Here is a 136,422-nt window from a genome sequence, read left to right as displayed (position 1 = left end):
CACAGTCCGCGCCTTGGCGGGGCCACCACGGGGGCGCGGGAGGGGGCCCGGCCGGGCTCCGTGGGCGGCGTGGCCAGGTTCAGCACAGAGCACAGGGTGGGCGGTTACGTCTGAATCTTAGACGAGCAAGGAGTCTTTTTAGGCTGCGAACGTCCAAAACACCGCACGACAAGAAGTGTGTCCCCCCAAAAGGCATGTGGGGGTCCGGACCCTCAGGGCCTCAGAACGTCACTGTGTTAGGTGAGGTCGCCAGAGCGGATTCAACTATGAGGTCACCGGGCTGGCCCGGCTGGGGTCCTTGTAACCGGAGGTCGGGACACGGACACACAGCGGCGGCCGCGTGAGGACCGGAGGCGGCAGCTCCCAGAGGCTCCTTGCTGAGCCCTCCGCCCGCGAGGAGCAGATGCTGAGCTGGGGGCGGGGGGGGGGGGGGGGGTCGTAACTGCTCCGTCATCATCTCCCTCAGCATCTCCCGCATCCCGCGGCACCAGGCCCGCGCAGACCGGGGGGGGGGGGGGGGGTGCCTCCGCACCAGCCGCCACCTCTGCAGGGAATTCCCGCAGAAACGAGAGCGGCGGCCGCACAGGCGCTGAGGGCCGCACGGACCCCCTGCAGGTCCTCACGCGGTTCGCCGACTGCGAGTGGACACAGTGTCTCCGCGCAGCCCGAGGGGATGTCCAGCGGCCCTGTGAGCCCGCGACCTAACCGGGAGGCCCCCACGCGCCGCCCGAGACCCAGCCGGGCCCTGTCCGCACCCGGTCACACACGCACACGCGTGCACACGCTCCCCGGGCCCTGCGGCCAGGAGGACATCACGTCGCCAGGGACGGGGCAGGCGGGCAGGCGGGGGCCAGCACTCAGGACTCGGGGGAGACAGCTGCCCCCTCCCGGGCCCCTGGGCCGCCACCGCGGGCGGTTTCATCCGGAAGGTGCTCGGCCTAAAGCACCCCATTTCTGTGGGTGTTGACTCCCCGCCCGAGAGCAGGTTTCCGCCGCGGGAGCCGGGAAACCCGCAGCTCGCGGGTCCGGGCACGCGTCGCGGGCCCTCCCGCCGGGACAACACGAAGGCCTTCCTCCTGAATTTCCAACGGCGACCCGGCCGCGCGGGCGGGCGTCTGGTCTTCCGAAGCGAAAAGGTCTGAGCCCATAAACCGGTTTCTTAAATGTTTCAAAGCGTAACACTGACACCGAGTTTTACTGTAAAACCATCAGGAACCACGGCGGCCGGGCGGTTTTACGCGGCGTGGCGAATCCCCTGACCCCGGGGTGCGCAGGGCTTGCCGCGCCATCCGGCCCCCAGCCGCTCACGGCTCAGGGGGACGGCAGGGGGCGGGGGGACCCCGAGGCCCTGGGCCGGGTGTGGCACCCTCGTGGGGGTCCCTTATAAATTCCGAAGCTGATGACAGTGCGGGGTGCGGGTGAGGCTTTGGAACCAAAGGAGAGCGAATCCCTTCTGGTTGGGGGGGGGGTCTGGGGGCTCCTTAGAAGCGGGGGCCCAGCAGCCAGGCCTAGCACCCGTGGTGAGAGAGAGAAACCGAGGCAGCGGGTGGAGAGAGGTGTCCAGAGAGAGGGCAGACCCAGAGCCTGAGGAGGCCGGAGCGAGGACCGCGGCCCTGGGTCAGGGACAGGGCGGCCGGGCCCACCTGAATGTCCTTCCAGGGCCCGCCCTCCCTGGTCCACGGCCAGGCCCTCGACCGCCTTCTGGGGCCCCGTGCCCTCTGCCCCCCTCACTCAGCGGCTGAGCTCCCCAGCAGAGAGAGAACAGAGAACGGGGCCCCATCACGGACGAGGCTGACCTCGCTGGGGACCCTCCCAGCTCCGCTCACGGGGGCCGGGGGAGGAGGGCGGTCTTGGAGGCATTGCCACCTGCTCGGCTGTCCCCGACGCTGTGGCCGCAGCGTCGTCACCTGTGTGGATGGGCCAGGAGGGACGGGGCAGGTGGCCTGTGACTCAGTGCTTCCGTCCAGAGCCACCGCGGGAAGCGAAGGGACCCGCTGGCTCGCGGACCAGCGGCCTCGGGAATGGGCCATGGGCAGTGGGCGGCTACAGCTGGGAGACCCCGCTGCACGCCTCCCCCCCCCCGCCTCCGCCTGAGAGGGGCTGTGTCCCTCCCGGGGACCCGGGGACCTGGGCCTCCCCCTGCTCCGTTGACTGTTTACCTTGCCCGGGTGTGAGCTGGCCCCGCCCCCCACGGCCCCTCGGCCGCCCTCGGCAGGAGAGCGCCCAGCGCTGGCCCAAGAGTCTTTCTTTTGTTAAATGTTTTTATCGATGTCAGAGAGGACGGGAGAGGGAGAGAGAGGAGCATCACTGACGAGAGGATCACTGAGCGGCTGCCCCCTGCACGCCCCACTCTGGGGATTGAGCCCACAACCTGGGCATGTGACCTGACCGGGAATGGAACCGTGACCTCCTGGTTCCTAGGTCGATGCTCACCACTGAGCCACACCGCCAGCCCCAGTCTCTCTCTTTTGCTCCCCCCACACCCCCGCGGCCAGTGTCTGTCTCCAGAGAAACCCCAGGGCGCCCACATCCCTGCGCGGCAGCCCAGCGACTGATCTTCGGTGTGAGCCCCGGACGCTGCGGGACTCGCTCACACTGAAGCACGATGCGCTGCGGAGCCGAATTCAGGCTTCGCTGGAGTTTGTTCGCTAAATCTGACCACCTGCCTGGCCGCCTGCCGTGGGGCCCACACGCAGGTCCCAGGCCCCCGGGAAGGCCCACCCCAGGGGACCAGGTCTGGAGGGAACCGGCCGCTGCAGTGGCAGCCCCTCGCCACCAGGGGGCGCCGGGCATGGAGGTTTCCTGGGCGCCCAGCGTGGCCCCCAGAGACCTGGGACCCGGGACCAGGAGGCCGCCTGGGCGGGAGGTGCCTGGCGAGCGCTGGCTGTGCCCGCGTGTCTTCCTCCTGGCTCTGCAGCTCTGCTCGGCTCGGCCCGTGGAGCTTCCGCGCCCACACAGGCTCTGTGTGGGGGTGTCCCCGGACCTGGCTGCCCCTCTGGGGGGGGGAGGGCTGCAGTGAGGGGTGCGGCCTGTCCCCTATGGGAGCCTTCCCGGGGTCCTGGGACCTGCGTGTGGTCAGATTTAGAGTGAGGGAGTCCCGCAGCGTCCGGGGCTCACACTGAAGATCAGTCGCTGGGCTGCCGCGCAGGGATGTGGGCGCCCTGGGGTTTCTCTGGAGACAGACACTGGCCGCGGGGGTGTGGGGGGAGCAAAAGAGAGAGACTGGGGCTGGCAGTGTGGCTCAGTGGTGAGCGTTGAACTGGCCAGGGCCCTGCCCCCCGATTCCTACATCTCAGTGGCTCTGCGTCTCTGTGGAGCCCAGCAATGGTGACAGCCACACCCTGTGGGCCCCCTGCCCTGCCTCCTTCCCTCCTCCCGGGGCCCTGTCCCCCTCAGGATACAGTCCCGTTAGCCTGTGACCACCCCCATCTCCCCGCCCTACGCCAGGTGCCCGGGCCCCGCCTTCCCCCAGCAGCCCCCCTTGACCTCAAATAAACGCCTAGCCCGTGCCAACAGCCAGCTTGCTGTGCGGGCGTGGCTTCCGGAACCTTCGGGCAGAGTCCCAGAGCTGAGACAGGAGCTCCCGACGGGCAGAGAGGAGGAGAGGGGTGCAGACAGGTTCCAGCTCCGTTGGCTGCCCCTCGGGGGGGGGGGGGGGCTGCAGTGAGGGGTGCGGGCCTGGCCCCAATGGGAGCTGGGGAGACCGGGGCTGGGTGTGCCGGAGGCTGTGTGGGCCCATCACTGAAGTCACCAAACAAGGATGTGGGGGGACACGTGTCCGGGACAGTGGGGTTCCAGTGGCGGGACCCCTCCCAGCATCCAAGACGTAGCCAAGTCCCTGAGCCAGGCGAGATCCTGGGGGCACAGCCGGGGGGGGGGGGCAGTAACGACCAAGCAGGTGTGGCCCCTGGATCGGGGAGCCTGCATTAGCGGTGGTCAGAGAGGAGGGCTCGGCTCAGAGTCTCGGAGGGCCATGGGGGGGTGCCAACCAGGCCTGGGGTGGTCAGAGCTGGGCCGGGAGGGGCCACCCCTCCAGCAGCACCGGGGCCTCAGGGGTCAAACCCCGCCTCCTGCACTTCCTGCTGTGACCTGGGTGAGGCGCCCACCCTCTCTGTGCCCACCTCCCCGGGGGCAGCTGGGGGGCAGATGCGTTTCTCGCTGTTTCCAGCTGGGAGAGCAGAGCCTGGACAGAGGCAGGGAGGGGCCCGGCCTCTGAGGGGGGCCCAGCCCTGCCCCCGGGCCACCATGACGGTGGCTTGGCTGGGAAGGGCTGGACTGGGGGATGCATGATCCGGGGGCCAAGGAGGCACAGCCGTGACTGAGGTCAGAAAGGCCCCCGGGGGTTACCTGAGAGGGGAGCCCTGGCCCCAGGCACTGGCCGGGGGAGGGGGGGGCAGGGACACAGCCCCTCGGCAGAGTCCAGACCGGGACAGGGCGGGGTGGGGTGCTGACTGTGGGGGCTCCCTGACCCCCGCCTCGGGAGGCCTCTGCAGCTGCTCGCGCCTGGCCGCCGGCACAAGGCTTTGCTGTGGGTTCCACCCCCACACACACACATATTTGGGGCCCACTTTTATATTTTAATGCATGTTTTTATGGAAATATTTATGGCACACATGTAGCGTGTAAAACACTGCTGTAAAGCCGGCTTGCCCCGGCGCTGCTGGAATAAACGATGTTGTGAGAGGTACAGTTTCTCTGGCCGTAATGAGAGGCCTGGGCCGAGTCCCGGCTGCCGCGGCCGCACAGGGACCCACTCGGGACCCGCCTCCCTGCCCGGGTGTCGGGGGCGCTGCCAACCCCCCTCCTGGGCCCCAGGGGCCGTCTAAAGAAGCCCCTGGAGAGCACTCTCCCCTGGACCCGCCTCGGTTTCCCCACTTGGAACCGGCAGCTCCGTCCCCTGGCTGCTGCCCGGCCTCCGGGGGCGCAGGAGCAAACGCGATAATCCGGGGCCGCGTCCGGCCGGGGCTGTGCGGCCGAGAACTCCCACTCGGACCGACCACGCTGCTTCCAGATCCGGCAGATCTTCCACCGGAGCCGGGGGTCCGGCTGCGGGAGGACGCCCCCGGCCACGCGGTTCCTCCGGCCTCCCCACCCGGGGGTCTAAAGGGCCGCGTTGTGGGGCTGGGCGCCGTGACCCCGTTTAAACATTAATGGGCATCGTGAGCAGCCCTCCCCGGGTCCTCACGAGCCTATCAGCCCGCCTCCCCCGCCGCTCCGTCCCGGGAGGCCAGGCCGTAATTCACCGTCACTCCGCGACCCTCCAGGTGTGTGAGCAAAAGGAACCGTGGGGAGAGCCCCCGGGTTCCCGGGACGTGGGGTGATGGAGCCGGGCAGGTGGCCAAGTGCACAGGCCAGGTGACCCCGGCAGAGCCAGGGCGGTGCCCCCAGGACCTGCCTCTGCCCCTCAGCCCCCCAGGGATCCCCTCCTGCAGGGCCAAGTCGCCATCACCATCATTAGCAAAGGGGCCGGCCACGCCCTGGAAAACACCTCCTTTTTTTTAATATGTATTTTTATTGATTTCAGAGAGGAAGGGAGAGGGAGAGAGAGACAGAACATCAATGATGAGAGAGATCATTGATCCGCTGCCTCCTGCATGCCCCCCACTGGGGATCGAGCCTGCAACCTGGGCACGTGCCCTGACCGGGAATTGAACCCTGACCTCCCGGTTCACAGGTCGACGCTCCACCTCTGAGCCCCGCCGGCCGGGTGCACCACCTTCTGCTTGCACCTTCCTCCAGAGCCCGAGGGAGCCCGGAGAAAGACAAGCCCACAGCGATGGGTCTGTCTGTCTGTCTGTCAGCCGCCGCCCCTGTCCCCGGCCGCCCACGCAGCCCTCCTGGGGGCTCTGTGCCGCGTCCGGTGCAGGAGGGAGCTGGGATGCCTGCCGCCCGTCCCCGCGTGTGGGAGGCACAGACGGGGCCCAGGCTCCGGCCGCAGCTCGCCCACCCGCCTCGGGGGCCGCGCAGAGCCAGGTGCCACGAGGCAGCCCACGTGGCCACGGGTCTCCAAAATGCCTTCCACAGCACGGAGGGCCCGAGAGCATCGTGCGGAGCGACATCAGTCCGTGAGAGGAGGACACGCATCACGTGACCTCACTCACGTGTGGCCTCTGAGGAACAAAACGAACGGGTGAACGGGGTGGATCCGGAGCCGCGGAGCAGGGAGCAGAGGGCGGGGCCTCGGAGGGAAGGCGGGGAGGCTGGGTGGGTGGGAGGGGATCAAAGACCTTGTGTGCATGGCCCACGGGCACAGACACACCGTGGGGTGGCGAGGGCCTGGGGGGGCGGTCAAGGGCGGGGAAGGGGGCATATGTAATACGTTCAGCTATAAAGATTGTTTGTAAATGTCTTTGCAAAAGCAGGGACGGGATCCCAGGAGAGGGAGCCACACCGCCAGGCTTGGGGACCCACCGCACTGAAGACACCAGGAGCTCCGAGCAGGGGTTCGTACCTCCTAACATCTCCCCACTCCCAGACGCAAGCGGCCGGAGTCCAAGCGGGAGACCCCCCGGCTGATGGGAGCCTGGGAGGGGGGCCCCTGGGCAGGACCCACAGACGCCTCAGCCATGACCCCACTGTCCACCCACAGGCAGAGGGGCCTGGGTGCGGGGCTTCACCCCTTACCTGGGCTCCCGGCCCCCCGAGGCCAGGAGGGCTGTGGTATTGGGGTGAGTTGGGTCCCCACCAAGGTGTGCCGAGGGGACCCTGGGAAGCGGGGCCCCTGCAGGTGCGGCCGGGTCAAGACAAGGGCTCAGGGCGGGGCGGGCCCAGCGTGACCTCTGCTCTTCTCTCTCTCCTGAAATCAGCACTTTACTTATTTTACTCTTTTTTAATCCTCACCTGAGGGTACATTTAGAAAGAGGAAGGGAGAGAGAGAAGCACTGATGTCGCAACATCGATCAGTTGCCTCCTGTAAGCACACCCCTTCGGGGATCAAACCCACACCCTGGTATGTGCCCCCACGAGAATCGAACCCACAACCTTTGGTGCACGGGACGATGCTCCCACCCACAGGGCCACCCGGCCGGGCAGGGCTGCTGCTCTTACAGGAGGAGACGGACCCGGAGAGGACAGCCACGTGACGACGGAGGCGGAGAGCGGGTGATGCGGCCACAGCCCAGAGCCGCCTGGGCCCCCGACACTGGGAGAGGCAGGAAGCGCCCGACCCCCACCCCCCGACACGGCCCTGCCCACCCCGGACCTCCCATTCCGGCTTCACCTCCCGGGAAGAACTCTCCCTCGTTCTCAGCCCCAGCTGTGGTTCCCATCCCAGCAGCCCCGGAGCCCCCACGGCCCGGGGCGTAGGGCACACAGTAGGCACTAAATAAAGGAGCGGGGCAGGGAAATGAGGGTGACGGAACAGAGGGAGGCGGCGGGAATGTGTTTGGGACTCCAATGCGCACACAGCACGTCAGCAGACCGCGGGCAGGAGAGGACCAGGCTGGGGACAGGCGCTGAGCCTCCTGCTGCCCACAGCCGGGCAGACCCCACGCCGGGCAGACCCCACCCCACGCCGGGCAGACCCCACGCCGGGCAGACCCCACGCCCGGGCAGACCCCACGCCGGGCAGACCCCACGGCCGGGCAGACCCCACGGCCGGGCAGACCCCACGCCGGGCAGACCCCACGCCGGGCAGACCCCACGCCGGGCAGACCCCACGCCGGGCAGACCCCACGCCGGGCAGACCCCACGGCCGGGCAGACCCCACGCCGGGCAGACCCCACGCCCGGGCAGACCCCACGCCGGGCAGACCCCACGCCGGGCAGACCCCACGCCGGGCAGACCCCACGCCGGGCAGACCCCACCCCACGCCGGGCAGACCCCACGCCGGGCAGACCCCACCCCACACCGGGCAGACCCCACGCCGGGCAGACCCCACGCCGGGCAGACCCCACGCCGGGCAGACCCCACGCCGGGCAGACCCCATGGCCGGGCAGACCCCACGGCCGGGCAGACCCCACGCCGGGCAGACCCCACCCCACGCCGGGCAGACCCCACGTGCAGCCCCATCAGCCGGTCTCCCCATCTCCGCCCCGCACCCCCTTTACGTGTTCATGTTGGGCTTAAATACGTGTTTCCTTTCTTTCTCAGCAGATGCGTCCTCCACACTTTGGCGTGTTTTAAATGTTCACGCGTGTAAAGCCCGAAATGCCGCAGCGTGTGTTATTTAGGCCTTTTCCTCGGCGGACAGCCCCCCGTCCGAAGGGAGCCTTACACTGCGTTTCCATCAGCGCCTCGCGCTCAGGTTCACAGCGGCTCTGTCCGTCCCGAGGGCTGGTATTTCCGTCTGTCAGGGAGCACGGCTGCGCCTGTCGGCGTGACAGGAGAGGAAAGAGCGGCGGGAGGGAAATGCCAGCTGTCAGCCCGCGGCGGCGGGAGACGCGGCGGCAGGTGGGCGGCCCGGGGGTCGGGACCCGCCCGCGGACAGGAGGCCTCGGAGCTCGGGTCGGGGCTGCCGGACGGGAGCCCGGTGGGGGACACGCCGCCCGTCTCTGCGGCGACTCGGAACCGCGCAGCCTGGTGGACGCGGCCGGAGCCCCAGCCAGCTGCCCCCCTGCCCGGTGTGGCCCGGGCCCCAGCACCATGCTGGACACATGAGCCCAGGTGTGGACAGGAGGTGTAAGAGCCACAGACAGGTGTGGGGGTGCGCACGCTCGGAGCAGGGGTGCAGCGTGAACACGCACTGTGGTCCTCCCCACACGTCACAGCCACACCAGGTGCACAGGCCGCTCTCACACCATGTGCCGCCCAGCTGGCCCGCCAGGAGGGTCCCCCGCCCGGGGAGGTGGCAGACGGTGGTCTGTCCGAGGGCTGGGGGGGCCCCGGGCCTGGAGAGGTCCCCAAGACCTGGCGCTGGAGTCGGAGGGCAGCATCGCCAAGGGCCCAGGGGCCTGGGGGCTGGGGGCGGCATTCCATTCGTGATGTCCGCCCTGGACACAGAGGGGCAGTGATGGCCTAACGGCCAGCCCCGCACAGGGCAGATGGCGGGCCTTCTCCTGAGCCGTCTCCCCACCAGGCTGTGAGCGCCCCGGACAGGGAGCGTCTGCTGACGGAGCGGACGGAGGAGCCCAGCAGCCACGCCCTCGGCTCAGGCAGCAGAGGGCCAGTGAGGATGGAGGGGGGTCGGCCAGGCGACTCGGGAAGCAAGGTCCCAGCCCGTGAAGGCGGGGCGCAGCGGCCCAGGGGAGCAGTCCCGTGCACGGGAGGCCGGGCAGCCTCGAGGCACCGGGTGGTCCCAGGGCCTGGACTTGGGCTGCCAGGATGTGCAGGGATCGGGGCCCCGGTGCAGCCGGGCAGGTGCAGCTGCTGGACGGGCCCTCAGGGAAGGGCTGCCCGCAGGCTGTGTGCCCCCAGCCACCTGAGGGCGGCGCCAGCAGCGCCTGAGCCCCCTGAGGAGTCCGTCATGGAGGCCAGCGATCCGCTCCAGGGCGGCCCGCCTCACCCGGGAGCCAGCGGGCCAGCGGGCAGCTTGTCCAGCACCCACCGTCCACGTCACTGGCCGCTCCTCTCCGAGCCGTGGACGGGACTGCCCTCCGCCTCCCACAGAGAAAACAGGAGGCAGAAGGGACTTCCCTCAGCCTCAGAGAGGCAGCCAGGGTCACACGAAGCTTGTGCCACATCGGGACCCAACATGCACATGCACATGTGCACATGTGCACACACTCACACATTCATGTGCATGCTGGTGTACACGCACTGTACATACATGCACACCCCACATACATGATACACACATATACCACACGTGCACACATGTGCCCATCCACACACACAGGCCCACGTGCACACTGCTACCCACACATCACATGCTCACATGTGCATTCACACACCCACACACATGCACATACCCCACACCCTCATGTGCACACATGCATTCACACACTGTACACACATGCACACTCTCACACACTCATACACCTGTGTGCACACATGCTCACACATGCACGCATCTTCACACACACATGCACTGATACACACATATCACACATATTCATATGTGCACACACCCACATGCACAATGATATATGCACATCACATGTGCTCACACATGCATACCCCCACATGCTCACACACATGCACAATGATACACACATATCACACATGCTCACACACGCACACACTCCCACATGCTCACTCACCCATGTGCACGACACATGCGCTCCCATCACACACCCACAGCACCTCCCGTCTCCCGTGGCCTCTGAGACACTCGCCACCCGACTCGCAGGAAAAGTCAGGTCCAGGCCCAGCACCGACCGTGGACACGTTCGCCCCCCGCTCCGTGACGGCCTCTAAATGCCACGGGCCTGCGGAGGCTCCTGCGGTCCCCGCGGCCGCCTGACAGGTGCGTGAGAGACGCCGCGGCGGCGAGATTTATTGAGCGGGAGGCGGCGGCGAGGCCGGTCCGCCCGCGCTGAATTATCTCCGCAGAAATAAAAGTCAGCTGAGCGCCGGCGGTGGATGGACCACAATCTGTTAGCAGAAAATTGGACTGTCACCGCGTGCCATGTTCATTTTGGCTGATTAAAGAGATATTAATCTACTGTCACGGCAACCGCTCTGTCACGGAGCTAACGGCCGCGGAGGCGGGGCTGCGGGGACGCGTGCCGGCCGCGGCACCGGCACCTGCTCCGAGCCACCGCCCGGGGCTGCCCTCTGCCTGGGGCGCGGCCGGTCCCCTTGGGAGCCTTTCTTGGCCTTGAGAGACCCCACGACCCCAGCCACCTCGTCCGGGGCCCCTTTGTTGTCTTCTGGGGGGGGTGCCTGGGTCTCTCAGCACCCCCAGACTGGAGGGCTCACTGGGGTACCCGTCCCTCGCCCCACAGAGAGAGGGTGGGGACCTCCTGCACAGCGTTCCCGCCAGACCTGGGTCCGCACTGGCCACAGGGACGAGGGGCGGAGACAACTCAGGGGAGAGTGGGCGTGGCCTGTGGGCTCGGACCCCCTGGGGAGACCCCTGACACCCCCACGCTGCTCCCCCCACAGGTCAGAGGCCCCGGGAGGCCGAGGTTGCCGGCCCAGATCCCTGGTGCCCGAGTCCCTCCTGGTCCAGAGGAGGAAACGCACTGAGCAGTGATGTGGCGCCTACTGCATACACACCAGCCCAGCCCGTGGGTGTGCCTCTCAGTCAGGTATCCTGGGACCGGGGGTATGTGGCAGGGCCGGCGGGCCGGCAGTGAAGGGGTGCCCATGGCCAGCTGTCCCTCCCCCACCTGGACCCCAGCTTCTCCAACTCGTGTCCCACAGCAGGGGCTGGGCTTGCTCCCCGACCTCGGCAGCTGAGCCATGACCCACAGCGCCTGGCTGGGCAGACGCCGCCCGCGGCACCGGGGCCAGCCCACCAGGCGAGGCCGCCCGCTCACCAGAAGCCCCGGGCACCACCGCCCACCCTCACCGCAGGCAGCCACGCCGCTCAGGGCGCACTGTCGGCCTGCACCTGAGCCCACCCACACCGGGTGGGGCCCGGGGTGCTGACTAGACACAGAGCCGACTGCCGGGACCGTCCTCCGCGGGGCGAGGGGGCCCCAGCCGGGCCGCGGCACGCCACCCACGTGCTCGCTTCCGCGGGGGCTCGGCACCCGGGGCGTCGCAGATGCCGGTGGGCCCGCCCTGGGGCGCCTCCCTTGGCGGGGACGCAGGAACCACCACGCGAGGGTGTGAGCAAACAGGCTCTCGTCACAGGTGCCGGCCAAGCACCGAGCAGCCGGGAGGGCTCGGAGGGGGTGGGGGAGTCCCGGGCTCTCCGCCGGCGAGACCAGCGGTCGCCAGCCGGGTCCGCGGGCCACCGGTGGTCTGTGAGGTCCGAGAGGCTGGCGACCGCTGTCTAGACAATCACAAGGCCACCCAACGCCCCCGAGGCCCAGCCCCATGGCGCCGCAGGCCCCCAACAGGGGTGGGCCCTCCTCGGGCCAGGTTGGCACCAGAACCCCGGGGTGGAGCTGGGTGGGCACCGGGTGGGCACCCACGGGTCCCATTCCTCCCGGCCGGGCAGGAGGCCCCAGGACACCGTCACCGCTGACACAACCTCAGCCACTGCGGCCGCCAGACGCCCGCTCACTGCTCCAGGCACGGAGCCACGCGGCCGGGAACATTCACCGAAGAAGAGCCTGCGGGTCCGAGGGGAACCCAAGCCTCAGGGGGGAAGGGGGGCGACTCAACGCGGCCATGCCGGCGCCGACGCTGGTGTCTGAACCCCGAGTGGTTCTGGGGCCGTGAGGCCATGCGGGGCCCTGGGTGGGGCCTTTGCTGGGCCAGACAGACAGACCTCTCTCCTCTGAGCCACGGGGGGCGATGGGCGACGAGGCGCCGGCTCCCAGGGCACCTCCTGGGCATCACGCACGCGGCGGTGCCGTCCCTGGTGTGTGCGGGGCACCCGCGCCCTCCCCACGCCGAGTCCGCGCCGCGCTAATAGGAGCTGGGGGGAAATTTGCATCGAATTCCCAGCGGCCGCTCCGTCAGCACCCAGGCCGAGGGCCGCGGTGCCTGCGCAGCATGAAATATTCAGGAGAGCGCTACTCCGGAATTAACTATTTATCGATTTATAATTGAGAAGATGTATGCCCTGCCGCTAACAAAGATCCCACACTCCATTCCGAGAGCCGCCAGGCGCCCTGGCCCCGAGGGAGTCCCCGCGAAGCCTTTCCCCTGCAGAGTGCGGGGGGTGGGGCGGGGAGCCCTGGGGGGGCCGTGACCAGCCTGGGGTCGGCCCCCTCAGGGACACAGGGCTGGGGACGCGGGAGAGGGGCCTGCTGGGGCCGCTGCCGCCTATGGCGGGTGCTCAGTCACTCCGCTGGCCCTGCGGCCCGCCCACCGCGGGTGCTCTCGGGTGCGCACGGCCGGTCTGAGCACCGCCCTTGGCAGGTGGCTGCGAGGGTTATTGTGAGGGGCTGAGCCGCGTCCCCCAAACCACTCTGCTGAAGTCCCAGCCCCAGGACCTCAGATGGGAGCTCAGCTGGAAATGGGGTCATTGTGGGTGTCACACTGGACATGGGTGGCTCATATCCAATGTGACGGGTGACCCTGTGAAAGAGGAGGGGTTTTTTATTTTTATTTTTTTTTAGTATATTTTTATTGATCTCAGAGAGGAAGGGAGAGGAGAGAGAAAAAGAAACATCAATGATGGCAGAGAATCACTGACTGGCTGCCTCCTGCACGCCCCACACTGGGGATCAAGCCTGCAACCCGGGCCTGTGCCCTTGACCGGAATCGAACCCGGGACCCTTCAGTCCGCAGGCTGACGCTCTATCCACTGAGCCAAAACAGCCAGGGCAGGAGGGTTTTTTTGTTTTTTTTTGTTTTTTCGGGCCTTGTGGCCAGGGGTTAAGCCTGTTTAAGGGAGGTCACACCCAAAGCAGCTCCCGGCAGTGCCACCGGAGCCGGGGAGGGCTGCGGCCGGATTTGGGGAGGGCGGAGCTGGGCTGGGCTCACGGGGAGGGTTTTTTTTAAATATATTTTTATTCAGAGAGGAAGGGAGAGGGGGGGAGAGAGAGAGAGAGAGAGAGAGAGAGAGACATCAATGATGAGAGAGAGTCACTGATCGGCTGCCTCCTGCACACCCCACACTGGGGATCGAGCCCGCAACCCGGGCCTGTGCCCTGACCGGGAATCGAGCCGTGACCTCCTGGTTCCTAGGCCGACGCTCACCCACTGAGCCCCGCCGGCCGGACACAGAACACGCCCGGGGACGAAGCAGAGATGGGGTGGGCCCACAGCTCAGGGAACGCCCGGTGCCCGCACCTCCAGGTCCTCAGCGCCGAGCGCCCATCGGTGCTGGCGGCACCTCTGTCCCCGCACTCACCGTGTGTCTGCAAGTCGCCAAGCAGGGGCTTCACATCCCTGCCAGCAAGACCCCCCGGGCGGACAGGTGCCCCCGGACGGACAAGACCCCCCGGACGGACAAGACCCCCCGGACGGACAAGACCCCCCGGAAGGACAGGTGCCCAGCGAGGCAGCGGCCCGAGGACCAGGAGGGCAGGCGAGTCGGCACCTCCTCCGCCGTCTCCCGCAGGACGTCACCCACACGCCGGGCCCGTCCACACCTGGGCCAGGCTGCAGGCCACCAGGACCGGCGACGGGAGGCACTGCCCATCCTCAGGCCGAGGGTGGGAAAGCCCGGGCGGCCAGGCAGCAGCCGCCCAGCCGGGCGTTTGCTCTGTGACCCCCGACCCCAGCACGTGGCCTGACGCTGGCCGATCTCCGAGGACAGGGGTGGGGAACGGCCGGCCCGTGAGGCCCTCGAAATCGTTTGGTCTGACCCCGCCAGGTCACCGCAGGCAGGACTCGAAATTCAATAAATCTCGGAGCCTTTTCACAGCGACACACACTGGTGTTGAGAGAATGGCATTCAGCGAGGGGCGTTGTCAGACCCACGTGGCCGGGCAGCGAGGCCCAGACCCCGCCGCTGTCACCCTCGGCACCGTGTCCTCCGGGAGGGACCGGCCGCGGGGCAGCCGGGAGCCGCCGAGGCCAGGAGCCCACGCCCGGCCACGCACAGGCCGGCAGAGCAAGCTCCTAGGCACGTGGGCCCCAGGCGTGTTGTGTGCATGTGTGTTGCATGTGTGTCTGAGCGTGTGCATGTGTGTGGGGTGCCTATGCCGTGTGCATGTCATGTGTGATGTGTCATGTATGTTGTATGTGCATGTCTGAGTGTGTGCATGGGGGGTAGGTGCCTCTGTCATCTGTGTGCATGTGTGTGCATTTCGCATGTGTGCTGTCGCATGTGCCGTTAACTCTCAGACTAGAAAGGAGAGAGGACTTCTCTCTCCCCGGCTCCGCCTGGACTTGGCCCCTCCCCCCCCACAGGCTGCCCCATGGCCGGGCTCTCCGCACAGAGCGGGGCCGTCATGCCCACAGGTCCCCGAGCGACCGCGCTCGTCCCGGGCCAGGGCCAGGCTGTCGGTGTGGATGGCTGCGTCCCCCTCCTCACCTGTCCGCCCCGCGCCGGGGGTGACGGTCAAGTTTGCTGGCTGGACCCGCCCGTGCCCTGGATCACCCACAGACCTGTCCCCACGTCCACGGACAGGCAGCTGAGCACCCACGGCCAGCCAAGGCCCCCCCACCGGCCGGCTCTGATGGGCGGCCGCAGGAAAGACGCGACCGGGGCAGCGCCATCCTTCTCCGGCAGCGGCCTACGCGGCCGCCGACAGGCTCCCGCCTCGCGCCTCGGTCTCCCCACCTCCCGTCGGAGGGGTGGCCCGGGTCATGCTCCACGTCTCCCGTGTGTCCCGGTGGCCAAAATTCACCAGAGACCAGCGGGCCGAGAAGCAGGTCCCCGCGATGGGACACTGAGGGCCGAGACCCCGCGGTGGGCGTGTCCCGCCTCCGGCCCAGCCCGTCCCTGAGACCCTGGGTCTGGATGGGCCGGGCCCGCTGCGTGCCCCCACCCACCCCCTCCCACGGCGGAGCCTCCCCTCCGCTCTCGGGCGGAGCTCGCGGCCTAATTATCGCTAACCTTCTGCGGAGGACCGCTGTCCTTGCCTGATAGAAACCAGCGACTTTGAAAGCAAACCGGTCTTAATTTCCCCTGACAGCCCTTCTGGAGGCCGGGGCCCGGCCGGGCTCTAATTAAATGCACATTCGTATTCCAAACAAATTAAGTACAATTAAGGACCCTGAGTTATGGGTATCTATCACTCCGTGATGTTTTTGTAGAAATTACCCCATCGAGATCAAAGTCGGAGGACCCTTGCCTTAATTGCTTCATTAGGGCGCCGCGCACCAGGCCGAGCGCGCCGGCCCCCGCGTCTCGGAGGGAATTGCTCAGCGACGGCCCTCACGGTAATTGCTTCCATATTTCTCTCCCAGAGACGGCCCGGCCTCCACGGATCACCGGCAACGGCTTCAGGCACCCGCCCGCTCCGTCCCGCGGCAGCGGCCGAGGCGTTCTCATGGCGCCTGCACGGAGGCCCCGCTGCCGCCGGTGGGTGGGCTGCCGCTCGCCCTGCCCACGCCGGGCACCCGAGCCCGGCCAGCGGCGGCCCGGAGGGTGGGGCCCGGGCGGCCCCCGGGTCCTCCAGGCCAGGGACACGCTCCGCTCAGAGCTGGGGGGGGGCGGGGAGTCCCCACGCGACGTCCGGGCCGGGGGAACCAGACACGCGCCCGGGACAGCGGCCGAGCGGGGTCGGGGGCGGTTCTCCGTGCAGCCGGGGCCCCTGTGGGAGGGGGGCCCCCAGACCACAGCCTGGCAGCCACTGTGGGGGGACCTTCCCCCCACACCTCTGTCACCGCCTCCTGCACCCACCGGGCCTCCTGACCGCCCACCCAGGCCGCAGGCACATGTGACGCCTCAGGAGACGGGAGCGGAGCATCGGGGACCCCGGCCCACGGCCGCCGAGGGAGGGCCTCTCACCCCAGGCCCAGCTGCGCCCGGAGCCCGGAGGGGACGCCGGCGGCTGGACGGGATCGCAATGTCAAGGCGCGGCGGGAATCGGCCGCCAGATAAAACCCGGACGCCGGCGCAGTGACTGCAGATGCACAGGGACCGGTCTCCTGGGGTCTGTGACCCCGCAGAACTGGGCCGCCTCACCCCACCACGTGGCTGTGGTTCAACGAAACCCAAGTCTCCCTGGGCCCCGTCACCTCCTCCCGCTGGACCCGGGCCCCCCAGGCTCCGAGACCGCCCATCGGGGGGCCATTGCCTGTCCTTTTGCAGAGAATCCCGGATGCGGACAGCACTTCCCAGACTGTGTCCCGCGGAACCCCAGGCGTTCCCCGCGCAGTGAAAGCCGCTCTGTTCAGCGCCCCGCACCTCCGGGACCAGGCCCACGGCCCGCCTCCTCCTCGGGCGGTGCCCGCGTTCCGGGGCTGCAGTGCCAGGGCCCCCACGCCCTGGCCACCCCGGACTGTGACGGATCGTCGAGCAGCCCGGGACCCCGCCGGGCTCATTACCCGCCTTCAGCGCGCAGCCAGCCTCACGCTGACACGCTCATCGAATATGCATGCTCATTAGCATTGCGAGTGCCCCGGGCGGGCTCCAGGCCGCGGAACTTTAAGCAGAAATCAAACCGGGCCGGGAGGGGCAGGTGGCTGGTGGGGCTCCAGGATGGGCCAGAGGTCCCCATGTTTCCGATGGAAATGGGGTACCCTTCCCCCGGGCGTATCTGGGGGACAGAGTTTTCTGAGGCCGGCACGGCGGACGAGAGGGTCTCATTGGCGTGGGGTCACCCGGGTTCCCACCGGCCCACTGCCTCCATCCGGTCCCACGGGCAGTGGGTGCAGCCCGATCAGGCTGGCTGCCGTCTCTTAGTCCAGTGCGCTGCGGGGGTGCACGTGGCTGCGGGGCCACGTGGGGGGATGTAGGGGAGCCAAGAGAGCGTGCCCCCCACAACAAGAGTCCCGGCCGGCGGGGCTCAGTGGTTGAGCGCCAACCTAGGAACCAGGAGATCTCTGTTGGATTCCCGTCAGGGCGCATGCCCGGGTTGTGGGCTCCATCCCCATTGTGGGGCGTGCAGGAGGCAGCCGATCCAGGATTCTCTCTCATCATGGATGTTTCTCTCTCTCCCTTCCTCTCTGACATCAATAAAAACATTTTTAAATACATAAGTAACTAGGTGAATTATAACGGCTTCCCTCTTCCCGGGGCGCTGCCCCACCACAGCCTGATGCCCCCTCGGAGGGTGAGGCCCAAGGGGCTTGTTCCAGGGTCTGGACGCACCCCCTCCCCCTGTGCCTGGGCCTGGGGGCCTGGGGGCCCGGGAGCTGTTATAAGGAGACCCCCCCCCCCGGGTCCTCGGGGACCGGCCCTGGGCTCCACCCCCTTGTTCTGGGTGAGAGCCCCTGGGAGAAGCTGCTGGGGGCAGGGGTCCCCCCTCTCCGCCCCCCAGCACTGCCCCTCCTGGAGCAGGGAGCACCGTGGCCAGGAGAGAGGTAACCGTGTGGGGAGCCAGCGCCCTGACAGCAAGGCTCCCCCCACAGCCCCGCCAGCTCCCAACCGCCCCTCCACCCCTCCACCCCTCCACCCCAGCCGGGCCTGGGAACTGCCCCGCCCGGAACCAGCGTCAGGGGGTCCTCGTCTACCCATCCCCCATCGTTGCTCTGTCCGCCCTCCGGGTCCCCCATGGCGGCATCTGCCTCAGTGCCTGATCCCACCCCACCCTCCTCGGCCCGGCCCCCTCCTGGTCCCTTCCCCGCTCTCATCTCCCCACCTGCTCAGGGTGCGGCCCAGGGCCCAGCCCGGCCCTCTCTGCCCACACTCGGGGCCTGGCGTCCAGGCCAGCCGCCCCCCGGCGCCCCCACAGCCTGGGCGGCCTCGGTATCTCCTGGGCCGATGTCAGGGCCGCAGCCCAGGCCACACCAGCCGGGGTGGGAGGGGGAAGAGGGGCTCCCCCACTGTTGCCTGATCCGAGCCGACGTCAGGACTCAGCCTCTGGCCTCATTCAGGGGCACAGGGGGGGGGGGCCTGGAAACTACCACCCTGGGCTCCACCCCGCGGGGGGCCTCCAAGAGGTCAGGAGGGGTGTCTGTGGCCCAGGAGAGTTCATCCTGGGATGTGGGGGGCTCAGCGGGCTCGCAGAACCAAGGGGAGAGGGTCGGGCCCGGCCTCCCCGAGGGCTCACCCCTCTCCCACCACAGCCACCTCTGACCCCGGGGAGTGGCTGTGGGTAGGGGACATGGGGCGGGGTGGGGGGGCAGGCTCCCCTCGGACAGGGGAACAGCTCGAAGCTTCTCGCCCGAGCCCCTGGTGGGACCCGTCAGAGTGCCCGCAGCAGTGAGGCCGCGCGAGTCGGACGCCCCGCAGGGGAGGGGGCAGAGCCGGCTCAGAGTCCCTGCCCCGGCAGCCACCCTCCGAGAGGGCCTGAGGTCGGGGCGGTGCACCCGTGCCCAGCGCTGGCAGGCTCCGGGCAGGAGCCCCGACACAGCACCCCCCCCCCAGGCACCGGGGGAAGGGGCTCACCAAGGCGATGTCCAAGTGGCACGTGGGCGTGGGCGTGGGCGTGTGTGGGATGCGGGGTTGTGGGTGACCAGGTGTGCCCGGGGGAGGGGCCTGAATGGGCGGGGGGGGCATCATTTAGGAACTAGCATAAGGGGTGGGGAGGAGAATGCCGGTCTACACCATCCCCTCCATCCCTTCCTGCCCCCTGCCCCCTCCCCATTCTCAGGTCAGAAGGTTCCACGCCAGGTGACGTCACCCACTACGGCAGAGGGGCTGGGATGGCGCGGTCTGCGTGGCCGGGTCCATCGGCCCAGCCGAGTGCAGTCCACACGGGGCCCACAGCGGGGGAGAAACCAGCGCCTCCCAGGATGGGTCTGGGGGAGGCTGCGGGCCCAGGTGCACGCTGAGCAGGGCCGGGTCCCGGGCTGCGGGGTTTCCTCGTCAGGAGAAGGCCGCGGAGACAGCACGGGGGACAGCGAGGGGCTGGCGGTGCCGCCTGGGCCGGGGCTGGCTGGGTCAGCGGCGGCCGCACAGGAAATGAGTCCCCGGGCGGCAATCGCTGTGCGTGTCAGGGAGCCGGGGTCTCGGCCGCCCGGCCTGTGACGGCTTCTGACCACAAACAAATCTAAATGGAAACGAGGGCCCCGGGCGCCAGCGCCGCGCGAGACCTTAACCCCCGCGTGTCCGGCGGCCGGGCAGCGGCCCAGGCCGTCCCTTCGCAGGACAGACAAGCAGGGCCTCCCACACGGGGACCGGGGCCGTGACCTCCGCTCCCGGGAGGGCCCAGCTGTGCGGGCGGCGGGGTGTCTGACGTGCGGACACGCTGCCCCTCGCCCGCCCTCAGTGTCCCCCCGGCCGCGAGCGGAAGGCACCTTCGTGTAAAAACCGCCTGCAGAGCCCACCTGCCCGCACCTGCCCAGCGTCCAGAGCGATGGATGAGGTGCTGACCTCGGGCCGGCGGTGGGGCGGCAGGTGGTTACCATGGTTACTCACCAGTCTGTTCATTCACCCCACACGCTCCTTTCAACCGTGATTTTAAAAAGTAGTCATTTACCCAGTGGCGTGGCTCAGGGGTTGAGCGTCGACCTATGAACCAGGAGGTCACGGTTGGATTCCCGGTCAGGGCACAGGCCCGGGTTGTGGGCTCGATCCCCAGTGAGGGGCGTGCAGGAGGCAGTTGATCATGATTTTCTCATCATTGATGTTTCTGTCTCTCTCCCTCTCCTTTCCTCTCTGAAATGAATAATATGTATATATTTATAAAACTGTATAATAAAAACATTTAAAATTTTTAAATTAAAAATTAAAAAGTGGTCTGATAACAGATGTACCCGGCCCACCCGAGCCACGCCCACCACTGAGCCACGCCCACCACTGAGCCACGCCCACCACTGAGCCACGCCCACCGCAGCCCCACTTGCAGCCTCCTTGGTCCCTGGCCCCGCCCCCGCCCCGCCTGGCTCCACACTGGCCGTCACATCGGCTGCCTGGCCCTGCCCGTTACTCGGTGAAAACAGGGAAACCACTTCCCCGTGTAAGACTTGAAGGGTGTCCCCCAAAGTCATGTCCACCTGCACCCTAGACCGTGGCCTTGTTTGAGAGCAGGGTCTCTCAGATGGACTTAGTTAAGGGTTTGCGATGAGACATTCTGGACTTAGAATGGGCCCGACCCAGAGGAGGCAGGGAGGGGAAGGCCATGGGGTGATGGAGGCGTAGAGCGGGGGGATGCCCGGAGCCCCCACGCTGGCGGGGCGGGAGGAGCTGCCGGCCCCGCGAGCCCGTGGAGGGCCAGCCCGCCCACACCTGGCTGTCAGATCCTGACCCCGGGCTGGGAGAGTCCATTTCTCTTACGTTAACCCTCAGTTTGTGGGACTTTGCTTCGGCCCCCCAGGAAAGTGGTCCCCACGGCTGTGGCGCCCCAAGCCTCCCTGCACACCCGGTGGCCCCGTCCCTGCCTGGGAATCCAGGGTCAGGGCCCCTGAAAGCCCCTCCCCTCCCTGGCCACACGGCGCACCCACTCCCCCGTCGCGGAATCAGCAGAGACCCAGGGAGGCGTTTTGAGGAAAAGTCATCCGCCCAGGACCCGCTCCCCAGAACACGGGGCTCCCCTGGCTGTCACCCCCAGAGGCCTGTGTGGAGGTGGCCGGGCACACGGGGCATTTGTTCTCCTCCCCGGGGGCGGCACCACAGGTGGCTGCGCTGGGCGGGCGTGACGGTTACCAGGGAGGCGCAGGAAGTGGCCGCGGGGACCGGGAACAAATAAGACGGCGTCCCCCAACTTCGGAAGGCAGCACGTGGCACCGTCTCGCCCAGGACTCACGCCCCGTCTGCCGACGGCACTCATGGCACAGGTGGCATGAGACACGGGGGGGGGGTTGTAACTGGAGGGGCCGGCGCCCGCGGCCACGGCTACCCCTTCGCTCCAGGGCCCATGCCGGCCTCACCCGCGTGTTTCCTCTCCCGCAGGGGACCCGATGGCGACACTCCGTGACGCGTGCTCGCGGGGCCCGACTGCGAGGGAAGCCTCGCGTGGGAGCTGGGCCGCTGCATGCTCTCCATCACACGCCTTCTCAGCCTCGAACGTGCTTTCTGTTTGGAAAGGACCGGCCACCTGGAGAAGCCACGCTCGGGGCGGCCGGCCGGGCCACGGCGGAGCACCCGCCGATGAACGGCCTTGGTGGCTGCTGCGAGGCCGTGGGCGAGGCCGGCCGCCCCTCCCCAGGCGGCTCTAAGCCCACCGCGGCGCCCATGGCCCCCGGCACCCGTGCGGGTCGTAAGCCTGACCCCTCGGACCAGGACCCAACCCGGCAGCCGCTGACCCAGACCCAGGAGTCAGGAGGGGCCTCCCTGAGGCTGGCACTCATGGCCCTGGGTTAGCCGGCAACATGCACACACATGCACTGTGGTCACACACGTGCACGGGCACGCACATGTGCACACGCAGGACTCACACGGGCACACGTGGAGCACACGCATGCCGACGCAGGGCTCCAGGACCAGAGCGAAGGGTCAGGGCCGGGTGGGCGCCCCCAGTGTGGCCAGGAGCGCAGTGGGGGGGAGGGGGACGCAGCTCCGGCCGTCCCGGGATGAAGCCTAGTGGGTGGGGCCCAGCACGCGGAGGGAAGAGCCTGAGCCCGCGCAGACAGTGCCCAGGTGTGCGCCCGCTCCCGCCACAGGCACTGCCCAGGCCTCTGGCCACGAGGGCCTGTCCGGGCCCCAAGGAGGGCTCTGCGCCCCAGGGCAGCCTGGCCCCTGACCGAAGGGGCCCACAGGGCGCTGAAGACGGGCGAGGCCCTGACGACAACCTGAGGCGGGGCCCCAGGTGGCACCCGGGTTGGGGCTCTCAATGGTGGGGAGCAGCCCCAGCTCAGGTGGCCCCGTCAAGCCAGGTCCCAGCCCAGCCGCTCCCCGAAGCTGCCCTGGCCGCGGGCGTGGCGCTGGGTGTGCGCCCCGGTGCCCGGGGCAGGGATCTGGCCGGGCCCGGGGCCCCGCCCCCGCGCACCAGCTCCGGCGGCAGCTCCTGCGTGTCCGCCTGGCCGAGCAGAGCTGGGCGGCCCACTTGCTATTTTGAGGCTCAGGGCGCAGCGCGAGGCGCTCGGTGTCACCAGGAGCCGGGCAGGGGGAGGAGGGCAGAACCTTCAGAACGAATGTCAATTTTCTGCATCAAATATTTTGATAATTAAACAAAGCTGATCAAGGGAGGCGCGCGGCAGGCTCCGGCGCTCGGGAAGCGGCCCATTAAATCGAGGCCCCGAAAGCGCCCGCGGCGGCAGCCCCAGATTGATGACGCGGCCGTAATAGATTTTCCCAAGCTCAGCCGCACGGGGCAGCGCGGCCGGGGAGGGGCTCGCAGCCCGCACCCGGGGAGACCGTTAAAGGCACAGGGACAGTCAATCAAGGGGTCCACAGGGACGGGGGGGACCAGCAGTGGGCGGCGACCCACCCACTCACGTCTGACCCAAGGTGTCCCCGCTCTGGGGTGTTGGGGGTCAGTGACCCGGGCCCCCCGCAGACCAGCTGGAGATGGACCCCCGCTCCACCGGATACACGGCCGGAAAGGCTCCCGCAGTCAGGGCCCTCCTTCCTGGCGTCTGCCGTGTCCACGGTGAGGCAGAGAGCAGACGGGGGGGCTGGGGCTGCCTCGCCCGCCGTGTGCCACCTGCTGCCCTCTGGTCTGGCCAGGGAGGGGCAGGCTGGATGGCGCTGGCCCGGACCACCCACCGGCCTCGCTCACGTCCGCACAGCCGTGGGGCATGGAAGCCGGACGAAGGGAGCCCGTGTCAGGCCCGGCAGAGGCCCGACAGGATCACACTGCGGGCGCCGGCTCCATTCGGGGTGACTTCCGGGCCGGGGACTGAGTGGTAATGAAGCCACGGCTGCTGGCCCGGGAGGGCGGGTGTGCATTGGGGGCAGGCGCCCCGTGACCCCGGCCCCATAGGGCAGCTGGACCCCGCAGGACAGGACAGGACAGAGCCAGGGGGCCCCACACAGCCCCCACGGCTGCTGGGACCCGTGGCGAGATGGGGTCTCGGAAGCCGCCGTCACGTGCCCTCCCAGAAGCTCGGCCCGGCGAGGGCTGGCCTGGCGTGGGCTCCCCTGTGGCTGCACCGTCACCGGGCCGGCAGGACGTGGTCTGCCCTCCCGGTGGGACAGTTCACACCGCAACCACCGCGCACCGGCAGCTGTGGCGGGCGGGCCCTGGAGGACTGCGGGCTGCCTGCCTGCGCCCCCGTCTGCGGCTCACCCACCCGGGCTGGTGGGGGGAGCCGGCACCTCCGCCGGCGCCCAGGCCCGGAGCATGGCCCGTGCGCCTCCGCTGGGTGCAGCCCAGGCAGCCAGGGGCATGGGGCTCGCACCCTCGCGCCCTGAGAACTGGCCCCGGCGCCCGGCCATGAGGTTGCAGCCAAGGCGTCCTGTGGGCTGGCGGGCAAGGTTCCCGCTGGAGGTCCAGGAACATGGCCTCCCCTGCAGCCGTGGGCCTCCCAGGAACAGCCAGCGAGTCCTGGGCCCTGCCCAGCATGGTGCCCGGGTGTCACCGCCAGCCGCTGTCCGCTCAGGCCCCCGCAGTGGGCGCGGCCAGGCTGCTGGCCTCCTCCGTGGGTGCCGTGCAGCCCAGCTTCTCTGGGGACACTGGTCTCAGGAGCTCCTACCCTCGGGCCCGCCCCCACATGTGGGAGGGAAGGCTCCGAGGGGGAGGGGGACTCTGTGGCCAACGTAGGGCCAGAGACCTCCCACCAGCCCCGCGGCCCTCCAGCAGCTGCCCCCGTGTCCACCCTCCGTCCTGGACGCGTGCGCTGGACAGGCCATTGCCCAGGCCCCGGGTTGTCCCCGAGCCCCGCGCCCGCCCTGGTCTCTGGCTGAAGCCACTGTGCTCTCTCCGTCCTGAAGGACGGAGCCCCTCCTTGCTGCCCGGAGCCCCTGCTGCCCGGAGCCCCTGCTGCCTGGAGCCCCTGCTGCCCGGAGCCCCCGCACAGTTTCTCTCCTCACAGACTCGCCTTATTCTAGTGAAAACAATCAGCCCTGAATACACTCCAGCGTGTAACCCGCACATCGGCCAGGGCTGGGCAGGGCAAGGGAGGGGCTTCAAGTCAGGGGCTCGAGGTGGAGGAGGGGGTGCAAGGCTGCAGTGCCAGGAGCTCCTGGCAGAGAGTGAGTGCAGGAGGGCATGCTCACATGCGTGTGTGTGAGTGTGCCTGCCCTCATGAGTGTGAGTGTGCATGCCCTCGTGAGTGTGAGTGTGCATGCCCTCGTGAGTGTGCATGTCCTCGTGAGAGTGTGCATGTCCTCGTGTGTGTGAGTGTGCATGCCCTCGTGAGAGTGAGTGTGCATGTCCTCGTGAGAGTGACTGTGCATTTCCTCGTGTGTGTATGTCCTCATATGTGTGCATGTGCGTGTCCTCGTGAGAGTCTGTGTGTGCATGCCTTCGTGAGCATGTGAGTGTGCATGTCTCATGAGTGTGTGTGAGTGTGCATGCCTTCGTGAGTGTGAGTGTGCATGCCTTCGTGAGAGTGTGTGTGAGTGTGCATGCCTTCGTGAGCGTGTGAGTGTGCATGTCTCGTGAGTGTGTGTGAGTGTGCATGCCTTCGTGAGAGTGTGTGTGAGTGTGCATGCCTTCGTGAGAGTGTGAGTGTGCATGTCTCATGAGTGTGTGTGAGTGTGCCTGCCCTCGTGAGTGTGTTCCTGGCAATCAAGGAACCAGGAGGCCCCGTGGCTCATCAGCAGGTACCGTCAGTCAGGCCTCCCAGGGCAGTGAGACAAGAAGCGGGTCGGGGGGCAGTCGGGGAGGACAAGGGGGGCCAGGCTCCCACGGCCAGAGCCCAGCTTGGGCGGGGAAGTCAGACACATGGACAAGAGGAAGCGGCCGGAGGGAAGGAGGCACTGGAGCGGGGGCAGCATCCGGAGCCGCCTGCCTGGCTCAACCCTGGAACTGGGCCACCAGGAGCCCGAGGAACCAGCTCCCCGAGCCAGACGCAGCCCCACGTCCCACTGTCACCTGGAGACCCTTGTCCCAGCCACCTGAGGCCTGGGCGCCCCCAGGCCCATGGAGATGCTGCCCACACCCTGTATTGGGGGACCTGACCACCCCGCCCACCCGAGGGGCTCTGTCGCCATGGGAGCCCCATTCAAGGTCAGCAGCGGCCGTGAGGTCTGCGCACCCAGCCCCGGCTGTCACTGTAACCACAGGGAGACCGGCAGGCCCATGCGTCCCCGGCGGTGACCGCGGAGATGAAGCCGCCCGGCAACCACGAGGGCAGCAGGCCGTGGCGAGAAAGGGGTGGCCGGGCGGGCGGGCGCTGGCAAGCCAAGGACCCCCAGGCCGGGCTGCGGGGGTGACCTCGTGGCCACCTCGTGGCACAGTCGCTGCCCCCTGCCACCCGCCCTGCCCTGCCCGGCAGTGCCGTCTGGGAGGTGGGACTCAGGCCCTGACCTCGGGCGCCCAACCCCCGGGGCCCTGCAGCGTCGAGTCTTAGGTCGTCACTTGTCGGCTGTGTGACCGGGGCCAGTTCCTGGCCCTCTCTGGGCCGCCTTTCGCTCACGTGCACAGAGGGGGAGCCCCCTCATCGGACTGAATGCACCAATCTGTCTGTAACGCCCCATCGGGAACGAGAGAATCCCACCCCAGGGCTCCCTCACGTCTCATGCCGTCCCCACCCCAGGCCGCCCCACACCCCATGGGGTCTCCCGGCTCCGCTGGCCACTCTGTTTACCACCCAGCTGCCCCTCACTGACCCGAGAGGCAGCGCTGGCGGCCCAGGCCCAGGCCCAGCCCCGCCACCAGCCTGCGCAGCCAGGGGGTGCACAGAACCGCCAGCCTGGCACTCGGGGACCTCCCACCGCTACGGGGACATGAGAGGATGCGTGTGCGGGTCCTTCGTGTCCCTGACACGTCCCAGTCTGGGGCTCGACCCCCCACCCACAGAGCTCGGCGGATGATAACAATGCTGCAATTCACAGCCTGGTACCCATCCCCCCGCCCAGCCCCGGGGTCCCCCTCAGCGAGGCCCCCTCAGCGAGGCCCGCGGCCCAGCACATGAGCATCTGCGTGCGTCCGTCTCCTCCCGTGGTGAGCATCACCCGCCACAGCCACAGCCACGGCCACAGGACGCGCGGACCCCCTAGGACTGAAGCAGATGGGACCCCAGGCGCAGCGCCCGGCCAGCTCCCGCGTCCCCTCACGTGTGCGGTGGCCTCTGACCTCAGACGCGCCCCTGTCAGCCCTGTCGGTGCCCTCGAGCCGTCCCAGCCTCCCTGGCCCCATCGGCCCCTGTCCAGCTCCTGCGTCCCCTCACGTCCTCCCGTGGCCTCTGGTCGGCGGACAAGGACACTTCCACGGAGCAGGATGGAGAGGCGCTCACGGAAATGCGCAGGAAAGAGGAGGGGCTGTTGAACCCCGTTACGAGTATCGCCCTGCAAACAGGGCACGGCTCCATGCATGGGGCTCCATCGTCGTCCAGGATCCCGGCCAGCAGGCCCCTGCTGGGAGGGGCGCCTGCAGCGGGGAGGGCCCAGGGCTTTGCCGCCCGCTGCCCGTCCACAACACAGACCCTGCCGGTCCTGAGAGCCACGTGCTCCGGCTGAGACCACGGGGAGTGGGTTCCTCGTGTCCACCGGCATCTCAGCGGCAGGCACGGCCAGCCCACGCCCTCTGTCCTGGGCTGGGCCTTGACCCCCCGCTCCCCCGGGCAGGACAGGCCTCTCGGCCCCCTGAGGGGGGCCCCTGCCGGGACCCTCAGGCAGCAGCCCTGCAGAGACGCCTGCGCCCTCCCCCGGCAAGGACGTGGGCGAACCTCCCCTGGAGGCCAGGCGGCCAAGGTGCACCGCCCAGGCAGGCCTCCTCCCGGGAGTGACCGGGTGACCCGTGGCCCCCGCCCGGCCGCAGACAGAGCCGCATCCGCTCCCATCTGTGCCGATGGCCCGCCCCCCCACCCCTGAGAGATAATGGTTTAATAAGCGATCTGTTTTTTATTTAAAGGGTCGGCAGTAAACCCAGATCACATTTCTCACTTGGTGGGTCAGAAACCGCTTACGCTCGTTTCTGCAATGTAAAGCGACACTCTGTCAAATCAAACACTTCCAGATGCGCCCAGCTTGTGCGGAGGGCGCCGCGGCCGCGGGCGGGAGGCGGGAAAGCGGGCCGGGGACACCCCCTACCGGCCGCCCGGAGCCCAGGCCTCCGCTCCCTCCTGCCTCCGGCTCTGCGGCCACGGCAGATGGGTGGACGCCGAGGACTGCCGCCCGTCAGCACTGCCCGCCCGCCGGGCTGAGGGCCCGGCCCCTCTGCTGCCGCCCAGCCTCTAGCTGTGACCGCGGAGGTAAAGCCGCCCGGCACCCCACGAGGGCAGCAGGCCGTGGCGGGAAAGGGGTGGCCAGCCGGGCGGGCGCTGGCAAGCCAGGACCCCCGGGCCCGGGCTGTGGGGGCGACCTCGTGGCACAGCCGCTGCCCCCTGCGGCCCGCTCTGCCCGGCAGTGCCGTCTGGGAGGTGGGACTCAGGCCCTGACCTCGGGCGCCCAACCCCTGTGAGCCTTAGGTCGTCACTTGTCGGCTGTGTGACCTGTGACCTGGGCCTCCCCACTGCACCGTCCAGGCAGGGCCGCGGGAGAGCACCCGGGACCCCCTCTCCCAGGAGGTGGGTGCGTCCGGTCCGGAGCTGGAGGGAAGGAGGCACCGAGATGGCCTGACAGCAGGTGCTGATCCGAGCCCCTGCCTGGCACTGAGCTGCCCGGGCACAGCCCTGCACCCCGTTCCGCACCAGTGCGTGCAAAGCCAGCCTTGTCCTAGAGCAGGCGTCCTCCAACTGCGGCCCGCGGGCCACATGCGGGTGTTTTTGCCGTTTTGTTTTTTCACTTCAAAGTAAGATACGTGCAGTGTGCATAGGAATTTGTTCATAGTTTTTTTTAACTATAGTCCGGCCCTCCCACGGTCTGAGGGACAGGGAACTGGCCCCCTGTTTAAAAAGTTTGAGGACCCCTGTGCTAGAGCAATGCCCAGAGCTCCGGGGGCTCAGCACAGGGCCGGGTGTGGGGCACAACCACCGCCCTGTCCCGGGCACAAGGACCCCTGAGGCTCCGGGCCACGGCACGAGGACCTGGGAGCCGCCAGGCACCACAGAGGACAAAGCAAACGAAATCCAGGCTGAACCCTTCCTGCAGCCACCAGATACGGCTCATGACCCCGAGGCTGCCCAGGGCCACGGACACAGGAGGGGAGGCTGCCCAGGGCCACGGACACGGGTGAGAAGGCAGCTGGGTGCCTGCGCACTCAGGACTCGGAAAGTCCCTTCGGGGTCGGGGCTCCCAGACCCACCTGGGCCTTCGGGGGCGGGGGGGGCGGGTGCTGGAAACACACTTGCTGGCAGTCACCCCGAAGCACATTCCGGTTTGCAGTTTTCGCTCTGAATTAAAACCGCAGCCAACGTTAAATTTAATAATCGTTATAAACTCCCGAACATGCACGGATGGCTGACCGACCCCGGAGGGGGAGGCTCTATAAATAGGTCCTTGTAAGCAAATAGCGGGATTTGGTCCAAAACTTGTTGAATTACCTTTTGTGCAAACGCCGTGTCTCTGTGTCGGTCACGGGCGGGGCCCGGTGACCGAGGGCGCCAGGCGGACCCCCGTGAGCCCTCGCCCTGCGGGACCCACCAGGCCGCTCCTCCCACGGGGGTCCCCACCCCAGCAGCCAGCTCCCGCGGAAGCCCAGCGCCCCCGGACTCCTGCTCGGCGATGAAAGGCGAGGTGGGACAGGGGAGCCGAGGACGGACGACAGATGAGAGCCAGCTGTCGGGACAGTGTCCTGCCTCGGGCTCCAGACAGGCCGCCCGGGACGGAGCCGGGTGGGCCCAGCTGGACGGGCCACCCCCGTGCGCCTCCCAGCTGCCCGCCAACGGGAGTGATGGGAAAGGCCCGGCTGCTCTGGGAGCAGAAAGTCTCGCCCACCCCCCACCCCCGATGGGTCTCTGCAATGCCAGGGCACCCCGTCTCTAACGTGGAGTCTGCAGACACCCCGAGAACCCCTCACTCGCCCCACCCTCAGGACCCCTGGTCCTGTACACTCTGACCCCGGGGCCTTCTCAAACACCTTGTCCCCATGGCCACGCCCCCTTCCCTCACCGCACCTCTGAATGGTGCCACAGAGGCAGCGAGCCCCCCTCCGCCCTGGGGTATAAACTTCCACGTGGACGGAGACGGTAACAGAGACCGAAGGAGTAAAACTCCCGGCTCCTGAGCACACGTGCCGCCTCCTCCAAGAAGCCCCCCTGGCTTAACCCCCCAGCCCTGGGCACCCCCTCCCTGAGACACTCAGGGTTCAGGCCCCCACCACCATCACCACAAAGCTCCCCCCCTCCCCGCCCGGTTCCTGCACGGAAGGTACATCTGAGGGCCTGGTCGTTTCCATGTGAAAACGGCTGCTGCGTCTTTAAAATAAAGCGGCTCAGGCTGAAGAGCTGGTGTGTTTGCGGGTCACAAAACGAAGGCAGGGCGCCAGCCCTCCACGTGGGTTTCGCGGAGCCCAACAACCACGGCACGGAGCCACCGCGCCGGGCAGAGCTGGGAGAGGCTGGGGGGCCCGGGGACCCCCCGCCGCTCACCCCGCGCAGCCCGGCGCACCTGGCCGGCGGGCGGCTCCGAGAGGCTCAGCACACTCCTGGGCGGGCCACCGGGTTCTCCCTCTCGGCGGCCCCTCTGCCCGCGGCCTCCCAGCGGACCTTGCTGCCGGCGGCGTGGCCCTCCGCGGGCGGGCGGCAAAGGCCACACCGGGCCCTCCGCCCTGGGCTCTGGGTCCCGGCGACAGCGGCTGCCCCGGGTCCTTCGGGATTAACCTGAGGGGCAGCGAGCGCCCGGCGTACCCTCGGGGAAGGGCAGCCTAGGAGAGGTGGGGAGGGGCTCCCCTGGACAGGGGATAACTGGGGGGACTCAGAGAGAAGGAGCTGGCCCAGTCTCGGGGTGTCCGGGGGCCCTGGTGCCTGGGGGGGAACAGGACCCTCCCAAAGCAGATGCAGCCAGAGTGGGCTGGACACTGACCCCTCACCCCAAGGCAGCTGCCCTCAGCCCCCCAGGGACCCCCATCCCCAGGGATGAGGTCCAGCTGCCCAGAGCCCCCCTTAGAGAAGCGGGGCCTGGGTGAGCCTCGCCTGCACCCCCGAGGGAGCCAAGGTCTGCCGCGCCAGGGTGGGCACGGTCCTGGGCCCCGCCGGGTCGTGGGTCACGGGTCGTGGGTTGGGAGGTAGCTCCTCGATACCTCCCCCCGAGCTGGTGTCCCTGGGAGAACCCCAGGAATGCCTGCCAGTCCTTGTCCCCAGACAGCCCTGTGACAGGCAGAGGAAGAGGGGGTCCCACTGTGGCCCTGACCCGCCCTCCGGCCCGTCCAGCTCCCAGAGGAGCCCCGGCAGCGACCGGACCAACGGCTTCTCGCGGAAACGCACGTCCAGCACCGGAGGCTTGTCAGAGGGGACGGCCCTGCCGTGTCCCAGAGACGCTGAGAAGGAGCCCAGCCCCAGGGGGTCAGGGAGGGCTGCCTGGAGGGAGAGGCGGAGCGGGGCTGGCCGTGCACAGAGGTCAGGAGCAGGAGGGTCAGCACCCAGGAGACCTGGGCATCCGGGCTGGTCGGACCAGAGCAGGTGGGGCCGAGCCAGGACACCGCCTCCAGCGGCTGGGGCTGGAGCCACTCCCCCTGTGAGGCGTCAGAGGACACCAGGCCTCGGAGCAGAGCCAGCTCACCGAGGACTCACACGGAATGTTTGTTGAAAGAAGGGGGGGCTCAGTGGCTGAGCGTCGACCTAGGAACCAGGAGGTCAGGGTTCGATTCCCAGTCAGGGCACAGGCCCGGGTTGCGGGCTCGATCCCCAGTGGGGGGCGTGCAGGAGGCAGCGATCCATGGTTCTCTCTCATCACTGATGTCTCCCTCTCCCTCTCCCTCCCCTTCCTCTCTGGAATAAGAGAGAGAGGGCAGCAGAGCCCCTCTTGGTGAGAGCCTGGGGCTTGGCCCACAAGAGGAGCGGCTCAGCCCCCACCTGCTGACCTTGTGCCCAAGGCCCCTCCCCGTTCCCTCCCCTGGGGGTCCTGCCTCCTTCCCCTGGGGGTCTGCCTCTCCACGTGGTGCAGGCGAGGGGACCAGCCGAGCCCCTGGGTTCTGAGGGTGGAGCCCCCAGCGGCCCCTGCAGCCCGGTGCCTGGGCACTGCTCTCAGCCTGGACAGGCCCCGGGCTCCACGGAATGCAGGTCCCTCCTGGCGTTTCCTCGCCCGGGAGAGGAGGGCACATGAGGGCCGCGGTGGCACTTTCAGGAGGGACCCAACCCCGCTCTGATGCGGGGGGGGGGGTGCCCCCACGCCGGTCTGCGCCAGGCACAGGCACAGGCACCGCATCCGGCCCTCAGGGTCCCAGGAGCCCAGGGCCCGGGCAGGCAGACTTGGGGACACGAGGCGGGCGGCACTCTCAGCCGGTGCTGCCACTGAGCACCTCCCACGTGCCAGGCCTGCGTCCGGCCACTGAGAACAAGCAGGGGGCCCTGGAGCGAGGAGAGGACTTGGGGGCGGGGGGCCCGTGTCCCCCATGTTGGGCCTCGTGGACTCACCTGGGCCACCCGAGCCTGGTCCTGGCCCCCCGTCACCCTCCTCCCCTCCCCCCCCGTCCCCCTCCTCCCCGTCCCCCTCCTCCCCGTCCCCCCCCTCCTCCCCGTCCCCCCTCCTCCCCGGCCCCCTCCTCCCCGGCCCCCCCTCCCCGGCCCCCCCCTCCCCGGCCCCCCTCCTCCCCGGCCCCCCTCCCCCCTCCCCGGCCCCCCCTCCTCCCCACCCCCCTCCTCCCCCCCCCCCTGTCCCCCTCCTCCCCATCCCCCCTCCTCCCCGTCCCCCTCCTCCCCGACCCCCCTCCTCCACAGCCGCCTGTGGCTCCCCATCCCCCCTCCTCCACAGCCGCCTGTGGCTCCCTGGGCCCAGCTGAGAGCCGAGCTGCTCTCTGGGGGCGTGGTGCCCCACACCCTCTCCCCGACGCCCACAGCCTGCACAGGCCCCGCACTCCCCAGGCCCCGCGTCCTGACTCTGGGCCTTTGCACGGCTGACCCGGCCTGGGACACGATCCCTTCCCCGCCACGGGAGAAGCCTGCTCCTCGGACAGGAGGCCCCACGCCAGCCCCCACGCCCCCCTCTAAGGCCAGCGCCCCGCCCACCATGCCCACACTCCTGGCCCTAGAGAGCAGGACTGCCCGGGACCACGGAGCCCATGGCGGCGGCACCAGCCCCCCAGGTCAGATGCTCCCGGCGGGCGCAGCTGCATCCCCTGCACCCCCACTCCACTGGGGGCGGACACAGCACTTCCCCTGCACCCCCACTCCTCTGGGGTGGACACAGCCACATCCCCTGCACCCCCACTCCACTGGGGGCAGACACAGCACTTCCCCTGCACTCCCACTCCACTGGGGGCGGACACAGCACTTCCCCTGCACCCCCACTCCACTGGGGGCAGACACAGCACTTCCCCTGCACCCCCACTCCACTGGGGGCGGACACAGCACTTCCCCTGCACCCCCACTCCACCAGGGCCAGGCACAGCCACATCCCCTGCACCCCCACTCCTCTGGGGGCGGACACAGCACTTCCCCTGCACCCCCACTCCAACGGGGGTGGACACAGCACATCCCCTGCACCCCGACTCCGTCGGGGCCAGGAGGCCGGGAGGCTGCCGGGTCTGGGTCGGGGTCTGGGTCTGGGCTTTGTTGATGAGCCGCCTGCAAACTCGGCGAGCTCTGTCAAAATATTTTTAGCATTTGTTCTGTTTTTAAAACCCTGAGGTACTGGAGTGCACTAATCTTTAAAAAGGTTAATTTATTCATAGAGATTCTGACAGAGATGTATGGCTCCGTGCAGCCGGGCCCCTTCCCGGGGGGAGCGCGCTCCGCAGAGGAGGGGCGTGCAGGGCGGTCGGCGGCCACCCAGGGGCCCGGCCCTGCATCGCCCACCCCGCCTGCCCCGGGCGCTGGCCCGACCTCCTCACCTCTGCTCGCTGCCCTCAGCCCCGTCGCAGGGAAGGGCTCGGCAGGCCTCAGTGTGGAAGGCGGGGCCTCACTGGACCCCAGGCTGGGTCTGCTCAGGCCACGGAGGCCCTGTGGCCACAGGAAGGGCCACTGAGGAGCCCTCTTTCCCAGGCAGCCCCGGCCCCCGGCCTGGAGTGGGTGCCCACATCCTCTGTGGGTGCACGGGGCCCCCTGGGCCTCACCAGCGTGTGCGCAGCACGTGGGGGGAACGGAGGCCGGCCTTCCTCCCTGGCCAGACCTCCAGGGCCAGGGCTTCGAGGGGTCCTAGGGAGACCACGGGGACCCCAAGGGTGGGCTGAGCCCCATCATCCAGCTGGTGACCGACCCCGGCAGAGCACCCCCGTCAGGGACATGGGAGCCGGCAGCTCTGGGGGGTGAGTGTGTGTCATACTTTGGGGTAAAAACGGCTCTGTTCCTCCGACGCCAAGATCAGTCTCACCCCAGGGCCTTTGCAACAGCTCCTCTCTCCACCCAGGCTCCTGCCCAGACCTTCCTGCGGTGGCATAAACGCCACCTCCTCCCGGAAGCCCTTCCTGACTGCCCCTGGGTCGCCCGAACCCCAGACCCCAGCATTTCACTGTGTGGTGTCCTTCGAGCTTCCCTCTGAAAGGTGTGTGTCCATCATCATTTGTGTTGAAATGTACGGCCCCGCCACCAGAGGGCGACACGAGGCACGGGAGTCCCATCAGCCTCACCCACCACCCATCCGGCCAGGAGCCACACACGCGCCGCCTGCCGCCTGCCGCCTGCCCCCTGCCCCCGGCAGAAGCACCGCAGCGAGAGAGCCCTCGGGACGAGAGCCGCTGCCTGCCCGGTGCTCCCCGAATTGGAGCTACGAGGCCCGAGGGCATGGCTGTCTCCCCTCCCTCCCCTCCCACGGGGTGTGGGTCCCCTTCACAGGGTGTTAGTGCTCCAGCAGCCGGGCCCGCCGTGGGGGCTCCCTGTCCGGCTCCCCCCCAGCCCTACCCCCCCCTCTGAGCCCGGGCAGCTCGTCCCGCCGCCGGGCCCTGGAACTCGGCTTCCTGCCGGCTCGTCGGTGACTCTGCGTTGAGGGTCTTTCTGTAAAACGGGCCGCAGGCGGGTCGGGCCGCACGCCCGGAGCGTCCAGCCCAGAGGGAAGCTGGGTAAACAGCGTCACGCGTGGGGGCCACCGTCCGCCCCTCGCTGCGCCCACACCCGGTGAGGCCCCTCCCGCGCTCAGGGGGCGCCAGGCCGGGTCCGCACCCCGAATCCGAGGGCGCATAGCACGTCCCCTGCCGCCGCGGGGCCCCTCGGGCAGCTCGGCCGAGCCCCGCCCCCGCTCCGCTCAGAAACCTGTGTCCTTGGCAGGCAGGAGGCTGTGGGCCGCAGAGGCGCTCCCGGCGCGTAAACACGCGGGGAGGCGGGATTGGGTTACGCGGGTGGAAGAGCGTAAAGTAAACAGGCGGCGCTTGGTGAGCTTCAGGTGAATTAGGCTGATTCGAGCTGTCAGCTTTAGGAAGTCTAAATAAACAGAGCCGCCCGGCCCGCGGAGGGGCGGACGCCACGGAGCCCGGCCGGCCGCCTGCGGCCTTGGGCGCGGGACGGCGGACACAGGGCCCTGCGGCCGAGATGCGCCCGAGGGGACCGGCCCGGCGTGGCCAGCGGCCCCCAGACACGTCTGAGGCCTCTCTCAGCCCCTCGGAGGGTGGGGCCCGTGAGGGGTGGGGACCAGGGTGCGCCGCTGGCTGGGGCTGGTCTGACCCGCTCCCGTGTCGCTGCGCGTCACCGTGGGCTGTGGGGCCCAGCTGCCTGCGGGGGAGGGTCTCCCCACCGGCAGGGCCTGGGCTTCCTCAGAGTGAGACACAGGCCCCTCGAGCCCGTGGGGGGGGCGGGGGCGGGTGAGGTGACCCAGAAGCACCTGGCACCGCCAGCGGGCCCCGTAGCCGGACTCACTCCTCCCCGTCGGGGCCGGGGCAGAGTGGACCCTCTGTAGGCCCCATATCGCGGCGGGCATGATGATGGACGCCATCCGGCCACGGCATTACAGACCGCGGGGTTCTGCACAGGCCAGGAGGCTCAGGCCCCAGGGCACGGGCTGGCGAGGTCCATGCCCACCGCCTCCCCCGCCTCCCCCGCCTCCCAGCGCTCCTGCAAGGCTCCTTCTGAGCCCCCAGACCAAAGCGGGGGTCGGGGACCCAGGGCTGGACCCATCCCGAGTGAGGGTTTTAGGACCAATGCTTTGGGCAGCTTACTGCTCCCGCTCCCGCTCCCATCCCCAAATCCCAGCTGTGCCTGTTCCTCCAGCTCCATCGGGGGGGCACATGGCCTTGGGATGGTCCCCTCTTTCTCAGGGGCAGCGCCTCCTCCAGGGCCCATCAGAGCGGAGCCGTGACCCCCATTCGTCCCCTCGGCCTGCCCAGGGCCCAGATGGGAGACACAAGGCCTCACTGATGGGGCGGGTCCGGGCACCTGCTCAGAACCAAACCCCCAAAGTGGGGGGGTAGGGGGGGCCGCCCCACAATGGCCCTGCCGACCCGGAGTTCCACCCAGAGAGTGGGGTCTGGCTTTGCCAAACCAAACAGGGCGCAGGAGTCGGGCCAGGGGGCGGGCAGGGCCGCAGACCGAGGAGCTGGTGTGGATCTGGGCCGCCCGTGTGTCTGCCGGGCCATCACTCCCGGGCCTTCCGGTGCCACCTGAGCTCACCCACAGCCCAGGACGGGCTGAGCGAGGGGCCCCTGCCGGGGCTGGGCCCTCCCCCGGTGACCTTGGGAGGGGAAGAGGCTCCCTCACCCACCCGCCTCGTGCAGGTGAGCCGAGCCCTGCGCAGGCCCCTCACCCAGGAGCGTTTTCTGGAAAGTGGTCGTTAGGGGGCCCAGGTGGCCGCCGAGACTCCCACACTCGCTGGCTTTTTCTTTTTTTTTCTTTTTTAATATATTTTTATTGATTTCAGAGAGGAAAGGAGAGGGAGAGAATCAGGGACTGGCTGCCTCCTGCACGCGCCACACTGGGGGACCGAGCCCGCAGCCCGGGCCTGTGCCCTGACCGGGAATCGGACCGTGGCCGCCTGGTTCGTAAGTCGGTGCTCAGCCTGAGCCACGCCGCTGGGCCTCGCCCACTTTCTAAACGGGACGAGACCGGAGGTGCTGGATGCTCTGCCCCGGCCCCGACGGGGAGGAGTGAGTCCGGCAACGGGGCCCGCGTGTCTGCTGGGCCAGCGGTGGGGGCCGAGCTGCCTGGCACCAGAGGTCACATCCCAGGGTCAGTGCCAACCCCCACGGCTGGTCCCAGGACAGGAAGGCAGATTCCAGGCCGCGTGGCCGGGTGTTCCTATGAGGTTTTCAGAGGCCAATGGACACTGCGGCCTCCGAGGGCCTCCCCCTGACCCCACAGACTGCGGCCATCGAGGGCGCAGCTGTGGGCAGCCCCTGTCTGGGTGGGTTCCCCCAGCCCCCTGCTGCTGCCCTTGTTAGGCTCCAGGGCCTGGACCTGGGCGGGGGGAGGGCGATGGGCGGGCGGGCGGGCGGGCGGGCGGGCGCGAGGTCCTCGGGCAGCGGAGGAAGCGGTTTGATCTGCGGGTGGGAGTTTGTTGATATCCATTTCCCTTCCTGGGGAAACCGTGCGTCTCAGTTCGGGGAAGCGGCTGGACTCAGCAGCGGGCCCGGAGCCCAGTGGGTGGGGGGCCCCCGGGAGGCTCCCCCACGAGGTCGGGGCTTGGCCGCCTGCAGGCCACACCCGGTGCCAGGCCTGCCCACCTGGGCTCTGCCCCTCGGGCACCGGCTCTGAAAGCGACTCCAGCCCCCACATCCCCGCCCGGACCATCTGTGTTTTATTCTCAGAACTGTTCAGGGGCCCTGGCCGGTTTGGCCCAGTGGATAGAGCAGGGGTCCTCAAACTTTTTAAACAGGGGCCAGTTCACTGTCCCTCAGACGGTGGGAGGGCCGGACTATAGTTTTAAAAAAACTATGAACAAATTCCTATGCACACTGCACGTATCTTATTTTGAAGTAAAAAAACAAAACGGCAAAAACTCCCGCATGTGGCCCGCGGGCCGTAGTTTGAGGACGCCTGGGATAGAGCGTCGGCCTGCGGACTGAAGGGTCCCAGGTTTGATTCTGGTCAAGGGCACGTACCTCAGTGGCAGGCTCCTCCCTGGCCTGGGCCCTGGTCGGGGCATGTGCAGGAGGCAACCCGTCGATGTGTCTCTCTCACATCGATGTTTCTCTCTGTCTCTCCCTCTCTTCCACTCTCCCTAAAATCAATGGAAAATATCCTTGGGTGAAGATTTAAAAAAAAGTTCATGGCACGGGTCCTGGTGCCACGGGCCGTGGATCCAGCCTGTTCCAGCCCCGCCCGGGCCTGCGGGGTCCATGTGTCCTGTGTCCGCACCCCTCCCCGCAGGCTGCACTGCAGAGCCTCCTCCCCGGGTGCGGCCAGCGGTGTCCCTGCCGGATGTGGGATTTAGGATTCGGGAGCCGGCAAGGTGGCCTGGTTCAGGGCCCCAGACCCTCCCTCCACCCCTCGCCTAGCCCCAGGGGGTGGGCGATCCCCAGGGTCCCCAGGGAAGACTTCTTCCCGCCCCCTCCCCGTTCCCAGTGCTGCCCCCCAAGTGCAGATGCCCGGGCGGCCCCCTGCCCTCTGGGCGGGCAGCCGGCGGCGCCTCTGGCCTGGGTTTCCCGTCACTTCCTGCTTTTGAGGGTTCGCTTCTCGGCGACACTTTGGGCCACAGGAGAGAGGGGAGGGCAGAGCCGCCCTGGGGAAGGTCACGGCTGAACACTGCGGCACGTCTGGCTGCCCTGTCCCTCGAGGCCTGGTGGCCGACCCTCACGTCACTGTACAAGTCACAGAGGAGCTGGGGTGCGGAGGGACAGGGGGTGCAGGGAGGCCCCGCCAGCTCTGTAGTCAGTGCGGGGCCAGGGCGACAGATGCCCCTGGGATGGAGCCCCCCAGCACGTCCTCAAGGGGGGCAACCAGGTGGCCTTCGTCTCAGACGGGAAGCCTGCCTGCTGACCCCTTCTGGGACCCCACCCCCAGCGAGCACCCGCCTCACAGAGAGAAGGTCTGGGCAGCGGGCCTCAGCCGGGGGCTCCGTGGGTGAGCGTCGGCCTAGGAACCAGGAGGTCACGGCTCGATTCCCGGTCAGGGCACAGGCCCGGGTTGTGGGCTCCATCCCCAGTGGGGGGCGTGCAGGAGGCGGCCGGTCCCTGATTCTCTCTCATCATGGATGTTTCTCTCTCCCTCCCTCTCCCTTCCTCTCTGGAATCAGTAAAAATCTATTTTTTAAGCTGACACCTGGCTGCCAGCTTCAGGCCCGAGCAAACAGCCTTCAAGTCCCTGGCTCATCGGGTCCCTGATGCGAAGCGCACACTAATGTCACACGCGCACTCACTGCCGGCCCAGCGCCCTCACAGAGGGCCCCCGCGCAGGCGTCTGCTGGGCGCTGGGGATGACCCAGACGTGGGTGCCGGTCACCCAGCATTCGGGCGTCCCCAGGTGTGAATCGTGGCAACAGCCGCAGCGCAAATCGCCCCAACGGGAGGCACGCGGATCTCTCATTCCTGCGGATACAGAATGAATGTCCCAGCCCTGGCCGGTGTGGCTCAGTGGATAGAGCGTCGGCCTGCGGACTGAAGGGTCCCGGGTTCGATTCCAGTCAAGGGCACATGCCTGGGTTGTGGGCTCCATCCCCAGTCAGGGGCGTGCAGGAGGCAGCCAATCCATGATCCTCTCTCATTGATATTTCTGTCTTTCTCTCCCCCTCTCTTCCTCTCTAAAATCAATAAAAATACATTTAAAAATATAAAACAAGAATGAATGTTCCTCCCTGGGAGACGCGACCCAGTTCGGTGGGGCCCAGTCAAGCCTCTGGGCAGACACCCCAGTTCATGGGGAGAAAAGAACGCGGTGCTAGTTGCCCCAGAAAACATCAGCCCCCCCACCCCACCCCATCCCGCCGCCGTCTGGGCGCCCTGCTCACTGCTGCCGCGCCCGCTGTGTCCCGTGGCACCAACGAAGGGGGCGGCTGGGTGGGGTGTGAGGAGCCCTGGAGACGGCCCCCAGCCTGGGGGTGTCTCTCAAGGGCACCCAGAGTCCTGGGGTTTAGAAAGAATCCTGAAAAGATGAAGGTTCCAGAAACTTCTGGATTCCTGGCAACTTTTTTGTTCACCAGAAATGATGTCCAAAGAGAGTGTATTCCACAGCCTCCCAGCCTGGTGCTCTCTGCGGCCGCCCCTCGGCATCCGGGCATCGGCGGCGGCCGCGGGACAGGGCGGCCTTCGCTGTGCTGGCGGCCTGTCCCCTGCGGTGACCGAGCCACAGGCACCCAGGACGGCGACCCCGGCTTCTGAGAGAAAGGGGGCCCTCAGCTGTAGGGGGGAGGGTCCCCCAACAAAGGGTGGGGACAGAGTGAGACCTCAAGGTGCCCGCAGGGAGCTCAGCGCTGGGCCCCGAGCGAGGAGGCTCCCTGCGTATCGCGTGAAGACGGACGGCCGGCCCGATGCACACGGACCCCGCTAATGACTGTTTAGCACGTCCCCAACTTCAGCAGCCCAACTCAGCCGGTCCCGATGCGGCCGGGCCTTGATTAATGCTAATGGCTTTTCTCACCAGCTGTGAAAATGCATTTTCCATAATTTAGCTGTCATTACAGCGGGAGGATTTATAAAACACGCGAGCACTCTACGCGCTTGACGGGCCTGGGGGGGGGGGGGACCCTGGGAAGAGCCGGGAGGCGGCTGGCCCTGCCCCCAAGCCCCGTGCGGGCAGCGCAGCCTCACCGGGCACCTGCGGCGGCTCCCGGGCCAGGACAGTGCGGCCTCTGCATCCACCTCAGAGCACGGAGCCGCTCCCGGGGCCAGGGAGGGGGCGGGACAGGGACCCCCAGCTGGGACCAGGGCGCCCCCTCTCGGAAGGAAGGAGGGCGAAGGGGAGGAGGAAAGCTGGGCCCCGCCCTCAGGGTGAGGAAGCGCCAGGCCTAGCAGCACCCAAACCTCTTGAGGATGTGGCGGGGCGCTGACCTATGACCCAGGAGGTCAGGGCACCTGCCCAGGTTGCAGCTGGATCCCCAGTGGGGGGCGTGCGGGAGGCAGCCCATCCATGATCCTCTCTCATCATTGATGTTTCTCTCTCTCCCCCTTCCTCTCTCAAATCAATAAGAACATAAAAGAAAAGTTTATTTTTTACAAAAGGCGTTGCATGAACTCTCCCAAGGGCGCAGCGGCCGTGGCAGGAACCCCCACACGGTGGCGTCCAGCCAAGGACAAGATCCCAGGCGACGGGCAGCCCACTGACCCCTGCGCCCCCCCCTCCACGCCGGCCTGTCCCTCTCCCCCCTCACACGTCCCCCGGCTCAGGCACCGTGACTCTGGAAAGGGCGTGGAGGGCGGCGCGGGCCGAGGTGGAGGGCAGAGTCGGCGGCGAATCGATTAAGGCCAGTCCTTCCGCGCGCCCGCCGTGCCCGCGCTGCCTTCAATTAGTGGGTCTGGCCGCGCGCAGGCCCCGAGCCACGGCCACGGAAACCGCCTCCTTGTTTTAATCTTCCCCAGCCGGCCTTTCGCCTCCAGCCCGTCTAATTGAAACTAATCTTCGCGGGCAAGGCCTGTCTCCCCCTAATCCCGCTCCGAGGAAGTTCACCTGTTCCCAATTACAGCCGCGCCTCCCGCGCCCGCCGCCCGCTCCGAGCGCATGATTGGCTCCATGCGGCCGGTTCTGCCGTCGGGCCGGGAGATGCTATCGCCGCGCGGATAGGGTTTCCGAGGAGCATTTTGTGGATTACGTTTCGCACGAAGGCGACGGAGGGCGCGATGGCGCAGAACCGGTGAGCTCCTCGGGCGAGGGGGCGAGGTGGGGGGGCCGGCTCCCACTGCGGCCCCTAGCGGGGAGTCCAGGCCGGTCTGGAAGCTTCCGGGAGGGGCGGAGAGGAAAGGAGAACGAGGAGGCCCCTCCGGCAGGACCTCGGGGGCGGCCGGAGCCCTGGCCTCGGTGCCTCCGAAACCCTACACTCCGGCGGCGGAGCGGCGGATTCGCGCTCGGGGCTGGAATCCCAGCGCCGCGTGTTATCGCGCTGATCGGACCCGGCCTGGCAGCCGGGTGCCCGGAGAAACTGAAATGACGGCTCTTCGCGGAGGCAGCTGTTGTTCCTCAAAGTGCCCACACCCAGCCCAGGGGGAGCCGGTGGCCTGGGCCCAGAGGCTGGGGACCAGGTGGAGGCCTGCCCGCCCTGACCCCGGCCTGGCTGAGCCTCGGGCACCCCGCTCCGCCAGGGTCCCCCGTGCCGCCCTGCGGGGCCGCCGGGCCTTGCTGTGCGTGACCTGGTTTATGGCCTGTTTATGGAGTCCGGGGCTTAAAGCCGAGGTGTGTAAATCACTGGTCCGCCTCCACCCCCCTGGGGCACACGGGCCGGCAGCCTCGGCTTTTCTAGAACAGTCCATGGATCAGGAAGGAACCCCCACAGGAGAGTCCCAGCCAAGGCCCCATTGAGTGGGGCCCTCCGGGCAGGCTCGCCCCGAAGCCGAGACCGGATCCCAGGCCGCTGCGGGCCGTCCCTGGCTGAGCCGGGAAACTGTGACGGGCGGTGACACCGGCTCCAGGCCCCCCTCCCCGTCTCCAGCGTCCACTGCCCTCCCTGGCCAGGCCCTAGGCCCCAGCTGGTGGGCTGCCCCACCAACACGCAGCCGAGGTGGCCGCTGGGAGCTGTGCCTCCCAGCCCCGAGAGGACCACGTCAGAGCAGGTCCAGCATGACACCGCCGGGCCTGGGCCTGAGCGGACCACGTGGGCCCCAAGGGTTCCTCCCTCCTCCCGTGTCTGCACCTGAGCTCAGCCTCTCTCCCGCCTCCCCGGGCAGGTCCCTGCCGGGCCCCAGGAGCCCGTGTGCGTCCCGGCACCAGCAGCACGGCCCCCGTCGGGCTGCGTCCCGGCACCAGCAGCACGGCCCCCCTCGGGCTGCGTCCCGGCACCAGGCTCTTGGCACAGAGCTGACGTGGCATCGACTCACCGGTGCCTTCCTGGGCTGGAGGGGCAGGGCGCAGGGAGAGGAGCCCCCACCCTCCGCCAGGCTGTGACCTGAGCGCCCCCCCCCCCCCCAGCTGTGCGCAGCTGTGCAAGTTCAGGCTCACACTCGACATGAAGAGACACTTCCCGTCTCTCCCCAACCACCTCTGACATCAGACCCGCGGGGGCGAGTTTCCAGTGACGGAACAGGGGCCAGGCGCTCCGTCTCAGCGGCCCGAGTCCCAGGACTCGCAACGGCGGGACCGAGCGGGGCCGCCCTACACGGTCCCCACCAGGCCTGTCGGCTTGGTGACCTCGGCCAGCGGGCAGAGCACCTGCTTCACCGCGCTGGGTGCTCGGATGTCAATCTCTCCTCAGCCGTTCGCAACAAAGTTCCCTTCGCAACAAAGTAGCAACGAAGTTCCGTTCGCAACAAAGTAGCAACTGGAGGCCCCTGAGCTGGTTTTGAAAAAGATGCAAAAGCTTCCAGGGCTCCGAGCCTGTGACAGGGGTCACAGCAGGCAGCGCCCCCGGGTCCGGAGCCGGGTCTGGGGGCCAGCGGACCTCGGAAGGAAGCGCCGATGGTCTGCGTGATGGGGTTTCTGTGGAGACCAGTCCGTCTTAGCCCTCACCCTGGGGCAGCTCCGTCCACACCGCGGCGCTGAAGACCCCTCGAGGTGCCGGGGCCCGTGGCCCCAGCCTGAGCCCCCACACGCAGGGGGAGCTGGCGCTACCAGGCGGGCGCGTGGCAGAGGGTGACCGCGTGGTCTCACAGGCAGGGCCCTGGGGGACGCTGCCGGGGGGAGGCCACAGCTGAAGGGCTCTCGTAGGGACAATGGCCTGGAAGCCGCAGGACTGCGATTCACGCCTCGGGTGCGAGGGAAAGTCCTGGAGCTGAACCTGCCCCCGTGTCCACGTGCCTTCTCTGATGTCACAGGCTTGTGGGGCTCCAGCTGGGGGTGCAGATGGCTCCCCGGGGACTGGACTCCCCCTGGCCCGCCATCCCCGGCACGGTCAGCTCCTTCTCCGTCTGTCTCCCCACCCAGCACCCAGCGCCCAGCGCCCAGCACCCGGTCCTGAAGCCTGAACTCACAACCTCTGGGGCCCCTGGGGCCTCGCACCCCAACCACACGGCGGGCTCCAGCCGGGGAGGCCCAGCCTCGGGGAGGCTCCGGGTGGCGGGAGGCAGGTGGGAGCCCTGTGCTCCCCGGGGTTCGGGGAGAGGGCAGCGCGCACAAAGCCCCATTCTCCTCGCCCGCCGCCCTCCCTCGCGGCCTGGAGAGCCACAGCACATTTTCCATGAAGGTTTCCGTCCCGCCGGCTGCTCCTCCCAGCAAAGCCTCTTTGTCCCCCTTCCTGCCTGGCCTGCGCCTCCATAAACACCTCAAGCCTCGAGGCCGGGGGCTGGGGGTGGGGCTCCGTGCCCCCCGCCCTGCGCCTGCAGACCCGAGGAGCGGCCCCTTCCACTCCCAGTGCCCACGCAGGCTGCCCTGGGGGAAGGAGGAGGAAGCCAGGCCTGGCCACCCTGGAGGGCTGGGCACGGGCACGGGCCCTCCCTGGCTGTCCAGGTGCCCGAGGCAGGAAACCTGGCCACTCCCCGTGCCCCGCCAGCCGCACGAGGCCGGCACGCAGGCTGGACAGCGCTCCCCACGCGGCCCGTGGGCCAGTTCGAACGGCATCCCCGAGGCTGCCCTGAGCATCGTGGCACCAAACACCGGGAGGAGCCGCTCGCCTCTGAGCGGGAGCGAGGCAGGACGCCGCCCGTTCCCGCCACGGCGCCCCGGCACCCCGTACCACCTGCGGGGACCGTGCCTCTCAGCAGGGAGCAGGCGGATATGCGACCTCGAGTCACCACACACGAGGGTCGGCCCGGAAACCCACCGCCGGCACGCGTTAGAGTGAGCAGCCGGCTGGCAGGAGCATCGACCTGTGAACCAGGAGGTCCGGGCACAGGCCCGGGTTGCGGGCTCCATCCCCCGTGGGCGGCGTGCAGGAGGCAGCCGGTCCGTGATTCTCTCTCGTCATGGATGTTTCTGTCTCCCTCTCCTTCCTCTGTGGAATCAATAAAGAGTGAGGCAGGGAGGGGGCGAGAGGTAGAAACACCCGTGAGGAGAGAGGAGCGCCGAGCAGCTGCCTCCGCACGCCCCCCACTCGGCCGGAAGCAGAGCCGGGACCCTTAGTCTGCAGGCCGTGCTCTGTCCGCTGAGCCACACCTCGGGGGGGGCGGCGGGGGCAGAAATAAATTTTTAAAAAAGAGTGACTGTCACACGCACCTCATCTCAAAATGGACTCACTGGAGGCCGTGCAGGGACACGCGGCGCCCCGGTGGTGAGGGCCCGCCCCCTGGTGGCATCGAGGTTTCTGGTGCCCCCCGCACCGCGTCACCCAGCCCCGCACCGCCCAGGCCGGGAGGGGGCCGGTGGGGCCCCAGCAGGAGCTGTGCCTCCTCCCTCTGTCCCTCGTCCTCCAGCGCCTGCCCCCGCCTCAGGGCATCTTCAGGCCACAAGCAAAGGGGGGCACAGCAAGGACACAGGGGGTCACGGGGGGACATGGGGGGAGCACAGGGGGGCACAGCAGGGACATAGTGGGGCATAGGGGGACACGGGGGCATAGGGGAACACAGGGGGGCACCGGGGGGGACATAGTGGGGAGGGCCCAGCAGCATTGACCCAGGCGGGTGAGGAGTCCCCAGGAACCGTGTCCCTGACCCCTGGCTTCGGGGGACAGTGAGCAGGCCGGGCGGGGCGCAGCTCCCTGAACAAAGGCCGGACAGCGAGAGGCGAAGGGAAGAGCCTTCCGGTCACACCCAGGGTCCCGGCCGCGGGGAACCCCTCCTGCCCTCCGTGCACACTGTTCTCATGACCCCTCCGGGCGGCAGCGCCCGGCAGCACGTGGGCATGAGTGGGGGCCACCTCTCCACACTCTACCTGGGGGGGCGACAGGCCCTGCTGGAGGCCCCGGCCCCGCCCACCTGCTCGGAGAGCCCCCCCCCCCCCCCCCGGGACTGCTGCCGCGGGAGAAGGGCTCAGGCGATGCCGTGGGGCTGCCCACCCTGGGCACCACCCTGGGTGCCACCCTGGGCACCACCGGCCCCGCCCCCGCAGGCGGGAGTTAGAGACGGTCACCCCGGCCCAGCCGCCCGCTCGGCCCGCTCAGCTGCTCCATTAGCAGCGCATGTTTTATTAACGCGGCATGAAAGTTTAATGCTGTGATTACAGGGGAATGGCCTGCACCTCGCGGAGATTAGAGGATCCGCAGTGCGCTGCGGGGAGCGAGGCATCCGTCAGGCCTGCGGGCCGGCGGCCGCTTTATCACGCCGTGGCCTCCCCGCCGCCCTCGGCCTCCCCGGGAACCGTCCCCGCGGCGTCAGCGCCAACCCCGGGTCTGAGGCCACCGGGGAGGAAGCACGGGCGGGGGCACCAAGAACCCCCGAGGGACGCCCGGCTCAGTGCCCACACCCCTGTCCGAGCCCGGCCACCCTCCTCCAGGCCGAGACTGAGGCCCCACACCCCTCGCACCCCCCTTCCATGAAGGGCGTTTGGGGGGAGCCTGCACCCCTGGATTGCCGCGGGCGGAGGCTTGGCCCTGTCTCACCCCTCATGGTGTGGGGGCCGGAGGGCAGGGGCTGGGCCCCCGGAGGCTGGGCCAATTGGGAGGAGTCCAGACGGGGCACCGCTGACCGCCACTCTCCCTTCCCCTCAGCTCGCCCGGGCGGAGGAGTTGGGGTGCAGACTCCAGGCGAGACTTTAAGGCCCAGCACAGCCCATCCTCACCCAGCGCCTCCTCCCGCTCAGGCAGCCTGGACACCCCCAGGTCCTGCGGCTCAGCCAGCAAACCAGGGCTCCCTCCTGCCTCCCGTTTCCCCACCCCCTCCCAACTGGGAGCACACGGTCCCCTCCACCCAGTGGGGCACCTGGTGGGATACACTACTTGGCTCTGGTCACCTCCCAACCCAACACACACACACACTCACACATACATACACACACAGTCTCACACATACACACGCATATACACTCACACACACACACACACGCATATACACTCACACATACATACACACTCACACATACATACACACATATGTGCTCACACACATACATACACACTTACACATACATACACACACATACAGCTGGGGGTGCAGATGGCTCCCCGAGGACTGGCCTCCCCCTGGCCCGCCATCCCCACCGCCCGGGGCCTCATCTGGTCCCCAGGGACCTGGGACACACACATATACGCACTCACACATACATGCACACACATACACACTCACATGCACACAAACACACACACATACACACACACTCACACTCACCCCTCCACTCACGCTCCATCCCACACCCATGGCAGGTATCACTAATCAATCACGCATCACGGGTCAATCACCAGGTGTGGCTGCTGACCCCAGACCCAGCCGGGACCTCCCAGCCTCCTCCAGGAGGGCCGGCGCGGGTGCTGCACGACGTGTCGCCAGAATCTTGGACAACATGCAAGACGGCAGCCACCGGCCGGACGTGACGAGTTCAACTTAATTAAAACAAACAAAATCTAAAACTCAGCTCCTGAGTCACGCTGGCTCCATCTCCCACGCTCGGCAGACACCGGGGCCGGGGGCCATCCTTGGACGGCGCAGGTACGAGAGGTCCCGGCGCTGCAGGAAGCTGGGAGGCGGCGCTGGGTGTCCCGGCCACCGCAGTCCCCGGGGGCTCTCCTGAGCCCAGCGGCACTCAGTGTCCACTCAAAGGGCTGCACTCGCATTTGCTGCCTGCTGGGGGCACACCAGAACTGGGCAGAGTGGGAGGAGTGAACGGGAGGGGTGGTCAGGGAGGGCTCCCTGGAGGAGGTGGTGTCGGGCAGTGGCGTGGGCAGTGAGGGCTGAGGAGCGAGTGGAGAGAAAGGTGGAGGCAGCTGGTCGGGATGACAGCACACACCTCCACGGGCACCGGCAGCGGTGACTGGCCCAGGGGCGCACGGACCCCACGCACACGCTCTGGCCGGCCGTCTCGATGGCCCCAAACTTCCTGAGGGTCCTGAGGAGCGGAAATGCTTTCGGGAGGGAGGTCCAGACCCCAGGGAAGCAGGAGGGGCGGGGCGGAGACAGACCCTGGGCTGCATGGGGCCACAGGGGAGTCTGAGGGGGTGGGGACGTGACCCACAGGGCCTGGTGGTCACCCCGAGACCCCGGGCGGGACCCGGCCCGAGCCCCCCTCACCTGGGCCTGGCGACCGTCACTCACAGCTCGAAGGAGCCGCCGCCGCACCTGAAGGCCCTTCCTGGGTTGTGTTTTTTATTTAATTTTCCAGCGAACACACTCTTTTATCATCCCAAACCGTGAAAGTGAATTAAGGAGAAATGGGTTTCTTTCAATTAGGCCCGGCGTTGCTTTGAGTAACTGCCTATAATTCTATTTAATGAAAAAATAAAATCATTATTCCACGGCTGCCCTGCCTGTCACGAGCCCACAGACGGGCTCCATTAGCGTGCACCGTAGATTTATTTAATTAGAAAAATATTTTGTTTTCTCTGATTCTTTGGGAAAAGGAAAAAAAAAAAAACCCTCCAGGCACAAAATTAATCAAATCTGTTACCTGGCGGTTAATGGCTCCTCGGCTGCGGCACCTCTGGGCCCGCGCGGCTCCGGCCCTGATTTCCACCCAGATGTGGGCGCCGCCGCCCGGCCCGCCGCGTCTGCCGAGCTCCGCTGCCAAGCCCCTCGCTGCCGGGGCGGAGACCCCCGTGGCGGGCACACGGGAAAGGAGCCAAATTCTTCCCCGGCCACAAACGCGTCCTCTGGGCGCGGGGAGCACACAGGATGCCCGGCGGGGCCCACACGTGCTGCTCGTTAAGCCCCGGCCGCCCTGCGACGGAGCCCACCCGAGACCCACCGCCGGGGCCTCATCTGGTCCCCAGGGACCCAGGTGGCAGGAGGAGCCGGAGGGACCGCTCCCTGCGACGAAGCTGTCGCTCCCCCTCCCCCTCCTGGGGATGGTGGGTGTGGGGGGCAGGCACTGGGCCCCCAGAGCGACCTCGAGGCTCGGCAGGGGTGTGCCCACGGGGTGAGGGGCCTGCGCTCCGGGCCGAGCTGGGGACGTGGAGTCACGGACATGGAGGACGAGGCTCGGGCGGCCCCGAGGCCCAGGGGGCTGATGCGGAGGCTGAAGCTGGGGCGTCCCTTCCTCCAGGCCCGGGAAGCTGGGGGGCTGGTGAGACTCAGGAGAGAACTTCGGGGAGGGGGGGCAGGGCTTGTGCCCCCAGTGTCCAGGCTCACGGAAGGTGAACAACTGGCCTGAGCAGGCAGGGAGCCGGATCCTCAGCCCCAGAGCTCCCCTCCCTTCCCCCCCACTTCCTGCAGGAACCTCAGAAAACCTTCCTCCCAGTGGCCAACCATTCCAGTGGCAAGGACAGGGCGGGGCTCGTTGGAGGGCCGGGTGGCATGGCGGGGTTCAGGGAGTGGGGAGCAGAGATTCCGAGAGAAGCCGCCAGGCGCTCCCGGGACGCTGTCCCTCCTGGTCCCACTCCCTGGGGCGGGGGTCCCCCACACCTAGTTATGTGGATTTGTGTCCCTGGCTTCCTCAAACCCTGACTTTTTTTTCTTTTTAAATATACTTTTATTGATTTCAGAAAGGGAGAGATAGAAACATCAATGATGAGAATCATTGATCAGCTGCCTCCTGCACGCCCCCCACTGGAGATCGAGCCCGCAGCCCGGGCCTGTGCCCTGACGGGGAATCAATGGAACCGTGACCTCCTGGTTCCTAGCTGACACTCAGCCCCTGAGCCCGCCGGCCGGGCCGACCCTGACATTCCTGAACAGCCCTGACGACTGAAGCTCTGTTTTGTCTCATTGCTGCTTCGGGGCTTTTCCAACGAACGCGGCTCACCTTTGTTTCAGGGCAGCGAGGGGGGCACAGGGCCAGCGGGTCCCTGAGGCTGGCAGGACGCCAGGCCAGTCTGGCCGGAGTTCACCTCCGGGACGGAGCCCTCGGCGGTGTGAGGAGCGTCTCAGGCTGAGCTCTGACCCCTCTGCGGGGTCTGCCCCTGACACCCCCTCTGACACACCGGCTCGCCCTCCGCTCAGCGAGCGAGCCCGAGGCCCGGCTCCACGTGACAGCCCGTGGCCTCGCAGGAGAGACCTCCAGACCCGAGGCCGCGGGACGTGCTGGGAGCGCTGGGAGCCGTGTTCTCACCTGACACCTTGGCCAATGCCCGCGGCCACCTGCAGGCAGGCCCGGAGCCCCGCCCCCGCCCCCCCCCCCCACCCCTCACCGTCCTGGGCTGTGAGCTCCCGGAGAACAGCCTAACGGTCGGGGGCCACCTCTTGGCCTCTGTCCCTCGGAGGCCCCAGCCAGGACCACATCCTGAAGCGCAGAGGGCGGCGGCCGCACCCACCCCACCCCAGCGTGTCCCGCCGACACTGTTCCGTGGGTCGGAGGCAGGCAGCGTGGAAAACCCGTCTCCGTGGGATCAAGAGTCGGGCCCTCGGGCCCTCCCCCCGACCCTCCCGTAGGCAGAACCCAGCCAGGAGCTCCCGACAAGTCTGCAGGGCCCTAGGCAAGCCCCTGGCCCGCCCGCCTCAGTCTCCCCTCCAGGCACTGCCCCCCGCCGGGCTCCCCGAGGCCATGTGTGGAGGTTCCGAGGACAGGCCAGCGGTGGAGAGGACAGGCCAGCAGCCTCTCACCCCGTCCATGGTGACATCTCAGACAACTGGTCTCCGCCTCCCAGTCCCTGCAGGTGGCCGACCCCCCCCCCCCGCCCCCTTTGTGTGGCGGAGGCTGAGGCCTGGCTCGCCCTCCCTAGCCACCACCTGGAAGGAGGAACCATGCTCCCGGCCATCCGTGTGTGGAGCACGGGCTCCCTCTGCTGGCGCCCATGTGCAATGACCGCAGGAGGCAGTGGGGGCCGTCACCTGGTGGCTCAGCCACAGGCCTTGGGGGCAGGGAGGGGGGGCTGTGAAGGCAGACCCCACCCTGGCCAAAGCCCAGACTCAGCCCTGCAAGGCCCGGCACGGGCCGTGATGCACAGACCAGTGTCCACGGAGTGCGTGCGGTGAGCAGAGCGGGTAGCCTCGGGGTCAGGAAGGAAATGGAGGCACAGATGGGAGACGGATCAGAGCTGAGGGGAGAGCCACACAAGCATCAAGGTTATCACCCTCCCCCCATTGCCCAGATGGAGAAACTGAGGCACGGGGCCCTGTCGGGAGCTCTGCCCTCTGCAGGCTGCTGGTCTGGGCGCTCTGGAGGGGGCACCTGGTGCCAGGGAGGAGGAGGAGCCAGGACGTCGCCCTCCCACCTGCAAGACCTCTTCCTCCAGCAGCTGGGAGGGGCCTGGAAGCCCAGGACACACCGCGAGCGAGAGGTGCCAGCTGCTGCCCCCGGGGTCGGGCCCAGGTCTTTCCCCCAAGTTACTGGGCCTCTCCCTGGATTCCGGCTCCCGGCCCTGACCACCCGCAGGTCAGCTGAGGTCCTCCCAGATGTCCCCTCCCCGGACCCTCCCCGATGGGGGCTCTGCGCTCAGGACCTGCCTCCACCCCCGCCAGCGTCCAGCGCCACGCACACTCCCACGCTGCTCACTCCCACAGCAGCCACCGCAGGCCCCGGCACCCTCCTGGTCCCCCGCCTGGCGGCTGCTCCCTAAAACCTGGACGCCCGGTTGCCACCTCGGCCAAGACTCCAGGGTGCAGCTGGCAACCACGGGACTCACCGGCCAGGCAGATGGGGGGCCCTTGTGGGCGAGCCCCTGGCCCCGGAGAGGCGCTGGCGGCCTCGGCAGGAACCAACAGCAGAGCTGGCTGTCCATCTGTCCCGACAGCAGAGGCTGGGCGGGTTCTGTCCACTGTGCCCCGTCACTCCTCAGCGGGGCCGCCACGGGACCCCGGCCGGACGGCGCCCACCCCTGCCAGAGGCCCGGCTCGCTGAGCGCGGGGTCACCAAGGCCTGGCTGCCGGCCCCCACCCCTCCCGGCCACCTGGCCTCCGGCCCCATCCAGGACCCACACGCAGAGGGTGCAGGCCGGACGGCACTGCCCGCCACCTACACTCACTCCCGGAAAAGCCCGTTCATTGAGGCCTGGGGCTGAGAGTTCAGGGTCACCCGCGTGGAGAGAAAACGGAGGCCGCTGAGGAGTCCCTGCCCCTACACACATGCATGGCACATGCCCACACCTGCAGCATGCACGCTCACATGCACAGCACATGCACACACCTGCAGCGTGCACGCTCACATGCAGACACACGTACACACATGCAGCATGCACGCTCACATGCAGGCACACGTATACACCTGCAGCATGCACACTCACATGCACGGCACACGCACCCACCTGCAGCATGCACGCTCACATGCAGGCACATGCACACACCTGCAGCATGCACGCTCACATGCAGGCACATGCACACACCTGCAGCATGCACGCTCACATGCAAGGCACATGCACACACCTGCAGCATGCACACTCACATGCACGGCACATGCACATACCTGCAGCATGCACGCTCACATGCAGGCACACACGTGTACACGTGTGCAAGCAGCGTCAGCGTGTTTCTGGTGCTTAGAGAGCTCGGGGCGGGGAGGCCGGGGAGGGTGGGGGCCGGGAGCCAGGCCCTCCGCAGGGTCGGGCAGCGCGGGCCTCCCCGCTCTTTCTGGCTTCTCCCACCGCAGCCACCGGTTCTGCAGAGGGAGCCGCTCCCGCCGCCCGGCCAGAGGGAATGACGTCACTTCCGGCTTCGGGACTCCACGTTCTGAAACACACCTCCCTCCCAGACGCGCGCAGGGACACGTTATCTGACGAACTAACACCGACACAGAAGCTTCACGTTTTTTAAAATCCAGCCGCTGCACAGACTTGGGGAGGCCCTGGGCCCCGGACGGAGCGCGGCTGAGAGGCTGCCGGGAGGCTGGGCTGTGGGCATGAAGCCTCAGGGAGCAGCACCGACCCCCCCAGCGGCGTGGCCGAGGCCGGGGCCCCCTGCCGGCCCGCCTCCGGGGGGACAGGACGGAGGCCCCGGGGGAATCCTCGCCCACCCGCTCCCGAGCGCCCTTCCTCGCGCTCCGAGGCCGCTTTTGACAGCCGCCAGCCGGGCGGCCCCAGGCCCGGCGCAGGCGGAAGTCAGGTCCTCCTTCCGGCCCGGAGGTCGGCCTCCGCCCCCAGCCGCCCGGGATCGGGGCTCCGCGGGACCAGGGGGCCGTCCGCCGGCTGTGGGGCGGCCCAGGCGCCCGTGCCCTTCGCGTCGCTCCCGGGAAGACACGAGGCGCGGCTCGCACCGCAGGCCCGGAGCCCCACGGCCGCCACCAACTTCCTGACCGACTCCCCCCTCCCGTGTCCCTGAGGCGGTAACACGGCATCCGAGGCTGGGGTCCCCGGCTTTCACTCACGGTTTCATGCTGGGAGTCACGTGCGGCTCTGAGGTGCTTTAGCCAATGGGATGCGAGCATACGTGTGGCACAGGTGCTTTAGCCAATGGGATACGAGCACGTGGGTGGCTCTGAGGTGCTTTAGCCAATGGGATGCGAGCACACGTGCGGCACTGAGGTGCTTTAGCCAATGGGATACGAGCACACGTGTGGCACTGAGGTGCTTTAGCCAATGGGATACGAGCACGTGGGTGGCTCTGAGGTGCTTTAGCCAATGGGATCCAAGAACACGTGTGGCTCTGAGGTGCTTTAGCCAATGGGATGCGAGCACACGTGCAGGGCGGGGCCTGGAGCACACTTGGCACCGCCCACAGCCCCTCCCTTCTCCCAAAATTATCACCAACACCTGCAGTCCATTATCTCACCTGAGAGCAAGCCCCAGAGGCCCCCCTGGCTGAGGGCCCCCCTGGGCTGAGGGCCCCCCTGGGCTGAGGGCCCCCCTGGCTGAGGGCCCCCCTGGGCTGAGGGCCCCCCTGGCTGAGGGCCCCCCTGGGCTGAGGACCCCCCTGGGCTGAGGGCCCCCCTGGCTGAGGGCCTCCCTGGGCTGAGGGCCCCCCTGGCTGAGGACCCCCCTGGGCTGAGGGCCCCCCTGGCTGAGGGCCCCCCTGGCTGAGGGCCCCCCTGGGCTGAGGGCCCCCCTGGCTGAGGGCCCCCCTGGCTGAGGGCCCCCCTGGCTGAGGGCCCCCCTGGGCTGAGGGCCCCCCTGGCTGAGGGCCCCCCTGGCTGATGGCCCCCCTGGCTGAGGGCCCCCCTGGGCTGAGGTCCCAGTGGGCAGCAGGGCCCTATGGGGGTTCTGGGGGGAGGGGCCGCTCCTCCGCCTTCAGAGCCCGCAGCGCGGCTTCTCCCCTCTGACCTCGGCTTTCAGGGTCACCTCTCTCCGACTGTGTCCCCCACGCCCCTGCGGTGACGTGGGCCGCTGTGTAACCAGGGTAACCCCGTCTCCAAAGTTCCTTCCCCTGAAAGGTGGCCGTCCACAGGCCCGGGACCCGCAGGCCGAGGAGCTTGGGGCTCTCGTTCGGCCCCCCCAGCCCGGCGGTTGGAGGAGAGGCGGGCGGTGCCGTGCCCGGAGTGCCGTGGGCACCCGGCAGCCCCCCGCCGGGGCTGGACGCCCGGAGCAGCACCTGCCCCCTGTGACCCTCACGCAGGGACCCATCGCCAGACCCAGGTGAGGAGTCTGATCTCTAAACTACTGGCTCCGTGCACGGATTCGTGCACCTTGAGAGGAAATTAATTAGAAGAAATATTTTAATATCGCTATTCGCCCTTTCTCTGTAATAGACGTGTCAACCAAATTCACGATCGACAATGACAGATGGAAACACGCGTGCGGCCGGCGCCAGCGAGAGCTTTATATGTATCGCGCATGCACGAGTCAACTTAGCCTTTTATAGATACAGACACACTTGCTTAGTTAGACCTGCTTTCTGATTTAGCTAAGCTTTTCCAGCCCAGTGAAGCACCCCAACTTCTCTTCCAGGTAATTGTCAGCAACACAGCAGTAAATATCAACAGGAAGCAGATTATTATTGTGGATCACGCAGGGAGAACAAAGGGTAAAATATTTAACTGCAGCCGTGTCTGACTATATTCTGTGCAGTGAGGAAACCTGAAGTCATTTTCAAGGTCCACATTTCTTACTTCTTTTCAGTCGGGTCAAGTTTCCAAGCTTTCTAAATCTCCGTTTCCTGGCTAATGAAAAGAAAATGGGATTCCACCGAGTCTCCTATCTCCCTTCTCCAGGACTTCTGTGAGGATCAATGAGATGAGGCACGGAAAATGCTTCACAGACATTTGGTTAAAGTGTGAAATGTTTGCACCTGGCTATAAAGCAGGTCGTGTTCCTGGGCTGAAGAAACTGCAAGGAGGCTAGTCGCTAAGGAGAGGAAGCCGGGCGTTGCTACGTGACATCATTACCCAGTGCCCACAGCCACCCTTTCCGGGCTGGGCTGGGCTGTGGGCCGCATTTTGCACCACGGCAGCGTCGGCTGCGATTTGGTGGGCTGTCGCTCTGGGGTGGTGGGGGAAGCCCGGTGTTGCTTTGTGAGCGCCAGGTCCGTGCTGCCCTTTCTCTGTAAATGGCCAGTGCGCGTCACGGCAGCTCCTGCGATGAGCGTCTGCCCCCTGGTGGTCAGTCTGTGTCACAGCGACCGGGCGGGCGGGCAGAGGGGCACTTAGCATATTAGCCTCTCAACATATAGACGTGTTTAATAGCAAAGTGCTTGCCACTGAAAACCAAGGCTTTGTCCACATCCCTTCCCTGAACCCCCGGGGTCCTTAGGCCTCCTCCTGCCTCTCCAGAGGCCGGGGGACGATGATGGTGAAGATCACACCTTCGCGGGGCAGCCCCGACACCCTCAGCCAGGAGGCGGCACCGCCCAGGCTGCTCTGCAGGGGAGACGCGCGCAGGCCGGGCGTGCACTGGGAGCTGGGCAGAGGCACCTCCTGTGAGAAGCTAGACCGGCGTTTGGCCGAGGAACCGTGGGTCCGGGAGGGGAGGGGCAAAACCGGGGAATGTGGGTGTCATGGTGACCAAGCTGTCTCCTTGACCACACTTCAGGCTGGCTCTCCAGCCCTTTCTCCACCGGCCCCATCCATGGGCCCCGCCTCCCCCCTCCACGGGCCCCGCCTCCCCCGTCCACGGGCCCACCACCCCCATCCACGGGCCCCGCCTCCCCATCCACGGGCCCCGCCTCCCCCATCCACGGGCCCCGCCTCCCCCATCCACGGCCCGGCCTCCCTCACCCACGGGCCCCGCCTCCCCCATCCACGGCCCGGCCTCCCCCATCCACAGGCCCCGCCTCTCCCACTGAGTCCCTGGGTGGCAAGAGTCCTGCTGTCAGCCAGGCCCGACTCCCCAACCCTTGGTATCTGATCCAATTCCTCGCCCCCACCCTTGACGTCAATCTCCCTGCCTGCCTTTGGCGGGAACGCCCCCACTGATGTCTTCTCCTCTTCGGACCCCCACCCCCACCCCCGCCACCTCGGCCCGGCTGTCCACCCCTCGGCCTGTGGTCTGGAGCGGCGCTCGCTCTCCCCGCCGCAGTGTCCTGAATGGAGACTTCCAGCCCGGCCGGCGTGGTCAGTGGCTGAGCGTCGACCCATGAACCAGGAGGTCAGGGTTCAATCTCCGGTCAGGGCACAGGCCCGGGTTGTGGGCTCCATCCCCAGTGGGGGGCGTGCAGGAGGCAGCGATCGATGACTCTCCATCATGGATGTTTCTCTCTCTCTCTCCTTCTCCCTCCTCTCTAACATCAATACAAATATGTATTTTTTAAAAATGGCTTCCTTGAGTGTCAGAACGATTTTATCTCTAACCATGACCCCCGCCCGGTCTCAGGCAGCCCAGCCGGATCTCGGCCCCTCCTGTCCACCCCGAGACCACAGCCAGGTCGGAGGGAGGGGGGCCCCAGCGCCGGACAGCGCCAGGGGGCACCTGACGTCTCAGCCTCGCCCGCCCTCTGGGCACCGTCCCCCTCGAGCTCTGCTACAAGGTGCCCAGTCCTGCCAGCGCCCTGCTGGGGACGCCACCAAGGCCAGCGAGGCCACAGAGCCCCCACATGGAGGACCCCTGCCCCTCCCCTCCCTCATCCCCCCCCCCCCCAGAGAGGCAGCTCGCCCGACTGCATTAATCCAACGCTCGCTCGCGCGTCAAAGTGCACACGATTTCTTGTAAAAATGATCAGGCTGCTAATTAGGCTGTTTATAACGTGTTTCCCTGGTCACTAATGATCATTAACATGCAAATGAGCTCTGGGAGAGAGGCCGGGCGTTCATTACCGCGTTAATTACTGTTTGCATACTGGGCCCGGATACGAGCGGCGGCGGTTAGTGACGGCGCGATGATAATTACACCGGCGACATTTGGAAAAGTCATTTCGCCGCGTTATTTTTCTGCGTGATTAATGGCTGCGCGCCTCCGGTTGATAAACTCCGTTAGTGCGCACCGATGTGGGCTGGTGCACAGACCGGCCGGCAGCCGGGCCCATCCATCTCCGTCCCTGCTGGTTACCACGTTTCCGAGAAAGGAAACGGCAAAGGAGAAAGTTGGGCGGCTTTGGGGGAAGTGAACTCCCCGCACATCCTGCTTTCAGGGCTCCCCGACTCTGCTCTGACGCCAGGACAGAGGGCGTCCATCCGTCCGTCCGTCCGTCCGTCCGTCTAAGGTGCTGAACTGGGGGAGACCTGTGACTCCCGGAGGCCGACCCTGGGGCGGAGTCCAGGTCCTCCCTGCAGGGCAGCTCCGAGGTCACGGGGCCCAGCTTCCCTCCTCCCTCCCTCCTTTCTCCCTCTCTCCCACCTGCCAGGCGCCTGCGGGCTGTGCAGCCCACTCTGCCCTCCCAGAGCCAGTGTCGCAGAGAGGGAAGGCTGGCAGACGCTGGAGCAGGCGAGCGGCCAGAGGGGCGAGGAGCTGTTTTGGATGAGGGGCTGAGCGAGGTCTCTCTGTGGAGGGACAATGGGAAGTGAGGGAGGAAGTGGGGGGAGAGGGGCCGTGCAAAGGTCCTGGGGCAGACACAGGCTTGGCAGGGAACGGGCTGGGGCAGGCACAGAGAGGGGCCGTGTGGCTGGACCGAGTGGCCAAGATGCTGGGAGGTGGGCAGCAGAGGGGGGAGCAGGGCTGTTAGTTGGGGGAGCCCGGGAGCTTGACAAAAACAGAAGGGCCGTCTCCACGGCACTAAGACGTGGCTTCTCCAACCCGCTCCCCGGACAGGAGCTTCGCCTACAGTAGCACCCCTACCGCAGAGGGGGCCCCGGCAAACCACCAGCCCTGTCACTGAGATCAAAACACACGCGAGCGACAGGTGGGCGGGTGGGGGGGTGGGGACGCTGCATTATTGATCAGGGACAGGAGAGCCACCTGGCAGGTGTGCCCCGCCCCCTCGCCCGCTGCCAGGCCCGCAGGAAGCTCAGCGAGGCCGGCGAGGCAAGGTGAGCGGTCGGGCCGGGGTGGTCAGGGGCCAGGGGAAGGGGTCCGAGAGGGGAGCCCCTGACCCAGACTCCCGCCCCAGGACTGTGTCCTCCGCCCACGGTTCCCTCCTGGCTGGTGGCCGGGACCAGAGGCTGAAATTTCATCGGGTGCCCTGCCGACCAGGCCCCCGGCCCCCCTGGTCCCGCAGGTGTCCAGCCGCTGCAGCCACAGGTAAGCCCCGAAGCGCGGCCTGAGTCCTGGGGTGTCCTGAGGGCTGCCAGCCAGGGGCTCTGGGTGAACACCGGGGTCCGCGGATGGTGAGAGCTGCACCTGGCTCCTGGGGAGGGAGGGGAGCCGGGGGGGGGGGGGGGGCGGGGGCCACAGACCTGGGCTGTTGCTAAGTGCTCTCCTGCCTCGTGGGGATTGGCTGAGGGGATGAGTCTGCCTCCTGGTTGGGGAGCCCACAGCGGGGCAGATAAGCTGTGGGCCCTGTCCTCCCTCCTGTGCCACTGGGGGTGGGGGGGGGGTGGGGGGGCTGGGGAGCCCTGCCCTGGGCCCTGGCAGGGACGTTGGCTCAGGGTGTCAGGGGGCTCAGACTCTCCTGGCCGAGGCGGGGTCTGCAGGCAGGGACCTCGCCCAGCGCCCACCTCCTGGCTCCTGGCCCAGCGCTGGGATCAGACGGGACCTGGGCAGCGCTTAGGCCGCTGACGGTGGGCCGCGGGCGAGGGGAGGAGAGCGCGCCTGCTTGGGTAAAGGTGCCGGGAAAGTGGGCTTCCCACCCGCAGCCTCTAGTCCAGCTCCGCCTGCCCCTAAAGCCGTGGACGCCCCGTGAACCTCCCACAATGCACCTGTCCTGTAAGGTCTGCTGGGCACGGCCGTGCAAAGGGCAAGCGCTCCCCATGGCCCCACCGCTGCGGGGTCCCTCAGGACTAACACAGCCCCGTCCCGATCCCGATCCGGGCCTCGCCCCGGGCTGTGCCCTCCACACCTGCTCGTGGCCCTGCATCCGAATGCCCCCCCCCCCCCCCAGCGCGAAGCGGGTGTCCTGGGTCACCTGCACCAGGTGCGCCGCCCGCGGCGGGGCTGCCAGCACTGCGGGTGCCGTGCAGAGACCCGGCTCATCGGCCAGTGCCCGGGGCACAGGGCTCAGGCAAAAAACTCGGGGGACCCATCAGGGCTAATGTGACTGCCTCCTGGCCCCGGGCCTTCCTCGGCCTGGTGGCAGCCGGCTCCATCACGGCTCTGCCTAATTAGGGTAATTAACGGGAAGGACTCAGAGCAGTGGGAGATCTGGAACTGCCCTGCCCGGTGCTGCGCCGGGTGAAGGTCAAGGAGCTGCAGAGCCGGCCTGGCCGGGCGGACAGGAGGACCGGGCCCTGCTGACCCAGCTGCCCGCCCACTGCAGGCCTTGCCCAGAGTCCCCAACAGGCCCAATCCCAAGAGCCCAGACCCTGGGAAGGAACCCGGAGACGCAGCACCCCTCCCAGTGCCCACCGCCCTGCCTTGCAGCGCCCGCGTCCCCCACGTGGCACCCAGCTGGCTCCCTGGGCCCTGCCAAGGACCCGGGCTTTGCCTGGCATCTGGGCCCAAAACAGCACCATCTTTCCAGGCACCTGCCACCCCCCTGCCTCCCCTCCCAGGGCCCTCGGGTGGCTGGGCTGCCCTTCGGCTGCTGGAAGGGGAGGGGGGCTCCTAAAATATCCCCGATGCGCAGGAGGCGGGCAGAAAGGACCCGGCTGTTCTGGGGGTGCAGGGGCCAGGACGCCCCCACCTCCCTGGAGCTCCGTCCTCCGCTGCGAGGACTGTGAGGCTGTGGAGTGAGGGGGGCCCTAAAGCGCGGTCAGCTCCACCCCCAAGTCCAGTGGCCCCGCACCGGAGCCCGCGGTCTGCTCCGAAGCGCCCCCCGGGACTGGGGAGCGATCCGACAGGCCAGGGGGCGGGGCAGGGGCGGGGCCGGCAGGGGCGCCGACCGGCTGCTGGGGGCGCAGCTGAGCAGCGGGCGGAGGGGTGTTGACACTCTCCCGGGAAACGCACCATCACCCCAGCCCTCGGGCTCCGGCTCCCGCTCGGGCTCAGCGGAGGTGGGGCGCCTGGGAGCCCAGCCCGCGGACCCTCCCAGGAGCCCGGCACCCCCTCCGGGGGAGCGCGCCTCGCCCTTCCCCGTGCGCCCGGCACAGCCTCCGAGCACCAGCGTGTCCGTGTGCACACGTGTGAGTAGGTGCGTGTGAGCCTGTGTGTGCGTGCACAGGTGGGGCGTGTGCGCCCGGGTCTCCGCCGGCTTGCCTGTGGGTGTCAGGGAGCATTTATGGGTGGGGCTTGTCTGCAGGCCCCTGGGAGCCGGGAGAGAAAGGGCTGAGCCGCTGCTTCTTCAGGGGAAGTTCGGGAGGGGAGAGGGGCCTGGCGGGCCGGTCCCTACACCCACCACGGAACTGACCCCCTGGCCCGGGCCAGTTGCTCCCCAGCACCACCCAAGGGCCAGGCCGGCGCCCCTCGGCAGCCCAGCACCCCCCTCCCCCCTCAGGTGGTGCGGGTGTGGGAGGAGCGCAGTGTGGCCTGAGGTTGGGTGGGCCTGTTGAGTCTCAGCGCTGAGAAGGCTGGGGACGCTGGTATGACCTGGACTGAGGGGGTCCGCCTTCCTGAGGACGGAGGGGCAGGCGGTGGAGCGAAGGCTCGGGGTCCCTGACCCCTCCGGCCACCCAGCTCCTCCCCGCTGGGCGCTCAGGGGCACCATCCACAGCCCTGCCGGGCGGCCGTGGCTGGGCAGGGCCACAGTCCCACTTGCAGAGGAGGAAGCTGAGGCCAGAGGCAAATCCCGGTCTGGAGCCCGGCCCGGCCAACCCCCTAACAGCCCGGTTCACCCTCTCCGCTCAGGGCCCAGCACTGACCCCGGGGGCTCGGGGGGAGGGGCGGGAGGCTGATCTGGAGCAGGCCCGGGGGGGCACAGGGCCAACGGGCTGACCGCTGCGAGCACTGACCACGCCCCCTCCCACCGCAGGGGCGTGAGGACTGGACATGGCCTGGCGGGGAGCACGGCGGTGATGTCGGCCCAGGAGCTTGTGGCCTGCCTCTGCCGGGAGGGGGACCAGCACCTGGCGCTGGGGGAGCCCCCGCTGGCCACGGCCTTCTACCTGGCCGCCTTCAGCTGCCACGCCCCCTCCGCAGTGAGGAGCGTCCGGGCGGCCCTGGCCGAGGCCCGGGGGGCAGCCGTGGTGGCCACGCTGGAGGCCTGGTGCCGAGGGGAAAGCCAGATCCCCGCCATCCACTGGGACGGCATGGCCGTGGTGTCCCTGACCGGGACCCTGGCCTGCGCCTTCCTGGCCACGCTGTGCCCGGACCACCCGGCCGCGGCGCTGCACTCGCTGGCCGGCCTGCTGGCCCGCGGGCGCCACGCGGAGGTGGTGCGGCGCTGCGGGGCCCTGCTGGCCGCGCACTCCCAGCAGGGCCTGGAGCTGCGGCTGACCCGCGCCCTGGCGCGCATCCTGTCGGGGGCGCAGGTGGACGCCGGCCTGGCCGACTACCTCCAGGCCTTCGCCTCGGCGGCGGACCGCACCGTGGCCTTCGTCCTCACCCACCAGCGGCCCTACCTGCCCGTGCTGGTCAGCGTCCTCCAGGCCCACGTCGCCGCGGACAGCGCCGGCCAGCGGGAGGCCGACGGCCGGAGACTCCTGGCCGCCCTGGACCCCGGGGGCACCTGGAGCAACGCCCTCTCCCCCGACGCTCTGCTCCGCGGGGGCCGCTATGAGGACTGCCGGGCGGCCTGCAGCCGGGCCCTGGAGGCCGACCCCGCCGGCCGCGGATCCCGAGGTAGGCTGCGGTCACGGCCCCTGAGGGTCAGGGTGAAGGTCACGGCAGCCATTTCTTCCAGCACAGCCAAGTCCCGCTTATGCTGGGGGAGGGGTTGTGCTGAGGCCGGGGACACCCCGGTGAGAAGTGGGCAGGCCCCTGCCCTCACGGAGCACCAAGAAAAGAAGCGAACAGAACAAGCACTTTGAGAAATGCCAGGTGCGCCTCTAGCCGGATGGTCAGGGAGGGCTTCTGGGAGGAGGTGTCATTTCCGCTGCAACCAGGATTCCAGGTTGCTGAGGAAGAAGGAGCGTGGGTGTCCGGGCCACTGAGTGGAGCTAGGGTGGCTCTCAGGGGGAGGGGGCAGAGGGGGAGGGAGGCCCTGAAGGCCGTAGCCGTGGCCACGCCCTCCGGGCCACGAAAACCTTCAGATTTGACCCTCAGGCTGGGAGACCGTGAGGGCTTTGCACTGTGCAGTGAGGCGCTCTGGGTTACACTTGTCAAGTCCCCTGTGGCTGCTGCTGCCGAACGTGCCAGGGGAGCCGGAGAGAGAACTGCACCTCCTGGGAAGCCCAGAGTGAGCCAGCGGGGGGGGGGGGGGGGTCCAGGCAGGGGAGGGGTATGGTCCAGGCAGGGGAGGGGTATGGTCCAGGCAGGGGGTGGTCCAGGCCGGGGTGTGGTCCAGGCAGGGGGTGGTCCAGGCCGGGGGGGAGGATGGTCCAGGCAGGGGGTGGTCCAGGCAGGGGGTGGTCAGCAAACGTCCTGCAAACCTGGAACAAACCTCTACCCTTTGGGAAGTGCTCTGTCCTTATGGAGTGGACACACAGGGACGAGATGCAGAGAGAGAGCGGCTTTGACCCCAATCTCCCACCCTGAGAGAGAGAGCGGCTTTGACCCCAATCTCCCGCCCTGAGAGAGAGAGCGGCTTTGACCCCAATCTCCCGCCCTGAGAGAGAGAGTGGCTTTGACCCCAGTCTCCCGCCCTGCGCCTTTGTTTCCTGAGCACCCAGGGCAGACAGCTGCTGGGTGTCACGGCTCCCCGCTGAGAACTCACAGAAAGATGACACCCATCAGACCCTCCCGAAAACCCCTGCCCGGTGGTGATGGTTTGGGAGCCTTCCATTTCAAATGAAGAACGGGGTGGCTGCTCACGCTCCATGTGCCCACCATTCCACTAGAGATCCTCGCCAAAGCAATAAGACGAGAAGGGAGAAACACATGTGAGGCAGAAAGGAGGAAATGGTGTTATCGTTATTCCACACAAGGTACTTAGCTACGCAGAGACCCCAAAAGAAACAACAAGAATGTATTAAATGTAGCAATAGAATTTAGCAGGGTATACAAAAAGCATTTACACTTACAGACACCAGCAAGAAATAGAAACTTTGTCGTTCAAACATAGCCCTAGTTCAGTGGTCGGCAAACTCATTAATCAACAGAGCCAAATACCAACAGCACAACGATTGACATTTCTTTGGAGAGCCAAATTTTTTAAACTTAAACTTCTTCTAACGCCACTTCTTCAAAATAGACTCGCCCAGGCCGTGGTATTTTGTGGAATAGCCACACTCAAGGGGCCAAAGAGCCGCATGTGGTTCGCGAGCCGCGGTTTGCCAACCACTGCCCTAGTTGGTTTGGTTCAGTGGATAGAGCGTCAGCCTGTAGACTGAAGGGTCCCAGGTTCAATTCCGGTCAAGGGCACATGCCCAGATCGTGGGCTTGATCCCCAGTGTGGGGCGTGCAGGAGGCAGCCAATCAATGATTCTCTCTCATCATTGATGTTTCCATCTCTCTCTCCCTCTTTGAAATCAATAAAAACATATTTAAAAAAAAAAAAAAGAATGACACATTTTAAAAAACATATAAAACTTACTATAGCAACAGAAAATAATTTACTTCAGAGTCATATGACCTTATGAAGAAAATCATAAAACTTTATTAAAAGATAATAAAGAGCAACGATATAAATAGAGAAATGTTCACTGTCTATTGCTAGAAAGATTTGGTAATATAATAGAAGAGCAGAGGACCAATAATAGACAAGATGAAGAAGAGGGGAGACGGGGGAGGGGAGGAGGGGAGGGAAGGGAGAGGGGAAGAGAAGGGGCGGAGATGGAGAAGAAGATGGCGGTGAAGGATTTTCTCTGCCAGTTAATGCAGAATTATACTAATGACACAGAAGGTTGTTGACTTGAGGGACAGAGAGGAATGACACAAACTGGGCCAGACACGGAGCCGTGTATCTCTGTGAGCGTGAGCATCGCAAGCCCACCGCGCCAGAGAGAAGCACCGTCCACGGATGGTGCTGATTCTCTGCCCCGAACCCTGCGGCAAAGCCAAGTCCCCGGGGCCACGTCCGTCGCCCAGGTACACGACAGGAAGGCACAGGAGACTGTCACTGAGGCTTCTGTGAACATCTGGGCTGCTTACGGTACAAAAGGGGGAAGCCATAAAGGAAAACGGGGTACATTTGACAAAACTAAAAGTTGTAAACTTCTATTTTGCCTCCAACTGTCGAAAGCGAAGGGACAAGCCACAACAGAGAGAGAATATTTGCAAAATGTACCACGGGCAAAAATAATAATAATACCCAGAGTGTCTGAAGAACTGCTGCATGTCGATAGGAAAATGTAAAATCTGGCGCTAGAGCTGGCAAAAGCATCTCCCCAAACAGGAAGCACAGATGGCTAACGGGCACGTGGGGAACGTGCAATGAGATGAACGCGAGGGAAAACGAGATACCGCGTCCTGCCGCCAGACTGGGGAGAAGGTATTTCTACATAAATGAGCCTCGCTGGTAATCGGGAAAATGGAAATTAAACCCACAATGGGGTAGCCTCTGACACCCCTCAGATTGCCCGGACGCTGGAAGAGCCCACTTCCAGGAAGGGTGGGGGAGCTTGACCCGACTGCGTGCCCCGCAGACAGCAAGATACCACGGGGACAACATGCAAAATGCCGCCATCTGGGAGCGGGAGCTGTGACCGGCACGGCAGAAACGGCCGGGGAGGGGGGGGTCGGGGGGGGAGAGGGGGCTGGCCCTTGAGATGTGAGGCCGATGGAAAGCGAGATGTGCACACGTGCGGGTTTTTGCCTGAGGAAACTCCTCATTCCAGGTGTTTCTTTTAAATATATATTTTTTATTGATTTCAGAGAGGAAGGGAGAAGGAGAGATAGAGATCAGTGATGGGCAACCTTTTGAGCTTGGTGTGTCAAACTTCGCCAAAAAACTGAGCATAACTCGGGTAGTGTGTCACTTTGAGGAAAAAAACATTATTTCACAAATGTTTCCTCCTCAGGAGCAGCAAATGTTTCATCCTCGGCATGCGGCCGCCTCAGCGGCCGCGTGTCATCAGAAATGGCTACGCGTGTCAGTGCTGACACGTGTGTCATAGGTTCGCCATCACTGATATAGAAACATCAATGATGAGAGAAAATCAATTGGCTGCCTCCTGCATGCCCCCCACCAGGGATCGAGCCCACAACCCTGGGCATGTGCCCTTGACCGGAATCAAACCCAGGACCCTTCAGTCCCCAGGCCGACGCTCTATCCACTGAGCCACACCAGCTAGGGCTCAATCCAGGTTTTATCCCCATAAAACAGAAGGCGGCGGTCTCACTGGCTGGCGATGTCACAGGACAGAGTTCAGGCTGAAAAAACGAGTGGAGTCCTGAAGCGGAGGAAGCCACAGAGGGGTGAGACCTGGGGGGCGGGGGGGCCACTTTGAACCTGGGTATTAAATCCACGGAGCTCCTCGGCTGAGTTAACTGCATGTGCAAGGGAGAGGCTGGTGGTCTGGACGAGGCAGCAGCTGGAAACTGTAAGAACGTAATGGAGATTTCAGCTGCTCCCCACCAAACAGACAGAACGCGGGGTTTGACGCCCTCCAGTTTAACTGCCTGCTCGAACCAACGTGTTTTCTCTTCAGAGGAATATAACTGATCCCGGGCTCTACAGAGCATCAGCCAGATGTCTGGTGTACAGTAAAAAATTGCTAGACATGCAAAGAAACCAGAAAATAAAATGTGAGCCACAGGCGGGAGGAAAAGAAGTCACTAGAAACCGACCTCGAGATGACAAGACAGGTGCTGACGTTAGCATACGGAGGACTTTGAAGGAACTATCAGTAGTACACTGAAGGACTAAAGGAGAATATAGTCGTAACGAATGAGCAGATGTGGAATCTCAGCAAGTAAACGGAAACTATGAATGTTCTAGAATCGAAAAGCGCCGTACCAGGAATGGAAAAGGCATAGCATATTGGAACGACAGAAGAGCCAGTGAGCTTAAACTTAGAAGAGAAAATGAACTGAGCCTCAGTGCCCGGTGGGACATGTAGAAGCCTCATGTGTGTGACCGGGGTCTCAGAAGCAGAGGAGAGAACACACTTCCATGTGGTAAAGAAATAACCGCTCCCCCAGGCCCCAAGGACTCTGCACCTGCTGCAGCCCCTCGGATCCATGAACTATTGTGCAAATCGGCGATGAGAGTTCATTTGTCAGGAGTTAGTAACTGATGGGAAAGGCTCAAAGTTTCTTTTTTTTTTTTTTAAATATATTTTATTGATTTTTTACAGAGAGGAAGAGAGAGGGATAGAGAGCTAGAAACATCGATGAGAGAGAAACATCGATCAGCTGCCCCCTGCACACACCCCACTGGGGATGCGACCGCAACCAAGGTACATGCCCTTGACCGGAATCGAACCTGGGACCCTTGAGTCCGCAGGCCGACGCTCTATCCACTGAGCCAAACCGGTTTCGGCTCTTTCTTTTTTTAATAAATATATTTTTATTGGTGTCAGAGAGGAAGGGAGAGGGGGAGAGAGAGAGAGAAACATCAATGATGAGAGAGAACCATTGATCGCCTGCCTCCTGCACGCCCCACATTGGTGAGCAGGCCTGCAGCCTGGGCATGTACCCTGTCCGGGAATCGAACCATGACCCCCTGGTTCATAGGTCGACCCTCAACCACTGAGCCATGTCTTTCACTTTGGCCACCAGGACTGGGCGGGGCGACCGGCTGGGGGCTGGTTCGTTGGTGGGTCGACCTCAGGGTGCAAGATGCTCTCTTGACTTGGCTCTGGGCTGTGGCGTGACGCTCAGCCACACGGCAGAGGGCTGGGCTGCGGCAGCTGGGCCTTCACGCCGGCCCGTTTCCGCGTCAAGGGCTGTTACTGGCGTGGCGGCCGTGTTAGGTGACAGGGAAACGCGCTGAGGACTCCCAGGGGCTCTCTCTGTGCACAAAGCACTGAAGCGGAGACCTGGGATGGGTGGCGGCAGCAGCGGGGCTCTGAGAACTGTCCCTCGCAGCACCTTCCTAACCTGTCATATGGGGGGAGGGGTCCCCCAGGGCCCTGAGCTCCCGCCAGCACTGAGGTTTCTGAGGTTCCTGACAGGGGGTGGCCTGGCTTTCTGCACTGACAGGAACCCTCACCGAGGGACACACCCATCAGGCCCTGCCCCCGGCACTGGGCACGCGCTGACCCATTTCATTCTCGAAGCTCTGTGACTGCAGACCGTGCCATCCCATTAGAAGCGGAAGGGGAAACTGAGGCATGGAGTTCAGTCAATGGCCCGAGTCCCCCACTCTCGTCAGTGGCACTGGGTGTGCCCTCCCCTCTTTCCTGGGCCTGCCGGGGGACATCTCTGTTTCAGAGAGGGAAGTGTTGAGTCCCGGTGTGGCCCAGAGAATACAAGACACAGCCCTGGCCGGTGTGGCTCAGTGGATAGTGTGGGCCTGCGGACCAAAGGGTCCCGGGTTTGGTTCCGGTCAAGGGCAGTACCTCAGTTGCAGGCTCCTCCCTGGCGGGACCCTGGTGGGGTGCATGCAGGCCTCAACCAATCGGTTTCTCTCTGTCTTTCCCTCTCTCTTCCCCTCTCCCTAAAAATCAATGGAAAATGCCCTCAGGTGAGGATTAACCACAACAACAGAAAGAACAGAGAAACAATGGGTCACAGGGTCAGCCCTCAGCTCCGACCTGGAGCTGATCCCAGGAGGAGGAACTCCCCCCTAAAACCCACTATTGAAGGTGGGGTGGGGGCTGGGAGCGGAGCTGTACCTAAGTTTCCATGTTGGCTGAGCAGGAGGCTGACTGAACCCAGACTGAGAGCAGGATGGGGGAGCCCCCGGGGCCGCTGCCCGCCTCCTGCCCGCGGCTTCAGGGCGCCCTGGTCACTGGGTCCTCTGCTCTCCCCGCAGGTGAGCGCCTGGCCGCCCTGCTGGTCACCCGCGCGGCCGCAGCCTTCTTCCTGGACCGAGGGGCCCAGGACCTGCTCCGGGACCTGCACGAGGCCTTCAGCGAGAGCCCCGCGGGCGCGCGCAGGCAGCTGGAGGCCGTGCTCTCGGCGGGGGACCGGGAGCGGGTGCTGGCCCAGGTGCGGGAGGCCGCGGACGTGGGGTTCGCCCACTTCCAGGAGGCCGTGCGGAGCCGCCCCGAGCTCCGCGAGGACTCGGGCCGCGAGCTGCTGGCCCCGGTGGCGCGCGCGCTCCGCGTCCTGTTGCGGGTGGCGCCGCCCGGGGCGCGCCCGGCCCTGGGAGCCCGCCTGGCCGAGTGCCTGCTGCTGGCGGGGGACGCGGCGGGCGCCCGGGCCCTGTGTGAGCGCCTGCTGCGCCCCCGGGACCGCGCGGGCCAACGCGCCGCCGGGGACCGCGCGGGGGACCGAGCGCCTCTGCTGGCGCTTCGCGGCTTCTGCGCGCTGCACGCGGGGGACGCGCCGGGCGCCCGGGAGGACTTCCAGGCGGTGGTGGCGCAGGGCCCGCCGCACCCCCGCGGCTGCGTGCGCGCCCTGTGCGGCCGGGGGCTGCTGCGCGTGCTGGCGGGGAGCGCGTTCCTGGGCGCGCTGGACTACGTCACCGCCTGCCGGCTGCAGCCCGAGGAGGCGCTGCTCGTCGCCAAGGCCTTCGTGCCCTGGAACCTGCGGGGGCTGCTGCTGACGGTGCTGCGCGAGGAGGCCCGCCGGATGCTCCAGCGGAGGCCCGACCCGGGACCCACCGGACCCGCGGGCGCGCGGGGCCGCCGGAGCCAGGCCGCGGAGACCGAGGGCTCCAACGAGCCGGACAGGTAAACACCAGCCCCGCGCGCTCCGGGGCGGCTGCATCTGGGCTTCTGCAGGGCAGCCCCGCGGCGCTGCTTCCAGATGCGAGAACGGAGGCGGGGCTGCGGGGGGAGGGGGCAGGGGGCGGGGTTCTTTAAGTCACTGGGGGCAGGTTTAGCGCCGGGGCCTAAGCCTTTATATATATATATATATATATATATATATATATATATATATAATTTTTTTTAATTGATGTCAGAGAGGAAGGGAGAGGGGGAGAGAGAGAAACATCAATGATGAGAGAGAACCATGGATCGGCTGCCTCCTGCATGCCCCCCACTGGGGATCGAGCCCATAACCCGGGCACGTGCCCTGACCAGGACTCCAACCGTGACCTCCTGGTTTGTAGGGCGGCGCTCACCCACTGAGCCACGCCAGCCCGGCGCCCAGGCCTTTTCTGTAAGCACTGACTTACAGCAGATTAGAAACTCAAACACGGAAATGGCAAAATAAGACGCACCCCTCACCCCGCGGTGCATCCCTTCCAGCTGGTTCTCTGTGCGTGAAACACGGTCACAGACGTGAGGCGTGCTGTGCGGGCAGCTCACCCCCACTTTGTGCTCAGTGGAGCGTGAGCAGGTCCCTTGTCACGAGCTGCGTGTCCTGCAGCCCAGGAGCCCCTGGGGACCCCCCCCCCCCCAGACCCGCCACCGGCCCCAGCTTCTGCTCTTGGCTACAAGGCACCCGGTGCTCCACCCTGCTCTGCCCCTCACACGGAGGCCCAGGGGCTCCTGGTCGGGGAGTGTGGCCCCGTGCGGGCCCTGCCTTCGGAGCTGCCCACCTGCCCGTCGGGGCCCACCCCCGCCCTGGGGTGCCCTTGTGAACTGCCAGCCCAGTGAGGTCTCCGCAGCTGTTTTGAGCGGAAAGCACTGAGCTGGGGGCCTTCTGGGGGGCGTGTGCGATGTCACCACCTCTCTCTCTCTCTCTCTCTCTCTCTCTCTCTCTCTCTCTCCCTCCCTCCCTCCCTCCCTCCCTCTGCCCCTGGTTGCTTGGTTTTGCTGGCTGTGATTTGCTGGTGAGGGGGCGCCTCCACGGGTGTGGTTGGGGCCCTTTATATTTGTTCTCTGGGGATTTTCACATCCCAGGGTGCCCACCCCTTCTCCCAGTGGGAGTTCGTGTCCCTTCCCGGGGCCCCAGGAGCAGGGCCTGGTGTGTTCCCGAGCTCTGCCTCCGCACACCCCGAGCTCGGCAAGGCCGGCATTGCCATCCTGTGTTTGCAGAGAAGGAAAGGAGGGCAGGGTTACCGGGATCAGCACCCAGCCTCCATTCTCCCATCTGTAGGATGCCTGTCCCACAGGGTGGGGGAGAGGGAGGGGGGAGGGTCCTTCCAGCAGCACCTGGCCTCTGCCGCCCAGCAGAAGGGAGCTGCCCGGGCCAGGTGCGTGGGGTAGGACTTGCCTGTGGCCAGGCTGCCTGGGTGTGTGTGTGGGGGGGGGTGTATGGAGGGGCCTGCGCTCCCCCCGCATCTCTCCCTGCAGGGACGCCCAGGGCGTGTACCAGCTGGCCACGCTGCTGATGGAGCTGGACACGGAAGACGAGGTGTCCCGCCTCCTGGCGGCGGACGCCCTGTACCGCCTGGGCCGCCTGGACGACGCCCACAAGGCGCTGCTGGTGGCGCTGTCCCGCCGGCCCCAGGCGGCCCCCGTGCTGGCGCGGCTGGCCCTGCTGCAGCTGCGGAGGGGCTTCTCCTACGATGCCAACCAGGTGAGGGGCCCTCGCTCTGCACCGCAGCCCAGCTCGTCCCAGCCTCGCGCCGCCACCCCCGGCAGGTCACTGGCCACTCTGACCCTCAGGCTCCTCCTCTGTGCCCTGGCCTTGCTGGTTGTCACAGGAATTAGCCGGAGCAGGTGCCCGGGCCCCTCCCCCCCGCAGGCCTCCTGCATGCAGTAGGCGCTCCATATCTCAAAAGGGCAAAGTTAAGTGCAGGCCTAGCTTCGCCCCAAACCTCCCATGTAAACTCGGCTTGGACGTGACCCTGCCCCGGAAGGGGGGTCGGTGAAGGGGCCCCAGGCCCTCAGACCTGCTGGCCTCCCTCCGAGGCTGCCCTGCTCCCAGGAAGAGCAAACTTCCCCTCCCTGGGGCTCCTGTTGGACGTGGTCAGGAGGCTGCGTCCCAAGGGAAGGTGTTGGGCTTTGTGAACGTCGGCCGTGCGGCCTGTCGGCGTCCCCCTGCCCTGTGACCTGGTCTGGGTGTCTGTCCCCCTGCGCTGGGCATACGGAGGGAGGGACGAGTGCCCAGCAGCCAGCAGGGGCACGCAGGGCCTCTTTGGGGTGGGGCTGCCTGAGCTCCAAGGTCATGTCCACCTGGGGTTCTCGCTCCACCCAGACCCCTCTGCCTCCCACATCACCGAGGAGGAGGAGGCATCGCTCAAGGACACAGACACCCCCAACTCCCACCACCCAGCGGACAGGAGTAGCCCAAAGGGGCGCTCACACCTCGCGCACCCCAGCCTTCCCTAGGGACTCACAGTCATTGCCCCCATATGAGCCAAGCCCCAGGAGCCACACCCACCACGAGCCCTGCCCCTTTGCTGACCACGCCCTTGTTGGCCACGCCCCCACAACCACACTCCATTGGCCACGCCTCCACAGGCCACGCCCCCGCACACTCCATCGTGAGCTATGCCCCATTGGCCACGCCTCCACAGGCCCCGCCCCCGCACACTCCATTGTGAGCTATGCCCCATTGGCCATGCCTCCACAGGCCACGCCTCCATGAGCCACCCTCCCATCGGCCACGCCCCCCAGTGGCCACGCCCCGGTGAGCCCGCCCAGCCCGGAGCCTGGGCATGGAACGGGGTAGGTAGGGCACAGGAGTCACTGCGGGGACCCTCCTGGCCCTGCAGCTGGTGAAGAAGGTGGCCCAGTCCGGGGACACGGCCTGTCTGCAGCCCACCCTGGACGTCTTCCGCCCGGAGGACCGGCAGCTGCTGCACAGCCACTGCCACGCTCGGGCCCTGGCCATCCTGCGGGCGCAGCCGGGCGGGGCGGAGGGCGAGGCCCACACCAGGGAGGCCATCGCCTACCTCTCTCTGGCCATCTTTGCTGCAGGTAGGAGCTGCCTGCCCGCCCCTGGGGGCCCCTCCTGTGCCAGGGACATGGGGAGCCTCTGCCTAGCTGGATGTGGGGGTCCCGGCGGTCCAGGGTGTGTGCGCCCTGGGAACATCCATGGGGGGACAGGGAGTGGCCCCTTGCTGAGGGCGTGTTGCACGGAGGCCCGGAGAGGACCCTGAGGACTGAGCTGGGCCTCCTCACACCCTGGGCCCTCAGAGTAGGGGGACCACCTGAGGGTAGGCTCTTCTACCAACCGTGGGAGGTGAGGGCCCCGCTCCCCTCAGCCCCTCCTGGAAAGAGTGGGCTCACTCAGCCAACCCGCCGGCCCCGCCCTGGGTGCCGGGCCGGGGCTGGTCAGAGGGTCGCAGGGGACAGGGAAGGGACGTTCCCAAGGACACACAGTGAGGGGGGGCTCGAGACTCCGCGTGGACTTGGAATCCGGATGCCAGTGCCTTTCTGGCTGCGCCCACGGGGCACCTCCTCCCCACCTGGGATGGCGGAGACGCCCCAGTGGCAGGAAGTGGGATGAAGGGAGCTAATTCCTGCACAGCTGGGGCCGGGGCTGGGGCCGGGACACAGCCCACATCGTCCTGCAGGGCCGAGCACGCCTCCCGTGTCCATCGCTGGGCACACGCTTGGAGGAAGCGTGGGGGTGACAGCCTCTTAGGGGAGAGGCCGCCCGGAGCCGTGCCTGCCCTCCTGGCACCTTCGTGCTTGTGCCCATTGCACGCCCGGCCCCGAGGACCTGCCTCCTCCCGGCCCCTCGCCTGCAGTGCCCCTTCGCTCGGAAGCCCCTCTGACCGTCCCAGGCGCCACCCTCCCGTTTGGGCTCGCCATGCCCTGCAGCCAGACTGCCCTGTGAGCTCCCCGAGGTGGCCCCACAGCTGCTGCACCCTCTAGTCCTCCCCCCGTCGGGCACCAGGAGGGGCGCCGTAAAGGCTGGATGGAGAGAGGGGCACGGTGCCCGCCTGTCGCCCATCTGTGGCCAGTGAGTGGCCCTGATGCCACGCCCCTTCCTCCAGGGAGCCAGGCCAGCGAGCCCCTGCTCGCCCGCGCCCGATGCTACGCGCTCCTGGGCCAGAGGAAGACCGCCCTGTTCGACTTCAACTCCGTGCTGCGGGCCGAGCCGGGGCACGTGCAGGCGCTGTGCGGGCGGGCGCTCCTGCACCTGGCCCTGGACCAGCAGCCGGTACAGCCCCCCCCTCCCCTGGGCCCGGGCGGGCGCAGTGGGGGAAGCTTAGGGGAGGTGCTGCCTTCCCCCTCAACCCCCAGAGAAGGGCGGGAATAGGGTCGGGCCATCCCGGCGGTGAGAGGCCCATCCTCACCCCGCTGCCCGGGGCGCCGAGCCTCGTGGACACGTCCCAGTGTGGAGCGGCCCTGGGTCAGCATGGACAGGACACGTGCGCTAACCCCTCAGGGCCGCCAGGGGGCCCCAGCTTAAAATACTGAGACCTCGGCTGCATCTGGGTGCTACCCTGACTGTCTACACGGAGGGCAGGGGGCAGGGGGCAGGGCGGGAGGTGTTTCTCACAGAGAAAACATGCCCAGAGGCAGCCACAGCCGAGTGGCCGGGACAGGGCACCTCTCAGCCAGGAGCAGTGTCCCTGGCAGTGACTGCGCTTGGCCGGCTGCCCGAGGCTTCACGGAGGCAGAGGGGGGGCGGGGGGGCCTGCCAGGTTCTCTGATGAGCTTCGGGGCTGGAGTCCTCGGAAGCGAGGGACCCGATCCAAGCTGTCAGGACGCGAGGCCACCTCCACGCGCCCGTTTCCCCCGAGGGCCTGGGCGGCCGGGCGCCCTGGGGCGGGGAAGCAGCTCTGCGTGTCCCTCCCTGGCTGGATTTCCCAGGGCCGAGCCCCTTAACCAGGAACGGGAATGGGCCAGGCGGGCCTGCTGCGGGGGGCCGGGTGCTCCCACAGGCCCTCGGCTCCTCCTTCGGGCTGACTCCCCCCAGGCTGAGCGGGCAGGGGCTGGACTGCCTACCGTGGGGTGTGCCTGGCACCCAGACACGGGGAGGACGGACACGTGACACGCGGGACGACCCCCGCACCCGCCCCGTCTGCCCCGTAGGAGGCCGTGGCCGACGTCCTCTCGGCGCTGAGGCTGGACCCGCGCACGGCGGTCTCTGAGCTCCGCTCGCTGAAGCCGGAGGCCCGGGCCCTCATTGCCCAGGGCCTGTGCTCCTGCTGCCGGGGCCTCCTGAGCCGGCGGCCGGCCCCCGGGGCCCCCCTCAGCGACAGCGACGTCCAGGGCCTCCTGGCCGCGGGGGAGGCGCTGGTCGAAATGGACGCGGGGCAGCCGCGCGGGCACCTCCTCCTGACCGACGTGCTCGTGGCCCTGGGTACGTGGCGGCCAGGCCTGGGGACATGGTCTCCGTCCCTCTGTCCCCGCTCCTCTCTCCCCTGGAGTCCCTTCTGTAAACCGGGAGAGACCCTGACCCGGCGGCCTCCGAGGTCCCTCCAGCCGAATCCCAGGCCCCTGGCCTCGGTCCCTCGAGCCTCGTGTGCGCACATCCGGCTCCGGGTCACCCCCACGCTGTGCCTGCAGGGAGGAGAAACAGGCGGGGACTCGGAGCTTCACGCAGGCTCCGGCCCTCCGTCGCTCGGGCGTTAATTCCACAGATGTTGGCCGAGTGCCCCGGGCCCAGGGCCCACCCAGCCACATGTGCCCAAATGGTGGCCTTTCCTGAAAAACCCTGAACTCGTTTCAGCACTAACTTGAAAGAGGCGGGGGGTGGGGGGTCCTCAGTGCAGCCTGCATGTCCCCCATTGGTTATCCCTGACTCCAGTCCTGCTCCGGCCCCATGCTGGCTGCTGGCGGGGGCAGGGGCGGGGGGAGCAGACCCATGTGAGGGGCTCAGAGCCCTGCTGCTCGGCCTGAGAGACATGGGCTGGGGCGCTGGTAGCAGGCACGTCCATGTGACCAGCATGCATCACCATGTCCCTCTGCTCCTGGCTGTTCCCGCCCGGGGCTAAGCGATTCCATCAGCCCGCTGTTCCCCGAGCCACACAGAGCAAGAAAGGCTGTGGAGGGCGCCCCAGTGCAGTGGCCAGCGAGGCCCACCTCTGCCCCCCGACCGGGCGCAACCCTGACTGCCCTTCCGAATCCCTGACAGGCAGCTATGAGGAGGCGGGCGCCCGCCTACAGGAAGCCCTGCGCCCCACCCCGCCCTCTGAGGCGGCCCGGGCCCGGCTTGGCCTGCTCCGGCTCAAGAAGGGAGACGTGCCAGCCGCTGCCCGGGACCTGCAGTGCCTGGCGGAGACGGACGCCGGGGACCTCGGCTTCCTGCTGAGCCTCCTGGAGGCCTCGGAGCGGCAGGGCCTGGCCCAGGTGCGTGCAGCACCCCAGGGAGCCCCGTGGCTGCCCCTCCCAGCACGACGGGCGCTCAGGGCAGCGCTGCATTCTCTGCGAGCTTTCAGGGGGGTGGGGTGGGGGGGTGAGCCAGAGGCTCCCGGGTGTCGCCACCTCAAGCTACGCTCTCACGACACCAGTGACCTCCAGCTGCTTTGCACAAGGCGCGCAAGCCACAGGTGACTTGGGTGGGGAGCGGGAGGGGTCCCCTCCTCAGAGCCAGGCGAAACCGGCCGGGAGCACCTTGCTCCTGCACGAAGCCCATCCCAACCCCAGGTCAGGCGGGGGAGACACAGCACGGGGGGGGGGGGGGGGGGGGGGCGCGGCTCCTGCAGGTGGAGACATGCTGAGCGGCGTCACTGCCTCTTTGGCTGGCTGGTTTTTCACTCCGCTCTTATCCCACAAGAATGTATGAGCGCCTTCCTTCCGCCAGGTGCTGCGGGTAGCCACAGCCCCGCCCTCTGGCCCTTGAGCTTCAGGGGAGACAATGGGGTTCACTTCAGAGCGTCAGTGTTGCAGACCCTGGAGCAGGGCGAGGGCTGGCGCGCGCCCTGGAGGTGAAAGCAGGGTGGGGAGGGAGGTCAAGGCACCGGCCTGGCTGCAGGACTGAGCTCAGAATACTCACCCAAGGGCCCAAACGGCGCTGGGGACGTGAAGGGGGGCGGGGCTGGCCGGGGGGAGAGGTTTCTAGCCTAGCTGTAATGGAAGCCAGACTCCCAGGAGCAAGTGGGCCCGGGCAGGGGGCAGCGTGTGGTCGGTGCTGGTCTGACCACCTCCCCCTGCACTGGCGGGAGGCCTCAGGGTAGGGGTGGAGGGAGGGGCAGGGACCACTCGAGGGGACAGTGTGCTTTGAGCCCCAGGACCGGGCGCCCAGGCCCCAGCACTCAGGTCCGCCCGGAGAGCAGCACGGGGTGGTGGGGGCTTTATTTCATAGCGGAGCTGGCTACACGCACAGGGCGCAGAGCGATGGGTAATGCGGCGGGAACGCTGCCCCCAGGGCGGGGGAGCCAAGGGGTGAGACAGTGTCCCCGGGACCGAGAGCGCAGGAGGGTCGCAGGGCGGGGACCCCTGGGGCGGGGCCGCCGGGCACTGGTGTCCGCCGCGAGGAGAACCCGCCCCACGCGTTCCTGTTGCCCAGCGACAAGTGCCAACCCGGAAAAGAACCGGAAGTGCTCACGCCCCGTTTCCGGGAGGCACTGCGCCTGCGCGGCCGGCGGCCCCGCCCCTGAGCCCGGGCCGCGCTAAGCCTGTCGGGAGGGCGCCGCACCTGCGCGGCCACCGGTTGGTGTTTCGCGACGGGAAGGCGAGCTGGGCTCCGCGGGTGCCGGGCCGCCCCGCCCTGGGAGGAGCCCAGCAGGGACGCCGCGGACACTGGACGCTGGTGCCCGGCCCCCTGCCGCCTGGACCAGTGCCCGCAGACTGCGGGTGCTGGGTGCCCTGCGCCTTCCCGGCCCGGGGCGCGGAGGGGCTTGAGTAGCCCCGGCCGCCTAGGGAGGAGGGGGGACGGGCAGGCTGCTCTGATGGCCCTTCCTCGGAGGAGCCGCCCTGGGCTCTGCGGGGAGGAGCCGTGTGAGGAGGCGGGTTGTCCGCGGTGGTTGGAGGAGGTTTGGAGGGGCTGCAGGCGACGGGCCACAGCACCGGGTCGCGCTGGCAGATCCCGGCTGAAGTGCAGGAGGGCGGGGCGGCGGCAGCACCATGGCCCCCACCGTGACCGGGTCCTGTCCCCACTGTGACTGGGTCCTGCCCTCACCTGTGACCTCATCCTGTCCCCTCCTGTGACCGGGTCCTGTCCCCTCTGTGATCTCGTCCTGTCCCCACCTGTGACTGGGTCGTGTCCTCACCTGTGACCTCGTCCTGCCCCCACTGTGACCTCGTCCTATCCCCACTGTGACTGGGTCGTGTCCTCACCTGTGACCTCGTCCTGCCCCCACTGTGACCTCGTCCTATCCCCACCGGTGACTGGCTCTGCAGGACCCTAGTGAGAAGTCCACTAGAGCTTCCTGACCTTGGGCTGCAGAGGGGGTGTTTGGTACTGTCCGCAGGGCCAGGCAGGGTGGGCAGGGAGAGGCCCAGCAGGGGGGCCTGGAGAGGAGCAGAGGGAGGGAGGGAGGAGGCCGCCCGGTGAGAAGCTGTAGGGCTGTGAGAAGGGAGAGCCGGGAGGAGGAGGGGGGTGGGGGTGAGGAGGCCTCTGAGGGCAGGGAGGTGCCTGCTCCAGACACGGCAGCTCTGCAGAGCCCAGGTGTGCAGGGCGGTGCGGGGCCCAGACATCCCGGGCTGACGGCACTCCCTCCCTCTGCCCCTCTGCAGGCTGCAGCCCAGGAAGCCAGCGCCCTCCTGACCGCGGGGCGGCCCAGGCAGGCGCTGGGCTACTGCTCGCTGGCCGTCCTGGCCGGAGGCGGCAGGGCCTGTGACCTGCGCCTGCGGGCCGCCTGCCTGGCCGAGCTGCAGGAGTGCGGCCGGGCGCTCGGAGACCTGGACCTCGTGCTCCGGGACGGCGCGGGGGACGGCGACCTCCGGACGCGGGTGGAGGACTTGTGCTCCAGGGGCCGCCTGCTCCTGAGCCTGGGGAACCAGGCCGGGGCCGCAGGGGCCTTCGCCCAGGCCCTCAGGCTGGCGCCCGCCCCAGCCCAGAGCAGCCTGTGGGAGCGGCCCGGCCGGGCCCCCGCCGCCCAGGTGTTGCTGGGCCACGGGCAGCGCTGCCTGGAGGAGCAGCGGCACGAAGAGGCCTGGACGGCCGCCGAGAGCGGGCTCCTGCTGGACCCCGAGCACTGTGGCCTGAGGAGGCTGAGGGCGAGGCTCCGGAGGGAGGCAGCCTCGGGCTGCCGGCTCCACTGACCTGCACTGCTTGGCCCAGTCCCGGGCCACCCTGTCATTTCCCCCAAACCAGGGAGGTGTGGACCCCAGCCTCCCAGCTCTGAGGTGGATGGGTCGGCAGAGAGAAGGGAGTTTCGCTGGCCTGGAGCCCAGAGCCCCTTCCTGCAATGGCCCCCTGATCCCCAACGCTGGGCCTTTGTGGCCGGGGCATGGGGCCAGCAGGTTGGACCTGAGGCGCCGGTGCAGCCCCTCCCTCAGCATGAAGCAGCCTTTGACCCTGGCCTAAGCCAAAGACAAAGCTCTCCAGCGGAGGCCCATCCATCAAGTCCCTCTCTGGGCAGCCCTGTGCCCACACCCACCACCCGCCATGGCGACGATGTGGCCCCTCCTCCCTGCCGAGCAGAGAGCCGCGCTAACGAGCAGAGAGGCTGGCTGCTTGCTGACCTGGCCGAGCTGGGGCGGTATCGGAGCTTCTCTGTGGATGAAACTCGCCCTCCTGTTTGCCTGGAAAACCCTCTCTCCTGGGGAGTCGAGGAGCCCCGCCCCGGAGACCCTGTGAAGTAGCCTCGTCCCATTTGGGAAGCAGGGACTGAAGGTGCAACAGCAACACAGGGTCACAGTCAAGTTCTCGGGTGAGTGGGAGCCACACCCCGGCTCGGGGCGGGTTCCTCAACGGAAGACAGCCCGGGACCTGCAGAGGGTCTCCGCCTCCCAGCTCCCCAGGCAGCGTCCGTCCGTCTGTCCTGCTCCAGGCCCTGCCCTCCCGCCCAGCCTGCCTCTGGGATGCTCCCACGCCCAGCGCAGGTGGACGTGAGGGCTGACCATCACCCCAGCGTCACGCCGTGCGCTGCAGCCGGCGCTGCACGGGGTCCTCCCGAGCAATATGCCAGGGTGGGTCTGACTGAGGCCAATCAGACTCTGGCCCAGGACGAGCGGAGGCACCTGCTGGCCCAGGTCACCACACACTCTCCGAGGACATGTTCACGGGGCGGAGCGGGCGGCACTTCCCTACCTCGAGACACTGAAGCTGTAAGCCTCATCCGCTGCCTGCATGGGAAACAGCGTGTTGGTTTCAAGAGGAAGTCACATCTGGAATTGCATAATTTTGGAAAAAATAATAACAAAAAACGGGAAGTGTGACGCCTGGGAGAGACACAGCTTAGAGTCCCAGACAGAGGATGAACCCCAAGAATTTACGCAGCAGCACAGAGGAAAACGAGTGACGTGCATCTTCAACTCGAGACGTTAGGAAACCAGAAGGCATGGCCCAAAGCAGAAAGTAGTAAAGTAAAATAGAAAAATAGAAGACGGCTAAACCGAAAACGCGATTATCCAAAAATACAGTAAAACAGACGAACCACCAGCAAACAGGAAAGGAGGAGAAGCAGAGACAAGTGTCCGCCCAGCTGTTGGCCGGGCCGCCCCTGCCCGGGAGGCGGGCGCTCACCTGGGCCTGTGCTGCCTGCGGGGGGCGCCCCAGACACGTCCCCGTCTGCAGCCCGCGTTGGGGTGGACCAGCCCTTGTGATTGTGATGTCGGGATGCAACTCGGCAAAAGCCGTCGGGGGACTCTGAGGAACAAGGTTCATTCCTCGGGGTCCTGGAGGCTGCACGGAACGTCGGGGCCACAGGGCGAGCTCGGGGGCTGGGCTCTGCCTTCGCCGGGCCAAGGGGCGTGTCGGGTTTTCTGGGATCCCTCGTGATTAGCTAATTTGGCACATTGACGAGGGAATGAGGTCCCGGGGACTGGAGGCAGGGTCACCTCCAAGGTCAGTTATCTGGGCCCCCAGAGTTTCCTAAAAGGGGCGCTTCGGGGCGGGGGCCCAGCTCCTCTGGCGGCTTGGCTGTTGGCACACAGCGGGCAGCATGCTTATCGGAGATGGTGCCCTTTGAAACGCCATCAGCCGCTCCATGTCAGGCCCTCACGCTACAGACACGCCGCTAAAAAGTGACCAGAATAACAGGACGTTGAAAGAAGCTACGAGATTACTTTCCTCAACTCTATGCAAACGGATCTGAAGGCCCTGGTGACGTGGATCCGTCCCTAGGGAAATATTATGTAACTGCACTGACTCTGGGACCGACAAAACTCACAGGACAATCGCGTGGCGGGAAGGAGCCCCACCAGCAGGCCCAGGCCCAGATGGTGCCGGGGAATGGCCGGGCCTTCACGCACAGTCCATCTCGGGTCCCTTTAACCCTTCAGAGCCGAGGGCGAAGGGTTCCAGGTTCTTTCCTGAAGAAAACATCATCTCAGCCGACGGGGAGCCACGCAGGTTCAGTTCAGAAACCCTCAGCGAAGCACCAACAGACCAGACCCCGCGGCACCGGGAAGGACGATGCTCTGCGCGGAGAGGGCGGTGCCCAGAGAGGGCGAGGCTGGGCCGCTCGCAGGGCGCTCCTGTGGCTTATCCTAGCCACGGAGGACACACAAGCCCTGTGACCCCCGTGGGGTGCGCCGGTCACACGGGATAAAGCCACTCCGGCGCTGTGTCCCTGCACCTCCGGGTCCCTCCTCACGGCCTCTCCAGTCCGCTCACCGCCGTCCAGCCCAGGTTGCCTTCACCAGGTGAGCGCGCGGCTGGGGTCCCTTCTGGCAGTTGGCGTGCGCCGGCGCGGCCCATTCAGCTTCTGCGGCGGGTGCACCGTTCGTAGAGCCCAGCGTGGTACCCCCTCTGCTGGGTCTGAGACCCTCAGACTGTTCCCACACACAACTCCCGGGTTTCTCAGTGTGACCTAGGAAGTCCTGCAACTTGGGGGGTGCATATGCTAGTTCCTCCTGGGTCAGCCTTTGCACTTGACCCCCCTTGCCCACATGCTGAGATCCAGCCCTACTTATAGCAGGTGGGGCGGGGGGGGGGGGGGGGCTTGAATAGGATGAGCACCCCCTCCAGGCCCCCGACCCCTGAAGGTCCTCACAGGGTTTGTGACGAGAAAAGGCTGGTCTCCTCGGACGCTGGAGGACAAGCTGCTTCCACTGGGAAGCGGGGCCCCGCAGACTCGGGGGTTCAAGGTTCTCCGCTCCATCTGAGCCGGACCAGACGTCCCCTCCCTGTGTTGGCCCCATTCCTTCCCCATCAGTGCCCTAACTTGTCAAGAGCAACTCGGAGAGGAATTTGTGAATGCACCAGCACTGCCATCAGGCCGCGTGGGGGATCGAGCCTGCAGCTGACGGAGCAGCGCCAGCCCTATGCGCGCCCCGAGGGTTCTGGCGGAGCCGCCGGCTGCGCTCTGATTGCTGTGCCTTCAGCTGCGCGTTCCGGGACCGGATGGGTGCGTCTCTCCCGGAAGTAAGTGCTCCAGGAAACGGCCGCACGGCACCATCCTGGGGCTGCCAATGGCCTCCCCCCTCCCACCCCCCACCCCCGCCAAGGACCTCCGGCCCCAGGACACACCACCCACCCCCACCCCCGTCCTAGCTCAGGCCCGGTGACAGGGACCCCCTGGCATCAATGTGAGTGTTCTCAGCCGGACCACCCAGGGGACAGAAGCCACACCGGAGAGCCAAATAGCGAGAACGTCATAGAAAACTGCCGCCCGGCGGCGGGGCTCAGGTTGAGCATCGACCTGTGAGCCAGGAGGTCGCAGTCTGATTCTGGGTCGGGGCATGTGCCCGGGTTGTGGGCTCCATCCCCAGTGGGGATTGTGCAGGAGGCAGCCGGTCCATGATCTGCCTCATCATTAGTGTTTCTATCTCTCCCTCTCCTATGAAATCAATAAAAATATTTTTAAAATAAAATAAGAAACACGCCATTGTTTTAAAAAGAGCAAAAAGAATTGCTAATGAGCACTGGCTGGGTGGCCCAGTTGGTCCGAGCGCTGTCCCGAACACCAAGGTCACAGGCTAGATCCCGGGTGGGCACAAACCAGAAGCAACCAAGGAGGCATCAGTACGTGGAACAGCAGTGCTTCTCCCTTCCCCTCCCTCATGTCCATCCTACGTAATGAAGAGCTCATATGCAAATGGCCGTCACACCATAGTAACTCCGTAACAGCTCCGACACTCCACACGGGAGAGAGGAATGGGGACCAGCCAGGCTGCGGCCGGGAGAGGGACAAGCCACCCACCCATGGTCCCCTGCAGCTGCGGCCGGCCAGAGGGAGGGAAGCCCAGGTCCCGGGTACCTATGACTGGCCGGAGGAGAGAATCCTAGGTCCTGGGTGTGGGGCAAGGCAGAGGCGGTTAGGGGTGATCAGGCAGGCAGGCAGGCAAGCGGTTAGGAGCCAGCAGTCCTGGATTGCGAGAGGCAGTCGGACATCCCCCAAGGGGTCCTGGGTTGGAGAGGGTGCAGGCCAGGTTGAGGGGAACCCCCCGCACAAATGTCATGCACCGGGCCTCTAGTCAGGCAATAAAAAGCACGGCTCCGAGTTAGAAGGCGTTAGCTATGGAAGCAGGTACACGTTTTAACTGGGATTCTGGAAGCGGTGACTGTAGGGTTCAGAGGTGACGCCCCGGCCTCTCCGTCACCCCGACCCTCGGCTCGGAGACAAGCCGCCCTGCCTGCACCCCGGCTCCCTCACAGGCGTCTCCTGAGCACACCTTCAGCACGGTGTCACTCTCCCCTGACTGACGGACCTTGTAGGTGAGCGACTCCTGTCCCAGCTGTTGGGCCAAGTTGGTGGCTGAATGATGGGAACCTGGGTGGACCCTGTGGAGAGCAGCTCAGCGTTAGGACAGGTTCAAGCCTCAGACTAATGAGAGGACACAGTCCTCTCGTGGCAAAGCCACGTGCAGGTCCCAGCATGGAGGGCAAAGCCCTCCCAGCACAATTACAGCCTAAGGCTGTGGTTGTAAGCTTGCCCTTATGGTCCGAACCTGTGGTCCCAGGAGGCTGAGTGATGTGGGCTTGATAGAGTTCAGGTGCATGTAATTGAGTGGATTCTAAACCCGTGAGAACGTTGTAAACATCTTGACCGCGCCCTTCCTTTGCCTCCTGGAATCTGGCTATAAAATAAAGACTCGGCTCGCAGGGGCTGGCATTGTCTCTCCATCAGAGAGCAGCGTCCCACCCAGCCCCAGCTTTATTCTCTTGTCTGTCTTTTCTAATCCTTCACACACACACACCCCTGCCCCTCAGGTTCACCCCTGGCCGTGCTGAGCGCAGCACAGATCTGACCACGAGGCCCATCTCCATCAGGCCTGAAGCAGCGACAGCTGAGCTCTGACCAGGCCTGCTCAGAGCCCTGGCCCCCACAAAGCCCCGCCCCCACCCCAGCCAGGGCCACTGGACCCTGGGAATTGGGGTCTGAGCCTCAAGTCCCCCAGGGCAGAGGAGGCATCCGAGCCTGGCAGCCCTGCCCACTCCCATCATGATCAGGGCCCCCACCTCCTCTGACACTCGGCTGGGCCCCCAGAGCCCTCACTGGAGACCAGAGGGAAGGGAGCCCACGGCGGGGTCTGGCACACCCACTGCCAGCCTGTGCCCTGGCCCTGACCTCGCGCCCTCGGCCAGGTGGCAGCAAGGAAGGGTCTGGCTTCCTTCCCAGCAGTCCCGCAGCCTTTGGAGAGGGGCTCGGGGGTCAGGGCCAGAGGCTCTGGAAGGGGCACCCACTTGGCAGGGAGCCCGGGGCCCAGGAACTGTCCCCCTCCCCCACACCAAGCCCAGACGGAACTCGCTGAGGGAGCAGAGGGTCAGCGCCTTGGGGACCCCCCGCATCACAAAGGGGGCTCGGAAACTCAGAAGCCACTGGCCTCACGGAGCCCCTGAAGTCACTGCCCTCCCACCCCTGGGAGCCCCTCCGCCCGGCCCTGCTCCCCAAAACTCTAGGCCATCCTGCCCCAGCCTCCGACCTGCCCTCGGGTGACGGCCGTTCTCCAGTGACCTGAAGGTGAGCCGGTGGAGGGCCTGCCGGCTGGTCGGGCCGGCTGTCCTGGGCTGCTCCCCGAGAACCCCTCCAGGCGCCCAGCCCTGGGGCAGTGGGGCATTCTGGGTGCCCCTTCCCCGGGACCTGGGCCTGGAGCTCCGGGGCACAGTTCCCCCCCATAAGGGCCCGCGAGGCCGCAGCTGAGCCTGGCCAGCAGCCTGTGCGCCCCGAGCAGAAGCCTGGCTCCGCCCCGCCGCCCTCACTGGGGAGGCGTCCCAGGATGGATGGCGTTGGCGGGGATGCGCACCTGAGGGAGGGACTCACTCGTCCTGGTTAACCTAAGACAGAGCACAGATGCCGAGCCAAGGCCCAGAGCCGCCCACCCAATTCCTTCATTCATTCTTCACCATGCACTCATTCCCCTGATGCTGGCTGGTGCCTGGGGGGGGGGGGGGGGGGGGCTGGCTAAGGGCTGGGGACCAGGGAAACGGCCCTTCCCTGCCCGGGATGTTCCCAACGGGGAGAAAATGGACATAGAAATAATGGCTGTTTGTCTGGTGGTAAAACAGAAATGAGTCTGGGGTGCAGGGGGTGCAGGGGGTGCTGGGGGCTGTGTTGAATGCGGACCCCAGGGAGGCCCCACTGGGGGTGACCTGAGCAGGGTCCCACGGGCGGGGTAAAGGGCGGCAGGCGGGAATCTGGGGCACGCAGGCGGGCGCCAGGCGCCACCTCAGGAGTGAGCTTGTCCTGAGCGAGGACCGCACGGCTGCTCCCAGGTGCCGAGCAGCTTCCAGCAGAGAGAGCTCCAGGTGCAGCAACGGAGGTGCACACACACCCAGCACATGTGCACACGCACACATGCTCACATGTGCACACGCACGCATGTGCATGACTTGCATGCATACGCGTGCACACTTACACACAGGTGCACACTTCCCCACATGTGCCTGACACACCTGCATGTGCATACACATGCACACTCACAGTACACATGTACATGGAGCCCATGCGCACACTCACGTGCAGGTGCACATGTGCACATGCTTACATGCATATTCACACATGTACCCATGTACAGGGAGCCCATGTGTATACTCACTCATCTACATGTGCATAACTCACATGCAGACACACACGTGCATTGCTTACATGGACACGGAGCCCATGCACACACTCATATATGCACGCTCACATGTGTAAGCTTGAATGTGCATGTGGGTCTGAGCATGGGTGTGAGTGCGCCCCTGGCAGGCTCCACTGCAGCACCGCCCCCCCCCAACCCGCAACCTGGTCTCCTGGACCTGGCGTGTGGACCCCAAGTTGTGAGCAGCATGGTCCCGAGAACTCCCCCTGCCACTGGGCTCTGAGAGGCCGCCCTGCAGAGAGACCGCCACCAGGGCCAGCAGGCTGGGCCCCCCCTCTGGGGACCCGGGGCGCTCAGAGACTCCAGCCCAGGAGCGTGTGGACTTGGTGATGGAGAGAGGGGCTGAGCACCCCGAAAAGCCTGGCACCTGCTCCCCGCCAGCGTCGGGCCCTCCCAGCCCCGGGCAGGGCCTCCGAAGCTCCACACCGCGTCCCCCCTGCCCTTGGCCTCGGGCTGCTCAGCTGCGCACCGTTCCCTGCAGAGCCGCGGCGATGGGGAAGCCGGAGAGCCCCGCGGGGGCGGCGGAGACCAGGGGCCGGTCCCGGCGGCGGCGCCCCGGCGTCCTGGAGTGGGGGCTGCTGCTCCTGCTGCTGCTGCTGACGGGCGCCCTGGCGGCCCTGAGCCTCCTCTACGCCCACAGCGGAGGTGAGTGGGGCGCCGTCCCCCAGCCTCCCCCCAGCCACCCCCAGCGCCCCGAGCAGCCGCTCCTCCCGGCGCCCTCGGAGGGTCTGCGCGCCGCCCACCCGAGGAGCCAGCCCTGTCCTTGGGGCAGGCGGGGGTCTGCACGGGGCTGCGGGGCTGCGGGCTGAGCTGCGGGCTGAGCTGCGTCCTCCAGGGGAGGGTCACTGACCTGCGGGGCCGGCCCCTGGCAGAGGCTCTGCCCTGGCACCGCCGGGCCGGTTCTGCTGGCTGAGCCGCGGGTCCCCGCCCCTCGCGCCCCCGGCCCGCCCAGCACCGCGCGCTGCAGTTCCCGGCCTGCCCGGCAGGGGGAGCCCGAGCTCCAGGGCTGGGACCGCGGCGCTGCCAAGGCCCCCGGGGGACCTGCTGCATCCGCCTCCCTCCCCCCCCCCCCCAAGGCCCAGGTCACAGGCGCCTCGGGGCCTCCCGGACACGCTGGTTTTTGCTAGATGGTGGAGGGCGCCGGGCTGGGGTCCCTGCAGGAACAGCCCCCACTTGCAGTCCCCGCCCCCGCCCCCACCCAGGCCACGCGGAGGAGCCAGGGCTGAATACCACCCCCACCCCCCTCAGGTCAGGGGGCAAGGTGGGGGGGCTCACGTGCATGCACCTGGGCGCCGGGCAGCCCTGGTCAGACACCAACTGCACCCTGGGAGGCGGGAGGGGGTGGGGAGGCGGGGGGGGGGGGGGGGGGGCATGCGTCAGGTGAGCTCCTCCCAGAGCTCAGGAGAGTCTGAGGGAGACGCACTGCTCAGCTCTCTCAACAACGGGGCACGGCCTTTGTGCTAGAATGTTCCCTCGCTAGCCAGCGCCCTCTGCTCCGCCTGCACCACCTGGGGCCATCCGTCCACCCCTGGGCAGGGCTGCTTCTGAGGCCCAGCAGGGGGCTCAGCGTGGATGCTCCGGGCCTGACAGGTGCCAGCTCTGGGTTTCCAGCCCCTCCTGGTCTCCTGCCAACTCCGTGGGCCAGGGGCAGGGGCAGGGCCAGGGGCAGGGGAGGGGCAGGGGCAGGGGAGGGGCAGGGCCAGGGGCAGGGGCAGAGCCAGGCCAGGGGCAGGGGAGGGGAGGAAGGTCCCCGCTGCACAGAGAGCCTTGGGGAGCCCAGACCCCAGATCCCAGCCTGCAAACACCTGGCGTAGAGGCTTCCCAGGAGCAAGGCTGAACCCCCCCAGCTGTGGGGTGCAGGGGCCTGTCCTCTACCCAGTAGTGAGGAGTGGCAAAGCCCACCCCAACGAGAGGGCCCTCCCTGCCCAGCCTCCTCCCCCTCGCCGTCTCGTAAATACCAGGGGGTCTCTACCAGGGACCCACGGTCAGAACCTCTGTGCCCCCCAATAACCAGGGTGACCAGCCCTCACTGGAGAAGAGGGGGAGGCGGGGCCCAGCAGGGAGCCGAGCCGGGGCTGGAGCGGGTCTGAGCACGTGTTTCTCCCCAGGGAAGCAGCGGCCGCTCCTCACTAGCCGGCTCGCCTCCGGGAAAGAGAAGACCGCTGTAGAGCGAAAGCCCCGAGGTAGCCTTGCCTTCCCCCGGGCACGCCGAGCGGCTGGCCCCGGCAGAGGGGCAGGGAGCCCCGGCCAGGCTGTGCCCACTGCAGGCCCACGCTGTGCGGCCAGGCGAGGGCACACCCCAGACACCCCGAGTCCCAGGGAAAGAGAGGACAGAGGCAGGACTGCCGGGAACCAGGCTGCCCCCAGGCCTGGGCGCTGCCCCGGAGGCCTGGGCACTGCCCCGGAGGCCTGGGCGCTGCCCCTGAGGCCTGGGCGCTGCCTCGGAGGCCTGGGCGCTGCCCCGGAGGCCTGGGCGCTGCCCCGGAGGCCTGGGCGCTGCCCCTGAGGCCTGGGCGCTGCCTCGGAGGCCTGGGCGCTGCCCCTGAGGCCTGGGCGCTGCCCCGGAGGCCTGGGCGCTGCCCCGGAGGCCTGGGCGCTGCCCCGGAGGCCTGGGCGCTGCCCCTGAGGCCTGGGCACTGCCCTGGAGGCCCGGCAGCGGCACCTTGACATCACCAGTGGGGGGTGACATGGGGGGCGGGGCTTCAGGGTGCAGAGCTGGAGGGCAGGCAGGCAGGAAGGCTTAGGGCCGGCTCCAGCCCTGGGGCCTGGGGCAGCCTCGGGGCCACACCAGGAGGCTGGCCCTCACTGGAGGCCTCAGGCCTGGGCCCCGCGGAGGACCTTGGCCGGCCTGCCCCGGGCTAGCGATGGAGGGGAGGCCGGGCCCCACCCGCCCCCTCCTGTGCGCCCGCCTCTCCATGCTCACACTGCTCCCTGCCCACAGCCATCCAGGGGCCCCAGGAGGACGAGATGTGCACCAGCCCCGGCTGCGTGATAGCAGGTAAGCCCCGCCCCCTCCCACAGCCCCGCCCCCGTCCTCACAGCCCCGCCCCTCCCACAGCCCCGCCCCCTCCTCCCACAGCCCCGCCCCATCCCACAGCCCCGCCCCATCCCACAGCCCCGCCCCCACAGCCCCGCCCCATCCTCACAGCCCCGCCCCGCCCTCCCACAGCCCCGCCCCCGCCCTCACACAGCCCCGCCCCATCCTCACAGCCCCGCCCCATCCTCACAGCCCCGCCCCCTCACACAGCCCCTCCCCCGCCCTCCCACGGCCCTGCCGCTGCTGGGGCCGGTGATGGTGGCGCAGGCCCTGCTCCAGGGCAGAGGACAGGCCTGGGGACAGTCCCATCCTCACCCGCCCCCTCCCCGCCCCCCCCCCCCCCCCCGGCCCCCACACACCTAGAAGCCCCTGCTCAGGCCCTGGCCTCCCGGGCCGGGGCCTCTTCTGCATTTACAGAAAGAGAGGCCACCGAGCGTACAGCGCCATCAAGCGCTCTCCCAGGAACTGGGCTTAGAGGGGGGGGTCAGACCTGCAGATGAGCCCGTGGGAGTGGTGGGAGGGGACCCCAGTGGGGTTGTGGGTGCTCCTGCGGGGCTGCCTGCGAGGTCCCAGCCAAGTGACAGAACCCTGTGAGCCGGGGTCCAGCCGGCCACCTCCGCTGAGAGAGGTAGCCGGGCCCCACTGTCCCTGCACACTCGGGGTTCCGCCCCCCATGGTGGGTGAGAGCCACCCCTCCCATCCTGAGGACACCTGGCCTCCAGGGGCAGAGCAGAGCTCCAGCCCCCCCCCCACCCACACACAGCCTGCAGTGTCAGCCCAGCACCCCTGTGGACAGCTGGCTCCCAGAATTCAGGAGAAGGGAATGGGGACCAGAGAGGTCACGGGGGTTCAAGGTCATGTGGCTGATATGTGGCGGTTCTAGAAGTTGAGTCCCCCACTTCCGAGGCTCAGAGAGGGTGACTACAGCTCCCAGGGGTGCACAGCCCCCCAGGCATCCACAACTGCACCTCCCCTCCTCCTCTTCCACCCCCCCCCCCGCCCCCCCTGCCACCGCCGGGGACGAGCAGCCGCCAGGATCCTCAGGAACATGGACCCGTCCAAGGACCCGTGTGAGGACTTCTACCAGCACGCGTGCGGGGGCTGGCTGCGGCGCCACGTGGTCCCCGAGACCAGCTCCCGGTACAGCGTCTTCGACATCCTGCGGGACGAGCTGGAGGTGGTCCTCAAAGGTGAGCCCCGGGCCTGCCCGTCCGGCCAGCCGTGGGCGTGGGGCAGCCCGCAGAGCCTCCGTGCAGGGGGCGCAGGGAGAGGGGGTCCCCGCGGGAAAGGCCCAGCAGGGGCAGAGGGGCCGCCTGCCGCCGAGTGTGGTGGGAGCGTGGGGACCTTTGACCTGGACCCCCAGCCGCCCCGGGCCTCTGTCCAGCTTCCTCCTGCCCACAGGGGCGCTGGAGCACACCGCCGCCAGGGACCGGCCCGCCGTGCAGAAGGCGAAGACGCTGTACCGCTCCTGCATGAACGAGAGTGAGTGTGTGTGTGTGTGTGGGGGGGCTCCTGCAGGAAGGAGAGTGAGTGGGGGGGGCTCCTGTATGAAGGAGAGTGAGTGGGGGGTCTCCTGCAGGAAGGAGAGTGAGTGGGGGGGGCTCCTGCATGAACGAGAGTGAGTGAGTGTGTGTGTGTGTGGGGGGGCTCCTGCAGGAAGGAGAGAGAGTGGGGGGCTGGACCCCTGGCCGCTGCAGCATAGACTGGTAAAGTGGGTGCCACTCGGGACTCAGGCCAGGGCTGTGAGCTGTGCCCCTGCCTGGCACTGTGCCCGGCCCCCCTGGGGCACAGACTGCCTGCCAGCTGCCCAGGACCCTCACACCCTGACCCCAGCACAGGCCACGCTCGGTTTGGGCGAGAGGAGGACAGGAGAGGCCGGGAGCCCCGGGAAAGCATGTGTGTGCATGTGTGTGTTGTGCATTTGTGTGTGTATGGGTGTATGTGTGTGTGTGTATGCATGTCTGTGTGTGCTTGTGCATTTCCTATATAATAAAGAGGTAATATGCAAATTGACCATCACTCCAACACACAATATGACCGCCCCCATGTGGACACAAGATGGCCGGCAGGGGAGGGCAGTTGTGGGCGACCAGGCCTGCAGGGAAGGGCAGTTGGGGGGGGGGACCCAGGCCTGCAGGGGAAGCAGTTAGGGTTGACCAGGCCGGCAGGGGAGGGCAGTTAGGGGCAATCAGCCTGGCAGGGGAGCAGTTAGGCGTGGATCAGGCTGGCAGGGGAGTGGTTAGGGGGTGATCAGGCTGGCAGGCAGGCGAGCCGTTGGGAGCCAGCAGTCCTGGATTGTGAGAGGGATGTCCGACTGACCGTTTAAGCCCGATCCCACCAGGATTGGACCTAAACGGGCAGTTGGACATCCCTCGAGGGTCCCAGATTGGAGAGGATGCAGGCTGCGCTGAGGGACACACACACACAACCCCTGTGCACGAATTTCGTGCCCCGGGCCTCTAGTGTGTGTATATGTGCGTATTGTGTGTGTGCATGTCTATGTGTGTGTTGTGTGTTTGCATGTACTGGCATGTGTGCATGTATGTGTGTACCCATGTCTGTGGGGGGGGTGCACTGGGGGTTCCCGGTGCTTTGCTTCCTACTGGGAGGACTGAGACGCGGGGACTCTCTGGCTTGTCTCCCCGAGTGCCTGGTTGGGGCGTGTGAGCCCGGCCTGCGGTCAGAGGTTCTGGGAGCCGCTTCTCCTCGGGCCGGTTCAGGGCTGGGGTTTCCGGGGCTCCTGGAGGGCGGGTTTGCTTCTCACACGTGACAGCAGGCTCCTTGGGGCCCCGGCCGCACGGGTGCCGCCTTGAGCCCCCGTTGGCGCAGGCCCAGGCTCGGCTCGGCTCCTCCCCCGGAAACCAAGGGCCTTGGCCAGCCGTCCAGTCTCCACCGGAGACTCCATGTCCCCACCTGCGGGAATTTCCGCCCGAGACCGAGTGCACAGAGGCCCAGGGCCCCGCCACAGACCAGATCCAGGGGGACCCTCCGTCCCCTGGGGAGCCCGCCGGCAGCCACGCCCTGATCCGTCCCCCGCGTCCCCCCTTCACCTCGTCTCTGGGCCAAGTCCTCCTGAGCTCCCTGCTGATCCCCGCTGCCCGGGCCGGCCCCCCACCCCCTCCCGGTGCCCAGTGCTCCCCAGGGTGGCTCTGAGCCCTGCCTGCTCCTGCCCTCCGGCCGCTGTCCCGTGGCACCTGTATGTGTAACCTCCCCCACCCCCTCTCGCCCCCGCGTCCCGTCTCTGCTGCCGTCGACCGGGGGAGGAGGCGGGGCTGGGCTGCGGGCTGGGGTGCAGCACCCCCGTGGGGTCGTGTGACATCGGTGTCCACACACCAATGTCCGGGCGAGTGACCCCCCCTCCCTCCCAGGCATAATCGAGGAGCGAGACTCCCAGCCGCTGCTGGAGACCTTGGGGCGGGTGGGCGGCTGGCCGGTGGCCATGGACGAGTGGACGGACACTGTAGGTAAGGCCGGGCCGGCGGCTTGCACAGGTGGGGTCGGGGGGGGGGGGCGGGGGCAGGACCTGGGGCTCCTGGAGCCGAGGCCTACAGCCTGGGCAGGTCCGGCCGGTCCCTCCAGCTCCGAGGAGGGCAGGCATCCCTCCAGGCCCTGAGGAAAGACGTACCCACCCCCCACAGGCCCCAGGACCCCTGCTCCCAGCTCCGGGTGTGGGCTCGGCTCTCTGCTCTCTGGTTCAGCCCCACGTCGGGGGCGGGCACGGGGCACCCCCCCCCTCCCCGGCAGCCCCAGCACACGCTGCTGCCGGGCCCTGTGAGCCCCGTGGACTGTGGGGAAGTGTGTCCCCCACGTCCCCAGCCCGAGGCCACACGTGAGCTGCGCAGGGGTCCCCTCCCCCCGCCAGTGCACGCGGAGCTGGGCCAGGACCCAGGGACCCGCGGCTCCAGCTCGGCCCCGCCCCCCAGGCCGCCACTGGGAGCTGGAGCGGCAGCTGGCGGCCATGAACGCCCAGTTCAACCGGCGGGTCCTCATCGACCTCTTCATCTGGAACGACGACCAGAACTCCAGCCGCCACATCATCTACGTACGGCCACGCGGGGCCCGGGACGCTGGGCGCGGCCAGGGCGGGGGGCGGGGGGTACTGGGGGGCAGGGGGGGCCAGGGCGGGAGGCCAGGACCCCGTGTCTGGCTGGGGCCCTGACCGCACAGCGGGGAGCCGGCCAGGCCACGGGCAGCCGCCCGCTCTGGCCCAGCTCTGAGGTCAGGGGCCCGGCTGCTAAGGCCCCGCCTCCTGCTCAGAGGCCACGTGGGCGGCGGTTCGGTGCTCTGGCCTCTGGGCGGGGAGCCTGGCCTCCAAGAGCCACAGCCAGAGCCAAGGAGAGCCGGGGAGCATGTGCACCCACGGGGCGGGGGAGGCTGTGGCACCTGCACCCCCAGCCCCTGTGTGCAGCCCCAGGGCCCTCTGCCTGTCACTCAGCGAACGGGACTCAGGCACAGGGCGCCAGCACACCCCACGTCGCCCGCTCTGGGTCCTGGGGGAGGGCGAGGGCCGCCGCCCGTCTCGCCAGGCTGTGGGCACGGGCGCCCGGCCCAGGCTCACGCCCTCTGTGTCTCCAGATAGACCAGCCCACCTTGGGCATGCCGTCCCGAGAGCACTACTTCCAGGAAGGCAGCAACCAGAAGGTGAGCCCGCCTGGCGCCCCCTCCCTCCCCCCTCCTCCTCCCCCAGGGCCCGCCTGGCGCCCCCGCCCTCCCCCGTCCTCCTCCCCCAGGGCCCGCCTGGCGCCCAGCTGCCCTGCGTGGCCTCTCAGCCCCGTCCCCACAGCTGGCCCCGGTGAGCACCTTCGTGGAGGAGCCTGGAGCACGCCCCCCGCCAGGCCCTCGTGGCTGGTGCTCTGCGTGGGGCGCGTGGAGACCGGGACGCAGGGTCAGGCCCGCTCTGCTCCTGTGCCCAGAGGAACCGAACGGCAGGGCCAGCGGGGCGGGACGGGAGGAAGGGCAGGGGGCGCGGGCTGGGCAGGGGAGGAGGCACAGGCAGGAAAAGGCGCCGTGGCGAGGCCGTGGGGCTGCAGAGCCGGGTGAGGGCCGCGCTCAGAGCAGCGTCCAGGCCGTGGGGCTGCAGAGCCGGGCGAGGGCCGCGCTCAGAGCAGCGTCCAGGCCGTGGGTCAGGCCGGGCCGGGCCGGGCCGGGCCGCTGTGTGGCCCCTGTGGTTCCGCCTGCAGTGAAGACCCCCCTCCATGGGGCACAGGCGGGGCATCCGGCCTCAGGGCCCAGCTCCTGACCCCCGGGGCCGGGCAGCCTGGCGAGGGCGCCACCCTCAACCCCGGCACCCGGCCCTGCATGACCCGGACCTTCCCCCGCACCTGCCGCGTGCCCGCCGGCAGCCTGAACAGGCCCTGGTGCCGCAGAAGCTCAGGGGCAGGTGCCCGGCGGGAAGGGACGCGGGGGGGGGGGGGGCGCCCGCCCGGAGCTGCCTGCTGCCCGCACCTGGCCTGAGCCTGGGCCCAAGATCACGTCCCGGAGGCAGGCAGGGCGGCGCCTGGCAGGCCTGTCGGGTGGGTGGGCGACAGCTGAGCCCCTGGCCTGGGTGGGCATGACCGTCTGCAGTGCCCCTCCACCCCCACCCGCCATGACCTGCAGCCCAGGTTGGCGGGCAAGCACCCGGGGGGGGGGGGGGCGGCTCCATGCCATAGGCGCACCCCCACCCCCACCCCCGCCCCCACCCCCCGCCGCACAGAGAGCTCCGTGGGGCCCAGGCGGCCGCCCCGCCCCGACCGACCCGTGCCGCGTCCTCCGGCCCAGGTGCGCGAGGCCTACCTGCAGTTCATGGTGTCGGTGGCCACGATGCTGCGGGCGGACATGAGCCTGCCCCGGGACCGCCGCCGGGTGCAGGAGGACATGGCGCAGGTGCTGAGGCTGGAGACGCAGCTGGCGAACGTGAGGCCAGGCCGCGGGTGGGGGAGGGGCGCCGGGGCCCTGGCCCCCACCCCCTCGTCACCGCCCGCCCCCCACGCAGGCCACGGCCCCCCAGGAGGAGAGGCACGACGTGACCACGCTGTACCACAGGATGCCGGTGACGGAGCTCCAGGACAGGTTCAGTCTGAAGGTAAGGGGGGGGCACGGGGGGTGCTGGGGGCGGGGCCGTGGGACCCTGTGGTGCCTGCCTTTGGTGGGAGGAGGCCACCGGGGACAGACTCTGGCCCAACCTCCCCTCCCGCCCCCCCCCCCACATGTCATGCCTCTCATTTAAGCCTCAGAAATACTCACCACCCGGTGCAGAGCCCTTAGCTGAGCAGAAACAGGCTGGGAAGGGTGGTGACTCTGCTGAATTGGGGAACCCCCCACCCAAGTCCTGCTCTGAACCCTGACACGGCTCCCCACAGTTCTGCCTGCGCCCACCTGGGCGTTACCCACACGCCACCCTCGGCCCCGACCCCACCGCTGGCCCCCCTTCTGCAGGAGGGGCAGGATGTCACCCTGGCCACCGCCAGCTGCTGCCAATCAGAGGGCGGAGGGCGAGGGTGCAGATGGGGCCAGAATCGGGGGACGAGGTCGGGACAGACCAAGGTCAGAGGTTTTAATTAATCGATTTATCAAAGACAATCCCCTTCTCTTCATGAGTGTTGTCTGCGTGAGAAATCTTTGTCGCCCGCCCCCCACATCCCCCAAGGTGGCTCACTCAGCCTTGGGTTTGTGTTTCATGGGAGCAAAGCAGAAACCACTCCCTTCCCTCCCGGAGCCCGCGTGACCCTGCGCCGTTTATTGAAAAGTGCCCCTCCCTGGGCGCTGCTGTGCCCGCCCCTCCGCTTCAAACCAAATGGCTGTGGGGCGTGTGTGTGTGCACCTGAGTGTGTGCACCTGAGTGTGTGTGCACCTGAGTGTGTGTGCACCTGAGTGAGTGTGCACCTGTGTGTGCACCTGAGTGTGTGTGCACCTGAGTGTGTGCACCTGAGTGTGTGTGCACCTGTGTGTGTGCACCTGAGTGTGTACACCTGAGTGTGTGTGCACCTGTGTGTGCACCTGAGTGTGTGCACCTGAGTGTGTGTGCACCTGTGTGTGCACCTGAGTGTGTGCACCTGAGTGAGTGTGCACCTGAGTGTGTGCAGCTGTGTGTGTGCACCTGAGTGTGTGTGCACCTGAGTGTGTGCACCTCTGTGTGTGTGTGCACCTGAGTGTGTGCACCTGAGTGTGTGCAGCTGTGTGTGTGCACCTGTGTGTGCACCTGTGTGTGTGCACCTGAGTGTGTGCACATGTGTGTGTGCACCTGTGTGTGTGTGCACCTGTGTGTGCACCTGAGTGTGTGCACCTGTGTGTGCACCTGAGTGTGTGCAACTGAGTGTGTGCACCTGTGTGTGTGCAGCTGTGTGTGTGCACCTGTGTGTGTGTGCACCTGTGTGTGCACCTGTGTGTGTGCACCTGTGTGTGTGTGTGCGTGTGTGTGTGTGTGTGCACCTGTGTGTGTGCGTGAACGCTCTCTGTCCCACTGTCTCTGTCTGCCCCAGGCCGGCCCCCCCTCCCCGGTTGCTCCAGCTCTAGGATCTTTCTCAATATTCCACAGAGTAAGTTGAACAACTCGGTCCTCCCGGGTCCTCTTGAGTATTATGGTCTTTTGCATTTTCTTACAAAACTCAGAGTCAGGCCCGGCCAGCGTGGCTGAGTGGGTGAGCGTCGACCTATGACCCGGGAAGTCACGGTTTGATTCCCGGTCAGGGCACAGGCCTTGGTAGACGGGCTCAACCCCGAGTGTGGGGCGTGCAGGAGGCGGCGATCCATGATTCTCTCTCATCATCGATGTTTCTCTCTCTCTCCCTCTCCCTTCCTCTCTGACATCAATAAAAATTATATTTTTTAAAAACTCAGAGTCAGCTTGCCAGTCCACACACGAGCCTCGGAGAGCCTGACAGGGGTTGCTTTGACTCTGCACCGACTTGGGGGAAGCGGACGTCGTTCCTGCGGGGTCCTCCGGCCCATGAGCCAAATGCACGTTTCCGTGTGTCCGTTTCCTGGCGTCCCTCTCGGGGGGCTGGAGAGTTCTCTGCTCCGCGGCCGGCCCATCCCTGGTGGCTGTTTTATGACCGTCAACGGTGTCATTGGTCATGTGCCCGCCTCGGCGCTGGGACACGGACACACGGCTGGCACACGGCACCTCCACCGGGTGCCCAGCGCTGGGTCTGACCCTGGAGATGCTGTTAGACTTCCCTCTTCCGCACGCAGTTCACAGCCGTGGCGGAAGCAACCGTTTCCTTTCTTCCCTTCCGAGCCCGGCTGACCGTCCCGCCGCCTTGTCTGGCGGAGCGGGCGGGACAGCGGCCTCGTGGACCTGGGTTACTGCCTGCAGCACTGTGTGCAGTTTCCGTTCCTTCTCCGGTCGCGTGGGCCACATTGTGTCAGCGTGGACCTGGGTTGTTGTCTGCAACCCCCTGTATCGGTTCTGTTTCTTTAGTCACGTGGGCTACACTGTGCTTCCCCGGGAATCTTTCCATCACAGTTGCGTTTCAGATATAATCTGGCACCTACTGCCTGTCCGTCGGCTCTGTGGTGTCACCACCTTTCTCCTCATTCTGATCATCTGCACCTTCTCTCCCTCTTTTTTTTTTTTTTTTAATATATCTTTATTGATTTCAGAGAGGAAGGGAGAGGGAGAGAGAGAAACATCCATGATGAGAGAGAATCATGGGTCGGCTGCCTCTTGCACACCCCACACTGGGGATCGAGCCTGAAACCCGGGCCTGTGCCCTGACCGGGAATCGAACCGGGACCTCCTGGTTCATAGGTGGATGCTCAGCCTCTGAGCCCCGCCGGCCGGGCTGTCCCTTCTCTCTTATTGCTTGGCTATTCTGTGTGTGGGCACCTGTGTGTGTGCACCTGTGGGGGCTGGGCACCCAGGCACCGTGCCCACCTCTCCCCCCTCCCCAGGGATTCAACTGGACCCTCTTCATACAATCGGTGCTGTCATCTGTCAAAATCGAGCTGCTGCCCGATGAGGAGGTGGTGGTCTACGGCACCCCCTACCTGCAGAAGCTGGAGAGCATCATCGACGTCTTCTCAGCCAGGTGCGGCCCGGGGAGGCCCTGGCCGCCCTGCTCTGCCCGCTCCCCACAGCTCCTCCTCTCAGGAGAGAGCCCCCAGGCCATGCCGCTGAGCCTGAGGGACGCGGGGCTGTGAATGCTAACGGCCAGTGGAGCCATCTGCCAGGGACTGAACGCCTCCTGGAGGCATCTCAAGCGTCCAGAGCCGACAGGCGGTGCCTGGGTAGCGGTGTCCGTTCCGAGCCCGTCTCCGTCTCTCAGGAGATGCCTCCGAGGCTGCCCCCACCACCCTGAGCTCCCCGTCTCGGAGGGAACCCGGCGGCCAAAGACCCATAACCAGTATCCCTCCCCGAGCAAACCCCTCACCCGTCCGTCCGCCCTCGCCCCGCCCCCAGGACCATGCAGAACTACCTGGTCTGGCGCCTGGTGCAGGATCGTATTAGCAGCCTGAGCCAACGGTTCAAGGACGCACGTGCAAAGTACCGCAAGGTGCGTGAGCCCCGCAGCAGTGGCTCCGGCCCCGGCCTGAGCCCAGCCGTCATGCCTTCAGTCCGCTTATGATACTCAGCCCCTGGGGGGGGGGGGGGGAAGGGAGCGCTGAGGTCATGGGGTCACAGACATCAAGGAGGCCAGGGAGGCAAGCACAGGGAATGAGGAGCTGGGGCTGGGTAGGGCCCCTCCATCCCCCAACTCCCTGCCTGGGTGGAGCCCCCTGCAAACGGCACACTCGACCCTCCCCACACCCGTGCCCAGCACCCAAAGGTAAGTTTCTGAGTTCATCCCACGTCTCCCTCCACCCCCTGGGCACTCTAAAGCTGAGGAGGGGGAAGTACACGCTGGTAAATGCCGTGGAATGAATGAATGACAGTGAGTGAATGAATGAGTGAGTGACTGAGTGAGTGAATGAGTGAGTGAATGAATGACTGAGTGAATGAATGACTGAGTGAGTGAATGACTGAGTGAGTGAATGACTGAGTGAATGAATGAATGAATGAATGACTGAGTGAATGAATGACAGTGAGTGAATGACAGTGAGTGAATGAATGACTGAGTGAGTGAATGAGTGAGTGAATGACTAAGTGAATAAATGAATGAATGGATAACTGAGTGAATGAATGGATAAGTGAATGAATGGTTAAGTGAGTGAATGAACGAATGAATAAATAAGTGAATGAATGAATGAATGACTAAGTGAGTGAGTGAATGATTAAGTGAATAAATGAATGTCTAAGTGAATAAATAAATGAATGGATAAGTGAATGAGTGAATGGTTGAGTGAATGAATGAATAAGTGAATAAATGAATGAATGAATGAATAAGTGAATGAATGAATGACTGAGTAAATGAATGACTGAGTAAGTGAATGGATGAATGTCTAAGTAAATGAATGGGTAAATGAATGAATGACTAAGTGAGTGAGTGAATGACTAAGTGAATAAGTGAATGTCTAAGTGAATGAATGAATGGATGGATAAGTGAGTGAATGAATAAGTGAGTAAATGAATGACTAAGTGAATGAATGAATGTCTAAGTGAATGAGTGAATGAATGAATGACCACCAGGTGCTGTACGGCAAGACCACGGAGGAGGTGCGCTGGCGGGAATGCGTCAGCTACGTCAACAGCAACATGGAGAGCGCCACGGGCTCCCTCTACGTCCGGAAGGCCTTCTCCAGAGACAGCAAGGACGTGGTGGGTGCAGGGGCGCACCCGCGTGATCGGGGCAGGTCCACGGCCACCTCCTGGCTCCGTGGCTCCGCTCCCTCGGGGGGCCTGTGGCCCAGCAGTGTGCGTGTTTGCGGGGAGGCGACAGGAAGCACACGTTCACCTGGTGCCGAGAAGGGGAGGCAGGGGGAGCCTCGCCGCTGGCCGCTGCAGGCTGCCGGGGACGGGGTTTGGGGGTGTCCGGGGGTGGGGGCCCTAGGTCCCCTCCGACGAAGCACAGCTGTAGAGACCCTGCCCCAGGAGGGCCATCCCCACCCCGACCCCGCTCCCCACCCGGAGCAGCCGCACTGCTGGGGCCGTGGGCCAGGCCCCGGCCGAGCCCCAGGCCTCACCCAGGCACGCGGGGCGGCTCCCCAGGTCGGAGAGCTCATCGACAAGGTGCGGGCCGTGTTCGTGGAGACCCTGGACGAGCTGAGCTGGATGGACGAGGCGTCCAAGAAGAAGGCCCAGGAGAAGGTGGGCCGGGCCCCGGCAGGAGGGGCAGCCCAGGGCGGGGCACGTGGCCAGCGCCTTCACACTCCCTTCAGCGAGGCCGGCGGCTGCTCAGGAGGGGCTGTGGGCAGAGACAGGACGGGAAGCCCAGCCTGGGAGGCCCCCAGCACCCGGAGTGGGTGGGGAGGCCAAGGCCTCAGGGATCAGGTGCCCGGAAGTGATGCCAGGCCCCACAGGAGCCCCTGGGCCAGGGTGAAGGCAGCAGAGCCACCCACGGCCACCCCAGCCCCCTGGCCGGGTGTCAGATGCAGAGCCTGGTGGCCAGGGCCCCGCCGGGGTCTCTCCCTCCATGAGCCGCCTCCGCAGCCTGCGGGAGGGGCTGAGTCCGTGACCTGCAGGGCGGGGCACAGCCAGGATGCACGGCCGCCCCTCCCCTCCAGGCCATGAGCATGAAGGTGCAGATCGGGTACCCCGACTACATCCTGGACGAGAGGAGCAAGCACCTGGACAAGGAGTATTCCAACGTGCGTCCCACCCCCGCCTCGTGAGCCCGTCTCGGCCCAGCCCGTCCCCCCCAACCGGCCTGCGGACCAGGGGCCCGGGATCACCTGGGGGGGAGGCAGGCTCTGCGGACAGCTCACCCCCTCACATGGGCTGTGGCAGCTCTAGCAGGACCCTGTCACCGAGGGGGAAACTGAGGCCCCAGGGGGGCAAAGGACCCAGGGTTGCCCCACCACCCGTCACACTCTATACCCAGAGTCTGTGCCTCATTCGGGGCTGCCCGGAGTCCCCAGGCCCGTCCCCCCCAGGCCCGTCCCCAGACCGGTCCCGGCCGCCCTTGACTCCCCCGCCCCCCCATCACCCCCCGCCCCCCCCCCCCCCCCCGCCGGCCGCCTGGCAGTGACAGCCCCGGCCCCGCAGCTGAACTTCTCGGAGCACCTGTATTTCGAGAACGGCCTGCAGAACCTCAAGGCCAGCGCCCAGCGGAGCCTCAAGAAGCTGCGGAAGAAGGTGGACCAGAACCTGTGAGTGGGGACACTGGGGGGCGGGGCCTGTGAGGGAAGACAGACTGGGGGCGGGGCCTTGAGGGGGGACAGCATGGGGCGGGGCCTTGAGGGGGATAGCACTGGGGGGGCAGGGCCTGTGGGGGGGACAGACTGGGGGCGGGGCCTGTGGGGGGGATAGCACTGGGGCAGGGCCTGTGGGGGGGGACAGCGCGTGGGGGCGGGGCCTGTGGGGGGACAGACTGGGGGCGGGGCCTGTGAGGAGGACAGCACTGGGGGCGGGGCCTGTAAGGGGGGACAGCACTGGGGGCGGGGCCTGTGAGGGGACAGCGCGTGGGGGCGGGGCCTGTGGGGGGGGACAGCACTGGGGGCGGGGCCTGTGAGGAGGACAGCACTGGGGGCGGGGCCTGTAAGGGGGGACAGCGCGTGGGGGCGGGGCCTGTGGGGGGACAGCGCGTGGGGGCGGGGCCTGTGAGGGGGGACAGCACTGGGGGCGGGGCCTGGGGGGGACAGCGCGTGGGGGCGGGGCCTGTGAGGGGGGACAGCACTGGGGGCGGGGCCTGTGGGGGGGACAGCGCGTGGGGGGCGGGGCCTGTGAGGGGGGACAGCACTGGGGGCGGGGCCTGTGGGGGGGACAGCGCGTGGGGGCGGGGCCTGTGAGGGGGGACAGCACTGGGGGCGGGGCCTGTGAGGGGACAGCGCGGGGGGGGCGGGGCCTGTGAGGGGGGACAGCACTGGGGGCGGGGCCTGTGAGGGGGGACAGCACTGGGGGCGGGGCCTGTGGGGGGGACAGCAGGGGGGGGGCTAGGGCGGACACCGGGCCAGCTGGGGGAGGCCGTGGGTCTGACTCAGAGCCACCCCTGCTTTTGGGGAGCCGGCCCAGGGAGGAGCCAGGTGTCCGGACCGGCCGGGCCCCAGCCTGGCTGCTGGCAGGGCTGGTCCCGTGCTTGGCCCGGTGGGTGGGGCCCTCAGGGTGGCCCAGAGGGAGGGTCCCAGGAGACAGGACCACACGTGACCAGCTCACTCCTCAGCTGGATCATCGGGGCCGCGGTGGTCAACGCGTTCTACTCTCCAAACCGGAACCAGATTGGTAGGCCCCCCATCCCGCCCCCCTGATGCCGGAGGGGAGCCTGGGCAGCCTGCCCTTCCTCCTGGGGGCACCCCTGCCCGTTCTCTAAAGGGGAGAGGGCACCATCTCTCCCACCGGCAGGAACTCACCCCGTCACCCACCCGAGGGGCCGTTCCTGTGTCTGTTCAGGAGCCCGGGGGGGGGGGGGGGCCCTCTCGGAGGGCGGGCAGCCGGCCCTTTGCCGGAAGGAGCATGAACGGTGCAGAGAACCCGGACTTGGGTCCCGGGCCTGCCACACCCTCCCCTGCCCCTGGGCTCCAAGCCTGTAAAGTGGGGGTGTCCCCACCTCTACCTCCCGGGGTGGATTACAAGGCAGGACCCTGGAGGTCGGGGCGCAGGCGGTGTGCTCACTCACAGCGTCTCTGCCCCCCCCCCCCCCCCCGCAGTGTTCCCCGCCGGGATCCTGCAGCCCCCCTTCTTCAGCAAGGACCAGCCGCAGGCCTTGAACTTCGGCGGCATCGGGATGGTGATCGGACACGAGATCACCCACGGCTTTGACGACAACGGTAGGGGCTCCCGGGGGGTCAGAGCTGCACCTGAAGTCACACCCTCCCCCCACCCAGCAGCAGCCCGGAAGGGTCTGAGGCCAAGTCCCAGGCTGTCCACCCAGCCCCTTTGTGATTAGGGGGGACACCAAGCCAGGTCCCCAGGGAGCTCTGGCGGCGGAGCAGGTCTGGAATGGCAGGCTCGGCCGGGCAGAAGGATGGAGGAGAGGGCTCAGGGCTCCAGGGCCAGATCCTGCCTGCACCTCGTGAGCCCATCCCACCCCTTCTGGGCCTGTGACCCCGAGAAGGCAAAGCCCAGTGCACCTGGGAACTCCAGTGCTGGCCTCCAGCCGGGATCACCCCAGGGCGCCCAGCAGCCTCCAGCCGGGGTCTCCCCAGGGCGCCCAGCAGCCTCCAGCCGGGGTCTCCCCAGGGCGGCCAGCAGCCTCCAGCCGGGGTATCCCCAGGGCGGCCAGCAGCCTCCAGCCGGGGTCACCCCAGGGTGGCCAGCAGCCTCCAGCCGGGGTCACCCCAGGGCGGCCAGCAGCCTCCAGCCGGGGTCACCCCAGGGCGCCCAGCAGCCTCCAGCCGGGGTATCCCCAGGGCGGCCAGCAGCCTCCAGCCGGGGTATCCCCAGGGCGCCCAGCAGCCTCCAGCCGGGGTCACCCCAGGGTGGCCAGCAGCCTCCAGCCGGGCTGTGCTGACCCGACCTCCCTCCCCCGGGCGCCCTGCCTGGCTCAGGGCCTGTGGCCAGGCTCGGGGCTGCAGCTGCCACCCAGGGGGGCTCTTCACCCCAAGCTTGACCTTGGGCACCTTCCAAGGCAGCCCGGAGTCCCAGGACACACCCACCCTGATGGGGGCTCAGACCTCAGGGGGTTGGGGACTGAGGTGACATGGAGGCCCCAGCCCTGTCTCTCCCGGCGCCTGAGCTCTGTCCCCATCAGGTGCTGACCCTCTGGGCCGGCGGTGCCCTCAGGCCCGCTCTCCCTCACTCACCTGAGCTCAGACACGGGTCCCCGGAGGGCACGCAGGAGAGCCTGGCTGGGCACGCAGGGCCCACCACCCCTCTGCCCGCCCCCAGGCCGGAACTTCGATGAGGAGGGCAACATGCAGGACTGGTGGAGCAACTTCTCGGCCCAGCACTTCCAGGAGCAGTCGGAGTGCATGGTGCACCAGTACGGGAACTACTCCTGGGACCTGGCCGAGCAGCAGAACGTGAGCGCCCAGCAGGCGCGGGGAGGGGCCCGGGGTGGGGACAGAGCGGGGGTGGGGACCACGGGGGGGGGGGCGGGAGGGCGGGGACCCCACCCAGCCCCGGCCTGGGAAGGGGAGGGAGCTGCCCCTCCCGCGTCCTGTCCCTGCTGCAGGTGAACGGGTTCAGCACCCTCGGGGAGAACATCGCTGACAACGGAGGGGTGCGGCAGGCATACAAGGTGGGCCCGGGGGTTGGGCATGGGGCCCTAGAGTGACCGGGTGCCCCTGCCCAGCCGAGTGTATCCCCCCTTTGCCATCGGCACGGGAGGCAGCAGGCCCTGAGGAGCCTGCCGGGCCGGCAGAGGCGCGTGCCCTGGCTGCTCTGCCCACGCGCTGCCTTGACCTTAGCCGAGGCCTCTGCCCGCGGGTGGCCACTGTCCGTCTCCAAGAAAGACAGTGAGGTCACGGCACCGCCCTGCCCCACGGCCCCAGGCACTGGGCGTCAGGAGCTCATTCTAGGGGGCGTTGGGGGGGGGGGGGGCAGGCCTGGCCCGGGGCCAGTGCCCGGTCGGTGCCCGCAGGCTTACCTCAAGTGGAGAGCGGAGGGCGGCCGGGACCAGCAGCTGCCAGGCCTGGACCTGACCTTCGACCAGGTCTTCTTCCTCAACTACGCTCAGGTGGGGCCACGACCCCGCCACCTGCCCCAGACTCCCCCACCGCGTCTCTGCAGGCCCGACTGTGGGTGCCTCCAGGGGCGCCGGGCAGGCAGGCTGGCTAGGGGGAACCAGACCGAGGGGGCCTGGAAGCTTCCAGAAGGGAGAGGAAGAAAGGAGGGGGACGGGAGGAGGAGGAGTCAGTGAAGCGGCGGAGGGGGACCTGCTGGCGCCCCCCCCCTCACCGAGACTCCCTGGGGCCTGAAGAGAAAGGCCACCCCCCTCCCCTCCAGGCCGCCCGGGCCTGGCCTTCCCCCTCCTGCACCTGCTCAGGTGCCGGCTTAGCCCAGGCCCCGCCCCAGGCCCCGCCCCCGCCCCCAGCCGCAGCCACGCCCCCGCGCGCTCGCAGGTGTGGTGCGGCTCCTACCGGCCCGAGTTCGCGGTGCAGTCCATCAAGACGGACGTCCACAGCCCCCTGAAGTACAGGCAAGTGCCCCCCGCGCCCCGCGCCCCCGCGCCCCCGCGCCCCCGCGCCCCCGCGCCCCCGCGCCCCCCCGCGCCCCCGCGGCCCCCGGCCCCCCGGCCCCCGCCCCCCGCGGCCCCCGCGCCCCCCGCCCCGCCCCCCCGCGCCCCCCGCCCCCGCGCCCCCCGCCCCCGCGCCCCCCGCCCCCCGCCCCCCGCGCCCCCGCGCCCCCGCGCGTCTCAGGCCCTCCGTCCGCCCGCAGGGTGCTGGGCTCCCTGCAGAACCTGGCCGCCTTCTCCGACGCCTTCCGCTGCGCCCGGGGCACCCCCATGCACCCGCGGGTGCGATGCCGCGTCTGGTAGCCGAGGCCCAGCCACACTGCGCTGCCCACGCCACCCGAGGTCCGAGGCGACCCGACGGCTCTGAGCCGGTGCGGCCGGCGGGGACCTGCGTGCGCTCCGGGCCAGACCCGCACCGGCCGGGACTCTGTGGGGCCCCGGGGTGAGCAGGACCCCGCGTCGCCGCCCCGCGCAGCCCTGCGGCGCCTCCACCTGCCTTCCGCCCGCTCCAGCGCGTCCTCGGTGTCACCGGCTTCAGACTTGAGCGAAGTAAACGCTTCAGAGAATCCGCCTGTCTGTCTGGGCCGCGGGGGCCGCCTGTCTGTCTGTCTGGGCCGCGGGGGCCGCCTGTCTGTCTGGGCCGCGGGGGCCGCCTGTCTGTCTGTCTGGGCCGCGGGTGGTGGGCCCTGGGTCCTCGGTCCCCGCTGATGCTGCCCCCGTGGCCTCGGGCCAGACGAGGGCCCAGGGCGGAGACAGCAGGCGCTCTGGGGCCCGCGTCCGCGACAGGCCCCCTCGGGGTCCTTGTGCGGGGTCAGGGCAGTGGTCAGGGTGCCCCGGATGATGGCCCCTGGCGCTCGGGGACCCGCTCGGGAAGGAGCCGAGGTTGGAGGTGGGCAGAGGAGATCCCAGGCCCCAGTCCAGAAGTTGGATTTGGGGTTCTGTGGACCGGAAGCCAGAGGAGAGTTAAAGCACCAGAGGACACCTCCCCCTGCCCTGAGCTTTGGGGAGGGGGGAGTGGGGGGAGGGGGGAGAGGGAAGAGGAGGGGGAGGGGAGGGGGAGGGGAGGGGACCCAGCGGCTGGGGGGCTCGCTAGGAGGCCTCTGTTGTCATTGAGGCCCAGACGGGGGGGGGGGGGGGGGGGAGTACAGGGGGTACTGGGAAGGTCATCGGAACCGGACCCACTCAGTCCACAGAGCCCCGAGGAGAGGGGGGCCTCTGGGCCTGAGAGGCTGGCAGGGCTGGTGCACCCCACATGGAAGGCGGGGAGGGGTTGCCGGAAGTCCCGGGTGGGCCAAGACACCCCCCACCAGCCACGCCGCAGGGGCAGGCGACAATCCCCGGGTCAGTGAAGGTGCCTGGGGCAGACCAGCCTTTTCTGTCTGTCCTTCCTCCCAACTCCACAAGAGCCCGCCCCCACCTGCTCCCTGTTACCCCCCCCCCCCCCGGCCAGCCCCACCCTGTCACCCCCCTGTGTGCGCCCTGAGCTCCCCGGTGAGGCTGCGGGGCCCTGACTGCCCGTTGGTCCTGAGGACACGGCTCCCAGCGGATGAAGTGACGCTGCCCCGAAGGGAAATGCCCGGTGCACATGGCCGCCCGGCAGGCAGGGCTCAGGGCCCCAGGCTGGGCAACCCTGGGGATCTGGCTCCGCTGGCGCCACCAGCCGGGAGGGCAGCCCGCCTGTGGCACGGGCTCTGGACGTGGCTGGGAGGGCCCCTGACTGGGGCTCCAGGGTCCGAGCCCCCTCTGCAGCCGTTGGGGGTAGGTCCTGGGTGAGAAATCTGACCCACGGCCCACAACAGACAGCACCCGGGGGAGGGTAGAAGCCTGGCCAAGATGGTGTATAAGTTTTCTCTCTTGGCGGCGACGGCTAGAGAGCGGACGAGCCCTGAGTAGGGGCGACGGGGGATTGAGAAAAAGAAAGAGACAGACACACAGACAGTAGGGAAAGCTGGGGCCCGGTGGGACGCTGCCCTCGGAGGGAGACAGTGACCCAGAGCTGGCGCAGGGCGTTCATTACCATACAGCGTGATCCCAGGAGGTTTTACTAGCGTTGAAGACAAAGGAAATTGTGTGAATCATGGTTAGAGATCAAGCGGCAATTCTCCATTCTGTGGCTTCCGTTCCTGGCACCTGGCTGAACTTAGGGAATGAAACCCTCCCCGTGGCACCCGAGCTAAAGGTCAGGCTGACAACACCCCTGCCTCTGGCACCGTGTGTTCCCAGGACGTGGCTCTGCCGACGCCACCGGACTCAGCCGACGACAGCTCAGGCGCCTTCCCAGGCGCTCTGCAGGGTGGTGCCAGCAAAGGCCGCCCAGGGAGGTGACCGCAGCGGCCCGGGCTCCCCTCCCTCGCGGCTTCAGCTCAGCTCCTGCTGGGGCCCCTTGCTCACTGGGAAGCAGAGGTCCCAGGTGTGTGCCCCAGGTCCGCCCAGCACCCCGGCTCACCCTCCTGCACCAGCCTGGGTGCCCAGCTCGCCCACTCAGGGCCAGGGGCAGGGCAGGGTGGAGTGTGCCCACTGTGAGAGGACGGGCTGAGGCCCAGAGGTGACAGGTGTGAAGGGCGGAGCAGGACTCACCTGGACTGGGGGGGGGGGGGGAGAAAGGGGGGACAGGTAGGGCTGGCGGGCAGCACCCGGGAGAGGGTAGACGGATCCAGTAAAGACTTTTGGTTCTGATTTCAGGTCCGAGTCACCAGTGGGACCACATTGTCTGTCCACAGTGGGAGGGACATGAGGGCAGGGGCTGCGGACTGGGGCCCCCGCTGAAGGGGGCTGAGGGGCGCTTGCTCCTGGAGAGGGAAGGGGCTGCTGGCCAAGGAGGGGCCCCAACTGCCCGGAGGGGCGGAGGGGAGGCTCCCCGGGGGCGGGGCTGAGCACGGCACCCCCGGGGGGCAGCCCTGGTCTAGAAACTCCCGCGGGCAGGGCCTCCCCCACACGCCCCGGAGGCGCACGCCACGCCGGTCCCTGGGGACCTGGAGGCCTCACCGCAGGCAGCCCCGCCCCCGGCCGCCTCCCGCCCCCGGCCGCCTCCCGCCCCCGGCCGCCTCCCGCCTCCGGACCTCCTCCCGCCCCGCCCCGTCCGCCCCGCGAGCTGCTCCAGCGCCACGCAGGCGGCGGGTTCGCCTGTGCCCCGCCCACCGTGGGGGGGAGCGCGGTTGGCGGTGCGCCTGCGCAGAGCGCGAGGGCGGCGGGACCGCGGGCGGCGGGGGCCCGGGGCGGGGGGCGGGGCGGGGTGAGGCTCAGCCGAGCTGCGAGCGCACTGAGCCCGGCGGCCCGGCAGGCGGGAGGCCTCGGCCTCGGCCTTCCCCGGGGGCCTGGGTCGAGCTGGACCTTCCTGCGGGGGCAGCGCTCTCCCCACCGCGCGCCGCGCCCGCTTCGCTCCCGCAAGACTCCGCTTCCTGCCGCCGACGCCCGCCGGGCGCTGGGTTCCGGAGGCCCGGAAGCGGGAGAAGAAAATAAAATTTAAAAATAAACACCCAAGTGCACCGGAGCGGGAGCAGCTCCCTCCAGGGGCCCGGGCGTCTGCCTGGGTTCTTCCTCCAGCAGCGCCGGGGCACCCCCCCCCCCCGTGTCCCTGGGCCCGGACGGAGCGGGGGGGGGGGGTGACTCAGACCCGCCGCCCAGGGGTGCGGGGCTCCCCCTCGGGCCCCAGGGGAAGGCGTGAGAAACCACACTCCCGCCCTGGCCTGTGGCTCAGTGGTTGGAGCGCCAGCCCTGAGGCCGTGGGGGCACCGGCCTGGGGGCAGGTTCCTCCCCACCCCAGCCGGGTGCGTGCAGGAGGCCACCCATCCTCCACGCGGCTCTCACCCATCGCCCTCCCCCGCCCTCCCCCGCCCCCCGAAGTCAGTGGGGAAACATCACAGAGGAAATCAAGGAGGAAAGACCAGCGCCCCCGGGGAGGACGCGTGCAGCCGGGGAACAGAGACCAGGCCGCCGCCGTCCCTGCGGGGAGTGCGGGTCCGGTCGCTGCGATGGGCGCGGGCATCCCGTGGGTGCTGTAGGCCTGTGACTGACACGGCCAGCAAGGGACACGCCCCCTCTCCCAGCCCCGCACACCGGCCTCGCTCCCTCCCAGGCGGGCTGGTGCCCTCTGAGGCCACAGGCCCCGGAGCCTTGGAACCGCCTTCGCTCTGAGCACCGCCTCTGGGCGTTTCCTCTCCTGCGGTTTCCCTCCGGTCAGCGGCTCAGCGGCACTGTTTCCGCAGTTTGTGCAGAAAAGAGCTGGTTTAACTCCGCAGCGCGTGTGCGTCCGAGGAGAACTGGTCTGAGCAGAGGCCACACGCACTGAGGCGTCACCTGAAGGGCAGCTGTTGGGGAAACAGTTTGCGTGGAGAGCAGCGCAGGTCCTGATCCTGGTGACGCTCACCCACCGGCGACCCCGCCTGAGCAGGGGGTGGGAGGGCCCCCCAGGTCTCCCGGATGCGGGTCTCTCTCTCTGCCCTGGGAGGAGGAGCTCCCCCCTCCCCGCGTATGTGAGTCACGGCGGCCGCGTGGGTCTCACTCTGTGCAGTGGCTTCTGGCTGCCGTTCGTTTTGGCGCTGACATCGCCCCGAGTGGCCCCCACGGCCGCCTTCGGAGGTCTGTGATGCACGTCCCCTGCCCTGGGCCCTGGGCAGCCCTCGGAGCACCCACGTGCCAGGGACACTGGGCACCGCGGACCGCACAGCTGTCTTCCAAGGCCGTCCTCCCGAGCAGCGCCTCGGACAAGGGCGGGGCCGGGGGGCCGGGGGCCGGGGCGTGGGGACGGGTCCTGATGTCCTCGGGCGGGGCTCACGGCCCAGCACCCCTCTTCCCACTCCCTGTGCATGGGCCCCAGAGGGCCCCACGTGGTCCCACGCGTTCACATCCACCCGAGAGTCACGCCCAGGCCACCTGCCCAGCCACCTGGGCCGCACGGTGCCTGCTCCGGGTCAGAGGGTGCGAGGTTGGGCAGCCGAGTCACCATCAGGGTCTGACTTTTCTTTCTAGTCCTCAGGTTTGGACAGTCTTAATGCCCCATGTTTTGCACCCGGCGGCTACTAAACTTCGCTCCTCCCCTTCCTTTTTGCTTTCTGCACGTGCTTCACCGGAGCGTCCTTCCACCTTGCAATTGCAGTGGCCCTGTGCTCAGGCCCCACGTTGGGTGCCACATGGGCCTCACCAGCACAGCCGAGGGTGAGCCTGAGGAGGGGCGGTGAAGGACCAGAGAAAAGACAGACAAGAGAATACAGCTGGGGCTCGGTGGATCTCCCGTGCCGGGATGAGGACACAAAAGACCCAGCCTGCAAGCTGATGCTTTATTTTATAGTCAGATTAAAACAAGGGTAGATTAACATGTATACAAATGTGTGTTTTTTGTTTGTTTTGTTTTGTTTTGTTTTTTAGAAACCTCTGGCGTCTTTTTAAAAAATATATTTTATTGATTTTTTACAGAGAGGGAGGGAGAGAGTTAGAAACATAGATCAGCTGCCTCTTGCACACCCCCTACTGGGGATGTGCCCGCAACCCAGGTACATGCCCTTGACTGGAATCAAACCTGGGACCTTTCAGTCCGAAGGCCGACGCTGTATCCACTGAGCCAAACTGGTTTCAGCTATACAAATGTTCTTGTTTTGGAAACACTTGCTGCACCTCCCATAGCCCATGAGCTACATAGGAAGGAATGAGGGAGGGCTACAAGGTCAGGCTTAATTATTCTAGGAGAGCTCTGCCCTCCAGGCTGGGACTTGTTTGAGGCCCTGCCACAGGTCAGCCCGAGGCTTGACCCTAGAGCCGCTCCCTACAGCTTCCAAGACTGTTAGTCATATGATGCGCAGACATGACCACCGTGCACAGTCCCAGCCCCAGGAGGTGCCTGAGGGCCCGACCTCCAGCTGAGCAGCTGAGCAGGGCCCGGGGCGGCAGGGGGGAGGCAGGAGCGCCCTGGGCTGGGTCCTCACCCGCTGGGTCAGGAGGGGGGAGGCTCAGGCACCTCAGGAGCCTGATGGGGAGACGTGGGTGGTCCCAAAGCCCCGGGCGCAGCAGGTGGTCTCTTCCTCAGCCCGGTGCGGGCTGGCCTCCAGGAGTGGGTCCCGGCGGCTCCCCTGACCCCGTATCTGGTCCTCGGGGGCCTGGCCGCTGGCCGCAGCCTCGCGGAGATGGCTCAGACGTCCGCACCCCGAAGCCACGTATCAGCTGGCGGGCCCCTCTCAGGGAACATGGCTGCTGTCTCCTCCACGGGCTCCGTGGTGACGTCTGGCTGGACCCGGGAGGCCTGCAGGTCCCCGTGCTGGTTCCTTTCTGCCCGCTCTCCTGTCCCCTGCAAGGGACCCTCAGTGTGAAGACCAGGGGCCGCTCCCGCCCGGCCCGGGATGCTCGGGGTCAGCCGGTCCCCAGGGGCAGGAGCGGGGCCTCCCTTCCCCAGTGAGCACAGTGCACGGAGGACTCGGCCCCACGGGGACCTGGGACCCCCCCTCCCCCAGCCAGCAGCCTCACCGCCAGCGGGGGGACAGGCAGCAATACCTGAGGAAAGGCGAGTTCTCCTGCAAAACAGAGATGCCCGTCAGGAAGGGGCCACCGGCCGGGGGACCACCTGGCCTCCTGCTCACTGGGCACCACCCAGCGAGACCGACCCGCTCAGAGGCTCAGAGGCAGCAACACCCATGGACGGGGCTCCTGGGCAGGCCTGCCCCGGGGCCAGGAGAGCGGGAAGGACAGGCCCTGCCACCTCCCCTGCTGCAAACCCGCCCACCTCAGCCCCGTGGCCCATCGCCAGGGAGGGCTGAGCCCCCACAGGGGAGCGGCTGCCCCGGAGCTGGGAGAAGGGACCCTGGGCCGGGCACCTCCTGGGAGAGGACAGGGCACGGCCTTGCCCACAGAGCCTGAGCCTCTCTCTGCTCAGCACCCCCTCCCTCAGGCTCCGGCATTCAGAGCGCTCTGTGCAGGGACGGGGAGGGGAGTGGGGGGAGGCCTGACGGGGCCTCCGGCTGCCCTCGGGCTCCCTGTGCTCCTCCGTCCGCTGAGGGCAGGTGGGAGCTCGGGGCCCTGGTGCTGTGTGGCACGGAGCGAGGGGGGGAGGAGGTCCTCAGACAGGAAGTCCCGCCCCGGGCACCCCAGGCCGCCTCTCTGTTTGGGGGACAGAGCAGAGAGGTGTCTGGGATGGGAGTGCTGGGGCCTCAGCCCTGACGGGACCGCGGGCTGCTGCTCACCACGTGACTTTCTGGTTCTGATGAGCCTGAGTCCAAGTAACACAGAAGTGATGACGATGATGACGCCGGTGACGGTGGAGACCATGACGATGGCGAGGCCCCCGGAGGAGCACGTCACGTCTGAGCTGTTGGTCCCAGGCGTCGCTTCCCTGGCCAGCGGGCCACTGCACCTGGGAGGAGGGACCCGTGGGCATTGGGCGTGGGCACCCCGGTGCCTGTGCTCACCCCGACCCGAGCATCCCCCGCGCAGCCTGGAGCACAGGTGAGCGCAGCGCCCCCTGGGGAAGGCTGCTGCCTGGGGTGGCCCGGGGGGGGGGGCGGGGGGCTCTGGCTGAGGTGACAGTGGTGTGGGAGCCACAGGGTCAGCGGGGCAGCCGGGGGGCCGCCGTCTCCCCGCGGGGAGGGCCCTTATCCCCCAGGGGGCACTGGCGGCACCTCCTGGGACCCGGTCACCTACTTGGTCCAGGGCGTGCAGGCCGGCTGGGTGCCCCCCGCAGAGAAGGTGCCAGGCTGGCAGTCTTCGCACTGCGTGTCCTGCCCCTCGGAGCCTGAGAAACGAGAGTGTCGGGCAGAGGCTGCTCGGGCCCCTGGGGGGGGCGGGGGGCGGGGTCTGTGTCCGCAGGGGGCGCTGCGCTCACCTGTCTCCCGCAGCCTCTGGCCTGGGCGGCAGGCGCTGTGGGGCCTGCACTGGACGCAGGCGTCGCCGTCCTCGCGCACACAGAAGTGGCCGCGCCCGCAGCCGCACACGGTGTTGGCCGTGGTGGAGCAGTTCCGCCGGGTCACCTGGCCCAGGCCTGGGACCCAGAGAAGGAGCTCAGAGCAGCAGCCGGGACGGCCAGGGCTGGGGGCGAGCGCCCCGTCCCGGGGCGAAGCCCAGCTGAGGGCTGGACGGCGCCGGGGGGCCTGGGAGGGCAGGGGCGGGGACAGGGGTGCACCCCCCTCTGCTCCCCCTGGACCCTGCCAGCCGCCGCCCAGGCTCAGCCTGAACATGTGCCCGGAGCCGCCACAGCAGAGGCGAGTCCCAGGGGCTCCTGGCCTCACCTGGGTCACAGACCCGGCACGGCAGACACTCGCGCAGGCCGTTGAGGTGGGCGGTGAAGGTCCCCGGCGAGCAGGCCGCACACATTGTGCCCGTGAACTCCCCACAGGCCTCCTTCACCCGGTAGCCTGCAGGAAGCGGGCGCACACTCAGGGCGGGACGGCCCCCGGGGCCCGGGCAGGTGTGACACCTCCCCCAGGGGCTGTTCCCCAGGCACAGTGAGCAGCCCTGCAGGAAGTGAGAACTTTCGGGAAGAGGGGGGGCCTCCTGGCACACAGAGGCCTGGCTCTGAGACCCCCTCTCGTGGCCTGAAATGGGCTGCCCACCCCCAGCCCCGCCCTGAGCAGTGAGTTGAGGGTCTGGGGTGGGGGGAGCTGGGGGGTGCCCTCTGTGCCCAGGGGCTTCAGGCCCCCCATGAAGGGGTGCTGGGAGCAGAGGGGCTCCAGGCCAGGGGAGGGGGGAATGCCCGCCCCCGCCCCCCCGGGGGGCCTGCAGAGCAGCACCCACCTGGCCTGCACTTGGGGCAGCACACGGTCCCCGTCGGGAACTCCTCCTCTTTGCACGAGAGCGTCGCCAGGGAGCAGGACGGGGCTCTCAGGAGGAGAAGACACAGGGCCTAAGGGAGATGCGGGCGTTGGAGCAGAGCAGCTGCCGGGCCTCAGTCTCACCCTCCGGGAAATGGGCGCCCGCAGCCCGTGTAGTGGGCCTGCCCTGCAGGGAGCGGACTGGTGGGGCCCAGGACAGGATGGTCGATTGAGGACCCTAAGACCATGGGTGGAGCCCTGGCCGGGGTGGCTCAGTGGGTAGAGCGTCGGCCTACAGACTGAAGGGTCCCGGGTTCCATTCGGGTCAAGGGCATGTACCTTGGTTGCGGGCACATCCCCAGTAGGGGGCGTGCAGGAAGCAGCCGATCAATGATTCTCTCTCAACATTGATGTTTCCATCTCTCTCTCCCTCTCCCTCCCTCTCTAAAATCAATAGAAATATATATATATTAATAATATATATTATTGATTTTTTACTGAGAGGAAGGGAGAGGGATAGAGAGTTAGAAACATCGATGATAGAGAAACATCGATCAGCTGCCTCCTGCACGCCCCCCACTGGGGATGTGCCCGCAAACAAGGTACATGCCCTTGACCGGAATCGAACCCGGGACCCTTCAGTCTGCAGGCCGACGCTCTATCCACTGAGCCACCCCGGCCAGGGCTGTATATATTTTTTTAAAGGAGCCTGGTGTGGGGACACCCTGTCTGTGACCTCTGACCCCCTGGGCTCACGACAGTGGGGCCCCCGCCCCGGGGAGGGCCAGGGCTGCTCTGACCCAAACACACTCAGCCTCGCTGCTCCCTGTGCTGGACCCTGGGAGCCGCAGGGTCAGGGCAGGGGTCGCTCCGGGGCTCTCTGGCCTGACAGGGTCCCAGGCAGGGGCTGGGGACGGGGAGAGGGAGGGGGGCCTGTCAGCCAGAGCTCCACCTGAGCAGTAAGCATGGGGCTCGGGAGCCGTCGGCCTCTTGAGCTCATGGAAACGCACAGGAAGCTTTGCCCGGCCGCCCTCCCAGGCACAAACAGCGAGTTCCTCTCCCAGACGGGGCTGCGGCTGTGGGTGACGGTTTCGCCCTGAGTGGGGGGAGGGAGGGCGGAGCCGGGGTCCACAGAGGAGCGTCCCTGTGGTGGGGGTGGCTCTCCTGCCCGTGCCCCAGGCCCCGCGGCCAGGGCTGTGTGCGTCAGGGCCGGCACCGTCCCGCACCCGGCTCTGGGCGGCACCGTCCGGGGCTCGCGGCCTCGGGAAGCCAGCCCCGGGACTCACCAGACTCAGGAAGTCGGCCGTGGGCGTCGGGCTGCAGGAGGGTGGCCCCCAGCCAAGCAGAGGTTCCATGCCCGCCCCAGGGATCCCTCATTCCCTGACTGCTGTCTCTGGACTCCTGCCAGCAGGACAGAAGGATGGCAGAACGGACGGACTCATTCTCGACCTCGATGCAGTGGCTGCCACATAGAGAAAGTGAAAGAACATTTGGTCTTGTTTTTGCCGTTTCCTGCTTACTCCCACAGCGGGGCCCAACCCCACAGCCCGGAGGGGCGAGGGCCAAGGGCCTCTGGCCGGCCTCCCAGCGCCCGGGAGAGGGGCCGGGCGGGCGGGGCCAGGCCCACCTCTGGCAGAGCACTTCTCCGGCCCCTCTCCTGTCCCGGAGCTGCCCCCCGCCCCAGAGTTTCCAGTAGAAGTGGGCGCCCCCCAAAGCGCATCTCACTCCCCCTGTCGCTCTGCACCCCAGAGAGCTGACCCGCAGCCTCTCCACAGGAGGGGCAGAGCCTCTGAGCGTCAGTTACCTGTCCCCTCTGCCTGGGCTGAGCTGTTTGCACCCACACCTGCCAGAGGGCAGCCCCGGGGCACCCTTCCCCAAGACCAGACGCTGGGCCCATGGGTGCGGCAGGGGCCACTGGGTCACCCTTGAGCACCCTGAGGGGCTCCCCACCGTGTTCCTTTACACCCCACCTTCCCTGCAGGGGGCGGGGCGGGGTCATTCTTGCCCCACAGACGGGGAAGTGGGGGCTCAGAGAGACGGCCGTGCCCAGGGGCTCCCAGGAGCAAAAGGTGCTCAGAACCAAACCCTCCTCTTTGTCCTCAGGAAAGGGGCTTCCTCCAGACCTGGGGCCCCTGTGGGAGGCCTGGGTGGGAGACCCCGTACACCTACGAGGCAGGCTCAGGCTTAGGGGCTCCAGAGAGGCAGGCCCCCCCCGCCGCCGATTTTGAGGGGGTGGGGCAGAGGACATCCCCTGAGGTGGGGAGATTGCAGGTGGGGGTTTTGGGGTGGGTGCACTGGAGCGTCCCGCACCCACACCCCCCTAGACTGGGCCTGGGGGCTCCTCACCCCTTCCTTGCAGGCCCCCTGGCCCCCTCGGTACCCCCCTCCCCTCTGGCCCCCCGCTCCGTTTCCCAGATGCTAGCAGACCTTGCTCGCCAGGCTCTCGAGTCTCATGTCTTTAAATGAGCGCTGTGCCCAGTGGGGGCCGGGAGAGGGGCGCGGAGCTGCCCAGGGGCCGGGGCTGAGGCCGGGGAATGAGGATGTGGTCAGCTGCCCGTGATGGTCACGGGGCCTCGGAGGATCCCGGGATGGTCACAAGCTGCTCCCTCTTCCTTCCTCTCTGACATCAGTAAAATGATGTTAAAAACACAGCGGGCGCCTGGCACCTCCTCATACACCTGCTCCTTGGATGGAGCGCATCCCCTCGCCTCTCCCTTCACACACGTCTGCGCTTGGGCCCGGCCTCAGGCACATCCAGGTGCCCGGCGGCTGGGCTGGAGGCAGCCAGGGCGAGCGGGCGGGCGGGCGTCTCCAAATCTCTTATCGGGGTTGGTGTCTGGGAACTGTGGGCCCCAAAGCCGCCTGCGGTTTCGGGCGAGGCCTCCGGCGTGCAGAGGGCAGCAACCGCCGGGAGCCAGCCTGTCCCGGATCTCGGGGTGGAGGAGGCCAGCCAAACCCGCCCTCAGCGACGCCCCCAAGTGAACGGCCTGCGCTCCTCCAACGTCAAAGGCAGCAACACAAAGAAAGGGGGGCGGGGGGCTGCTCCTTGTCGGAGGCACTCAGGGGCCTGGGGGCTGAGTGCCCCACGGTCCTGCCCCCCCCCCTTCTCTCCAAAAAGCAACGGGGGAGGGGGCGGGGGCCCGGAGGAGAGAGCTCTGGGAAGGAGTGTCCGCGGCCGAGATGGACACGGGCGGCCCCGCGGGGCTGTGGTGGGGACCCGGCGGCCCCCGGCCGAGGGGGGTGGGGGTGCCTCCCGGAAAGCAGGTCAGATGTAGAGACTCTGGGAGTTAGCCACCCAGCGTCACCCAGGAAGTCCCGTCTAGGAATTCCGAGCGGGAGACACCCACCTGGGAGCCCCGGGGGTGCCCGGAGGCTTTCTGGGAAGAGAGACTATGGATGGAAATACCCTACGTGTCATCGGATGGAGCCACCCAGCCCGGCCCGGCCCGGGTCACGGAGCCAGGCACCCACCCTGGGTTCCGGACCCGGCAGCCTGGAGCCCTGGGGGCCGAGCGGAGCCATCTGGAGCTGCGGGCGGCCTCGGAGTCCAGGGGCCGGAGGTCAGGGCTGGGGGCGCAGGCAGGGGGCGTCGCAAGCAGCCTTCCAGCGAAGAGGGAACTGCAGGCCGAGCTCCAGGAATCTGTTCTCTAAAACCAGGTCACGGCCTGGCCGGCGGGGCTCGCGGCTAAGCGTGGACCAATGAAGCAGAAGGTCAGGGCTCCATTCCCGGTCAGGGCGCAGGCCCAGTGGGGGGCGTGCCGGAGGCAGCCGACCCATGATCCTCCCTCATCATGGATGTTTCTACCTCTCCTTTCCTCTCTGAATTCAATAAAAAAATATTTTTAGCCCTAGCCGGAGTGGCTCAGTGGATAGAGTGTTGGCCTTCGGACCGAAGGGTCCCGGGTTCGATTCCTGGTCAAAGGCACATGCCTGGGTTGTGGGCTCAATCTCCAGTAGGGGGCGTGCAGGAGGCAGCCGATCAGTGATTCTATCTCATCATTGATGCTTCTATCTCTCTCTCTCTCTCCCTCTCCCTTCCTCTCTGAAATCAATAAAATATATTTTAAAAAAAAATAAATAAATAGTATTTTTAAAAATAAAATCAGGAAAAATAAGAAACAAGCCGTGTGTGTAAAGCTTAAACCCCAAGCACCAGACGACGGCAGTGTCAGGTGTCAGGGCTGGGGGACAGTGAGTCCTGACCAGACAGAGGCGCGTCCTCACGGCCCCCTGGGGCGTCCGGCAGAGACGCCGCAGGCCACCCCCGTGGGCGGGCCCCCTGCCCCCAGGCAAAGGCTTGTCGGGATCTGCCCTCAACGCTCAGAAACGAGCACCGAGGAGCCAAGTGCAGGACCTGGAACGGCTGTGACGCTCCGAAAGGGGCTGCAGGGGGTCGCGAAGATGCCGAGAAGCAGGAAAGCGGGACCGAGGGAACTGAGCTTCTCACCCGTCTGAGGGGACGCATTCTTCGGGAACAGAGAAGCGTGGCAAGAGCCACCGGCCACTCGTTCACCTGGAGCAATGCCTGTCATTGGAAAACACCTAAAAAAAAATAAAAGAAAAAACAATAAAAGAAAATTTCAACTGCGAATTCTATGCACAATGAAACGATTTGTCGAAAACAAAGGCAAAATAAAGACTGAGGCAGCCGATCAATGATCCTCTCTCATCACTGATGTTTCTCTCTCTCTCTCTCCCTTCTTCTCTGAGGTCAGTAAAAAAAATAAATGAAAATATACTCGACCGAGAAGAAGGTAGGAAAAGAGGGAACATAACTAAAGAACAGCCCATAGTCAGCCAATGATAGACCCAGTCCCACCGCGTAGGAGCCGGCGTCGAGGGCCGATGGTCTCAGGACTCCCGTGGAAGGCAGACATTGTCCTCCGGACACAGAGCCAAGACCCGACTGTAGGCTGACTGCAGGAAGCCGACTCCACGTATACACATACAAGTCACGGGCTGGTGCATGGACATGACACGGGTCCAGAGACACGGGAAGCATACAGAAAGAGAACCCCCCAAATCTGCAGAGGCATCTAGGAAAAGCCCACGCTAACCCCACACTCCACGGTGAAGACCGCAGAAGCCACGCACGAGGCCTGTGGGAAGCCGCCCACTGGCTTCACCAGCGGAGAGGTGTGGCCAAGGGGCCCGGAAGGCTGGTGAACCTTGAGCCCTGGCAAGGGCCAGAGCTGGGCAGCCACTGTTGAGTCGAGACAATGGCAGCTGAAGCAACTTCCCCACCAGACAGCCGTGTAAATCCTTCCTGATCAGATAGTCTGCCTGTTACTGGAATGGCCTGCCTGAGGGCGATAGGTGTGTCCCAAACTGAATAAAAGGATGGAGGCCGTTGGGCTCCCGCCTGGTCCCCCAATATTTCCAGATTATTATTTCTTGTCTCGTCTCTTTCATTTGTGTGCGGCCCCTCTTCCAGAGCCCGGACCCTGAGCCACGCGGGACGTGGGACTTCGCAGAGGCCCGGGTACCACTTCTGTGCAGCATCGTGCTAGAGGTCTCCCACAATGCAATGCGGCGAGAGAAAAGAGAAATGGAAGGCGTATAGATTGGAAAGGAAGGAGACATTTCTTCCTTGCGGGCAATGTGATCGTGTATGTAAAAGTCCTCAGAAAAAAAGTACTGAAAAGCTATGGGAACTACTACATTTATTTAGCAAGGACACAGGACCCAAGGCCGATATTAAAAAACAAACAGCCCTGACCGGTGTGGCTCAGTGGATAGAGCGTCGGCCTGCGGACTCAAGGGTCCCGGGTTCAATTCCGATCAAGGGCATGTACCTTGGTTGCAGGCACATCCCCAGTGGGGGGTGTGCAGGAGGCAGCTGATCGATGTTTCTCTCTCATCGATGTTTCTGACTCTCTCTCCCTCTCCCTTCCTCTCTGTAAAAAAAAAAAGCAACGAAGATTAGAATCTGAAATTTAGAAAATCAAGAACATCTTACTAACAACGAGGAAATGCTTAGAGACAAATGCCACGGAATGTGTGCCAGCCACGTAGGAGCGTTGCTGGGAGAAGTGAAAGAAGACCCAATACGTGGACAGACACACAGCGTTCATAAACTGGAAGACTGAGGGTCCATCCAATGTCAGAACCCCCAAACCCACCTATAGGATCAATGGAACCCCCCCAAACGGCAGCAGGCTGCTGTGTAGACACGGACAAGAGGTCTGTGATGTCTACGGAACAGAAAGGCCTCCATGGCCAGCATCGTGTTGAGAAAGAAGAGCAGACTCGGAGGACGTCACCCCGACAGGACAGGCCGCCCAGGGGTGAACGCCGAGGGACCACCGTCACGGTCAGGCCGCACCAACCGCGGGACCCCCCTGCCCTGCCTCCTCTTGTCGCCCACACGGCCCCTCCCTCTGTGCTGCGGCATCCCGACAAGATGTACTCAGGCCGCCGTGGACTTACCCCGCTCCTGACTACCCTCACCCCGGAGCCTGATCACCAACCCCCGTGGACCCACAATCCCTCTCCAACCCCAGGTGCCTGCTCCCCGGGGTGTGTTCCTTGGGGGATAGGCCATCGCCCCGAATCCCGGACGTAGGTGTGCCCCCGGACGCAGGGCATCAGCTGGGGCTCCGGCTCTCCGGGTGAGGCGGCTCTTTCTCTTTCCAGCTGCTGTGTCGTAAATCAGCAAATGAGGTACGAGACGCCTTAATGAGCCAATTAATTAGGACTCGTTTATTGCGCCCGGCCCAGAGGGAGGTGTCGTTTTCCAAATCTCTGAGCAACACACACAGGAAGTCTCCCGTATTTATACTTTCCGAGCCTCTGTTTGCAGATGTTCCAAAGGGCTCTGTGTGCGTTATTGCTACAGGCAGCTGTAACCTTGAATACATAAAGAGCTTGTACGTGGCATAAGGATAGGGCAGTGGTCGGCAAACTCATCAGTCAACAGAGCCAAACATCAACAGCACAACGATTGAAATTTCTTTGGAGAGCCACATTTTTTTAAACTTAAACTTCTTCTAACGCCACTTCTTCAAAATAGACTCGCCCAGGCCGTGGTATTTTGTGGAAGAGCCACACTCAAGGGGCCAAAGAGCCGCATGTGGCTCGAGAGCTGCATGTGGCTCGCGAGCCGCGGTTTGCCGACCACGGGGATAGGGGAATTATTATCAGTATTAGTCTATATTCGTCTATTGCATTGGATGGCTGGCTTGCAAGGTCAGACAGTTAAGCTTATCTTTTTCTATTATTTGAACTAAAAACAAAGTCATTTTACAGAATAACTGTCTTAAAGTGACAGCGTTTACAATGACAGAGTGTGCAGGACGAGGGACAATCTAACAATAGCAGAGAGTTCAAACCGCAGTTCTATACAAGATGGAGGTCGCTCTGCTTCACAATGTGACCACCCCGACGGGGACGCTGGTAGGGTGGCTGGCTGACATATCTGGGACACACACACGCACGCACATGCCCACGCACATCCCAGCCAGGCGGACACGGAGGCCAAAGGACTCGAAAAGGGACGGCAGAGCTCAGCCCTCAGCGTGTAGAAGGAATGACGGGGGCTCTTCGCGTTAGCTACATGGCTGCTGGGCCGGGCCGCCGGCGCACGGAGAAGGCCACTGTCCCAGGGTGGGGAGGTGGGATGGACCTGCCCTGACTTCTGACCCGACCCCTGGGCCCAGGAGGACGGCACGTGGCCAGGGTGGCATCTGAGCCATGGTCCTCCGGGGAGAGAGCATCTGCCCCGGGACACAGGTCAAGAGTCACCTGCGGGTCAGCGGGTGAAGGATGCTGGGAAAATCCCCGGCTGCAGTTGTCATCGGATTAACCTTTCCCCCCAATTCCAAGCCCTTTCCCGACACTTCTCTCCTCTGTACTACAAGGTCGGCCTCGGCTGGCTGACGTGGCTCAGGGGTTGAGCATCGACCTAGGAACCAGGAGGTCACGGTTCCATTCCAGGTCAGGGCACCTGCCCGGGTTGTGGGTTCGATCCCCGAAGGGAGCGTGCAGGAGGCGGCCGACCGGTGATTCTCTCTCACCGGTGATGTTTCTGTCTCTCTCCCTTTCTCTCTGACATCAAGAAACACGTATTAAAATGTAAAAAGCCGGCTTGAGAGGAGATGGAAGAAGGAAGGAGGTACATAACCCACCGTCTTCTCAGACCACGGGCCGCCGGAGTGAAGCGCCCGTCAGACTCAGTCCTCAGCTCCACGTGTGGGCTCTGGTTCAGGCAGCACCAACCCGACTTTCCTGGTTCCGCAAACAAAAAGGTCCCGTCTGTGTGTGTGTGTGTGTGTGTGTGTGTATGTGTGTGTATGTGTGTATGTGTGTGTGTGTGTCTGTGTGTGTGTATATGTGTGTATATGTATGTGTGTATGTGTGTCTGTGTGTGTGTGTATGTGTGTGTGTATGTGTGTGTGTGTGTGTGTATGTGTGTGTATGTGTGTGTGTGTGTCTGTGTCTGTGTGTGTGTGTGTGTGTCTGTGTCTGTGTCTGTGTGTGGGGGTGTGTGTGTGTGTGTATGTGTGTATATGTGTGTATGTGTGTATGTATGTGTGTGTGTCTGTGTGTATGTGTGTGTGTCTGTGTGTGTATGTGTGTACATGTGTGTGTATGTGTATCTGTGTGTGTATGTATGTGTGTGTCTGTGTGTGTATGTGTGTGTATGTGTATATGTGTGTATGTGTGTGTATGTGTCTGTGTGTGTGTGTGTGTGTCTGTGTGTGTGTGTGTGTGTGTGTGTGTGTGTCTGTGTCTGTGTGTGGGTGTGTGTGTGTGTGTGTCTGTGTGTGAATGTGTGTGTGTGTGTGTGTGTGTCTGTGTGTGGGTGTGTGTGTGTGTCTGTGTGTGTATGTGTGTGTATGTGTCTGTGTGTGTGTGTCTGTGTGTGTGTGTGTGTGTGTGTGTCTGTGTGTGTGTATATGTGTGTATGTGTGTGTATGTGTGTCTGTGTGTATGTGTGTATGTGTGTGTGTCTGTCTGTGTGTATGTGTGTGTATGTGTCTGTGTGTGTGTGTATGTGTGTGTCTGTGTGTGTGTGTCTGTGTGTGTGTGTGTGTGTGTGTGTGTCTGTGTCTGTGTGTGTGTGTGTGTGTGTGTGTGTGTAGGGGCTTCTTGTGCGGCGGGGTCGGCGGGGGGGGGGGGCGCCCAAACCACCTTCCACTTCCCGGCTGACTCTTTTGCATTCTGTGGGGTTTTACGCCACCAAGCTTTACTTTTATAAGAAAGAGACTCATCTAGAGCCTATTAACATTCACTGCTGGTGAGGCCGGGCCGCAGGACAGCCCCGGGGGACCCGTGATTTCCGAAGAAGGCAGGTGGGTGGTTCCTGTCTATTGCTCGGCCTTGCCCCACCTCCGCTCGGGGTCCCCTGCCTCCCACGCCACCCCTCAGCCCTGGGCTGTGATTCAGAAGTGAGTCAGTCCGGCCCCCTCCACCTCCAGGACTCGCGCGCCCACACTTCGGAAGCACCTACTGTGCGCCGGGGGATGAGCACAAGTGGGCGCTGAGGCCGCCCGCCCTCAGAGGGGACCTGGTGGCAGGTGGGGTAACCAGAGCCTCAGTGCTGTCCACGTGAGAAACGCTCACCCCTGCAGAGAAGGTCTGTGGGTTTATTGGAGCAAACTGCCCACCACTGCGGGGAAGGAAACCCCCGCCGATGGACAACACGCTCGGCACGGCAGCTGTGCCGCTTGCTTCATTATTTGTTTAAAAATATTTTTAGCCCTGACCTGTGTGGCTCAGTGGATAGGGCGTCAGCCTGCAGACTGAGGGGTCCCAGGTTCGATTCCAGTCAAGGGCATGTACCTTGGTTGCGGGCACATCCCCAGTGGGGAGTGGGCAGGAGGCAGCTGATCGATGTTTCTCTCCCATCGATGTTTCTAACTCTCTATCCCTCTCCCTTCCTCTCTGTAAAAAATCAATAAAATATATACTTAAAATATACTTTTATTGATTTCAGAGAGGAAGGGAGAGAGAGAAACATCCACGAGGAGGGAGAATCATGGATCTGCCGCCTCCTGCACGCCCTGTGCCCGGGCATGTGCCCTGACCGGGAATTGAACTGTGACCTCCTTTGGGAAAACTGCTGTTTGAACGACTCTGCTATTCTTCGTCTCGTATTCTGTAGGTCAAGTCTGTTATTTTCAGACTGTAAAATAACTTCGTTTTTAGCTTGAGAAGAAGAGATAAGCTTAACTGTCTGACCCTGCAGGCTAGCCGTCTAACTGATACGCTGACGTCGATGCCGGGTGCCCGTATAGATACGTACTCAAGGTTACAGGTGCCTGTATAGATATGACAGGTGTGTGTTAGCTATGATATGCACCCAAGGTTGCAAATTGTCTGTAAAAATAGCTTACACAAGGACCCAAAAAGATACAAAAAGAGAATGCTTCCTCCTCTGGGGGTTCAGCATGTGACAGGGGCCATCTGCTCTGAACCTGCGCGCAATAGAGGTGACTCCTGACGAACTGGCTCATGAAGGCGTCTTGTCCAGCCCGCTGATTTGCGATGCAACAGTTCTTAGGTCGACGCTCACCCTCTGAGCCAGGCCTCCGGGCTGCACAGTGTTTTACACCCTAACCACAAGGGGAAGTGGGCTCCACGAAACCCATTGGTGATAGGCCAGGGAGGCGGGAGAGAGCAAGGCAGGGGCCCTCCGGATTGGCTGCGGTCTCTGCTCTCCCGACCTGCAAACAAACGGCACGACCTGGCTCAGGGAAGGTTCTAGCCTCGGACGGGACGCCCGGCCACGAGCAGCTTTCAGTTAACAGTTGTCATTCCTCACCTCCTATGGGGCCGCTTTCCTCTCTGCGTTTGTAAGGCCGCCACGCAGGCCTCCCCTGCCCTGGAAGGGTTTCGCTGTGGCCCCTTAAATCCACAGGGTGAAGGGGGGCTGGGAGGGGCACCCCTGGGGCGGGCGGCCCCGGACCCCCGGAGCAGCAGTGACATCACCGGGCCGCCTGGGTCACTGCTCTGCCGCTGGCCTGTCCCCCTCTCTGGCTCTGTGCTTCCCCAGAGGGCCGCCTGGGTCCGGGTCCGCCTTTTCCCAGCCCTTTCCAGGACTGGGGCCGCCCCGCCCACGTGGCCACCAGGGGGCAGCAAAGCCCTGTGCTCGGTCTTCCGGCGTGTGTGTGTGTGTGTGTGTGTGTGTGTGTGTGTGTGTATGGGGGGGGGCCTGCACACCTTCAGGGAGGGGGCGGGGCGTGGGTTTGGGGCCCCACTCCCCTTAGGATTGTGCGCCCTCTGTCCCTGCCGTCCTGGTTCAGTGAGGCGCACCGCAGGGCCCAAGACCAAGGGACCCTCCACCTGGCCGCGCTGGTTGAGGCGCGTCTCTGGGGGAGTCCATGGGGGAGATTTGGGGACCAGGAAGAGAGGTGCTGGGAGAGGCCCACTCCCGCTCTGCTCAGTCCCTGCTGCCGAGTCAGAGGGGCAGGGCCAGGAAGGTAGGGCTGACCCCACTGCGGAGGGCCCCAGCCCACCCCGACCCCCGTGTCCTGGGCGCCACCCCTGGGTCTGCAGGGCCCCCCGTGTCCTGGGCGCCACCCCTGGGTCTGCAGGGCCCCCCGTGTCCGGGGCGCCACCCCTGGGTCTGCAGGGCCGCGGCTCAGGGCTCACTCGTCTGTAAAGTCGGGACCATGGTGCGCTACCTCCGGCTGCTGGGAAAGTGACCAGAACCCAGGGTGCACCCCTGAGAGTCTCCTGCTTGTTGGGGGGCAGTGGGCGGGCTGGGCCTTGACCAACGGTTCCAGGGAAGAGGCCGGCAAGGCAGGGTCCAGCCCTTGGCACATTCCCCCCGCCCCCCTGCTCCGCCTTCCACAGCCTTAGTTACATGCAAAGCCCTGGCCCCAGGACCCCTCCTCCAGGGGGAAGGACAGGGGTGGGGGGAGCCCGCCCACAGCTGACGGCCGGCCTGTCCCAAAGCTGGCGCTGGGCGTGAAGTGGGAGGGGAGCCCCAGCTGGTGTGGCTCAGTGGATAGAGCATCGGCCTGCGGACTGAAGGGTCCCGGGTTCAATTCCTGGGCACAGGCCCGGGTTGTGGGCTCGGTCCCCAGTAGGGGGCGTGCAGGAGGCAGCCGATCCATGACTCTCTGCCATCACGGGTGCTTCTATCTCTCTCCCTCTCCCTTCCTCTCTGAAATCAATAAAAATATATTTTTTTACAAAAAGAAACGGGAGGGGAGACACAATCGCTCCTGCAGGAGCAGGAGGACGCTGACCCCGTGGGCGGGGCCGCAGGAAGGTCGCCCCTCGGCGGACCTGCGTCTCCCTCCGCCGGCGGATGGGGACCGCCTTCCCTGGGGTCCCTCCGAGGCCCGGGCTGCAGAGGGGGCGCAGGCGGGGCGCGAGCTGCACCTCGGGGAGCGGGGCCACCAGGGCGCCCGACACCCCCAGGGAGCCCTGCCCGGCCCCCCGCCCGGTCCCCCGCCCGGCGCTGCGCTCACCGGTCAGCGCCACCTCCACCCCCAGGTCCGTCCCAGCGCAGAGCCGGCTCCCCGGCGGGAGGGCGAGCGGGAGCGGCGAGGGATCCGCGGGCCCCGCCCCGAGGGGGACCCGCCCCCCGTCTTCCTGGGGGATGGGCAGGGACGACGCGGGGGTCCGGCGCGGCGCGGAGGGCGGCCGGGAGGCGGCGGCGCCTTTAAGCGGCGGGCGCGGGGGCCGGGGCGCGCGGGCGTTCCCACGCTCGGCAGCCAATCAGCGGCCGGGGCTGGGCGGAGGGCCGACCCCCGGGCCGGCGGGACAATGCCGCCCCTCCCCCCCCGCAGGTGGGGTGCGGGCGGGGTCGGAGGGGCGCGGGGCATCCGCTGGGAGCCCCTGCCTCCGGGTCCGGCCCTCGCACCCGCGGAGCAGCCGCCGGCCCGGCGCAGAGGCATGAGGGGTGGTGCCGGGGGCTCCGCGGACCCGCCTTCCTGTCCTGTGGGCGCAGGACAGGGGTCCCCACTGGCCGCCCTCTGGTCACTGCCTGTCCCGGGTCCCTCCCCGGGGCCCCTGAAACTCCTCCCAGCGGACTGGTGCTCCCCCGGACCAGGAGCTCCCCCAGCCGGAGGGGGGGCATGCCCGCCGGGGACCCACGTGGCTGCAGGGTCACCGGGGAGGGGTGTCTCCCACCAGAGCTGCAGAGGGATGTGCCCTTTGGGCCGGGGCTGTGGCCCCTGAAAACCTCCTCCTGGTTCCCAACAGCCAGGCTTCAGGCTCCACCTCCTCCAGGCAGCCCCCCTGACCTCCTCCCTCCCCCAGGCTGGTCCCATGTTACACGTCATCATCCGCTCCCTGGGCCTGATCCCCCCCATTCCGCCCCCCCCCCCCGCCCGGCTCCCCAGCAGCTGGCGTTTTTATTTTCATTTCTAAAAATTCTTTAGTTTTGTTGTTAATCCGCATCGAAGATATTTTTCCCATTGATTTTTAGAGAGTGAAAGAAGGAAGGAAGGAAGGAAGGAAGGAAGGAAGGAAGGAAGGAAGGAAGGAAGGAAGGAAGGAAGGAAGGAAGAGGAAGAGAGGGAGGGAGAGAAACATTGATGTGAGAAACACCAGTTGTCTGACACACACACCCCGACCAGGACCAGGGATTGAACCTGCAACCCAGGTATGTGCCCTTGACCAGGAATCGAACCCGTGACCCTTCCGTGCATGGACCAACGCTCTAACCACTGAGCACACTGGCCAGGGCAAGACCTGGTATTTTTATTTTTAAATTTTATATATATATTTTTTTATTTCAGAGAGGGAGAGGGAGAGAGAAGAAACATCAATGATGAGAGAGAATCACTGATTGGCTGCCTCCTGCAGGCCCCCTACTGGGCATGTGCTCTTGACCAGAATCAAACCTGGACCGTTCAGTCCCCAGGCCAACACCCTACCCACTGAGCACACTGGCCAGGCCAGACCTGGAATTTTAGGCAGCGGACCGCAGGGGCCCAGGGGAGAGGCAGGGCTGTTGTGCAACTCAGAAGAGGAAGCTGCTGTCGGAGGAGGCCCCCACCCCACGCCCCCACCCTGTCACGTGTGTTGTGTGTGTGGCAAGGCGCTGGCAGGCGGGGGCGGGGGGGGGGGCCTGGAAGTAAATGGGGGAAACACGGCACAGGCGGCGAGGGCGCCAGGACGCGAGCACCGGCACCGGCACAGCAGACGGGAAGGTCCCCCCAGACCCGCGTCCCGGGACCCAGAACGCGTGAGGGGCCCAGGACCGTGCCAGGCTCAGGCCGCCGGCTGCCAGGTCCCTGCACAGACGCTCCCAGGCGCCCAGCCGGGCCTCCCAGGCCCTCGAGGGTCCGTGGGCAGGAGCCGCCTGGGACGCTGGTCCGGTCCCGTCCGGTCCGGGTGGCCAGGTACGCTGAGCGGGTCCCTGCTCCCCGCCCGCCGCCAGGCCTGAATGGCGGGAGCCCTTTGTGGGAGAGCAGCTGGCGGCCTTTATGCGGCTGTGGGAAAGTGCCCGCGCCGCCTCTCACAGCCTCTCAAAAGCCGGGATTATCTCCGCAGACACCCTCTCAAGGACATTCCCCCGGAGTGGGGGTGGGGCCGCCTCAGAGGCCCTGTCCGCCCAGCCCTGGCCCCCCGAGTGAGGAGACCCTCAGACACCCGCTCCCTGCCCCCGAGTCCAGCTGCCCCCACACCAGGCGGGTTTTGCAGGGAGCCCCCACCCCCTCACCCCTCCAGGCTGTCCCTCCCGATTGTCCGGGCCCCTGGCCCACTGGGGGATGGTCAGCGGAAGGGCCTGCTTGGGGCTGACAGCCCCCTCCCACTCCCACTCCCAGGGCAGGTCCATGACTTGGGGGTGCTCAGGGGCCTGGATGGGGAGGGCGGGCAGGAACGCACACTTATTTAGCACCTGCTGCATACAGGCTGAGCAGGACCGTCTCCCTGGACCAGCTCAGAATTCTGAGAGGGGAAGTGAGACCACATCTGCCCAGGCACAGCGCAGGGGACAGGCCCAGCGGGCTGCTCGCTGAGGTCACACGGTCCCTGGTGCCCTGTGGCCCCAGAACCCCAGCCTTCCTCTGCACCATCGGCCAGCTCCCAGGTGGCCCAGGCACAGGCAGGGGTCACCCCCCCAGTTCACTGAGTGCGTGGGGGGAGCGGAGCTCTAGGCCGGGCAGAGCCAGGCGGGGCCTGCAGGTGACTGAGACGGTGATGCCAGCAGCTGCATGCCCAGGTGGCCTGGATGCTCTGCCTCTATCACTCCCTTTGTCCTCAGCACAGGCCAGGGAGGAACTGATATCAGCCCATTTCACAGATGAAGAAACTGAGGCCCCGAGAGCCCAGCCGCTCAGAGGATATGTCTGAATGCCAAGGCTGAGCCACAGCCCTACCCGCTAGGCCAGAGGCTCTCAGGTGGCAGCGCCCAGGGACTGAAATCCTGGGGCAGGGGGGCAGCGGCCACCCCCCTGTGTCCCCTGCCAGGGGAGGGCTCGCAGGGGACACCGGGGGCTGCGGGAGCGGGAAGGCGCTAGTGGGCCAGATGTTAGGCCTCCAGCATCGCCGGGGAGCTGCGCGTCCCCCACCTTTCCAGGCTGCCGGGTAGCCCCGCCCGCTGGGACCACGGCTCCCCAGATGGCTGCTGGCCCAGCTCCACACAATGACAGGCGGCCTGGGAACGAGTCCGTTGTGGGGCACGCGCCTTTTGTGCAGGATGAATGTCCTGGGAGGGGGGGGGGGGCGGCACCAGAGTGGCCCAAATCCCCCCGTGGGCTGGGCGGGGGGCAGGGCTCCCAGGCCGCTGCTGGGAAGAGCCCCACAGCCTCGCGGCCTCCCCGACAGGGCTCCAGGGAGACCAGGGGCTCCCTCCTCCCCGTCACGCCCAGGACGCAGAGGCCCGAGGGGCTGGCAGGGCTGCCCTCCCTCTCCCGGAGGCTGGGCGCAGGGCCCAGGGGGCAGGTGCTCACCCATAGAGCCCTCGCCAGGCCAAGAGCATCTCCGCCCCGGGAGGTGGGGTCCAGAGACCGAAGAGGAGGCGGGCCGCTGGCTCCGGGGCTGAGCGTCGACCTAGGAACCAGGAGGTCACGGTTCGATGCCCGGTCAGGGCACAGGCCCGGGTTGCGGGCTCGATCCCTAGTGTGGGGCGTGCAGGAGGCAGCCCATCCATGATTCTCTCTCATCACTGATGTTTTTCTCTCTCTCTCCCTCCTCCTTCCTCTAAAAAAGAAAAAGAGCCCTAACCGGTTTGGCTCAGTGGATAGAGTGTCGGCCTGAGGACTCAAGGGTCCCAGGTTTGATTCCGGTCAAGGGCATGTACCTTGGTTGTGGGCACATCCCCAGTAGGGGAGTGTGCAGGAGGCAGCTGATCAATGTTTCTCTCTCATCGATGTTTCTAACTCTCTATCCCTCTCCCTTCCTCTCTGTAAAAAATCAGAATATATTTAAAAAAAAAAAAAAAAAGAAAAGAAAAAGAGAGACTGAAGTTCAGGTCGCTGCCAGACCTGGGGGCACCCAGGTGGGAAGGGCCCCATTCCGGAGTCCTGTGCCCTCCTGCACCTGCTCGCCACCCCCCGCCCCACAGCCAGGCCCGGGCACTCCCCCTGGCGCATGGCGGCCGCTTACCGGCTTGGTCTGTGAGCGGGGTGCCGTGTCCCTGCACCTCAGAGTGGGCTGTGGGAGCACCCGCTGTGCCCCGGGCCGTGGGCAGGGATGCTTCCCGCTGGCCCGCGCGGAGCCTCACAGAGGGGTCCCCACGTGTGCCCCTGCCGCTGGTTCCCTCGGGGTTCGGGGGGGGGGAAGGGAGGCAGTTGTCTGCAGATGTGGGGGGACTAGAGGCCCCAGGATCCAGGAGGAGCAGCGATGGGGGCTGAGCCCCTCACAGTGATCCAGGGCCCACAGAGCCTGGGTGACAAGGTCCCCCCGGGGCGGGGGCCCCTCCTTTCAGCTGTCACAGGATGGGGGTCCAAGGAGACCAGGACTGGGGGGACTCAAACACTCGGTCAGCACCGTGGGTCAGAGAAAGGGCGTGGCGCCCAGAGCTCCCACATCAGCACCGAGGGCGGCCCCCCCGGGCGCGCTGCCCTCTCCTGCTCCCACGGAGTGTCTAAGTCAGCCCCCCGCCCCTGCCCTGGGCGCTGCTCTCCCTTATCTATCACCCCTCAGGAAGGGGGTGCCCTCACCCCCATGCTGATTTGCAGAGCTGCCAGCACCCTGACCAGACAGCAAGGAGCTCCTTCAAGATCAGCCAGGCCCTAGCCATCCTGGCTCAGTGGATAGAGCATCGGCCTGGCTGTGGGTTCGATTCTGGCTCAGGGCACGCACCTCAGCTGCAGGCTTGAGCCCCGGCGGGGGGTGGGGGGGGGGAGATTAACAAATAAGCAAAGATCAGCCAGGCCAGGCCCTGAACCATCCGGTGGGAAACAGCTCAGGGCAGGCCCGTGGGGCTGAAGCAGGCCCAGTCTGGGGAGCAGGGGTTGGACCAGCCAGGCTGGGCACCCCCGAGCTGAACTTGGGGGGGGAGCTGGGTGCTTTTAGGACAACACCAGTCTCTCCAGGTGCAGAGCAGCCAGGCCCCCTATTCTCTGGGGGTGCAGAGCCCTGTGGGTGTGAAAGGGAAGGTCCCCCGACCCGGGAAGAAGCACAGGGGGTAGGTGGGGGGTCAGTGACCAGCTTTCGGGGGGAGGGCAGCGGCCCCCTAACCCAGGGTGCAGTCTGCGCTCAGCCCCCAGGTAGCGGCTGGGCCTCGGTTTGCTCACCTGTGCAGTGGGCATGGGGCCGCTCCGCCTGGGCGCGGAGGCTCCTCCACAGCAGCCCCCACAGTGAGAAGGGGGGCTGGGTACGCGCCTGGGCGGTGCACAGACAGCAGTCAACACAGCGGCAGCTGCAGGCGGGTTCCGGAAAGGCCTTTGTGCTCAGTGCAGTGAGCCAGTCCGTGGAAGAGAAACACCAAGATCTCACTCATTGGTGGACAATAAGGAACATTATAAACTGATGAACAAAAGGATAGATACAGAGGCAGTAAAGCATCACACAGACGGTCAGATCACAGCGGAAGGTTAGGAGAGGTGGGGAGATAAGAGGTCAACGGAAGGACTTGTGTGCATGCATATACGCATCACCAATGGACGCAAAACTCTGGGGCGTGAGGGCACGTATGGGAGTGGGGGGGGCAATGGTGAGATATGTACACATACAATACCTCAATAAAATAAGAAAACGAAAGGTCCCGCCGTCCATCTTTAGGGCCCGAGGGCCCGGCCCCCCCCCCCCTCGGGTTCGAAGGCAGCCGTCCCCGTGGGGTTATCGCTGGAGCTGACGTGTGACCTTCATCTCAGCCCACGATCACAGCAGCGTTTTCTCCGGGTATTTGTTCCAACTCTTTGAAACTGTGAAAGCGCCCTGGCCAGGGTGGCTCAGTGGATAGAGCGTCGGCTGCGGACAGAGGGTCCGGGTCCGGGTCCGGGTCCGGTCCAGGGCACCACCCTCGGTTGCAGGCTCCTCCCTGAGCCTGGTCAGGGCGCGGGCAGGAGGCAGCCCATCCGGGCGTTTCTCTCCCTGGGACGTTTCTCTCGGCCTCTCCCTCTCTTCACTCTCCCTAAACGTCAGTGGGGAACAGCCTCGGCGAGGATTAAAATTAACAACAACAACAACAATAACAATAATAATAATAATACAGAAAATGTGAAAGCCCTCTGGGGGCACAGAGGCAGGCCCCCCTCACCCCACATTATGTTAACGCCTTCAATCCCCCAAACCTAGTGGGTGGGCACTAACCTCGCCCGGCTTACAGACAAGGAAACTGAGGCACGGAGTTTGGTCACCCAGTGGGGAGACTGCCTGGGGGTGCCCCCAGCCTCCCCTCCGCCCCTGCCCCAGGCTCTAGGCAGGGATCGCCCGCCCTGGAGGCGAGCTGGCAGCGGGGGGCGGGGCGGGCGCGGGGGGCGGGGGCGGGTGGGCGGGGGGCGGGGCTGTGGCTCGCGGGGGGCGGCGCGGGGGGCGGGGGCGGGGCTGTGGCTCGCGGGGGGCGGGGCTGTGGCTCGCGGGGGGCGGCGGGGGCGCGGGGCGGGGCTGTGGCTCGCGGGGGGGGGGGCTGTGGCTCGCGGGGGCCGCCGTTCCCACGCTGGGCGGCGCGGAGCGTGCCGGGCCCGGCATTAGTGCCGCCTGTGCCTCTGAATGGAGGGGGCGGCCGCGGGGGGCGCGGGGGGGCAGCTCCCCAAAGGCCATCTGGCCCCGCGGAGAATAGCGCGGGGGGCTGGGCGCCGGCGCTGGGAACGCGCTGCTCTCTGACTCGGGGTTTGACCGGCTCGGGGCGACCCGCCTGCCCCGGGGGGGGGGGGGCACGTGGGCGGGTGAGGCCTCCCAAGCGGGGGCGGTGGGACCTGCGGGCCCCGCGCGTTCCCACCGCCCACCTCGGCGCCCTCCCCGGGCCGCTGGGGACACTGAGGCCCGGGGCGGGGGCTGCTCCCGGGCCGGAGCGCCCCTTTGGGGACGTGGGGCCTGGTGGGCTGGGCTGAAGGGGAGGGGTCCCCGCCTGGCCCCGGACTCCGCGGGGCCCATGGTGACCCCGCTTGGAGGGCAGGAGCTCTCCGGCTGTGGGACACCCTGCCACACCCCACAGCCCGCCCCGGGGGGGCCTCCTCACGGTGGGATGAGAGGAGGGGGGGACCCAGCCTGGCGCCCGGTCCTGTGAGTAGGCGGTGGGGCTGGGGTGCAAGGCTGGGCCACCATCCAGGGGCCAGGCCCCCCAGAGTCACAGGACCGGACCCCGTGTTCCGTTTCTGCGGTTCTCCCAGCGGCCCCACCATGAGTGCAGCACGGGGGGCCTTATCCGCCCGCAGGCCCCCGCCTCTGGGCTCTGCTGCTGCCTGACCAGCGGGGTGACCCTGGCCCAGCCGCTCCCTGCTGGAGCCGGTGCCACAGGCAGTGCCCGCCCTCAGCTCCTCGGTGCCCTGTGAAGGGGGATCCCGCCTGCCTCTGTCGCCGGAGGCCTGATGAGGTGTCCACTGGAGAGGGGCTGCTGGGGTCTCCCTGCACCCCCGGGCCCAGGACCCAGCCCTCCCCCGCCCCCCTCGGCGGGGTCCCTGCTGAGGGCGCCTGAGGTCCTGTACTTCAGAGCCCAGGGGCACGCAATGTCACAGACGCACAAGTTCCCACAGAGACGCTCACAGGCGCACACACAGGCACACATGGACACATGTTCATGGACACATGCATATGGACACACGTGCACACACAGGCACACACGTGGGAGCCTCTCCCAGCTGGACCCGGAGACCCATGGTCCCTGCTTCAGCTCAGCCCGGGCCCCGGGCGGACACTCTCCGCTGGGCAGCCCCTCCGGCGCCCTCTCTGGGCCACACCCGCCCTCCTGCCAGCCACCTCCTCCAGGAAGCCTCCCGGGCAGCCCCTTCCGGTCACCCCATCCAGCGCCCCCTGAGGAACGGCAGTGCCTCCAGCCCCCGAGACATCAGCCCGGCCCGGGGCCCTGCCGGAGCCTGACCGAGGCTGTGCCCCCAGAAACCACGGGCCCCTCCAGAGAGCCGCCAGGAGGAAAAACCACCAGACCCACGTCCCCGGAAGGCGGGCCCAACCCGCACCCCGTTCTCTCCACAGGCGGGGTCTCCCCAGCCCATCGTGGAGGCCCCGCAGGGCCCGGCCTCGGCCCCTCGCAGCCAGGTGCCTGTGGCAGGGGACAGGGTCCCCCGGGGGGCAGAGGGAGGTGCCAGAGCCCCAGGCCTGGTTGGGGGTGCAGGGAGCTGAGGCTGAAGCCGGGCTGGGGGTGGAGGCCGGGCCTCCTCCTGACTCTGCGTGGGTGGCCCCCCAGCCCACCAGCCCCCCAGGCCCCCCCCCCCCCCCCCCCCCCCCCCCCCCCGGCGTGGAGCGGAGCAGCGCGTTTCCCTCTCCGCTCAGCGGCTCAGCCAGAGGCAGCGCGGGGCTCGAAGGCCCCATGGAGCCGCTGCGCCTGCGCCTCTGTCCTGGCCGGCCTCCCGCCCCCCGGCCCCCCCTCCCCCGGGGCCCCCTCCGTCTTCAACTGGGCCTGGCCCTCGCTGTGCCCGCTCCCTGTGCGCTGCCCGGGTTCGAGCCTGCTGGGGAGAGGCAGTCAGTGAAAGATGAAACAGAGGGCCGGAGACCATGGGATACCAGGACACAGGCTTTATTGGCGATCACCCTGCCACCGCCTTCCAGAGGGAAAAAGGGAGAGAGAGAGAGAGAGAGCTTGAGAGAGAGCTTGCTGGGGTGAGAGTGCCTTTTAAGGGGAGGAAAAGAGGGGACGGGGCTTAGGGCACTCAGCCCATGCTGATTGGTGGTTTCATGTAAGGCACATGATTAGGCACCTAGGGATTTAGGAATTGGGGGTTTAGGGTATATGGCAGGTGCTGATTGGTGGTTCAATGTACAGTCCATATAAGGTGTTCAGGAATGTCCGGCTGCAGGTGGAGTTTACATCATACTCTGTCCATCAGTTGGGGGAAGGGAGGATCTATCATTCCAGGCTTTTGCTAATATTAAAAAAAAATTGAGAGTCCGGGCAGGGTCAGGGGATGAAGGTCTGTCTTCCATAGCTACTTCCTGCTGAGAGGGGGCGTCGTTAGGGGCGTCTACCCGGGGTCTCAAGGATTCTGGTGTTAGGTTCTGAATTCAGTGCCAGATAGATCTCTCCCACCTTCTGGTTGGCGAACACCTGCATTCTGTTCTGCAAAAGACTAGAAAACAGCGCATGAGAAAGGGGGCTAAAGAGCAAAATTAAAGGAATAGACACCAGTTGGCCTAATGATGGGAGGCTGGACGAGGAGTGCAGCAGCATAATTTCCCCAGGAGACTGGTTGGTGAAGTCTTGAGAGTGAAGTCTTGTTGAGTCACTTGGGAGGTAAAAGCTGGTCCTGAGGCTGCCACAGTGTCACTTGTCTGGTTTTGCTGCTTTTCTGGGCCTGGAGCTGAAATACAACTGAGACCTAGATGTTATTTTTAGGGGGGGAAAGAGTAGGGTTTCAGTTGCCTCACTAGTGATATGAAAGGGGAGAATAGGTTACCCTGGGAGTGAGGTTCTTGTTTTCCCAGTTTTGCCCCTTGCTGGGCATCCAGACAGGGTTTCAAAGTATGGGTAGAGCAGTGGTTAAGCTCCCTGTGGCAGTTCGGTGATGCTGAGGGTTAGGAGGAGAGGGATGATCTGGACTGCCCTTTTGTGTCAGACATGATGGGTTATGGGGACAGGTAAAGACTGATTATTGGGGCTGCATCTACATTGGGTGAGAGATAAATGAGAGTACAGGTTCCTGTCCAGCTGATGGGGAAACAGATGTATGTGTTTTCCACACAGAGGAAGAAAAATCCCCGATCATGGAGACAAGCTGAAAGGTGTAAGGAGAAGTTTCTAGTTCCACACTCCAAGCTGAGAGGGTAGTCACCATGGCGCTACCAATAAGGGGTGACAGATGAGTGATTGAGATTGTGTTGCAGTGAAAGTGGGAGGGAAAGGGAAGGAAAGGAGTAGTGGAAGCCAGGGACCTGGATGGTTGGATTAGAGGTTAGACACTGAATATTCTGGTTTAGCTTAAGAAGTATCCAGCAACCTTGTCCTGTCAAGCTTAGAGACTGAAGCCTCATTTTCTTGCTTAGAGTAACTTCCTTTCTTTCTACTTTTCTCTGTTCCATCTCATCACATGCACAACCTTCACAAAACCTTCAAATTAGCCTTCAAACCTTCCTTCTATGTCCTTCAAAAATGCATAACCATGCCTCAGACCTTCTATTAAGTATTTCTAAACATGGCTAGCAATCAATGTTTCAGTATTGTATGCTAGAAAAGGCAGCGGGGGAGAGAGCAGGCTCCGAAGCCCGTTCCCAGGCTAGCCAGGCCTCTAGCCGCTTGAGTCCCAAATGGCCACATTCTTCCTACAGATAATGATCATAGAGGAGATAAGGAGATAAGGCGTTTACTGTCCAAGGAATGGCTCGGCCTTTTGGGTTGAGAGAGTGAAACTGAGGTAGGTGACTGTGGTTTGGGACAACTGGGTTTTAAGAGGGGATGCATGGTAGCCCTGGCCGGACACCAAGGTAGAATGAGAAAAGAGTGAATGGGGGAATTTAGTAAGATGCTGTGTAGACGTGAGGTGGCTAATGGCTGTGAGACTGATCTGTCAACCCCCATAATAGAGACTGAGGAGGGGACAAGGGTCCCAGCGAATTCAGAGAGGGCAGAATAAGTGGCCCTAGTGTCAATTAAAAAGGAGATCGGCCTACCTGCCACCACAGTTGTTACCCGAGGCTCTGTCCTGGTGATGTAAGTCTGTGGGGCCCTGTCGGGGCCTGGGCAGCTTCTTCGGTGGCCAGTCCCAGGAGGTCTGGGAGCTCCAAACCGGATCCAGAGGGCGGCCATGCTGGACTGGCTGAGGCCAGACTGGAGGAGCCAGACTACAGTCTGAGTTCCAGTGGCCTTCCCTTCCACACCTTGGGCAGGGCCCAGGCGGGGGTCTCGGGTTTGAGTAGGACTTGGCTCAGTGTCCTTCCTTGCTGCAGTTGAGGCATGGGTCCGGAGGAGGCTTAGCCCCTGACTTACCTGCAGTTGGAGGACTGGCACTCGGTTTGGGGTTCGTGAGAGTGGTGGCTAGGAGCTGGAAGGCCTCCTAATGGGCCTCCGCCTTGGCCTGATCTCGGCTTTCATTTTGGATTTGGGTCTCCTTGTCTCTATTATTAAAGATTTTAAAGGTAGGTTAACGAGGTCTTTTTGAGGGGTTTGTGGACCTGCAGTTGTGGCGTATATCGGGGAGTAAAGGTGGTCAGGTCAGTGGAAAAAGAAATTTGAGATTGCCTCTCAATCTGTGAGGCTGGACATAGAGAATTGGACATGGACTCAAAGAGTGTGCCCTCAGTTCCTGCTGCCTTCCTCAGGGGTAGAGTGGACGCGAGAGTAGAAGAAGCTGTTGAGGAA

General features: G+C 66.3%; 3 protein-coding genes across 6 annotated transcripts; 2 read left to right on the top strand and 1 right to left on the bottom strand.

The window, feature by feature from the left end:
• The first annotated feature begins 60,705 nt into the window (after window positions 1-60,705).
• TTC34 (tetratricopeptide repeat domain 34) lies at window positions 60,706-78,648 on the top strand. The gene is made up of 8 exons (XM_054720628.1): window positions 60,706-61,471; window positions 67,650-68,511; window positions 70,024-70,249; window positions 71,391-71,595; window positions 72,621-72,787; window positions 73,666-73,936; window positions 74,711-74,925; window positions 77,254-78,648. Exons 1-8 carry the CDS (start codon window positions 60,706-60,708, stop codon window positions 77,779-77,781), a joined length of 3,240 nt encoding a protein of 1,079 aa, XP_054576603.1. The 3' UTR covers window positions 77,782-78,648.
• A 4,830-nt stretch (window positions 78,649-83,478) lies between these two features.
• On the top strand, window positions 83,479-109,061 carry MMEL1 (membrane metalloendopeptidase like 1). The gene is made up of 25 exons (XM_054720629.1): window positions 83,479-83,588; window positions 85,190-85,353; window positions 86,817-86,891; window positions 87,650-87,706; window positions 88,774-88,935; window positions 89,147-89,227; window positions 91,114-91,209; window positions 91,669-91,787; window positions 92,321-92,386; window positions 93,506-93,640; window positions 93,720-93,809; window positions 96,620-96,756; window positions 97,128-97,221; window positions 98,295-98,423; window positions 98,814-98,912; window positions 99,329-99,412; window positions 99,810-99,913; window positions 100,924-100,982; window positions 101,408-101,527; window positions 102,588-102,721; window positions 102,874-102,939; window positions 103,282-103,377; window positions 103,763-103,839; window positions 104,079-104,424; window positions 108,844-109,061. The coding sequence occupies exons 2-24, from the start codon at window positions 85,200-85,202 to the stop codon at window positions 104,176-104,178; spliced, it is 2,334 nt and encodes a 777-aa protein (XP_054576604.1). The 5' UTR covers window positions 83,479-83,588; window positions 85,190-85,199; the 3' UTR covers window positions 104,179-104,424; window positions 108,844-109,061.
• Window positions 109,062-109,137: 76 nt separating this feature from the next.
• On the bottom strand, window positions 109,138-115,130 carry TNFRSF14 (TNF receptor superfamily member 14). Of its 4 annotated transcripts, none has more exons than XM_008151826.3 (9): window positions 115,032-115,130; window positions 113,891-114,066; window positions 112,588-112,696; window positions 112,083-112,208; window positions 111,680-111,835; window positions 111,499-111,589; window positions 111,042-111,211; window positions 110,329-110,375; window positions 109,138-110,152 (listed from the first exon to the last, which is right to left on the bottom strand). In XM_008151826.3, exons 2-9 carry the CDS (start codon window positions 113,957-113,959, stop codon window positions 109,997-109,999), a joined length of 924 nt encoding a protein of 307 aa, XP_008150048.3. In that variant the 5' UTR covers window positions 113,960-114,066; window positions 115,032-115,130; the 3' UTR covers window positions 109,138-109,996. The 4 variants fall into 4 exon arrangements, with proteins under 4 accessions (XP_008150048.3, XP_054576606.1, XP_054576605.1 ...); XM_054720631.1 differs by having other exon boundaries at window positions 110,356-110,375; XM_054720630.1 differs by lacking the exon at window positions 115,032-115,130 and adding an exon at window positions 113,557-113,680 and having other exon boundaries at window positions 113,891-113,953.
• Window positions 115,131-136,422: the final 21,292 nt, after the last annotated feature.

The sequence above is a fragment of the Eptesicus fuscus genome, chromosome 9 (genome assembly GCF_027574615.1).
Source record: "Eptesicus fuscus isolate TK198812 chromosome 9, DD_ASM_mEF_20220401, whole genome shotgun sequence".
Lineage (NCBI taxonomy): Eukaryota > Metazoa > Chordata > Mammalia > Chiroptera > Vespertilionidae > Eptesicus > Eptesicus fuscus.
This window is presented reverse-complemented; position numbering and strand designations above follow the sequence as displayed.

Excerpts from the sequence above, each read along its gene's own strand:
- TTC34 (XM_054720628.1), top strand. The coding sequence starts at position 60,706 with ATGTCGGCCCAGGAGCTTGTGGCCTGCCTCTGCCGGGAGGGGGACCAG. Across the intron at positions 61,472-67,649 it reads CGCCGGCCGCGGATCCCGAG|GTGAGCGCCTGGCCGCCCTG; the intron begins GTAGGCTGCGGT and ends CTCTCCCCGCAG. Across the intron at positions 72,788-73,665 it reads TGGCCCTGGACCAGCAGCCG|GAGGCCGTGGCCGACGTCCT; the intron begins GTACAGCCCCCC and ends TCTGCCCCGTAG.
- MMEL1 (XM_054720629.1), top strand. The coding sequence starts at position 85,200 with ATGGGGAAGCCGGAGAGCCCCGCGGGGGCGGCGGAGACCAGGGGCCGG. Across the intron at positions 87,707-88,773 it reads CCCCGGCTGCGTGATAGCAG|CCGCCAGGATCCTCAGGAAC; the intron begins GTAAGCCCCGCC and ends GGGGACGAGCAG. Across the intron at positions 96,757-97,127 it reads ATCGACGTCTTCTCAGCCAG|GACCATGCAGAACTACCTGG; the intron begins GTGCGGCCCGGG and ends CCCCGCCCCCAG.
- TNFRSF14 (XM_008151826.3), bottom strand. The coding sequence starts at position 113,959 with ATGGAACCTCTGCTTGGCTGGGGGCCACCCTCCTGCAGCCCGACGCCC. Across the intron at positions 112,209-112,587 it reads CTGCCCCAAGTGCAGGCCAG|GCTACCGGGTGAAGGAGGCC; the intron begins GTGGGTGCTGCT and ends CGCTTCCTGCAG. Across the intron at positions 110,153-110,328 it reads TGCCTGTCCCCCCGCTGGCG|GGGACAGGAGAGCGGGCAGA; the intron begins GTGAGGCTGCTG and ends GGTCCCTTGCAG.